General features: G+C 46.6%; 2 protein-coding genes across 2 annotated transcripts; one reads left to right on the forward strand and one right to left on the reverse strand.

Annotated features, from left to right (window-relative positions):
* Positions 1–24,964: 24,964 nt before the first annotated feature.
* Positions 24,965–68,112, forward strand: serinc1 (serine incorporator 1). Its single transcript, XM_085997289.1, has 10 exons — positions 24,965–25,075; positions 31,619–31,780; positions 38,669–38,862; positions 40,284–40,363; positions 41,987–42,124; positions 43,762–43,931; positions 50,802–50,892; positions 52,232–52,373; positions 65,152–65,376; positions 66,380–68,112. The coding sequence occupies exons 1-10, from the start codon at positions 25,037–25,039 to the stop codon at positions 66,516–66,518; spliced, it is 1,380 nt and encodes a 459-aa protein (XP_085853415.1). The 5' UTR covers positions 24,965–25,036; the 3' UTR covers positions 66,519–68,112.
* A 2,207-nt stretch (positions 68,113–70,319) lies between these two features.
* On the reverse strand, positions 70,320–114,030 carry hsf2 (heat shock transcription factor 2). Its single transcript, XM_085997288.1, has 12 exons — positions 113,843–114,030; positions 113,424–113,532; positions 92,740–92,867; positions 89,749–89,873; positions 88,677–88,752; positions 83,367–83,428; positions 81,515–81,596; positions 81,287–81,417; positions 78,880–79,116; positions 78,077–78,182; positions 71,856–71,925; positions 70,320–71,341 (listed from the first exon to the last, which is right to left on the reverse strand). The coding sequence occupies exons 1-12, from the start codon at positions 113,933–113,935 to the stop codon at positions 71,049–71,051; spliced, it is 1,512 nt and encodes a 503-aa protein (XP_085853414.1). The 5' UTR covers positions 113,936–114,030; the 3' UTR covers positions 70,320–71,048.
* Positions 114,031–128,082: the final 14,052 nt, after the last annotated feature.

Here is a 128,082-nt window from a genome sequence, read left to right on the forward strand (position 1 = left end):
ACATCCACCCCATATCATCCAGCCACAAATGGATTGGCTGAGAGGTTTGTTCAAACCTTTAAAAAAGCAATAAAAGCGATATATAACGACAACATACCACTGCAACACAAGGTGGATAATTTCTTGTTTGCTTACCGGAATGCGACAGATGCAGTCACCAACCAAGCTCCAGCCATGATGTTCTTTAACCGAAGGTTAAGATGTCGCCTGGATTTGCTCAAACTAAACATAAGACGAGATGTTGAGAATAAGCAATTCCAGCACATCAATGAGAAGCCAACCAGGAGCTTCAAGATAGGGCAACCAGTCTTGGCCCGCGACTACCGAACAGAAAAATGGCAGCCAGGAACGATATGCACACGGCAGGGACCACTAATGTAAACAGTGGACGTTGGAGAGAGCATCGTGAGACGCCATGTTGACCAGATTCTAGAGTCACAGGAACAAGTCAAACCCATGCCACGATCATACGCACCTGGTGATGAACCCGATGTACAGATTGCGTCTACCTCAGAATCAGTGGTATTGGAAGCTGACGAACCAACCAATGACAATGAGCCAGAATCGACTCCGCCGCAAGAACAGGATACTCGAGAAAGGCGCTATCCAGACAGGATCAGGAAGCCTCCTCAAAGACTGAATTTATAAATGATTACTTTCAGCTGATGTATATAGTACAAAGAAAATTGTAATTGTAATTAGTTATTATTTAATTGTTAAATGAATGTTATGTACTGTTTATCTAAAAGGGGAGGATTTGTAATGTATGTACCTTTAAGAGAGAAACTATCTTTTACAGCCCCTGTATACTGCAGTACCAGTAGTGACCACACCTGTATATAACACCGTGTAGTAATTTGTACAGTTAGTTCCAGCATACCCTCTGTTCAGTAAACACCTGTTATTACCGTTCTCCTGCAGTCCGTGTGTTAGTGATACACGGACACTACAAGCTCGCAGATGACTGATTAGTCCAATGCAGGACCTACAGTCTCTGTCACAGATGGGGCAGAAGGTGGTTGAAGGGACGGGTGGGTGGGGTGCTTGGGTTGACGTGCGCTCCTTGCGCTGCCTGCGCTTGGCTTCCGCTTGCTCCCGGCGAAGAGACTCGAGGTGTTCGGCACCTTCCCGCATGCTTCTCCTCCACTTTGTGCGGTCTTGGGCCAGGGATTCGCAGGTGTCGGTGGGGATGTTACACTTTTTCAAGGAGGCTTTGAGGGTGTCCTTGAAGCGTTTCCTCTGCCCACCTGGGGTTCTCTTGCCATGCCGGAGCTCCGAGTAGAGCGCTTGTTTTGGGAGTCTCGTATTGGGCATGCGGACAATGTGACCCATCCATCGGAGCTGATTGAGCGTGGTCAGAGCTTCGATGCTGGGGATGTTGGCCTGAGCAAGAACACTGACGTTGGTGCGCCTATCCTGCCAATGGATTTGCAGGATCTTGCGGAGGCAGTGTTGGTGGTACCTCTCCAGTGCTTTGAGGTGCCTGCTGTACATGGTCCATGTCTCTGAGGCATACAGCAGGGCAGGTATCACTGCTGCCCTGTAGACCATGAGCTTAGTGCCGGGTTTGAGGTCCTGGTCTTCAAACACTCTCTTCCTAAGGCGACCGAAGGCTGCACTGGCACACTGAAGGCGGTGTTGGACTTCGTCATCGAAGTCTGCCCTTGTTGACAGTAGGCTCCCGAGGTATGGGAAGTGGTCCACGTTATCCAAGGCCTTGTCGTGGATTTTGATAATTGGGGGGCAGCACTGTGTGGCGGGGGCAGGTTGGTAGAGGACCTTTGTCTTACGGATGTTTCGTTTATTTCTAAGAAGGTTTTGATGCAGCTCTACAGACGCCTTATTGTTTACACACTAACACCAAATATTCTGATTCATTACATCAAAACCTTCTTAGAAATAAACTGTAATCTTATCCCTGCTGGCAGTCTGGTGGGTTCCTCTTACTATCCAGGAGCCATTCCTTGAAACCTAAAAGGTAGATGTTGTATTCAGAAGATTGGAATTCTGGAGTTTGTAAATCCAAAAACATCCAAACGTTCATTCCTAACACGACAATATCGCAACAAAAGGTTATGTGTGCCAGTTTCACACAATGAAAACACCGACAAACAAGCAAGAGAAAATATATATGTACTTCAGTAAATACATTTAAGCCATATAGTCAGATAAAAGTCAAACTTTTGACAGACACTAAGCAAAATAGGCAAAGGTTTGAGCTAATCATGGAGGTGTAGGGTTTGAAAATCCACAACCACGTTTTATTGGAGCCCTCTAAGGGCAAGGTGACCAAAATTGGATTGCCCTATACAGTTTAAAACCAACATTTTCGGCCAATGCAGTGGTCCCGAAAAGCAGGCTGGGATATCTGAATACAGGGGACTGTGGCTCAGAAGCGAGCCATAGATGTTGGCCAATCGAAACAAAGTGCATTCTCAAAGGCCAATCAGGGGACTGAGTCGGGCCTGAAGCAAGGAAATCCCCGGCCAATGGGGACTACCCGGCCCAGGTTTGAATATGTGACTCACCCCTAATCGAGCTATGAGTACAGGCCATCATCACTTTAATCAACTCGGACTAGGGACAATAGTTTTGGGATCACTACAGTTAAGAGGTGGCCCAAAATAATCAAGTCCCAGGACTGACACAATGGGACAGCAGACTTGGAGGAGCCGATGTGCACTCAAAACAATACCCCTGCCCTCACACTTGTAAACACCAATTTAATTGGGCGCGAAGCGGTCAAAATGGAATTGGGTATAAAATACAGAACCAAGAGATTATTAAATGACCAGAAGAAAGAGCAGGAGAGCGAGTTAAGAAGCTGAGGGAGAGGCGAGCTGGGGCGAACTACCATCTAAAGAACTCCAACCACGCTGATGAGAAGATCCGCCATCAGGCCCCAGACTCAATCGGCATACTGAAAGTTTACTCCGCTACCAGACGGCGCAACATCACCGCAAGAAACCGCACCGTATACCGACTCCCGTCCCGGGGACATCAACAAGAAGACACCAACGACCGAAGTGGCTGTGGAAGACAGCATTCACTCCCGCTATTTCGGGAGCCTTTTCCACCAAGCACAAACCAACCAACAACAGCAACAACCCAACAACCGCACTCAAAGTAGGCTGTGAGTATAATCCAAGGGCCTACAACTGTCAGTCTAGTCTAGGTAGGAAAGTGGGTTGGTGGGATTGGACTTGGTAAAGTTAAAACAGTGTAAAACATTTTCGTTATGTCCGTTCTCTCCCATATTTTATTTATAGTTATAGAGTGTGTGTGTTTATTACGTTTGTGGTAGAACCAAATAAAATTGGTTGTCACCTGTTTTTTCCAAGGACTACTTGTCTCCGAGTGTCTATTTAAAGTGCATCGTTCTCCATCCAAATTCTGGAGTTAGAACCAGATAGGGGCATTAGGGCGCTTCGAACCCGCCAAACAAGGGAACAGCAGGCTAGGGAAAAAGAGAGAGGACTATAGGAGCCCTTGGGCTCAGGAGTACCCCGCAGATTAGGTATAAACTGTGCGGGTCGTCACCGTATTCTAGTCTTCCTCTATAAGCTGTTGTTCTCTATCTCCTTAGAGGGTGTTTAGTGACACCCGACCTGCAGGCTAACATAAGCTGCAAGGGTATAAAGGAGACAGAGGCCCAATACATTAACAGGCACTAAAGACCCCTGTAATTGGGCAGAGCAAAACCCCCTACAGAGGTTAATTGAAGATCTTCGTAACAGGAGATAACATGGTGACAGGTCGGTGAATGGCAGCTGATTATTGAGCTCCCAACTCTTGTTGAGAAAAAACATACTGAAGTTGAGTCTTCAAATGGGGAATACTTCGAAACTCCAGCAGGTGAAAGTGTGTTTTACACTGACTCCTAAATTAACTATTATGTTTATTTTAAACTTTGCAAAGTTCAGCTTTCACCACTGTGTGCATTTAACCAATTATATAACGTTTTAATATGTTTATCAGTGTTCTGTACCAATGATATTTTGGTTTGAATAGAAAGAGACACAACAGACCCCTTCATTGTGCGAAGCCACTACAGGTGTCAGATAAAAGAACTGGCAAATGCAAAATACTGCAGATGCTGGAAATCTGAAATAAAAACAGAAAATACTGGAAATACTCAGCAGGTCAGGCAGCATCTGTGGAGAGAGAAATAACGTTTCAGGTCTATGACCTTTCATCAGAATTGACAACTTAGTTCTGGGCGAGAAAGGAATTAGGAGAATAGAGATCACTTACGGGAAAAAGATGATAGATTTCACAAAACTCATGGATTCAAGAATTTATGGCGAAGGAAGGAGAGTTCTTTTTATTGTTTGTTGACTCAAGACTGTAGTGAGGTGGCAGAATGTGATTGATAGTGATGGTGTTGATGGGTGGCTAGAAATCTGGCAGTATGGCATTGTTCCTTCTGTATTTCCTTTTCCTTCTGAAGGTGAAAAACCAATTTGATATAATGAATGTAATTACTTTCAGTGATGCATTTTATATCACTCTACAGTTGGTGAGGTGACAGGGAGTGGTGCTGCAAGTGGAGAAAGCCTTGCTTCTGAATTCAAGGGTTCTGCTCAGACCACTTGCTCCAAGTCATGGGGGTTCTATTTGCAGTCGCCCTGACGCTGGAGCATGACAGAGAGATGGAGCAGAGGCAGCAAAGAAGACAAGCTGCTCGCAGAAGGAGGAGGAGGAGGAGCAGGAGGGCTCTCAGCAGGAGGCCTTACCCACCTAGGGTCCTCCAAGAGCATTTCTCCTACCTGCACATGACCTAGGAGCAGTGTATTCGGAGGCTCCATTTCAACTAGGAGAGAAGCAAGAGGAGCATGTGGCTTTGCCAGGATATTGGGCTTCCCGATAGTGCAGGGCGCCATAGACTGCAAATGCGTGGCTTTTCAGGCGCCGCTTATCAATCCTAAGATGCACTGCGACTGCAAAGGCTACCATTCACTTAATGTGCAGTTGGTGTGCGACCACGTCCAGAACATCCTGATGGTAAATGCTCGGTGTTAGATCCGTGGTTCAGTGGATAAATAATTACATGGATGCTGTACATAAACAAACAACAGGTCTTTACTGGAGGAGGGTCATCTCTAGACTGGAGTACAGAGGCATGCGCACAGCTTATGTACCGGTGTGGTTACTGCCGGTACTACAGTATACAGGAGCTGTAAAAGTAGTTCTGACTTAAAGCACATACACTACAATTCCTCCCTTTTTAGATTAATAATACCCCCTTAATATTCAAATAACAATTACATTTTTACATGTACATTCAATAACAAAAGTCCATTTATAGATTCAGTCTTTGGGGCGGCTTCCTGACCCTTTCAGGATAGCGCCTTTCCGGAGGTTCTTGTTCTTGGTGCAGAGGCGATTCTGACCCCCTTTCATCGGGTAGTTCATCGGGTTCCACTGCTACTGGGTCTGAAGTAGATACTACCGGTATGTCGGGTTCATCCCCAGGTACTCGAGACATGGGGTTGACGCATTCCTGTGATGCTAAGATCTGATCGACGTGGCGTCTCACAATGTTCTCCCCGACATCCACTGTGTACATTAATGGCCCCTGCCTTGTACATATTGTTCCGGGTTGCCACTTCTCTGTTCGATAGTCCCGGGCCAAGACTGGTTGCCCTACATTGAAGCTCCTTGTCGGCTTCTCGTTGATGTGCTGGAATTGTTTGTCCTCAACATTTCTTCGCACATTTGGTCTGAGCAAGTCCAGATGAGATCTCAACCTTCGGTTAAAGAACATCATGGCCGGGGTCTGGTTGGTAACTGCATGTGTCGCGTTTCGGTAGTCTAATAAGAAATAGTCCATCTTATGCTGTAGTGGAATTTCCTCATCGCACATGGCCTTTATCGCCTTCTTAAAGGTTTGTACGAACCTCTCAGCCAATCCATTGGTGGCTGGATGATACGGGGCGGATGTGTAATGCCTTACCCCATTCCTTTTCATGAATTTTTGGAACTCATCGGACACAAACTGTGGTCCATTATCAGAGCAGATCTGCTCTGGCAACCCGTTTCTGGCAAATATGGTCCGTAGGACTGCAATCATTTTCTCTGTAGTGGTTGAAGACATCTTTATCACCTCAGGCCACTTTGAATGAGCATCCACTGCTATTAAAAACATTGAGTCCATGAATGGACCAGTGACATCAATGTGCACCCATTGCCATGGAGAGGAGGGCCACTCCCATGGGTGTAGAGGGGCATGTGGTGGTGCATTTTGGACCTTCTGGCATCCTAAGCAGCTCTTAGTTAGGTCTTCGATTTGTTGATCGATTCCCGGCCACCACACATAAGCCCTAGCTAGGCTTTTCATTTTCACTCCCCCCAGATGACCTTCATGTAGCTCATTTAGCACTCTCTCCCTTAACTTGGGTGGAATCACCACTCTGGATCCACACATCACTGTCCCCTGGCATACTGACAGCTGTTCTCTTCTGGATGAGAATGCTGGCAACAGTGAGTCGCCATGTGTTGGCCATCCCCTCACCGTCAATTCATATACCCGTGACAGCGTCGGATCATTGCGGGTCTCCTTCTCTATATCCGCGTTTGTTACTGGCAATCGTTCAATTATCGACGAATAAAATATCTCGATAGGGTCCACTGCTGGTGCTTCCTCCACAGTAGGCAGTGGCAAGCGCGATAGCCCATCAGCGTTCCCATGCTGTCTCATGCCTTTATATTCTATTTCATATTGATTCGCCCCTAGAAACAGGGACAATCTTTGTAACCGCTGTGCAGTCATTACTGGCACGCCCTTCTTAGGATTAAAGATGGAGACAAGTGGTTGGTGGTCAGTCAGCAAGGTGAACTTCTGTCCATGCAGATAGTGGTTGAATTTTTTACTCCCCATACTAGGCTGAGGGCCTCCCTGTCAATCTGGGCGTAGTTGCGCTCGGCTGAGGTTAGTGACCGAGCCGCAAAGGCTACTGGCCTCTCCAAACCGTCCGGGAATTTGTGAGACAGCACCGCTCCAATGCCATAGGGTGATGCATCACATGCCAAACGAATTGGTAGTGCTGGGTTGAAATGGGCCAACACCTCTTTTGATGTGATCAATTCTTTACACTTCTGGAAAGCTCGTCTACGTTCGTCATCCCACTTCCATGGTACCCCTGTTTGCAGTAGGGTGTTCAGCGGGTGTAATACCGTAGACAAATTTGGTAAGAACTTGTGGTAATAGTTTACCAGCCCGAGGAACGACCTCAGTTGTGACACATTTTCCGGTGCTGGAGCCTTGACTACTGCCTCTATCTTGTCAGGGGACTTATGTAACCCCTCTTCATCGATGACATGGCCGCAATACGAGATCTGTTTCTGGAAAAACTCGCACTTGTGGCAATTAGCTCGTAGCCCATATTCCTTTAATCTGGCGAGCACCTTCTCCAAGTTAGCGAGGTGATCACCGTCATTTTCGCCCGTGACCAAGATGTCGTCCAAATAACACTGGGTCCCTGGAATCCCTTGCAGGACCTGATCCATCGCCTTTTGCCAGATAGCCGGAGCCGAGGCTACTCCAAACACCAGCCGGTTGTAATGATAGAGACCTTTATGGGTGTTGATCATAAGGTAATGTTTCGAAGCTTCTTCTACCTCCATTTGCAAGTACGCCTGGGCTAGATCAATTTTTGTGAAGCGTTTACCACCAGATAGCGAGGCGAAAATATCCTCAATTCGTGGAAGCGGATATTGCACCGTGTGAAGGACTGGGTTCACTGTTACCTTAAAATCCCCACAGATGCGGACCTTCTTTGGTCCCCAGGCGTATTACTCAATGACCTCTTCATTACAGGAACGATGGGTGTAGCCCACTCGCTCCAGTCCACTTTGGACAGTACTCCTGAACGTTCCAACCCTTCCAGCTCTGCTTCAACCGCTGGTCTGATCGCATAAGGCACTGGTCTGGCCTTCAGAAACTTTGGGCTTGCATTATCCTCTATTTTAATTGTTGCTGTTATTCCTTTTAGTGTTCCTCGTCCCTCCTGGAACACTTCTTTTGCATCAGTTAGCATTTTTGACAGTCGTCCAGGTGTGACGTCGTCATCCTTTTTGGCCTCCACCTTCAGTGCCTGTATGGAATGCCACTCTAAATGTATCATCCGGATCCATTCACGTCCTAGCAGTGGTGGTCCTCCATTTGGCAATACATATATATCCATTTTAGGTATTTCCTGACCTTTATATGTCACTTACACCCTTATTTTTCCTTTGGGGTAGACTTTTTGCCCCGTATACGTCTTCAAGACAATCTCTGTAGCTTTCAAGGGTATGTGTGAAAATAGCTGCTTGTAGTCTCTTTGATTTATGACTGTTAGAGCTGACCCTGTGTCCAATTCCATTTCCACTTGGACTCCGTCTATCTTGAGTGTAACCCAGATAGTCTGGTGATCCTCCATTTCGGTTACATTATGTAGTTTCAGACAACCCAGCTCCTTGCTTCCGGAGTCTGTGTCACTTTTCTGTTCGTCTGAACCACTGTCCATCACCTGGTGTACCTTTTTGTACTTCTCCTGTGGAGATTTCTTACTGTTGGTTTTCTTCCCAGACCTGCAGACTCTTGCTATGTGTCCTGCTTTCCCACACTGTCTGCACACTTGGTCCTTGAACCAACAATCTTTCTGGTCATGTGTTGTTCTGCCGCAGCGATAGCACTTCCCTGTTCCATAGGTCATTTCGTTGGTGCCATATTCTTGCGGTCTCCGTTGTATCTCTGCAGCGCCCCTTGCGGCTGCTTCGTGTGATACTGCCATACTGAAAGCTTTGTCCAGCGTAAGGTCCTTTTCTGATAGAAGCCGTTTCTGGGTTCCTTCACTTTGTAGCCCACACACAAACTTGTCCCTTAATGTGTCTGCTAGTCCCGCTCCAAACTGGCAGTATTTCGATAGCTTGCGCAGTTCCGTTAGGTACTCAGCATTGCTTTCATCTTTGTGTTGGTTCCTTTTATGGAACTTAAATCGTTCTGCTATCAGCAGCGGTGTGGGGTTTAAGTGGTCCTGTAGGATTTCTACTATGCTTTCAAAATTCTTGTTTACCGGCTTCTCTGGGGTTATTAGATTTCGCAGTAACCCATAAGTTTTTGCACCCATGGAATTTAACAGAACCAGTGCTTTATTAGCATCTGGCACTTCATTCGCCCTGCAGTACACCTCAATACGTTCCACATATGTCGCCCAATCTTCGACTTCATTGTCGAACGTAGAGATACTGCCACTCTTCGGCATCCTTGGTTGTGCGTTAACTATCACCAATGGCGCCTCCCGCGTTTCCCCTTCTTCTCCGCTGGCACAAAATGGCGTCTCCCGCGCTTTCCTTCCTTCCCGCGCTCGCCCGTCTTCTCCACTGCGGCTTCACAAAATGGCGTCTCCCGCGCTCTTCCTTCTTCTCCGCAGCTCAATGGCACCTCCCGCGCTCCCCCTGCTTCTCCGCGGCTCAATGGCGTCTCCCGCGCTCTCCCTGCTTCTCCGTGACTCAATGGCGTCTACCCTTGCTTCGCCCCGCAGACCCTGATCAGCCTGTGATCCCTGGCTGTGCTCTGCGTGTTCTTCTCTTGATATTTGTCGACGCCGCTCAGTCTAGAACCCGGCTGTTTCTTACCCTCTCTCTCTCCGATTTTGCAGTATTTTTCCTCGACGCCGCTCGGTGATCAACCCCCGGCTGCGCCCTGCTCTCTTCACCCTTTTTCTTACCCCGTCGACGCTGCCCGGCTCTCTCTCTCTGCCGTCGGTCGGCTCCAGCCGCCGCTGCTCGGGAAGGGTTTGCTCTGGACCTGTCGTCGGTCTCTTACTGCTCGTTGTGGCTGGGGAACCAAGCCCGGCTCTCCACAGCCTCCCCAGTGAAGTTGGATCTCTGCCTGACTGCTGGGTGGTAGCTCGCGGTCGACGCCCGTGTTCCTGGACTCGACTATTTTTTTATTTTTTTTGTTTAATGTTGCAGGTAGATTCGCATCAACACTCGTCGCCACTGTTAGATCCGTGGTTCAGTGGATAAATAATTACACGGATGCTGTACATAAACAAACAACAGGTCTTTACTGGAGGAGGGTCATCTCTAGACTGGAGTACAGAGGCATGTGCACAGCTTATATACCGGTGTGGTTACTGCCAGTACTACAGTATACAGGAGCTGTAAAAAGTAGTTCTGACTTAAAGCACATACACTACACCCGGTATCCTTGCAGCAGTCATGATACCTTCATCCTGCGCCAGTCCAGTGTGCCAGCAATTTTCCAGTCACCACGTCAAACCCCAGGGTGGCTACTCGGAGATAAGGGCTATCCTCACTACACCTGGCTGATGACTCCCCTCCGCAACCCCACCACTCGTAGTCAGCAATCATATAATGACAGCCATGCTGCCACGCGGAACCTTATCGAGCAGACCATCGGGGTGCTAAAGCAATGGTTCCGCTCCCTTGACTACTCGGGAGGAGCCCTCCAGTACACGCAGGAGTGGGTGTCTCATTTTGTGGTGGTCTGCTGCATCCTCCACAACTTAGCCATCATAAGGGCGCAGCCCTTGCCACCACGGGTTACACGACCACCTGAGGAGGAGGAAGAGGTGGAGGAGGGGGAGGAGGAGGAGGAATGGAGAAGGCAGGCAGCAGATCCCCTCATCAGAATCCGTTGCTCACTACTTCCCCATCTTACCATCCCTCTGTCATGGAACATCACAGCCTCCTCCTGGGCACAATGCTGAAATGAGAGCCACCACAAAACAAATATTCCAAACATAATTTATAAATGAATCAAGCCAATACTGCATAACAAAGTCAACTAATCACCATTGTGCATTCCCTTAGTGTCTGTCTTTCATGTTCCTTTGCCTAATCTAGTGCTCCTATGCAGTGCTGCCCCAGTGGCTGCAGCATGGCTGTTGGAAGATGGTTGAGTTTCTGTGGGGGACACTGCAGATGGCCTTGCAGGACGACCTCGAGCAGTTCTGAGCTTAGAAGGCCCGGCTGTAGATTGCATGTGTGGCAGCAGTTTGGGTTGGCTGGCTGACAGGCTGCAGCAAGGGCACTAGCTGTGTGGCAGGGGTGGGAGTACAAATGCTTTAATCCTGAGAGAGGTCAGCAGGTTCTTGCTCCACGGAGCCACTGCCACTCCCCCGGTGTGGTGTCTCAGCATTCCTAGCCATCTGTTGGAACACAGATTGCTGGACTGCTGTGAGATCCTGCAAGTTCCTTTCCACATTGGTGAACGCAGCCACAACGCCATCAGTCTGACCTTGCGTGGCAGCAAACTGAGCCTGCATGAGAGCAGTCTGAGCTTCCAGTGCAGCACTCAGACGTTGGGTCGCTTCCACTTGTGCTGCAATGGAAGCTGCAACATCGCCCATCACACCCAGCATCATGGTTGGGTCCACAATTATTCTAATGGAGTTGCCCATCGCTTCCATCCTGGAAACCATGGGCTCCATGCTCCACGCAAAGCCCCATGCAATGTTGGAGCCGGATTCCTCCATGCTCTTTGACACTGACAAGAGGCTCGCTGGCAGGCCTGCCATTGCACCAAGCATTTATGTGTGCATGCCCATCACCCTTCTTCTGAAGGCTGCCCCATCGAAGTCCTCATCTGAGTCCTGTGCAGCAGAACTCATGTGCAAAATTGCCCTCCCGGGTGTACAATTACATTAGGAAAAAGAGGGTAGTCAGGAGCAATATTGGCCCCTTAAAAACTGAAATCAGTGATATTGTCAATGATAATAAGGAGATGGCGGACATGTGGAATAATTACTTTGTATCAGTGTTTACAGTAGAAGAAGAGGATAACATGCCAGAAATCCCAAGGAAACTAATATTGAATCAGGGACAGGGACTCAATAAAATTCACGTAAGTAAAATAACAGTACTGAAGAAAATAATGGCACTAAAGAGTGACAAATCCCCAGGACCAGATGGTTTCCATCCCAGGGTTTTAAAGGAAGTAGGTGAGCACATTGCAGATACCCTAACTATAATCTTCCAAAGTTCTCTCGATTCAGGAACCATTCCTTTAGGTTGGAAAATTGCGCATGTCACTCCGCTATTTAAGAATAGCAAGAGAGGGAAACCAGGGAATTATAGACCAGTTAGACTAACATCTGTTGTCAGGAAATTGCTAGATTCTATAATTAAGGATAGGGTGACTGAACACCTCGAAAATTTTCAGTTGATCAGAGAGAGCCAGCATGGATTTGTGAAAGGTAGGTCATGCTTGACAAACCTGATTGAACTTTTTGAAGAGATTACTAAAGTAGTGGACAGGGGAATGTCTATGGATATTATTTATATGGACTTCCAGACGGCATTTGATAAAGTCCCATATAAGAGACTGTTATCTAAGGTAGAAGCCCAGAGAACTGAGGGCAAATTATTGACCTGGTTAGGAAATTGGCTGAGCGGCAGGAGACAGAGGGGGAAAAATCAGTATCGCCCCGTTTGGGGCGCAATTATCGGCCGTGCGCAAAGTTTAGTGCCTGGCGCTAATTATCGCCTCCGACAGCAAACTTGGCTTTTATCGCCCCTGGAGTTGATTGGAGCACTAAATCAGGTGCTACACACCTGTCTTAAGGCGCAAAGGCCGAGGAGCGAGGCGCTAACTCAGAGCGCGAGCACAGCACAGGTGCTGTCAGTTAGCCATGGAACACAGACACACTGGCGCCGGCCAGTTCTTAAAGGGGAGGGTCAATCTTGCTCTCCAGCCACACCCTGCTCATTGGAGCCTTGAATCTCGGCCTGGAGAGACCTGTGGCTAAATCTTGCAGCCAAGGACTATGGAGAGGGCCAGGGAGCGAGCACAGCGCTTCAGTGATTGGGCCTTGGAGGCTCTGGTTGGCGCGGTGTTGCGCAGAAGATCAATACTGTACCCAGAGATTGGCAAGAGGCCTTTGCCGTGCGAGTACAGAAGAGTGTGGAGGGAGGTGGCTTAGAGCATCTCCTCCAGGAGCATGGTGCCCAGGACCCATACTCAATGTCGCAAAAAGTTCAACGACCTCACTCGGGTCGTCAGGGTGAGTGGCTTTTTTTCAATACCTCTCCATCCCTCCACCTCAACCTCACTCTATGGCCAGAGGGTTTTAAAACCCCAATGCCCAACACTCATCCAACACCTATGGCCCTCTCATGAAACACACACACACATTCCACACTTTGCATACAATAAGGGCTATTCACCTATGGGAGGCACATCAGGCAAGACTATGGCTGTATATTTACTCAGACGCCATCCATTTGCTTGCAGGCCAAGCTATCTCATAATAGGAGACAGCAGCAATGGACGGGTCATCACATTTTTGTCCTCTCTCCTTCCACTTGTCCCTCACAACACCAGCCTTTGACACTTTCAATCCAACTTACTAAATCGCTGCACTCATTCCTCCCTTACTGCCACCCTGTCCTCATGCTAAAGCCACTCTTGTACCTCCCTGCTTTCAGATGGTGATTCACCAGCTGAGGGGACGGGCCCTCAAGCTGCCAGTGGGAGTGAAGTTACAGGCGAGGAGGAAGATGAAGCCAGAGCATCAGCGCCATCCTCTCCCGAGGAAGCCCATGCCCACATTGAGAACACGCCTTCCCTGGAGGGTAGCAGGGGTGAAGGGTCTGATGAGGGTGAAGCTCCAGGACCCAGCGGGCTGCAGCAACACGATGAGGGTAGGGAAGCTCGGGGGCCTTCTCCCAGAGGGAGAGTATGCCATCGGGTCCTACTGCACTGGACGCAGAGGAGGAGCGGCTCATCGCTGAAATGAACACCCAGGCAGTGGACATGCAGACTCAGCTCATGGGTGCAATGGGAAGGGTGCCCGAATGCATTGAATCACTGGCAAGGAGTGTGGAGCACTTCGCTGTAGCACAGGCGGATGCCTTGCAAATGTTTAGTACTGCAATTCAGTCACTGGCTACCATGACCCCATCTCTGACTGCTCTCATGCAGACTCAGATTGAGGCCATGCGAGCACTGACTGCTGCCATCCTCGCTGGTTCGGACACATTTCCCCGGGCTCTCACCGCGCCGCAGCAGGCCAGCAATCTGTGCTCCAGCAGATTGCTCTGGATGCTGAAGTGCTGTCCCGTGGGAGTGCCAGTCTGTCGGTCGAGCAGGGAGTTGCTGTCCTCTCTCAAGATGACAGCATTCCTGCTGCCACCACTGTCACTTCTCCACTGCACTTGCCACCGCCTGTAGGACAGACTGCTGCCGCCCATGCAGAGTTGGTGCTGTTTGCAGCCGGGCCCTCCAGGCCCAGAGCTGGTCGAGGCCGTCCTTCAAGGGCATCTGCAGTCTCAGGTTCTGACAATCAGCAGCCTTCCACCAACCTTGCTGCAGCCACTGGGGTCCCATTACGGAGGAGCAGTAGGGTGGGAAGGGGGGAAGTGCGCAAGGGAAGGAGATCACCCACGAAGGGCAAAAAGTAGGAGGTGTAACAAAATGTTGGTCATTTTTTTATTAAAGGCCGAGGTTCGTGGTCAAACTTTTGTTTAGTGTTTTGGACATTATCTCCAGGTTGTGAGAACCAGTTATGTTCTTGTGTTTCTTTCTATTAGTTTGTCATGAGGAAATGACACACACAGAGTTTGTAAAATAAATAAGTTTTTGTATTCAAAATGTACGTTTGGTCTTTGGAATCATTGCTGCCTTGGCCGGCTTAGGGGTTGTGGGTTGGTTTCATTCATGTCATTCTCAATGGCAGAAGCCATTTCCTCAGCAGGGGCCTAGAAGCGGCTTGCTATCGGACATCGACGGATGGCCCTTCCAGTTTCTACATTGTGGGCCTCCCTCATGCCTTGGTGCTGCTGATGATCATCCTCCTCCTCTTCCTCCTCCTCTTCCTCCTCCTGCTCTGGTGGTGCTCCAAGGCCTGGTGGCACTGGCTGGATCCTGAGGATTGCCAGGTTATGCAGCATGCAGCACACAACTATGAAGAGGGAGACTTGCTCAATTGAGTACTGCAGGGCTCCTCCTGAGTGGTCCAGACAGTGGAACCGTTGCTTGAGCATGCCGATTGTGTGCTCAACGATGTTCCTGGTAGCGAGATGGCTCTCGTACCGCAGCTCAGCAGGGGTGTTGGGCGTACGGAGCGGTGTTATCAGCCAGGTGCACAGTGGATATCCTTTGTCCCCGAGAAGCCAACCACCTGGGTGATGCGGTGCCTGGAAAAGTTCTGCCACGATAGTCTGGCACAGGATGAAGGCATCGTGGCTGCTGCCAGGATAGCGGGCATTGACAGCGAGTATCAGCTGTCTGTGGTCACAGACCAACTGGACGTTTAAGGAGTGGAACCCCTTTCGGTTGCGGAAATCCTCTGCATTCTCATGCGGTGCATGCAAAGCCACATGCGTGCAGTCAATGGCACCCTGCACCATGGGGAAGCCCGCTATCCTCGCAAAGCCCAATGCGCCTTCATGCTGTTTGGCCCAGGTCATGGGGAAAGAGATGTACTGTCTGTTATGTTCATTAATAAATAGACATTCTTATTATGAACACAGCTAGCTTTTGCTACTTACTTTATTGAGCCATGTGGACTTGGTACAGTATCTGTAGAGATGCAGCCTTGTGCTCCTGTGTGCAGGCTGCCATCTTGACTGTTGCCTTGTGGGTAGCCTAGCCTCATGGGTAATGTAGTCTTAATATCTATACAGCTGGGTAGTGTAGTTTTATACATACAGTTCTATACAGCTCTACTGATCCACCAAGTGTCCACCACAGAATGACATGTTATTGATCACTACATCCCCCTTTGGAGGTTTAACAAAATCAATATCACTCAACTTTCAAGAAAACAATAAAGATAATATCAGTAACACTTTTGTTAGTGCTCTATAAACATAAACATTTTCAAAACAGTCAACGCATTTTCAAAGCTTTACATTGTACTCAAAGATTAAGTCTATCAGGCTCTTTTACTTCACGTGTGGATCTTCTCAACACGGGTAAGTCTGATGTGTCTTCATGAGATTGTTCTGGCAGTGAATGACAAGATGCAGTTGCGGCATTGTCATCAATCTGCTCTTGTATAGATCGAGGTCTCCTTGTGATCTTTGCTTGGAGAAGGTTTCAGTGTTTCCTTCACTCTTCATGCCATAACTCCCAATGTAGTCAATGCACTCTCGAAAAACTGCTGGCAGCTGGATCCCATCATACAGCATAGTCCTCTCAGCAGCCTCGGCTAATGGAACACCAAAGATTGGCCTGAGGGAAGAAGGAGTATCCACCGGAACTGCTTCCTGCTCTGGTGCAGGCTTCTTCTTTTTCTTTTTCTCTTTCCACTGCTTAACAACATCTGCTGCGGTTATATCTTTGGACTTTTTCTCCTTGTGTTTTTCCTCTTTGTGCTTTTCTTCCTTTGGCTTCTCTTTGACCTTAAAGTCTTTTTCTTTCTTCTTGGAGAAACTAGGCTTTTTGAAGACATGGATACCCTTTGGCCTTTTCATCCTTGATGGGCTCTCTGCTTCACCACCTGAGTCATCTGGTCTGCTTATGGCACAGTTTATACGGTAGACTCTCTTGACCAGTTCTAAGTCTTCACAAGCTTTGTCACCTAGTATCGAATCAAGTCTTTCAGCCACAACAGAAAACCTGAGATGATGCACTTTGTCTTTGACTATCACTTTAAGTCTGCATACACCTAAGCTATCTATTTTCTGTCCATTATAGTCCTTCAGTAGCACTGACTTTTTCTGTATTTTGGGCTTTTCTTTCATATTGTTAATGTCACTCATACTGATTAAGTTTGCTTTTGCCCCAGTGTCCAGTTTCAATGTAACTAATGCTCCATTTATCTGCAGTGGGATCATCCATTTGTCCTCTTTTACTGCATTAACTTTATGTTCAGCATTGTCTATTTCTGAGGGCTGCACATTTTCTGTATCTTTTTTGATATCGTCACATGACACCATTCCTATGAAAAATGTCTCACTGAAATCAGTGTCCTCAATCACATTAACTCGTTGCCCTTTCATCGTTTTTACTTTTGAAAAGCATTGTTTGGCAAAGTGATTCTTTCCATTACACTTTGTGCACATTTTTCCAAACGCTGGGCATTGTCTTAACTGGTGTTTGTAACCATAGCGTTTACAATTAAAAATTTCATCTTCCGATTGCTTCTCATTTCTGTTCTGCCCACGTTTCTTCCCCTTGTAGGACACAGCACCGACAGCAGCATTATCACTCATTACATTCGCATCATTATTGATTTCACTGAAAGTCTTCGCGTGATTTCGAGCTAGCTCGCTGGCTTTGCATATTGTCACAGCATTTTCCAATGTTAGTTCGGTTTCTCTCAACAGACGTTCCCTGACTTTTTTATCATGAATACCAAACACAATCTGGTCACGAATCATGGGTGCTTTGAGCTCAGCGAAATTACATGTCTGTGCTTTCAGTTTCAGATCAGTTATAAAGCTATCAAAAGTCTCATTTTGTTGCTTTGTCCGAGAATGGAAGATGTATCTTTCATACGCCTCATTCTTTTTGGGAGAGCAATATGCATCAAATTTTTTTAGCACATCTTCAAATTTTTCTCTGTTCTCCACTGGATTAAATACAAATCTATTAAATACCTCTATCGCCTGTGAGCCTGCAACCGTAAGCAGCAACGCTATCTTCCTTGCATCTGGCTTCATACCGAATCTGATGGCTGCAATGTAGAGTTCGAATTGTTGTTGAAAAATCCGCCAATTGTAGTCAACATTTCCCTCAAGATTCAAACGTGGCTTCAAATTCTCCATGTCGCTTTTCACAATTTTCAGCAGATCTTTACCACCCTGGTACCATGTTATGTTCATTAATAAATAGACATTCTTATTATGAACACAGCTAGCTTTTGCTACTTACTTTATTGAGCCATGTGGACTTGGTACAGTATCTGTAGAGATGCAGCATTGTGCTCCTGTGTGCAGGCTGCCATCTTGACTGTTGCCTTGTGGGTAGCCTAGCCTCATGGGTAATGTAGTCTTAATATCTATACAGCTGGGTAGTGTAGTTTTATACATCCAGTTCTATACAGCTCTACTGCTCCACCTAGTGTCCACCACAGAATGACATGTTATTGATCACTACACTGTCGTCTCCTTTTATCGAAGGCATTTGTGACCTGACGGATGCAGCAATGGACCGTGAACTGGGAGATATTGGCGATGTCCCCAGTAGCTGCTTGAAACGAGCCGGTGGCATAAAAGTTCAGAGCCACTGTGATCTTCACTGCCACCGACAGAGACATCCTGGTCCTCAGTAGAGGCTGCAGATCTGGCTGCAGCAGGTGGCAGAGCTCAGTGACCACCTCCTTGCTGAAGCGCAGCCTTCATAAACACTGCTCCTCAGACATATTAATGTAGGAGAATTGTGGGCGAAATACCCTGGGAGGGTAAGTTCTCCTGTACAGAGGCCTGTTGGCCCTCCTCCATCTGGCCATGATTGCCACTCTCTCTCTGCGTCTCTGTGGCCTCCAATTCTGCTGGCGCAGGATGACGCCCCCCAATCAGTGCAGCCCCCAAGTCTCTTGGCAATCAAAGTAATGAAGGTCAAAAACCAAAGTACCTGCAAAGTGATGCTCAGTAGCCAAAACTACTTCACACAGTGTTGACTCAATGCAGAAGTCTCTCTTTCTCTCTCTCAGAATCTCTCTCTCTCTCAGAACGAGTGGTGCAAAAATGTCTACCACAGAAAAAGCCAGGAAGCGGCCCCCTTTAAATAGCGCCCCCCCCCAGCCCCACAGCAACTGGGAAGCATTCCAATCAACCTGTCGTTGCTTGCGCCAGGCGGAAAGGAGGGGGGCCCCACTCAATTTCTGTTCCGGGGTGCCACAAGGGCGTTGCGCGCTTGAATGACGTCAAGATCTGCGTGCGCAGGAGATCGGGCGGTATTGTTTAGCACCGCCGCAAAATGTCTGGTCAATTTTGCGAGAGGCGCAGATATCGCCGTGCCCGGGCGCTAGTTGCTTTGCGCCTTCTTAAGGTGCTAACGGGAGGCAGAAACCAACTGAATTTTTCCCCCAGAGGGTTGGGATAATGGGCAGGTACTCTAATTGGCAGGATGTGACTAGTGGTGTCCCGCAGGGACCTGTGTTGGGGCCTCAGCTATTCACAATATTTATTAACGACGTAGATGATGGCATAGAAAGTCATATATCCAAATCTGCCAATGACACAAAGATAGACAGCACTGTAGGCAGTGTAGATGAAAGCATAAAATTACAAAGGGATATTCATAGATTAAGTGAATGGGCAAAACTGTGGCAAATGGATTTTAATGTAAGCAAATGCGAGGTAATCCACTTTGGACCTGAAAAGGATAGAACAGGGTACTTTCTAAATGGTGAAAAGTTCAAAACAGTGGAGGTCCAAAGAGACTTGGGGGTTCAGGTACATAGATCATTAAAATGTCATGAACAGGTACAGAAAATAATCAAAAAGGCTAATGGAATGCTGACCTTTATATCTAGAGGGCTAGAATACAAGGGGTAGAAGTTATGCTGCAGCTATGCAAAACCCTGGTTAGACCACACCTGGAATACTATAAGCAGTTCTGGGCCCCACACCTTAGGAAGGATATATTGACCTTGGAGGGAGTGCAGCGTAGGTTTACCAGAATGATACTCGGACTTCAAGGGTTAAGTTACGAGGAGCGATGACACAAATTAGGGTTGTATTCCCTAGAATTTAGAAGGTTAAGGGGTGATCTGATCAAAGTTTTCAAGATATTAAGGGGAACAGATAGGGTAGATAGAGAGAAACTATTTCCGCTGGTTGGGGAGTCTAGGACTAGGGGACATAGTCTAAAAATTAGAGCCAGACCTTTCAGGAGTGAAATTAGGAAACACTTCTACACACGAAGGATGGTAGAATTTTGGAGCTCTCTTCTGAAAACGGCAATTGGTGCTAGATCAATTGTTAATTTTAAATCTGAGATTGATAGCTTTTTGTTAGCCAAAGGTATTAAAGGATATGGGCTAAAGACGGGTATACTGAGTTAGGTCACAGATCAGCCATGATCTGATTGAATGGTGGAACAGGCCCGAGGAGCTGAATGGCCTACTTCTGTTCCTATGTTCCTATGCTGGCACCCGAGTTACCCTTCCCCCCTGGCTTGGCTGCAGCCCACTCGTGCCCCATGACTTATCACGTGCAGATTCCGCCTCTATAATACCTTCGCACAGTGCTATTTTCTGAGCTGGTGCCTGGGAGTGATGGTGCCTGTTCTTCTTCATCACTCTCCTCCTGTACTAGGCCGGGTACAGGCTGGGCTGCTGGCAGTTCTTGGGTATCTGAAAGGAGAAAGGCACAAGGGTTGGGTTATGGTGAGGTTAGGGTGGGGGTTGAGGAAGGAAGATGTGCATGCTTACACCATCAGCAGCTTGTAAGTGAGAAGGGATTGTGCCATGAGGGGGAAGTGGGGTGTGAGAAGAAGGAGCAGATCTTAATGTGTTGGGAGATTGGGCTCAAGACTGGAAAATGATGTATAACTTGGATAAGTGCAGTGTTATGCATGTCGGCAGGGCAAATGCTCAACATTCATACACCCTTCAGGGAAAGGCATTAAAGATGGTGGAGATAGAAAGAGCTTTGTGCATTCTAGTGCATACTTCCTTAAAGGTATATGAGCAATGCCATGTAGTGATAGCTAGAGCAAATAGGGTGTTAGGTGTAGTGATCAATAACATGTCATTCTGTGGTGGACACTAGGTGGAGCAGTAGAGCTGTATATAGCTGTATGTATAAAACTACACTACCCAGCTATACATACATTAAGACTACATTACCCATGAGGCTAGGCTACCCACAAGGCAACAGTCAAGATGGCAGCCTGCACACAGGAGCACAATGCTGCATCTCTACAGATACTGTACCAAGTCCACATGGCTCAATAAAGTAAGTAGCAAAAGCTAGCTGTGTTCATAATAAGAATGTCTATTTATTAATGAACATAACATGGTACCAGGGTGGTAAAGATCTGCTGAAAATTGTGAAAAGCGACATGGAGAATTTGAAGCCACCAGAGCGTTTGAATCTCGAGGGAAATGTTGACTACAATTGGTGGATTTTTAAACAACAATTCGAACTCTACATTGCAGCCATCGGATTCGGTATGAAGCCAGACGCAAGGAAGATAGCGTTGCTGCTTATGGTTGCAGGCCCACAGGTGATAGAGGTATTTAATAGATTTGTATTTAATCCAGTGGAGAACAGAGAAAAATTTGAAGATGTGCTAAAAAAATTTGATGCTCATTGCTCTCCCAAAAAGAATGAGATATAGGAAAGATACATCTTCCGTTCTTGGACACAGCAACAAAATGAGACTTTTGTTAGCTTTATAACTGATCTGAAACTGAAAGCACAGACATGTAATTTCTCTGAGCTCAAAGCATCCATGATTCGTGACCAGATTGTGTTTGGTATTCATGATAAAAAAGTCAGGGAACGTCTGTTGAGAGAAACCAAACTAACATTGGAAAATGCTGTGACAATATGCAAAGCCAGCGAGCTAGCTCGAAATCACGCGAAGACTTTCAGTGAAATCAATAATGATGCGAATGTAATGAGTGATAATGCTGCTGTCGGTGCTGTGTCCTACAAGGGGAAGAAACGTGGGCAGAACAGAAATGAAAAGCAATTGGAGGATGACATTTTTAATTGTAAACGCTGTGGTTACAAACACCAGTTAAGACAATGCCCAGCGTTTGGAAAAATGTGCACAAAGTGTAATGGAAAGAATCACTTTGCCAAACAATGCTTTTCAAAAGTAAAAACGACGAAAGGGCAACGAGTTAATGTGCTTGAGGACACTGATTTAAGTGAGACATTTTTTGTAGGAATGGTGTCATGTGACGATATCAAAAAAGATACAGAAAATGCGCAGCCCTCAGAAATAGACAATGCTGAACATAAAGTTAATGCAGTAAAAGAGGACAAATGGATGATCCCACTGCAGATAAATGGAGCATTAGTTACATTGAAACTGGACACTGGGGCAAAAGCAAACTTAATCAGTATGAGTGACATTAACAATATGAAAGAAAAGCCCAAAATACAGAAAAAGTCAGTACTACTGAAGGACTATAATGGACAGAAAATAGATAGCTTAGGTGTATGCAGACTCAAAGTGACAGTCAAAGACAAAGTGCATCATCTCATATTTTCTGTTGTGGCTGAAAGACTCGATTCGATACTAGGTGACAAAGCTTGTGAAGACTTAGAACTGGTCAAGAGAGTCTACCGTATAAACTGTGCCATAAGCAGACCAGATGACTCAGGTGATGAAGCAGAGAGCCCATCAAGGATGAAAAGGCCAAAGGGTATCCATGTCTTCAAAAAGCCTAGTTTCTCCAAGAAGAAAGAAAAAGACTTTAAGGTCAAAGAAAAGCACAAAGAGGAAAAACACAAGGAGAAAAAGTCCAAAGATATAACCGCAGCAGATGTTGTTAAGCAGTGGAAAGAGAAAAAGAAAAAGAAGAAGCCTGCACCAGAGCAGGAAGCAGTTCCGGTGGATACTCCTTCTTCCCTCAGGCCAATCTTTGGTGTTCCATTAGCCAAGGCTGCTGAGAGGACTATGCTGTATGATGGGATCCAGCTGCCAGCAGTTTTTCGAGAGTGCATTGACTACATTGAGAGTTATGGCATGAAGAGTGAAGGAAACACTGAAACCCTCTCCAAGCAAAGATCGCAAGGAGATCTCGATCTATACAAGAGCAGATTGATGACAATGCCGCAACTGCATCTTGTCATTCACTGCCAGAACAATCTCATGAAGACACATCAGACTTACCCGTGTTGAGAAGATCCACACGTGAAGTAAAAGAGCCTGATAGACTTAATCTTTGAGTACAATGTAAAGCTTTGAAAATGTGTTGACTGTTTTGAAAATGTTTATGTTTATAGAGCACTAACAAAAGTGTTACTGATATTATCTTTATTGTTTTCTTGAAAGTTGAGTGATATTGATTTTGTTAAACCTCCAAAGAAAGGGGGATGTAGTGATCAATAACATGTCATTCTGTGGTGGACACTAGGTGGCGCAGTAGAGCTGTATATAGCTGTATGTATAAAACTACACTACCCAGCTATACATACATTAAGACTACATTACCCATGAGGCTAGGCTACCCACAAGGCAACAGTCAAGATGACAGCCTGCACACAGGAGCACAATGCTGTATCTCTACAGATACTGTACCAAGTCCACATGGCTCAATAAAGTAACTAGCAAAAGCTAGCTGTGTTCATAATAAGAATGTCTATTTATTAATGAACATAACATTGGGGTGTATCCAGAGGATAATTGAGTACAAGGCCTTAGTCAGGGCGCACTTGGAATACTGTGTCCAGTTTTGGTCTGCTCACATGGTGGCTGATATGGAGGCTTTGGAAAAGATGCAGAGGAGGGCCACTAGACTAATTCCCTGTTTAAAGCATCTTAGTTATCAAGATAGCCTAAAAGAGTTGGAGAAGCGTAGACTTAGGGGGGATCTGATTGAGGTTTATAAGATAATGAAGGGAATAGATTGTGTTCCAGCTGACAGTAATGGATGGCAAAGGAATTGATGCCATGGGGAGGGCGAAGTGGATGGCAAGAGGAGGGGTGGGGGAGACTTGTAGGCAGTGGATAGCGATCAAAAAGGGAATAGTGGGTGGCAGTGAAAAAGGGAAATAGATAGCAACAGAGGGAAACGGGAATGGGTGGTAATGAAGCGGGGAAGGGGCAGTACTTTAGGGAAAAGAAGGGAGCAGCTGGGAATGGCACACTGGAGTAGGGAATGAAGGAGAATGCAGCATTAACCAAATGGGAGGAGAAGGGAGAGTGCCATGCAGAAATTGAGGGGTTTCAAAAATAGGGAACATGTAAACCAAATACAAAGGGATCTGGATAGGTTGGGAATGTGGACTGATGAATGACAAATTGTAATTAGTGGAATGGACAAATGCAATGTAATAAGACTGGAAAAGGGAAACAAATAATGGGAATATAACGACTTATTTAGCACCTTTAATGTAAAAAAAAGTCATTCACAGATATGTGTAATGAAAATGGACACTGAGCCGGAATGGAAGAGATTAAGAGCGATAATTTCTTCTTCTTAGGCAGTCCCTCAGAACCGAGGATGACTTGCTTCCACACTAAAAATGAGTTCTCAGGTGACTGATTAGTCCAATGAGGGACCTACAGTCTCTGTCACAGGTGGGGCAGATGGTGGGTGGGGTGCTTGGGTTGACGTGCGCTCCTTCTGCTGTTTGCGCGTGGCTTCCGCTTGCTCCCGGCGAAGAGACTCGAAGTGTTCGGCGCTTTCCCGGATACTTCTCCTCTACTTTGTGCGGTCTTGGGCCAGGGATTCCCAGGTGTCGGTGGGGATTTTTAAGGCTCGGTTGAAGAGACGGGTTTTGAGGAGGTCTAAAAAGGTGCAGAGGTTTGGGAAGGGAATTACATAAGAGTTGGACCAATGTGGCTAAAGTGTCTACCACCAATGCTCAAAGGGATGAGGGTGCACAAATGGCTGGTGTCTGAGGAAGAGAATATTTGGGAGGGGGTGCATAGTGCTGGAGGAGATTGCAAAGAGTGTGGTGGAAAAGCCATGGAGGGATTTACTGGGCAAGGATTTATAACAGCTCTTGGGCTACAGTACACAACACAGGAGAGGGCTTTGGAGATACTGGTGAAAAGCTCACTGAAAGCAGCAGCCCAGTGTACTGGCTGCAATAACATGGCGGAGAATTCACCTTGCTATCTCCATCAATAAAATGGTCCAAATTTACAACTTGTCAACTTCTAAGTTCATAATATTGAAATAATGCAAAAAGTATATTGCATAAATGTAAGTGCGCATTTGCATCAAAGACGTACATATATATATAAGATAGATATAGATGTAGAAACACATGTTTTGCAACAAGAGACGCTGAGGGCTCCTTGCGTGGTCTGGCCAGGCCAGATCCGGAAGTGGAGGTGTAGCGGGCTGGCGAGCGGAAGCGCTGCGCCTGTAAGCAAGCTGTCACTCTGCCGGCTCCAGCATTGCCGAGCAGGAGCCGGAGCCGGAGCGGTGGCAAAGCCATGGGAGCTGTGCTCGGAGCTTGTTCTTTAGCCAGCTGGGTATGTGCGCAGCTTCAATGCATTCAATGCAGTGGTCCGCGGATAATTTAGCAAACGTGTTATTAATAAAGGCGTTGGAAATGAATTGCTGTGCGAGAGAAAGCGCCGGCTGGGTCTCCGTCAGTACTGCGAGCAGAGCCGGAGCAGAGCAGACAACAAAGGCGGGGACAGCAGACACTGCGACCAGTACTTGGCTGATCCTGGCTTATCTTTTTTTTCTTGTGTGTGCAGTTAGTTTTGGGGGTTGCAGTTTTTATTTAAGTGCTGTTATTGCGGCCCGCTACATGTTCTTTTTAGACGCATTGCCTCTGCGATGAGAGGTTTTCCTGGGCTGGTGATGTCATTGACTTGTGATGCTGAAGATATGAGTCATGGTGGACAAGGCCTTTAAATAGCTAACGGTCTTCATCCGATTATGTAAAACTCCAGATAGTTTCCTGAACCTGTTCAGTGGTTTAAAAGCTGATAGTTGGATTGGCGAGAGTGTATGTGGTGTGCAAAATGTCGACCAAATTCCCAAATATGATAGCAAAATACTGCGGATGCTGGAAATCTGAAATAACAACAGAAAATGCTGGAAATACTCAGCAGGCCAGGCAGCATCCGTGGAGAGAGAAACAGAGTTAAGGCTGAGTATTTCCAGCATTTTCTGTTGTTATCCCAAATATGATGTGTTCCCTCCCCACAATATTTCCGTTGACAAGTTGTGAGGGAGGCTGGATTGAGTGTTTCAGTAAAAGGTGTGCCCAAGGGTCACATTTTGAACATATGCAGGCTTTCCTGAAAAGATGTAAGCCTCATAATTGACTGCAATAAATTGGAGAAAGCAGTAAAGTATTGCACTGAAGGGCGTTAGGTGCAGCAAGACAGGTCTCCTTTAAAAATAGAGGGGTGTGATGATATTGTGTTGGTTGGTTGACATTGGCAAGTTTCAGCTTGACAGATCGCAGGAAATGGACATTGGCTGGCGCTGGGCTATTTGCCCAACTACTGCCCAGTGAATTGCCACGAAACTCTTATGCCTGGTAAAAGGGTTTAAATAAATATTAAAATAATTTTAAAAATCATTTAAATATTCAAAAACCTTTAAAATTAGTTTTTAGGTTATTTTTGGCCCCTTTAAAAATGTTTAAATTTATTTTTCAAAAAATTACATTTTGTGTTTTAAATGTTTACTTAAATTGTATTTTGTTAAATTTTTTAACGTGATGATTTATTTTTAGGGGATTCCTGTTATGCTGATGGGGATTCTGTACGTAATCTCCATCAGCATAATGGAAATCCCCCTTTATGATTGGTTGGGCCGGCCCACGTGATCCCAGGGACGCCTGCGAACTGCCTGCGCCCCAGGGATACGTGGGCCTTTAGCCAGGCGTACACCCACAGGCCCAGGAGCTCAAGAGTCACCAGGTAGGTGCGTACCTTTCTTGCGGATTGGAGGCATTTGCCCACGGGACGCTTCCAACCGCAATTTCCTGCCCATTGTATTCACTTTTTATTTGGCCTTTATGAAAACTGTGTCAAATGAGTTTGCACTGCAGCAAATGTAGTGTTTGTAGCAACAAATCTTCCCCGGCTGCCAGTTTGTTGGGGTGCAAACTGACCTGAGTGTTCAGAGTGGGTTGTCCTGGAGATAAAGCCTACCTTGAAAACTCCGAGTTGAGCTGCTGATTTCCCTTTAATTACTGCTGCAAATCACTTAAAATCTATATTTAGAAAGATTAAATGTGATTGCCAGCTGTGAGATGTAAAATCTTTAAGCGAGGTGGGCCGAATATTCACATTGGTCGCAAAAGTGTTAGTCGTTAATTTTATATAGAAAAGTGGTTATACTTGACTATCGAGTTAAAATAGTAGGTATATTCCAGGTATCAGTTGGACATTGTACTTATCCAAAGGGTAGCTGTGACATAACAAACTCGTGACTTTTATATTAGAAGTATACAAGAGTGTTAAGGGAATGGAAAAGGTACATATGAGATATAAATTTAAATTACATTGCAATAGTAGGGCAAGGGATTATGGGGGAAAAATTCAGTTGTTTGTGCCTCCCGTTAGCGCCTTAAGAGGGCACTAATGGGTTACAAAGTAACTAGAGGCCGGGCGCGGCGATGTTTGCACCGCTTGCGAAATTAACTAGACAATTTGCGGCAGCGGTAAACACTACCGCCACGATCTCCTGCGCCGGCAGATTGTGACGTCAGTCAAGTGCGCAGCGCCCCGGACCGGATATTGAGTGGCACCCCCTGCCTTACCGCCTGCTGCTAGCAACGACAGGTTGAGGGGAGCGTTATACTGTCAGAAAGGGACTAGGGGAGCGCTATTTAAAGGCGACCGCTTCCTGCCTTTTTTTGTCGGTGACATTTTTGCACCACGCATTCTGAGAGAGAGCGCGAGAGACTTCTGGAGAGATTCAACGCTGTGTGAAAGAGTTTTGGGTACTGAGCAGCACTTTGCAGGTTGATTTTGATTTGATCTTCCTTGCATCGATTTAGAAGAGACTGTGGGGGTTGCACCCTGAGCTCTTTCCCTGGGCCTCTCCATTGTTCTTTCCAGCAGATTTGATGTACAGGTCTCTCCAGGCTGAGATTCAAGGCTGCAATGAGCAGGGTGTGGATGGAGTGCAAGATCGACCCTCCCCTTTAAGAACTGGCCAGTACCAATGAGTCTGTGTTCCATTGCTGGCTGACATCACATGAGCTTCGCCAGCGCTCTTGAGGTAGTGCCTCGCTCCTCGGCGTTAGCGCCTTCAGAGAGGTGTGTAGTGCCTGATTTAGCGCTCCAATCACCTCCAGGGGCGATAGAAGCCAAGTTTGCAGTCGGAGGTGATAATTAGCGCCAGGCGCTAAACTTTGCGCCCGGCCGATAATTGCGCCCCAAATGGGGCGATACCGAATTTCTCCCCCTATAAGTTTAAGCTAGTAGAAGGTCAGTTTGGGACTGATAAAAGGTAATTCTTCTTCACACAGAGAGTGATCAATATATGGAACAGGCTTCCAGACAGCAATGAAAGCAAAAACCCTGGGATCATTTAAGAAACAAATGGATGCTGCAATTGGTGGAGTCTTTCTGGATGGATGAATTTAGTTAGACTAATGGCTTTCCTCATCCATAACTATCTTGTGATCATGAGTGTGGTCTGCCTGTTGGATAAATACCCTACCCAGTGGGCCCTTGACATGTTTTCTATTTATAACTTGGGTATAGATTAACAATTAATCTTTAAAAGAAAGACTTGGAATAGTTCTAATGCAACATGTGATGGTGTCAATAGCCATATTGCACCTCATTGTATTGAGGGAGAAAATAAAATAATTGTGTCCGTCATTGCCGTGGCTATGACTGACAATCACTGCTGGAGTTGGCCAATGTATTTATTTTTTCCTCTTTTATTTGTGGCATTCTGGTTGGTAGGTAAACATTCACTCTTTGGTATATGACTTTTTCTGATATGTGGGTGAAGGGAACAACATCAGTGTTTAAAGAGTGAGTATATTCTATAATACATTTGGCAGCAATGGAAATGCATAGATGTTACAATACAGAAACAGGCCATTTGGCCCATTCAATCTGTTGCTGTTTACCCTGCACTGAGCAAGTAGTCCTAATCACATTTACTCACTCTGTTCCTATATTCCTTCACCCACCAATTCAATCTAATCTTGAATGTTGGCCTAGTTTCTGCCTCAACCACTAATCCTGAAAACAAATTCCATAGTCTTACAACTCTCGATGTAAAGAAGTTTCTCCTGCCCTCTGTTCTAAATCTCTTACATTTAATCTTATACATATGACCCCTCGTTATTGACCTCACAACTACTAAAACAGTCTGCTTTGTCTACCCTGTCCCATCCTTTCAGAACTTTACATTTCTATTATAATCTGCATTGTTCTAATGGACAAAGACCTAATTTTTCAAGTCCTTATTTGTATTTCCTCATACCAGATAACATCCTAGTGAATCCGCTTTGTATCCTCTTTAAAGCCTCAACATCCTTCCTATAGTGTGGAGCCCAGTACTACACACAATACACTACTGAGGTCTTTTTAAGGTTTTATATAGGTTCATCATCACTTCTTACCTTTTATATTCTATTCCTCTTGTGATAAAACCTAGAATTCCATTAGCTTTTTTTAACCGCCTTCTAAACCTGAGGTGCTAGCTTTAATGTCTTAAAAACCTGTATCCCCAGATCCCTCTACTCTTCCACAGCACCAAGCCAACTTCCATTCAGAGTATAATTACTACTGTTATTTTGTGGGTATCTATAAATCATGTGCTATGGACTAAGCAATACATTATATGGTGCATATACACACAAGAAAATAATTTAGTATGGGCCAGTGTAGTGTTTGCTGTACGAATGCTAACGAAACACTTTTTTGTTGCATCCCTCTGATTTGCCTTTCATCTCCCTCTTTATATAGGTTATATATGCACACTACTGCATTCTCTGTCTGACATGGTGGGAGAGCAACCTGCGGTACACCTCTGCCAGTGATGTTCTTGAGCTAACTAACAGGTGGCAGTTGAGTGGCTCGTGGTGACTTGCTCGTGGTGATTTCCTCTTCCCTCTTGGGAAATCACTGGTCAGCATTCTCCCTGCTGACACGTGTGAAATTAAACACTCCCCAATGTATTGAATTCTTGAGTGACTTGCGTTCTACCATTCCATGGTACACTTCTGCACTCTTTCACCTAATTCTTCTGCTTATGCTAAAGTTAAAGAAAGTTGATGATTAATTCCCAACTCTCTTTTGTAGTGATTATTGACTGACTAATTATGTTCAGTAATTTAAATTATTTTAAAGTTGCGGTATGCTTCAATTTTACTTAATCTAAAGAATTAGTTTCCATGTTTCAGTCAACCTGTTTTTTTTCTTCTCCACAGATGCTGGCTGACCTGCTGTGTATTTCCTTGCATTTAGCTTTTTATTTCCATTATCGGTTCATTTCAAAAATGATGCCCTTTCCTTGTCTACATATGGCTTCTGTTTCCTATAACAGAATACGTTACTCTAAATTGATCCACATTACATTCTTTCTTAGCTGAACTGTTTAACTTGCCCAATATTATCAGTGGCCTCTGTGTGCAAGTCAACTGATTACTTAATTCTGAGCCATTAGCGAATGTTATGCTACAAGAAGCGCCCTCCTCAATAGAATTTGGGAATAACGTAAATATCAGGAAGCCCTGAATAAATCCCTGCCGATGTCTGCAGGATACTTTCCACAGACAAAGCCTGGTTCATATAATTTCACACTTGCTTTCTATTGCTAAGCCAATTCTCAATCCAGCTAACAAATTGAATTATTTTCACGAACCACAAACCTTTTTGTTTAAAAAAGACCCCTCACATTTAGACCTTTTAGCATATGCTATTGCAGTTCTAAGTGAATTATTTCCAAATAGTTAAGTCCTTACAGAATTCCAGTAGATTAGTGAGACATAGCCTAATGCTTCTAAATCCGTGCTGATTATTCCATTTAGTTTGTTTTGTTTGGACTCATAAGCTCTTTAACACTTCTAGTGTGTATCTGATCTTGTTCAAGTTCTCGATAGAAAACAAATAAAGTAAAACTGTAACACATTAAGTGTGGTCTCTTGGAAGTGCTCTCACTTGCACCAATGCCAGCCTCCACTGACAGTGTTGCACTTTTTTTGGCATTGGAATGCTGAAAATGTTAGTGTGGCATAACTGCAGTGCCAAGTTAGTATCTGATCCTTGTGCATACAGGTCCTTTTAAACTCAATTTCATAATGGCATTTAAAATACTTTTTAAAAATGTGGAGATCAGACTTCTCTTTCCCACCTCATTCAAAGCCCTGGCCCTTTATAAAATAATCATAGAATTTTAAAGCACAGTTTCAGGCCTTTCAGCCCATTTCATCTGGGCCCGCTCTCTGAAAGAGCTGTCTACTAGTTCCGTTTTTATGCTTTTCCACATACCTTAATTATTTGAAAAAGAAACATAGATTAGCAACTGCCGTTTTAAAAGCCTATATAGATTCTACTTCCTCCACTTTTTCTGAAAGGTTATCAGTCGATCTCTTCCTACACCCTTCTCAAAGAATTGTAAATACGATTGGTGTGCTAGAGGCATAAATTGCTATGGGGGGGGGGGGGGGGGGTAGGTTGACATTATAGCATTACTTCCCCCCCCTCCTCACTGTATTTTTCTCTTTCTTTATGAAACTGTTCTAAGGTTTAAACAAACACCAGTTTGTCATGGCAGATGATTTATCCAAATGAGGCAACCTTCATTTCAGCTATGTCTGAAAATAAACCCTTTACATTTAAGAAAGGAGGGACCATTAATTAAAGAGTAAAAAACATATAAGTTCTTTATTGTAGCTAGAATGCAGGATTACACATTTCTCTTTCAATTACAACCTTCAGTGAGTGCTAAAGAATAAATCATTACAAAAATTGATATTGCAAGTCATTGGAAAACAATATCCAACACCAAGTACCTGTTTTCATGGTCTGACTATATGGAGGTACAGTTTCATTGGCACTTTTCTCTCTCTTTCTTTGTAGATACCGTGTTTATGTGGCAGTGCACCATGCCTTCTATGTGGATGCTGCCCGAGTGGGAAGAATTCAACAGTGACTCGTTTGATCTTCGCGTTCTTTCTGCTGTTAGGAGTGGGAGTGGCTTGCATTATGTTAATGCCAGGAATGGAAGAGCAGCTCAAGAAGGTTGAGTATCTGTTGACAGTTTACAGTATGCTCCACTTGTATGTATAACCTGGTCTACAAATGCAAGGCACACAAATAAATCTTATATTTTAGATGTAGGGAATTCAGAAGAAACATCTTTATCACAGAAACCCCACAGTGCAGATAGAGGCCATTTCGGCCCATCGAGCCTGCACCGACACATATCCCACCCGATCCCCGTAACCCCTACACCAACACATATCCCACCCTATCCCTGTAACCCCACGTATTTAATCCCCCTAACACTAAGGGTCAATTTATCAAAAAAACGTACAGCAGCTATAGATTCCTTTTTTTTTTGGGGGGGGAGGGGGGCAAGGTGCCCTCCCACTCCCTGATCTGGCTACCTCCACTAGACTTTCTGGTATCTTAACAATGGTGGGTATCCTATATGTGCCGTTAGTTGTCTGGTTGCCATTGTCAGGCAAATAATGGAACCTCTTTCTGACCCTGGAAAATCTACCGGATAAACAGCACAGATTCCCTGTGGGTGCATCTTGGCACTTGCATTGAGAAGTGCCCAATCGCAGATTTTAAGGAGCTTTTAAAAAAAATAATTCTCGGCATGTTAGCATCGCTGGCGAGGTTGGCAATTATTGCCTATCCCTAGTTGCCCTTGAGAAGGTGGTGGTGGGCCACCTTCTTGAACCGCTGCCATTCTTTGTAGTGGTTTGATAGGCCACTTCAGAGGGCAGTTAAGAATCAACCACCTTAGTGTGGGACTTGTTGTATCCGTGTGTTAATGGAGACACGGAATGCAGGAGTTGGTTTAACAGGTGTTTACTGAACAAAGTCTGGAGGTGAACTAAAAGATACAAGACGCTATACAGGCTTATATACCCGAGCGGTCACTACCGGTATTACAGTACACAGGGGCTCTTAAAGGTACATACACTACAATTCCTCCCCTTTTAGATAATTAGTACATAACATTTTAAGTAATCATTAATTAACATGTTTACAAGAACAATAATCTACACATTTGCTGCAGTTAATCAATTATAAGTCAGTCTCTCTGGAGGCTTCCTGACTCGGTCCGGATAACGCCTCGGTGGTGTAGTAGTTTTCGGTGGTGTAGTAGGTTCTTTTGGCAAGGTCGATTCGGCTTGAATGCCAGTGTCGAGTTCATCTGGTTCCAGTATCACCGGATCGGAGGTAGATACTATGGGTATCTCTGCTTCATCATTAGGCATATAGAGTTGTGGTGTAGGTTGTCCCTTTTCAGATGACTCTATGATCTGGTCAGCATGGCGCCTTATGCTTTCTCCAATGTCCACGGTATACATCAGCGGTCCTAGTCGTGTGCAAATAGTTCCAGGCTGCCATTTCTCAGTACGGTAGTCCTGGGCCAAAACTTGTTGACCTATCTGGAAGGTTCTAGTTGGCCTTTCATTTATGCCTTGAAATTGCCGGTTCTCTACGTCCCTTCTGATGTTTGGCTTGATCAAATCCAGCCGGCATCTTAGTCTTCTATTGAAAAACATCATGGCGGGAGTTTGGTTTGTTACCACATGTGTTGCATTCCTGTATGCAAACAAGAAGTTATCTACCTTATGTTGTAGATTTATGTCTTCATTACCCATGGCCTTTATGGCCTTCTTGAAGGTCTGGACAAACCTTTCAGCTAATCCGTTGGTGGCGGGATGGTATGGGGCGGACGTGTAGTGCTTAACCCCATTGTTTTTTAAGAACTTCCTGAATTCTTCGGACACAAATTGCGGTCCATTATCAGAACAGATCTGTTCAGGCAGCCCATTCCTGGCAAATATCGTCCTTAATACTGTGATGGTTTTTTTCCGTGGTGGTGGAGGACATCTTTATTACCTCCGGCCACTTGGAGTGTGCATCAACCGCGATTAAGAACATTGAGTCCATAAATGGACCAGCAAAGTCGATATGTACCCTTTGCCATGGAGATGAGGGCCGCTCCCATGGATGTAGAGGGGCTTGTGGTGGGGCGTTTTGGACCTTCTGGCATCCTAGACAGCTCTTGCTCATTTCTTCGATGTCTCCATCGATACCTGGCCACCACACAAACGCTCTGGCTAGGTTCTTCATTTTCACTCCACCCAGATGCCCCTCGTGAAGCTTCTTTAGCACTTTATCCTGGAGTTTGTGTGGAATCACCACTCTGGATCCACACATCAAGGTTCCTCGGCACACTGACAGCTGTTCTCTTCTTTGCGAGAATGCTGGCAACAGTGGTTCGCCATGTGCTGGCCATCCCTTCACCGTTAAATCGTAGACTCGTGAGAGAGTCGAGTCATTTCTCGTTTCCTTTTCAATGGTAGAATTTGTTACTGGTAGACATTCTACTATGGTTGAGTGGAACATCTCTACTGGGTCCACTGCAGGTGCCTCTTCTACCGTTGGCAACGGTAGGCGCGATAAACCGTCAGCATTCCCATGCTGTTTTGATCCTTTGTATTCTATGTCATATTGGTGTGCCCCTAGGAAAAGGGTCCCCTCTAGCCTTTGCGCTGTCATAATGGGAACGCCCTTTTTAGGGTTGAATATGGAGACGAGGGGTTGATGGTCAGTCAACAAGGTAAATTTTTGTCCGTGTAGGTAATGGTTGAATTTCTTCACTCCCCACACCAGGCTGAGTGCTTCCCTGTCGATCTGGGCATAGCTACGCTCAGCTGAGTTCAATGAGCGTGACGCAAAAGCTATCGGCCGCTCCGAGCCATCAGGGAATCTATGCGATAATACTGCTCCTACGCCGTAAGGGGATGCATCGCACGCCAGTCTGATTGGCAGTGATGGGTTGTAATGAGCCAACACTTCCTTGGACGTGATCAAGCCTTTGCATTTATGGAAGGCACGTTTACAGTCTTTGCTCCATTTCCAAATTACTCCCGTTTGTAGGAGTGCGTTAAGAGGGTGCAGAACAGTTGAGAAGTTCGGTAAAAATTTATGATAGTAATTTATCAATCCCAGGAACTACCTTAATTGTGAGACATTTTCAGGTGCTGGGGCTTTTATGACCGCTTCAATTTTTTCAGGTGACTTATGCAACCCTTCTTCGTTAATTATATGGCCACAATATGATATTTGTTTCTGGAAAAATTCGCACTTGGGCCGATTTGCTCGTAGGCCCCGTTCTCTCAGCCTAGTGAGCACCTGCTCCAAATTGGCAAGGTGCTCGTTGTCGTTTTCTCCTGTTACAAGGATGTCGTCTAGGTAGCATTGAGTCCCCGGAATCCCTTGCAGGACTTGCTCCATAGCTCTTTGCCAGATAGCTGGAGCTGATGCTACTCTGAAAACCAGTCGATTGTACTGGTACAGGCCTTTGTGTGTGTTTATCGTGAGATACTTTTTAGAGGCCTCCTCAATCTCCATCTGTAGATATGCCTGTGCCAAGTCAATTTTGGTGAAACGTTTCCCTCCGGATAGTGAGGCGAAAATATCTTCTATCCTTGGAAGAGGATACTGTATCATGTGAAGGACCGGGTTTACAGTCACCTTGAAGTCCCCACAGATGCGAATTTTTCTCTGTTCTTCAGATTTATCATTATTCAACGTTTTCTTCATGACCGGGACGATGGGTGTTGCCCACTCGCTCCAATCTACCTTGGATAACACGCCTGCTTTTTCCAAATTCTCCAGCTCTGCCTCGACTGCTGGACGAATTGCGTATGGCACCATCAGCAATTGGTGTCAGGCCAGACTGGGTAAGGACTGCAGATTACCTTCCACACAGGACATTAGTGAACCAGTTGGATTTTTACAACAGAAAACACTCAGCAGGCCAGGCAGCATCCGTGGAGAGAGAAACAGAGTTAACGTTTCAGGCCGAAGACCTTTCGTCACAACTGGAAAGAAGCAGGAAATGGAGCAGATTTAAAAGCAAATTTAGGAGTGGGGGAGGGGATGAAAGAACAAAAGGGAAGGTCTGTGATAGGGTGGAAGGCAGGCGAAGTAAAGAGGCATTAAGAGTTATTCAAGGCAAGAGGAGATTTCCACTCATTTCCACTCAGACCTCACCGTCCTCGGCCTCTTGCATTGTTCCACGGAAGCTCAGCGTAAGCTCGAGGAACAGCACCTCATCTTTCGATTAAGCACTCTACAGCCCTCTGGACTCAACATAGAGTTCAACAATTTCAGATCATAACCTCGGCTCCTATCACATTTATATTTTTTATCCACACTTTTTTTGTTTGTGCTTTTTTTTTTCTCCCACGTGGCAGCTGTCCTTCATTCTGCCAGCGCAATTCACACTTCATCTAGAGCCATCCTTTTGTTTCTTAACCTGTCCCATTACCATCTCCTCTTGCCTTGAGTATCTCTTAATGCCTCTTTACTTCTCCTGCCTTCCATCCTATCACAGACCTTCCCTTTTGTTCTTTCATCCCCTCCCCCATTTCCCAGCCCCTAAACTTGCTTTTAAATCTGCTCCATTTCCTGCTTTCCAGTTGTGACGAAAGGTCTTCAACCTGAAACGTTAACTCTGTTTCTCTCTCCATGGATGCTGCCTGGCCTGCTGAGTTTTTCCAGCGTTTTCTGTTGTTATTTCAGATTTCCAGCATCTGCAGTATTTTGCTATTGTATTAGGGTTTTTTACAGCATCTGTGGTTACTTTTACCGCTAGCAGTTTTTTTTATTTGCTCAAACTGTCATGGAGGGATTTGAACTCATGTTCTCTGGTTTATTAGTCCAGGTCTTTGCATTACCAATCCAGTAAAATAACCACTACATTACTGTACCCCTTACTTACTAAGGAACACTGACATCCTTTTACTCCTACTTCTTGCTAAACAAAAACTAAGGGGTGAATAGAGTGGAGGTCTGTTTTATTCGTAAATGTGCTTGTTTGAACTCTGCTGCAGAGGTTAAAAAAAACTCTTAGGCCTAGAAATTCAGTTGCTTGCGCCAGCCGGTAGCGCCTTGGGAGGAGGAGATGTTGGGCGCTAGGCGGCTAGCGGCCGGGCACAGCGCGATCTGCGCCTCTCCCCAACTTCACTAGAGATTTAGCGTCGGCGCAAAGTCTTTGCGCGCGCTCAGCTGCGCGTGCAGATCCTGACGTAATTTCATCGTGCAACGCCCTTTGTGCGCCCCAAACCGGAACTTCAGTGGCGCCGCCCTTCTTTGCGCCTGGCGCCCCCAGCGACTGGTAGAGGGGAACGGTTCCCAGTCGCTGCGGGGGGCGCTATTTAAAGGGGACTCCTCCTGCATTATAAGTGACAGCCATTTTGTGCCAATCCTTCTGTGTGAGAGACAAAGGCAGAGAGCTTTCTGCTTTGACTCAGCGCTCGCACAGGTACTTCTGGCTTCAGGCCAGAGCTTTGCACTTGGATTTCACTTTCAGTGCCATAGCCTTGAGTCACCACATATACTGTAATGGGGGCTACAATGGGTGGAAACGTTGGCTTTCTGCATTGCATTCAAAGGGATCAGAGACGCTGTGAGAGAGTGCCAGTCATGGCCAGACGGAGAAGGGCCAACAGGTGTCGGCACAGGAGGCCTTACCCACCCAGGGTATACCGGCAGCAGTTCTCATATCTGAACATGTCTGAGGAGCAGTGTGTTCGGAGGCTGCGATTCAGAAGGGAGGTGGTCACTGAGATCTGCCACCTGCTTTGCAGAGATCTGCAGCCACAGCTGAGGAGCAGGACGTCTCTGTCGGTGGCAGTGAAGGTGACGGTGGCTCTCAACTTCTATGCCACCGGCTCCTTCCAATCCGCTACTGGGGACATTGCCAACATCTCCCAGTTCGCGGTACATTGCTGCATCCGACAGGTGAACAATGCCCTTTTCAGAAGGAGACGTCAGTACATCTCCTTCCCCATGACCCTGGACAAGCAGCCAGAGCGTACAATGGGATTTGGAAGAATAGCGGGCTTCCCCATGGTCCAGGGCGTAGAACTGATGAACCAGCATTGGTCAGGCCTTGCTTCAGGGCTGCAGTGCACAGGGCATGGCAGCCAGACACGTCCACCCTCCCCCTTTAAGAGCTGACCGGCGCCAGAGTGTCTGCCGTCAATCAGCAACTCGCCGCACCTGCGCTGCGCCCGCCCTCGGGGGTATCGCCCCGGACCGCCGGCTTAGCGCCTAATAATAGTCGTGCATCGCCTGTTTTAGCGCAGCAGCAACCTCTTGGGGCGATGCGACTGAATATCGGCGAAGGTGGCGCGAACTTGCGCCGGGCGCAAACTTTAGCGGCCGCCCGACTGTAGCGCCCCGAACGTGGCTATACTGAATTTCTAGGCCTTGGTGTTAAATGTGTGTGTTGAATGGTGTTAAATGTGTGTTGAAAGGGGTTCTTTAGCCTGAAACAGGGACTTTTAAGTGGAACACAGACTTGTATGAGTTCACAATTTCTATTTCAGATGCTGTTGCAGTAGTAGTGAAATGTATAATGTCCATTTTGACCTTGCATTGTAGTAACATCACATCTATTCAAGCAACTGGTTGATGCTGAGCACAAGCAGGACTGAAACTTGAGCAAAGAGTTATGAGTGCAGTGCTCTGGTTCTGGATGCCACTGGATCACTTGCTCATTCTTGGAAAATTAAAGCGACCTTTCTCCTTTGTTCAGCATCTTGTGCAATATATACACAACTGGGGGGATAACCTGTGTACAGGAATTGAATGTGAATTGCCTTAAAATAAATCCAACAGCTGTGTTTTAACGCAATGACGAATACCATATTACTCCAAGGATAACCCCTGCATGGTCTTGCAGAGTGTTGATTAAAACAAATTAAAGTTCAAAGCTCTTCTTTGGATGAACATGCTGCCATACAAGAAATGTGTTATTAGTTCTACTTTGCAGTAAAGTTTTTTTTAAATGATAATTAAAGATTTGTGAATAAAACAAGTCTGAGTAGTTTTAATTTCTCTCATCTCCTCCTCTCTTCTCTGCAGCTTCCTGGATTTTGTGATGATGGCATGGGCACATCCATCCCTGGAGTCCATGGGCAGGTGAACTGTGATGTGCTGGTTGGATACAAGGCTGTGTACCGGGTTTGCTTTGGCATGGCAATGTTCTTCCTCCTTTTTTCCTTGCTGATGATTAAAGTGAAGAGCAGTCAGGATCCAAGGGCTGCAGTACACAATGGGTAATATGCACCATTCCCATTATTAAAAAGGGGGGTGGGTGGTGTGGGCTGCAAGCCGTGCTTATTTCAGGGACTCCGTTACTAGCAATTTGATTTCATGTAACAATTAGGTAGTCGGCTGTAAGCTGTGCAATGTGCTCAATAGTCTTGTGGTGGGAATTAAGTTTGTTATGGTGCTGCCTGTACATCTACTCTTGAGCCAAAGTTTGGTACCACATTTTTATTTTTTGGTATGAAGTACCTCTGTTCTCCTCCCAGGCTATGTCATGGCTGCAGTGAAAGGGTAAGTGACCTGCTCCCAGGCTGTGCCAATGCAACTGCTCCAACTGCAAGGAGGCTTGCAAGAGGGAGCCTAGCATAATGAATATTCACTCCAAATGTTATTACGGTTGGAACTATGATTTAAGCTTGTTTTGTAATTAAGTTGCCTTGAGTAATGAAGATTAGTAGATCAACACAATAAATGTGCACTCTTGCCTCCGGCCTCCTGTGCATTTCCCTCTCCTTCACTCTACCATTGGTGTTTATGCCTCTAGCCACCTTGGTCCCAAGCCCTGAAATTCCTTTCTTAAACCCCTCGACCTCTCCATCTTCCTCTCCTTAAAACCCTTGGTCACACCATCTATTTTTTTATTTGGTTCGGTGTCCATTTCTTCTTTACACCTTTATGAAGCATTCTGGGACAATTTCTACATTCAAGGCACTGTATAAATGCAAGTTGTTGTTGTTGATGATTATCTTGTATAGCTGTATAAGATTACTTCCAAGATACCTCCCTTCCGGGCTGAAAAACCCAAGTTTTTTCAGATTTTTCTCATAGCTCAAACCTCTGCCAATACTGATTAGCCCTGTGGCTCTTCTCTGCTCCCTCCCATTTGACAATTTGACTTTGATATTGGTCAAGTAAGGTGTGCCTGGATGTCTTTGTGCCCATAAAGTTTGATGTTGTAGAGATTTTGAGGATCTCTCTTTTTAAGTTCCCTTCCCTCAAATGAAAGGTCCCTGTTGATTAATCTGGTTTTATACTTGCAGGCATCTGCAGATAAAATGGGCAGAACTCGATGATTTTATCTCTTCATTAGCTGGTCGCACCTCTATCAAAACTTACAGGATGGGAACTCGTGACAGTTTTAGAACTGGGTGAACAGTATAACGAGACATTGAAGGGAACAGCAGTTATTAAAGATTGAGATGTACTGCTAACTACCTAATCTTGAATGTCCTCTGTCCCCTCACATTGCAGTGATACTGTCAAGTTTTTTTGTTATATAAATACGTGATAAATTGTGCAGACACATCAAAATACATTTATTCTTGCTGCTGCCCAGTGTCTGTTGCACTTATAAGGATAATAGATAGTCCTGTATTTTAGAATCATCCATTGTCAATGATAACCTGACCAGCTTTTTTTTTTCTTCTAGATTTTGGTTTTTTAAATTTGCTACAGTGGTTGCTATCACAGTGGGTGCTTTCTTCATTCCAGAAGGACCCTTTACAACAGGTTTGTATAATGGATGTACTGACAGCCCTGCTAGTTCATATTACTCTTGAGATTTTTAAAAGCAGCCTGAGACTAAGCATTTTGATTGTCTATTATTTAGCTTGGTACAGTATATCTATGTGGATTAAATCTTGTTAGAATTACAATACACAACTAGTGCAGCACAGTCATAATAGCACTGTCACAGTAAGTAACTTTGGGTCTACCAATTTTCACATGATCTCATGTTAATGGCAGGCGTCACTTCACATAGTGCAAAGCAACACAGAAAAGGCTCTATGTAAGACCAACTGGGAGCACTGAAAATGATTTTTTTACCGTTAATTTGCTGAACTGGCATTAACTGAAACTAGGATCAGGGATAAAGGGCTGGATTTTGTCACTGGAGGCAGGACTGCTGTTTGTCGTGTCAATGTCCCGCCTCCATCCTCGCCTGACCATTCAGAGGGATTTTCCCCTGATTGAGCTTGTTAAGCCCGCTCTGCGGGCTCAGCAGGCCAATTAGGGAAGAAGTCACTGACAGATCACGTCAATGTCAGACGTGCTATCTGTCAAGACTTCTTGAAAGAAGAAATGACAGCGTTTGACAGCTATGAAGCTGTCAAACACTGACATTCTCTTGAGTTTGAATCGTTTTTGTGGTGTGGACTGAAAAAACATTGTAAAAAAAGTAAATTTCAGATGTCTGATGGATCGGAGGGTCCATCAGCCATTACCTGAAATTGACATGGTGGATGTCCGCTCTCCCGATCCAGCATGTCTAAAGGCTACAGAAGTTTTTTAAAAAAAAGGTAAGTGAACACTTTTTTAAAGTTATCACTCACCTTGCATACTTACCACTCCACACTTGCACCCATCACTCACCTCTACACCTTACTTCCAGGTGCCTCCGACCGCCGCAGACCTCCTCCACGTCTCCTCCAACCCGGCGGGGTTCTCCGAGGTCGGGAAGCCTTCAACTGTGAAGGTAAAATGGCACTAATCCCTTTTTCTGCCTGTTAACTACCTGTTAACAGGCAGTTAAAAGGATTAAAAGCCTTTCCCGCCTCCAGGAGACGGGACCAGAAGCTGTGCATCCTTCCGCCTCCTGGCAAAAGGGCACGGAGGCGGGATGAGGGCGGGTTTGTCACCCGCCCCCAATTTCTCCGATTTTACGTGCTGTCCCACCTCCATGCCCGCCTCCTCGGGGCTTGGAAAATCGAGCCCAATGTACCTGACCTGGGAAGCTTGATGTTGACACTGAATACAAAGAGATTGATGAGTGGCTTAAGTTTATTTTAAATTGACTCTCTTTTTCTTTGTATTAAATTTTTGTAAAATGTTGGCATATTCAATAATATTCAACATCTGTGAATTTTCATTTCTACACAGCCACTAAACAAACTTTGTGTGAAAAGATGCCCATTTTTACTTGGCACACTTTAATATATACTGCTCTTACGGTCTTTTACTTTTCACTTTTAAATTCATGTTTAGTGAGCTGATATTTTTACAATAAATTGTTAAAAATACATGAATGTTTTTATTTTTTAAACTCTAAAGATGATTTTGCATATTTCATACCTTAAATATAATGTAAGTTAAACTCAATTTTTGAGATTTATTTTGTTTGTTTATTTACAGTCTGGTTCTATGTTGGAATGGCTGGTGCATTCTGTTTCATCTTAATCCAACTGGTTCTACTCATTGACTTTGCCCACTCCTGGAATGAATCATGGGTTGAAAAGATGGAAGAAGGCAACTCTAGGTGCTGGTATGCAGGTAGGGAAAGCAAACTGAAGAGCAATAGCTCTTGAGAGTGGTGCTATAGTGGTGTTGATGTATAGCACTCGCCAATAGCCTGCTCACTGATGCCCAGTTTGGGTTCCGCCAGGACCACTCGGCTCCCGACCTCATTACAGCCTTGGTCCAATGTTTGGACAAAGGAGCTGAATTCCAGAGGCGAGGTGAGAGTGACTGCCCTTGACATCAAGGCAGCATTTGACCGAGTGTGGCATCAATGAGCCCTAATAAAACCGAAGTCAGTGGGAATCTGGGGGTAAAACTCGCCACTGGCTGGAGTCATGCCTAGCACAAAGGAAGATGGTTGTGGTGGTTGAAGGTCAATCATCGCAGCCCCAGGATATCGCTGCAGGAGTTCCTCAGGGCAGTGTCCTAGGCCCAACCATCTTCAGCTTCTTCATCAATGACCTTCCCTCCAACATAAGGTCAGAAATGGGGTTGTTCGCTGATGACTGCACAGTGTTCAGCGACATTCACAACTCCTCAGATAATGAAGCAGTCCATGCCCGCATGCAACAAGACCTGGAGGATGTTCAGGCTTGGGCTGATGTGTGGCGCGAATGTTACCTGCCACTTAAGTGCCAGGCAATGACTATCTCCAACAAATGAGAGCCTAACCACCGCCCCTTGACATTCAAAGGCATTACCATTGCCGAATCCCCCACCATCAACATCCTGAGGGGTCACCATTGACCAGAAACTTAACTGGACCAGCTACATAAATACTGTGGCAACAAGAGCAGGTCAGAGGCTAGGTATTCTGCGGCAAGTGTCTCATCTGACTCCCCAAAACCTTTCCACCATCTACAAGGCACAAGTAAGGAATGTGATGGAATACGCTCCACTTGCCTGGATGAGTGCAGCTCCAACAACACTCAAGAAGCTCGACACCATCCAGGACAAAGCAGCCCGCTTAATAGGCACCCCATCCACCACCTTAAACATTCACTCCCTCCACCACCGGCATACCGTGGCTGCAGTGTGTACCATCGACAAGATGCACTGCAGCAACTTGCCAAGGCTTCTTCGGCAGCACCTCCCAAACCCGCGACCAAGGGCAGCAGGCGCGTGGGAACACTACCACCTCCGAGTCACACACCATCCTGACTTAGAAGTATATTGCCGATCCTTCATCATCGCTGGGTCAGAATCCTGGAACTTAACAGCACTGTTGGGAGTACCTTCACCACACGGACTGCAGCGGTTGAAGAAGGTGGCTCACCACCACCTTCTGGAGGGCAATTAGGGATGGGCAATAAATGCTGGCCTTGCCAGCGACGCCCACATCCCATAAAACAAATTTAAAAAAAAAAGGGGATGGGTGTAGGAGAATTGTCACAATTTAAGGATTTGTTTCTGAATACTGATATTCCTCCATTCTTCGACTTGTTTCGTAAAATGTTTCCCATGAGGATCCTCTTGAAGTACATCTGCTTTGTACCATTCTTAACACCAAGGCTCTGTGCTCCTTCCCTTTCTTCAAGTATAGGAGTATGTCTACCTTAAAATTAAATAGCTGTAAATGGTGGTTTAAAAAAAAAACATAGTTTGCTGAAATTACTGTTCTAGAGTTTAGAGAAGTTGTTGGCTAGCAATTTACATAATCTTTCTTGCAGCACTGCTGTCAGCAACGGGCATGAACTACCTGCTATCGCTGGTTGCCATAGTCCTCTTCTACTGTTACTACACTCATCCTGAGGGCTGCACTGAGAACAAAGTCTTCATCAGCTTGAATATGCTGCTATGCGTAGCTTCCTCTGTTATGTCCATCCTCCCGAAGATACAGGTATGATCTAGAAACTTTAGAGCAAATGACCTGAATTTTGGAGCTCGAATCAAAAAATGTTATTTTGTTTTGCCTAAAGAAATAAATACTATTCCATGGTCTTGTATTGTAAATATATTTACTGCTCTCACAGGCAACAAAGAGATCTTTAATATAGAAAAAAACTAAAGCAATGTCAAAGGAATAGGGTTCAACAAAGGTACTTAATCAGCATAGTTTTAGACTGTTAATCACAGCTATTTTCAAATGTAGACCTTTATTATATTTTGGAGTCCCAGTGAATTGAGCTGTGACTGATCATTACCAATGTTTATAGGAACAGGAGTAGCCCATTCAGCCCCTTTCTGCCATTATATTAGATCATGACTGTTGTGTATCTCAACTCCATTTATCTACATTTTCTCCATATCCCTTGATATCCCTACCTACAGTCTTAATAAGGAAATGCTTCCTTATTTCATTCCTAACTAGCCTAGCTCTAATAATAAGATTATGCTCTCTTGTGGATTCCCCCACCAGAGGAAATAACTTTGCTTTGCCTACCCGTATCATTTTAAACACCTCAATTAGATCACCCTTCTAAACTCAAGCGAATACAAACCAAGTTTACGCAACCTGTCCTCATAAATTAACCCTTTAGGCCTCAGTATCTTTCTGGTGAATCTGTGCTATACCCCCTCCAAGGCCAATATATCCTTCTTGATGTGCAGTGCCCAGAACTGAACGCAGTACTCCAGATGGAGCTTTACCAGACCCCTCTATAACTGATGCATCACTTCCTCACTTTTGTATTCCAACCCTTTTGAGATAAAGGCCAACATACCATTAGCTTTTTTGGTGACTTTTTGTACCTGTGCACTAGATTTTAGTGATTTTTGTATATGGACATCTAAATCCCATAGCTCCAAGGCTCACCTAGAAGAAAATATTTCGATTTGGCTTTCTCGGATCCAAAGTGGATGACTTCACCCCACGTTGAACTCCATTTGCCCACTCACTTAATCTGTATGCCCCTTGCAACTTCCTTCTCCCATCTACAGGAAACTCTTTTTATCCGGCACCGACGATGTGGTGTATGTGCCTTTAAGAGCCCCCTGTGTACTGTAATGCCGGTAATGGCCACTCGGGCTATATAAGCCTGTATAGTGTCTTGTATCTGTTAGTTCACCTCCAGACTTTGTTCAGTAAACACCTGTGAAACCAACTCCTGCATTCCGTGTCTCCATTAACACACGGACACAACAGTGGCGACGAATTGGAAACGGACTTACCTGCAATTCGGCAGCACCTCAAGGAGATCGATTCCTCAGACGAAGGTCGAAGAAAAACAAAAGAAAAAAAAAACTGTGGTTTCACCAGCTAGCCGAGCTGGTGGCAGGTACTGCGATAATCCTTCCTGGACGGCGGGCTGGGGCTCCATCGGCTGGCTCTGCAGCGGGGCCGAGCAGCGAAGGCGGAGGCAAACAGAGACAGAGGGTGGAGCACTCGGGAGACGGCCGGCGCTGCAAAGCAGGTCGGCGTTCGGACCAAGCAGAGGGAGGGAAAAGTCCCAGAGAGTCCGGCGGGAACGAGTCTCCACCTATTTAAAAAAAATACCTGTGTAAATAAAAACCGCGGAGAACAGCAGCGGCGGGAAAGCGCGGGAGGCGCCATTTTTTTTCTGCGGGGAAGAAAGGAAAGCGCGGGAGGCGCCTTTTTTTTCAGGATGCCTAAGACTGGCAATATTACTGCTTTCGATAGCGATATAGTGGATTGGACCACATGTGGAAAGAGTGGAGGTATATTGCACTGCAAATGAAATAGAGGATGATAAAAAGGCATCAGTACTTCTAAATCTAATGGGCGCAAGGACATACGGGCTGTTACAAAACTTAATCACTCCAGCCAAACCGAGGGACAAGAATTTTAAGGAGATTGTTGATACCCTACAGGAGCACTTAAACCCAACACCGCTGCTGATAGCAGAACGATTCAAATTCTTCAGGAGGAATCAGCACAAGAATGAAAGTAACTCTGATTACCTCACCGAATTAAGGAAGCTGTCAAAGCACTGCCAATTCGGAGCAGGACTGGCAGATTCTCTTCGAGACAAATTCGTCTACGGTCTCCTAAGTGAAGGAACACAGAAAAGGCTACTTTCTGAGAAAGATTTGACACTGGACAAGGCTTTCAGTGTGGCTGTATCATACGAAGCAGCCGCAAGAGGAGCTGCAGAGATACAGCAAAAGCCACAGGACTTCGGCACCCATGAAATGACACAGGGTTTCGAGAGATGTTATCGCTGCAGCAGATCCACCCATGACCAGAGGGACTGCTGGTTCAAGGACAAAGCATGCAGGCAATGCGGAAAGATTGGACACATTGCACGTGTATGCCGATCTGGAAACAAAAAATCCACGGACAGGAAAAAAATCAATAAGAAAAAGTACAGAAAGGTACAAATGATGACGGACAGTAGCTCCGAAGACCAGAAGAGCGATAGCGACTCCGGGAACAAGAGACTAAGCTCTCTCAAATTACATAATGTAATTGCCAAAGAAGATTACCAGACCATTTGGGTTACCCTCACGATAGCGGGGTCCCCAGTTAAAATGGAGCTAGATACAGGATCAGCTCTGACCGTCATAAGTCGACGGGATTACGAGCGGCTATTTCCGCATATACCTTTGAAAGACACATCCATTATCTTGAAAACATATACGGGGCAGAAAGTATACCCCAAAGGGAAAATAAGGGTGCCTGTTGTATACAACGGCAAGGAAATACAGAAGTTGTATTTATACGTTCTGCAAGATGGTGGTCCACCGCTGTTGGGACGTGAATGGATCAGGAAGATACGTTTAGACTGGCACTCCATTCAGGCACTGACGGTGACCAGTAAGAAAAAAAATGATGATGACGTCATACCTGAACGATTAAAAGACATCTTGGCCAACGCCAAGGAAGTGTTTCAACAGGAACTAGGAACCTTGAAAGGCGTCACCGCCTCAATAAAAGTGGAAGATGCGGCAATTCCCAAGTTTTTTAAGGCAAGGCCGGTGCCATACGCAATTCGTCCAGCAGTCGAGGCAGAGCTGGAGAATTTGGAAAAGGCAGGCGTTTTATCCAAGATAGATTGGAGCGAGTGGGCAACACCCATCGTCCCGGTCATGAAGAAAACGTTGAATAATGATAAATCTGAAGAACAGAGAAAAATTTGCATCTGTGGGGACTTCAAGATGACTGTAAACCCGGTCCTTCACACGGTACAGTATCCTCTTCCGAGGATAGAAGATATTTTCGCCTCACTATCCGGAGGGAAAAGTTTCACCAAAATTGACTTGGCACAAGCATATCTACAGATGCAGGTTGAAGAGGCCTCTAAAAAGTATCTCACGATTAATACACACAAAGGCCTGTACCAGTACAATTGACTGGTTTTCAGAGTAGCATCAGCTCCAGCGATCTGGCAAAGAGCTATGGAGCAAGTCCTCCAAGGGATTCCGGGGACTCAATGCTACCTAGACGACATCCTTGTAACAGGAGAAAACGACAACGAGCACCTTGCCAATTTGGAGCAGGTGCTCACTAGGCTGAGAGAACGGGGCCTACGAGCAAATCGCCCCAAGTGCAAATTTTTCCAGAAACAAATATCATATTGTGGCCATATAATTAACGAAGAAGGGTTGCATAAGTCACCTGAAAAAATTGAAGCGGTCATAAAAGCCCCAGCACCTGAAAATGTCTCACAATTAAGGTCGTTCCTGGGATTGATAAATTACTATCATAAATTTTTACCGAACTTCTCAACTGTTCTGCACCCTCTTAACAAACTGCTACAAACGGGAGTAATTTGGAAATGGAGCGAAGACTGTAAACGTGCCTTCCATAAATGCAAAGGCTTGATCACGTCCAAGGAAGTTTTGGCTCATTACAACCCATCACTGCCAATCAGACTGGCGTGCGATGTATCCCCGTACGGCGTAGGAGCGGTATTATCGCATAGATTCCCTGATGGCTCGGAGCGGCCGATAGCTTTTGCGTCACGCTCATTGAACTCAGCTGAGGGTAACTATGCCCAGATCGACAGGGAAGCACTCAGCCTGGTATGGGGAGTGAAGAAATTCAACCATTACCTACACGGACAAAAATTTACCTTGTTGACTGACCATCAACCCCTCGTCTCCATATTTAACCCTAAAAGGGTGTTCCCATTATGACAGCGCAGAGGCTACAAAGGTGGTCCCTTTTCATAGGGGCACACCGATATGACATAGAATACAAAGGATCAAAACAGCATGGGAATGCTGACGGTTTATCGCGCCTACCGTTGCCAACGGTAGAAGAGGCACCTACAGTGGACCCAGTGGAGATGTTCCACTCAACCATAGTGGAATGTCTACCAGTAACAAATTCTGCCATTGAAAAGGAAACGAGAAATGACCCGACTCTCTCTCTCTCTCGTCTACGATTTAACGGTGAAGGGATGGCCAGCACATGGCGAACCACTGTTGCCAGCATTCTCGCAAAGAAGAGAACAGCTGTCAGTGTGCCGAGGAACCTTGATGTGTGGATCCAGAGTGGTGGTTCCACCCAAACTCCAGGATAAAGTGCTAAAAGAGCTTCACGAGGGGCATCTGGGTGGAGTGAAAATGAAGAACCTAGCCAGAGCGTTTGTGTGGTGGCCAGGTATCGATGGAGACATTGAAGAAATGACCAGGAGCTGCCTAGGATGCCAGAAGGTCCAAAACGCCCCACCACAAGCCCCTCTACATCCATGGGAGTGGCCCTCATCTCCATGGCAAAGGGTACACATCGACTTTGCTGGTCCGTTTATGGACTCAATGTTCTTAATCGCGGTTGATGCACACTCCAAGTGGCCGGAGGTAATAAAGATGTCCTCCACCACCACGGAAAAAACCATCACAGTATTAAGGACCATATTTGCCAGGAATGGGCTGCCTGAATGGATCTGTTCTGATAATGGACCGCAATTTGTGTCCGAAGAATTCAGGAAGTTCTTAAAAAAAACAATGGGGTTAAGCACTACACATCCGCCCCATACCATCCCGCCACCAATGGATTGGCTGAAAGGTTTGCCCAGACCTTCAAGAAGGCCATAAAGGCCATGGGTAATGAAGACATAAATCTACAGCATAAGGTAGATAACTTCTTGTTTGCATACAGGAATGCAACACATGTGGTTACAAACCAAACTCCCGCCATGATGTTCTTCAATAGAAGCCTAAGATGCCGGCTGGATTTGATCAAGCCAAACATCAGAAGGGACGTGGAGAACCAGCAATTTCAAGGCATGAATGAAAGGCCAACTAGAACCTTCCAGATAGGTCAACAAGTTTTGGCCCGGGACTACCGTACCGAGAAATGGCAGCCTGGAACTATTTGCACACGACTAGGACCGCTGATGTATACCGTGGACATTGGAGAAAGCATAATAAGGCGCCATGCTGACCAGATCATAGTCATCCGAAAAGGGACAACCTACACCACAACTCTATACGCCTAATGATGAAGCAGAGATACCCATAGTATCTACCTCCGATCCGGTGATACTGGAACCAGATGAACCCGACACTGGCATTCAAGCCGAATCGACCTTGCCAAATGAACCTACTCCACCACCAGAAACTACTACACCACCGAGGCGTTATCCGGACCGAGTCAGGAAGCCTCCAGAGAGACTGATTTATAATTGATTAACTGCAGCAAATGTGTAGATTATTGTTCTTGTAACATGTTAATTAATGATTACTTAAAATGTTCTGTACTGGTTGTCTAAAAGGGGAGGAATTGTGGTGTATGTGCCTTTAAGAGCCCCCTGTGTACTGTAATGCCAGTAATGGCCACTCGGGCTATATAAGCCTGTATAGTGTCCTGTATCTGTTAGTTCACCTCCAGACTTTGTTCAGTAAACACCTGTGAAACCAACTCCTGCATTCCGTGTCTCCATTAACACACGGAGACAACAGACGGGACCGACGTGGTGCCGGTTCATCATAAATTCCGGATAACCGAAAGCTATAATAAAAGATACGGAGAGCTGAGAGCTCCGTATAAAGCAACAAACCCTGTTGCTTAGCAACAGGTGCAGAACAATGGCCACAAGTTCCAAGCGTCTCTGTAGCTTAGCAACAGCTGCAGCCACACCCTTGCACAGCAACAGATCGAGGAAGGCAAGTACAATATGAAGTAAAACTTACCTGAACCTACTCCTGAATTTTGCTGGTTAACCGAGATTTCTGGTTATTTAGGTGCCGGTAAATCATAAGTTTCCTGTACACAACTTGCTGTGCCTCCTAACTTAGTATCTACAATTCTCTATTCCTTCATCCAATTCATTTATATGATGAAAAGTTGAGGCCCTGGTAAAGACCCCTGAGGAACACCATTTGTCGCATCCCGCCAATCAAAGAACACTCCCTTTATCCCTACAATGTCTCTGACCTCCCAACTAATTATCAACCCATGCCACAAGGTTATCTCCTATTCCATGCACTTACATTTTTTGATAACCTCTTGTGCAAAACCTTATCAAATGCCTTCTGGTAGATCAACTACACAATATCCATAGACACTCCCCTATCCACCATGCCAGTGACCTCCTCAAAAAATTCAACTAGGTTAGTCAGACGTGACCTACTTTTCACGTGCAAGTGAAATGTGTATGTGAAACAAGTACAAACCTGAGGAAGACAAAATGGTGGGCCTCCTGATAAAGTAGGCTAACTTATAATATCAGAATGTAAGTCTATGCTGTTTGCATCAATGGAACATGCATATAAAACCACTACCAGGAATAAATAAGTTCTACACCTTGTGTGAAGTGCATATATTGTAAATATATTGAAGAGATGGTTGATGTATTTTCAGGAGTCCCAGCCTCGATCTGGTTTGCTGCAATCCTCCATCATCACCTTGTATACCATGTATCTAACGTGGTCTGCTATGACTAATGAACCAGGTATTTTGTTCATTTTAGTTATTGTGTTTTAGTTAGTACGTTCCATTCTCATAAATAATGTCATATAGGAGACAGATTTTTTTTTGTGTGATCTAATTTGAAAAAACGGACTCTCGGATCCAATATTCCTCCAGCAGCTGAAGGACAAAATTTTCATTGTGTACCATGACAATGTTACTCCATGCTGCTATATCATCATCTTTTATCTGATTTCAATGTTGTTATGAAATTGAAAGGATGGCATTGAAAATTGCATTGATGCATTGCCTTAAAATGCGTTGGTTTATATTTTGGTGCTGGAATTCACTGTCGGTTTAGAAAGACTTAATAGCTGTGGAAAATGCTGAAGCAGCTTATTTTCCTATTTGGCATATTAATGGGAATAGGCCTAATGGAAGCAATGGGCTTTATTTGTCTTTTAAAATACAAATGTATTCATTCCTCCAGATGGTACTGTATTTTTTAAGTAGTTGCGTCCATGATGTTTCTAGGTAACTTGTCATGGATCAGACGTTGCTTAGAGAAATTGTGCCAGACTGAGAGTGGGTGGGAACTTGCAGCCTGTGCTGCCTCCGCCTTCCTGCACTGAAAATGGTGTTTGCAGAACTAACACTGTTACAGTTGTAGTCCTTTGGCCATTTCTGAAGATAGGATCACAATTTTACTACCAACAATCACAAATTAAAAGCTTGTTGCTCCAGTAGTTAGATTTAGTTGTTTGGTTGATTTAGAGCTGTTCAGTTGAATAAATTGAATGTTAACTTGCTTTTGCTTTATTACCTTTTTAATATGATGACATAAGTTTACAGTAATTTTAATTTACATCAGTAGAATGAAAATTCTTAAATAGTTTATTTTAATGACCAGGATGATGGCTGAGATTTACTGTGGTGTATATAGCTGAATATGCTTTGTACATTGTAATTGGATAGAAAGTGCATCTGAGACTACTGGAAGTCAGATAGAAGCACTTTGGGAAATTATGTAATAGCAATTTTGGTTACACTGAGCAGGAGTGAGTAAAGTGCACATGCCCCCTCATGCTTTATGGACCTGCATAGATAAGAGGCCTTCAGTGTTCCATCTTCAATTAAATTAACAAACTTTCTGAATAATTGATTCTTTGTGCTCCGATTGGAAACTCTGGCATAGGGAACATATGTTCATAATTCAGTCAAGTCAGTCTTTAAAGCACTTTGCTTCAAAAAAATAGTTCTTAAAAGAGAATGTTCTCTACTTGAGTATCTAGATTTAATAAGTTGAAGTTTAGACAGCAAGTTGAGAATTCAGTAAGTCACTTCAAGGGGAATTTACTTTTTTCATGTTTAATTTCTTACAGACCGAAAATGCAATCCCAGTTTGCTGAGCATGATTGGATACAACAGCACAGGAACTCATGTCCCTGGTCAGGTCATCCAGTGGTGGGATGCACAAGGAATTGTAGGACTGATCCTATTTTTGCTTTGCGTCCTTTATTCAAGGTCAGTACCCATCAGATCCAAGCTCCTGTTAATAGCTGTCCTTTTTTCCCCAATGATTTCACTTTGATCAGGCGGGCTTTTTTTTTTTTTTAAAGTATATGCCCGAAGGGTAACAGCAAAGTAAATGTTAGCTAAATTCATACTGTGCGAATTGTACTTGCACCTTTATTGGGGGGGGTTCTGTTTACTTGTAATTTAGATTATCTAATTCTACCATAGTTGACTTGAGTTGTCATTTCCTCAAAGAAATTAAGAAGTATATCAGGCAGGAAAGTTCTGTTTGAAGCCATGTTGATTGCTCTTTACTAGGTTATTGTACAGATAATCCTCAAGTTTACTCCTGATTAATACCATTTTACGTGGGATTGAAGTAAGAACAATAGGCCTGTGTCTGCTCTGTCACCCTTTTTAAATATAGACATCATTTTAGCCTGTTTCCAGTTGGCTGGTACATCTCCAGTGTCAGCTTGTCCATCATAATCATTATCAGTACCTTGCAAATCTCCTCACTGTTCTTGCTCAACACTTTGGGATTAATGCCATCAAAGTCTGAACATTTTTTGTTTTAAGAACATAAGAACATAAGAAATAGGAGCAGGAGTAGGCCAATCGGCCCCTCGAGCCTGCTCCACCATTCAATAAGATCATGGCTGATCTGATCCTAACCTCAAATCTTCTATCACTCTCCATCCCACCCGAACCCATGTGATCTCCCGGGAGAGGCGAAAAACCAGATCAAAAACCCAATGGCCAAATTGGGAGAAAAAAATCTGGGAAATTCCTCTCCGATCCATCTAGGCGATCGAAACTCGTCCAGGAGATCACTCTGTCCCTATATTTTCTACAGTACTTACCTTCTGTAAAGGCGATCTCCACCCCAGCCAGGAACAGGAATAAAACCATCTCCTGAAATCTAACACAGAATTAGAACACAAGAAGTAGGAGCAGAACCAGGCTACACGGCCCCTGGGCCCGCTCCACTACCCACAGGGCCATGACCATTCCGAACCTAGACTCGTGTCCAATTTCCTGCCCGCTCCCCGTAACCCTTAATTCCCTTTACTTCTAGGAAACTATCTATTTCTGTTTTAAATTTATTTAATGATGTAGCTTCCACAGCTTTCTAGGGCAGCAAATTCCACAAACCTACCACCCTCTGAGTGAAGAAGTTTCTCCTCATCTCGGTTTTGAAAGAGCAGCCCCTTTAAAGGTTTTCAGCTTGTATAGGGCTTTCATCTCTATATTGAAGACCTGAACTTTGCTGTGGCACTCTTTTATTGGGGATGTTATGTTGCTTATGTGTTCCCCTTTAAATACTTGGAGGCAGTAATCATTTGGAACATTAACTGTGTTGTGCTCATCATTAGTCCATTTGCATCTTTTAATGTTCTCACCTCTGGTCCTCTTGCTATTGTAGTACAGGAAACTCTCGATTTACCGGCACCCAAACAACCAGCAATCTCAGTTAACCGGCAAAATTCAGGAGTAGGTTCAGTTAAGTTTTTCTTCATATTAGTGGCCGTTTCTTGATTCTTGGCTGTGTAATCGGGGGTTTCTGCACTTGTTGCTAAGCAACAGGGACGCTTGGTCTGTGGCCGGGGTTCTTGCAGCTGTTGCTAAGCAACAGGGAAGCTTGGATTTGTTGCTGTGTACTGTAAAGTCTGTGGGTTGTTTAGTTAATTAATACACAGACTCCAAGAGTAACTTAAAACAGGACTTTACTATTCGAAGGTCAGGGCGAATCTGCCCAATAACTCCTGGCACAACACTTATATACTGGTGTGGTCACCGTCGGTATTACCGTATACAGAAGCCAAACAAAGTGGTGCCACACCTAAAATAGTTCTCTTAAAGGTGAACGGTTACATACAATAGTTCTCTTAAAGGTAGACGGGTACATACACTACAATCCTCCCTTTTTAGCTTACAACATACTTATTCCCCATTAAACATAACATATAATCAACTTCATGTAAAACAATTCACAGATTCAGTCTCTGCGGGAACAGTTCACAGATTCAGTCTCTGGTCTTGACTCGGTCCGAACAACATCTCTGTGGTGTAGCCGGTTCACATTTCTAGCGTGACTCATCCAATAGTCTTTCCCTTGGCTTAACAGCTTGAACTTCCGTCCTGCTGAACCAGCAGTGCTGACTTTTACAAACAGCTGGACTGCCTTGGTAATTTTTCCTACTTTCCAACTGATTTGGCCCCCTTCGTGGGGCCCACGTGCATGATCTGATAGAAGTGATAATGATTTAGATGGTTATCGTCTTCTGCTTTTTCTTTTCTGCTTCTTGGAGACTCTCGGGGCTCCCTTATCCGCTGCCAGCTGTAGTGCCACCATCTCCCTATGTTCCTTAGACTTTAAGTGCTTCATCCTGATTTCTGCACTTTGGGAGTTTTCATCACAAGCTGGGCAGACCAAGTCATCGTAATATTCCGTGTCACTCAACAGGTCATGGTAATATTCGGTGTCGTCCTGAGCTAGCCTAGCGAGAGGGCCTGCTACTTCTTCCGTACCCAACTGGACGTTAGCCGACTGTTGTTCCCTCCCTAGACATCTTTCCTGAAGAGACTTCTTCATGCATTCATATTCATCCCGCTCTTCCTGGGTTTCCTGCAAATCCTTCACTAATGACCTCGTTTGTGATTTCAACACTTCCCCTTCCCTCGGGGATTGATTGATCAGGCTATTCAATCCTTCTACTGGAGCAGCTGTTTCAGCATTCTGCTGTTCACATTGACGTGATTCAGCGTACTTTTGGCATCCCTATAAAATCTGTGTTGCAACCTCCGCTATTTCCATAACTTTTGAGAGCTCCGAACTCCTTCCCTTTGAAGATTGAAGCTCGTGTTCCGATTGTTCCCATTGTAGAGTCTTGTCCTTCAGCATATGAAGGAGTTGGCTGACTGTTAACTCTTCCACGGGAACACTGTGGGTCAGAGTCTTCTCCATTTCATCCACCTTTTCCTCCAATGCTTTCACCTTCTTTTCCTCTTGTACTTTGGCTTCCAGCGCTCGGAGAAGTTGCGCCTTGATGCTCTCTAGCTCATGTTCAGAGGCCATTCTTACAGTCTCTGTGTTTCTTACAGTTCCCTTTTCTTCCACTGAACGGATTCCCAGTTGAATCTGTTCTTCAAGTTGTTGAATCTCGGTCATTGCCGCCCCATATTTGTCTTGGGTTTCCTTTAATATTTTTATGAGTTCTTGTACATCTTGTCTTTCATGTTCTGCCATGTCTTTCACCTCTAATTTCTCATCTATGGATGGAACTTCTACCGATGAGTCTGTCTTGGCCTTGAGCTCATCAAGAATTTCCTGCAGCCTTTGGACTTCTTGCTCATGTTCAACCTTCAGTTGCTCATATGCTTCCACTGAAACTAGCTTTTCGGAGGTTGCCGAGTTAACCCCTTCCAGAATTGTAGCCTGGGCCTGTTCATACTGTTCTTTCAACTTCTCACACTCTGCTTGTAAGGAGTCGTAGAGAAGAACTGGAATAAAATCCTGGCTTCCTGAAGATTCCTCTTCATTTGCTTCTTCCTGCAAATATTCTAACTCCTGAACAGCATAAGGGAGATGTGATCGGTAATTGGTCACGATGGCTCTATGGTCGCTCTCTGCTTGAGCTAGCTGCTTCTGTTGTCTTTCCAGATTCTCCCATTCGGTGTCATAGAACTTTTTCATTGTTTTCATCTCTTGTACGAGACGGTAACTCAATTGTTCTAATTGTTGTCGTAATTTGAAATAAGTTTGAGTCCGAGCTCGGTGTTCTTCCGTCATGGATATGTCCGTAACTTGAACAGGCTCAGAATTTTCTGTCAAACTAGGTTGTCGTTGTTCGGTGGAGTTCTGTTCTGAAACTTTGTTCTTCTCTGGAGCATAAGCCTTTATGCATGCCTTCGTTTTTCCAACCTTCGTCGGCAAGTCCATTTTAGCCTTGTCTTTCATATTTGGGTTGGTCTTATCGTCATCCGTTTCAGAATCTGAGCTGATTGTCTGCACCGAGTCCTCACTTGTTATGGCTTTTAGATAGTGCCATTCCATGTCTATTTTCTTGATCCACTCCCATCCTAGAAGTGGTGGTCCTCCCTCATGTAGTACGTATAAGTTCATTCTTGGGTGTTCTTTACCCCTATCTCTCACTTTGACTCTTATCTTTCCCATGGGGTATACTTTATGCCCCGTGTATGTCTGCAATACGAACTTGGTATCTCTTAAGGGTATATGTGAGAATAGCCGGTGGTAATCCCTTCGATTTATGACTGATAGAGCTGATCCAGTGTCCAACTCCATTTTCACTTGGATTCCAGCTATTTTTAGCATGACCCAGATAGTTTGTAGGTCAGCTTCCTTACTCACATTGTGAATTCTCAGACTACCCAGCTCCTGGCCGTTTGGGTCCGAGTCTGAATTCTGTTCGTCTGAACTCTTCTCAGCCACCTTGTGTACCTTGTTGTACTTTTCCTGTGATGGCTTCCTTTGGTTGTTGGTCCTTTGGTTGTTGGTCTTCTTCCCTGACCGGCATACCTTAGCTATGTGACCCAGTTTGCCACATTTCCTACATTCCTGGTTCTTAAACCAGCATTGGTTCTGGTCGTGTGTTGTCTTCCCACAACGATAGCATTTTGTTGTTGTCGAGGTAATTTGATCCACGCTTAGTGCTGCTGTCTTTAGCTGCATTTCCGCAGTTCCCTTCGCTGCGGCTTCGTGCGATGCTGCAATAAGGACAGCCCTGTCAAGTGTAAGGTCGTTCTCTTCGAGTAGTCGCTTTTGCGTTCCTTCCTTTGCCAACCCGCACACGAACTTGTCTCGCAATGCCTCTGTCAGATTCCCTCCAAACTGGCAGTATTTCGCTAGTCTACGCAGTTCGACCAAGTATTCTGCGTTGCTTTCGTCTTTCCGTTGCGTTCTCGCATAGAATTTGAATCGTTCCGCCAACATCAACGGTGTGGGGTTCAAGTGATCCTTCAGAACAGCCACAATATCATCGAAAGTCTGATCCGCCGGTTTAGCTGGTGATAGTAGATGCTTCAAGAGCCCGTATGTCTTCGCGCCCATCGAGTTTAGCAAGGTTATAGCTTTGTCATCTTCTTCTATTTTATTGGCCTCACAATAGATCTCGATGCGTTCCACGTACGTGGCCCAGTCTTCTACCTCTGCATTAAAATCGTTGATGTTACCACGCTTAGGCATCTTCCTCTCTTTCTGATAACACCCCGAATTATTTCTTTAACTTTTTTTTTTAAGATGGCGGTTTTCCCGCGCTTATCTTCTCTCCCCGCCCACTTCAATGGCGGTTTCCCGCTTCTGTCTTCTTCCCCGCCTAATGGCGGCTTCCGGCGTTTCTTCCCTAGCGGGAGGGGTACACTTTCCCCCACAGGCGACGGCCGCTGGCTTTCAGATTCACAGCCTGCCCGTCGGCTTCAGTGCTTTCCCTTTTCTCGGCAAGGCAACCGGCGCTGGGTACACCCCGTTGACGGCGAACAGGTTCAGCCGCTGGGCTGGCTCTCGCTCAGTTCCCCTTGCTCGGGCTCGGTCTCTCTCCCGCTCTCTCGGCTCTACCGGCGCTGGGTACACCCCGTTGACGGAGAACAGTTTCAGCCGCTGGACTGGCTCTCGCGCAGTCTCCCTTGGTCGGCTCTGCCTCTCCCGCTTGCTCGGCTCTACCGGCGCTGGGTACACCCCGTTGACGGAGAACAGTTTCAGCCGCTGGACTGGCTCTCGCGCAGTCTCCCTTGGTCGGCTCTGCCTCTCCCGCTCGCTCAGCTCCCAAACGCCTCTCCCAGCCGTCTCGCAGTCCGGTGCTTCCCTCCCCGGCTGCGGTTGAGTTTTTATATCTTCCCGCGCCTACGCTCCCGGTCGCAGCGCTTCGTGGCTTCGGTCGCTGCCCGGCCTTTTTCGCCGGTCGCGGTCTAGCTGTCTCACGACGCCGTTGCGTCCCCAGCCTGTCTGTACCGCGGCTTCCTTGCTCCACGCTGCCCCAGTCTCCGCGCCTCTGGGCCCGACTTCTGTCCGGCTCCTTTTCCCCCTCGACCGTGGTCGAGTGCACCGCCCTTATCCTCCAATTATTCTTTTTACTTTTCCCTTACTCACAGTCACCGTGGCCGCCTTGCTTCTTGTGCTGATCGGCTCACTCCTCACCGTGGCAGAAGGGACAGTCAGTGCCTGTTGCTGATGGAAGTCTTTGTCTCTGAATTCTTCCTCCTTTCCAGCTCTGCAGACTCGAGTTTTCTCCCAGCAGAATGACGAGGGCGGTTGCCTCTTCTCGACGCTCGTTAACTGCTTCGGAATTATTGTTGCCGCAGGGTACGATCGGACTCGTCGCCACTGTAAAGTCTGTGGGTTGTTTAGTTAATTAATACACAGACTCCAAGAGTAACTTAAAACAGGACTTTACTATTCGAAGGTCAGGGCGAATCTGCCCAATAACTCCTGGCACAACACTTATATACTGGTGTGGTCACCGTTGGTATTACCGTATACAGAAGCCAAACAAAGTAGTGCCACACCTAAAATAGTTCTCTTAAAGGTGAACGGTTACATACAATAGTTCTCTTAAAGGTAGACGGGTACATACACTACATGTACGGAGCTCTCGTACCTTTTAACTATAACTCTGTAATCCGGACTTTTTGATAAACCGGCACCACGCCGGTGCCGGATTAAAAAAGAGTTTCCTGTACTAGAGTCAAGTTTTATGTTTTGCTTCTGCTGGTGTGCTTTTTTCCTAGGTCTCCCTTTGACCCTCATCAACCTTTTAACTTCTTTTTGTGTGATCCTATATGCATCCCTGCAGGACTTATAGAGCTAATTTTTCCTCTTCCATTCCAATTTTTGCAAATCCATGCTTGTTTAGTCTGAGTTTGGCAGATCTTGGGCATGTACTTGCATGTTAATTTTTTAGTTTAATTCCTGGTAAAATGGTGTTGTTGAAGTAAATTATAACTTGTGCAATCTTATTAATATGTGATTGGAGAGAGCTGTAACGACTGACTCCACTGCATCTTTCTCCTCCTATGCACCAAGTGCAGTCCTTTTTTTCTCAACAGCAAATCTAATCTGTAACATTCACTGAATCATCCTGCAGAGGATCTCACAGGTGAAAGTTAGAACTACTTATTTGCAGAACACTGAATGCAGCAGTTCTTTGTATGGAAGTTCCAAAAGCTGCTTAAATTTCTAGTGTATATGGTTTACAAATCATCCGATGGAGGGAGACAGAGGGGTTCTTCACCTTAAGCTAATTATCTGTACCCGGTTTACTCTCTACCTGTGAGGATAAGGAGAAAGACTGCGGGGAGAACAGCCACAATGCAGACCAAGACATGTGGCTCAGAAGGAATGTGGTAGTGATAGGGGATTCTATAATTAGGGGGATAGATAGCGTCCTCTGCAGCCACGAGTGAGAGTCTCGAAAGGTGTGTTGCCTACCCAGTGCCAGGGTAAGGGATATTTCGAGGGGGGAAATCCAGTTGTCGTGGTCCATGTAGGAACAAGCAACATAGGTAGGAACAGGGAGGAGGTCTTGCTGAGGGAGTGTCAGGAGTTGGGAGCTAAATTGAAAAGCAGGACATCAAGGGTAATAATCAAATTGGCATAGAGACGGACAGATCCGGAGAATTAACACGTGGGTAAAGGGCTGGCATGGGAAAGAGGGGTTCCTTTTCATGGGACCCTGGCACCAGTACCGATGTGATGGAGCTCCACTTGAACCAGAATGGGACAAATGTTCTAGCAGAAAGGATAAATAGGAAGGTGGCAAAGGCTTTAAACTAGTAAGATGGGGGAGGGATCTACAAGAAATGAAGCAAGCCTAAATATAAACTAAACAGGAAGGGAGAGCATAGGACAGACTAAACTAAGGGAGAACATAAATGGCCAGGGAATAAATAAGAGTTATAGAACAGAAGTGTAAAAAGATGGTTAAAATTAAAGTGAGAGAAACTGCTATTAAAAATGAGTTAAACGTCTGTACAGCAATGTACACAGTGTCCGTAATAAAATAGTGGAGGCAATAATATGTTGCAAGGAACCAGATATAGTAGGGATTACTGAGACATGGCCACAGAAAAATCAGGACTGGGAATTAAACATTGCAGGGTATAACATATTTAGAAAAGATAGAGAGGGGAACAAGGGAAGGGTGGAGTAGCTGTACTTATTAGAGATAACATAATGGCAGTAGAAAAAAGTGATGCAGCAATCAGTAAGATAGAATTAGAATTCATGTGGATAGAGATACATAATACACGATCAGTCACAGTAATGGGGGTAGTCTACAGACCACTTAATAGTGGAAGGGAGGTGCAGGAAGAAATATGCAAACAAATTAGGGAAATGAGTTAAAAAGAAATAGAATAATAATCATGGGGGATTTCAACTACCCTGGAATGAATTGACCAGAAGAGGTAGGTAAAGGGGATAAGGGAATGGAGTTCCTACAATGTGTACAGGACTTCTTTCTAACCCAGTATGTAAGAAGCCCAACAAGGGCGGATTCGCTACTGGATCCAGTAATGGGGAATAAACCAGAGCAGATAAGAGAAGTAAAAGTAGGGGAACATCTAGGCAATATAATATGCTTTAAGATATAAATTGAGAAGGACATAAGCATGACAAAGACCAGGGTAATAAATTGGAGAAAAGCCGATTTTGAGAGGCTGCGAATAGAACTTGGGAACATAAAATGGACAACAATATTTCAAAAAATGATGTGGAACAGCAATAGAAAACATTTAAAGTGGTGTTCAACAGAATCTAGTAAAAAAAACAAGAACAAACTAAACACTAATGAGACAGCATGGATGAATAAAGATGTAAGGGAAAAATTGAGGGTAAGGAAAGGAGCAATCACTAAATACACGGGCAGCAGGTGAGAGCATGACAAGGGAGAATATGAAGAAATTCGGAGAGAAGCCAAAAAACAATTAGGAAGGCAAAGAGGAACCATGAAGTTAAATTATCAAGGAACATAAAACAAAATAGTAAAATATAAAATAGTAAATACACTTTTAAAAAGGAAAGTCAGAATGGGAATAGGGTCACTAAAGGATGGAGAGGATAAAATCACAGGCAGCGATAGCGAAATGGCAGAAATATTAAATAATTACTTTTGCTTCAGTATTTACCAGGGAGATGGATCGGGTGGACATGACATCGGAATAAGAGATTAGAAATGATATAACTGCATTTAAAATAAAGAGGAGAAATATTAAATAAACTATTCAAACTCAGAGGATAAAAGCCCCTGGTCCGGATGGATTATATCTGTGCATTTTAAAATAATCTAGAGGCACTATTGCACATATTTAATCATTCATAAGAAAAAAGGTGTAGTGCCAGAGGACTGGTGGATAGTTAACATAATTCCTATATTTAAGAAGGGAGATAGAACATGTCCAGGGAAATACAGACCAGTCAGCTTAACATTGGTAGTTGGAAAAATAATGGAATCTCTACTAAAGAGAAAATAGAAAAACATCTAGGTACCAAAAATATAACGATGACTAGTCAGTATGGATTTCAAAAGGGAAAGTCTTGCTTGACCAACGTTCTTTGAATTCTTTGAAGAAGTAATAAGGGTAGTGTACTAGATGTAATTTATCTGGATTTGCCTTTGATGAGGTGCCACATAATAGACTAATGAATAAGGTCAGAGCATGCGGAGTCAGGGACAAATGGCAGAATGGATAGCTAGCTGGCTGCAAGACGGAAAGCAGAGAGTAGGGGCAAAGTAGCTATTCAGAGTGGCAGAAGGTGGAAAGTGAGGTCTCACAAGGATCAGTACTGGGACCACTGTTCACAATTTATAGCAACGATTTAGACTTTAAAATCAAAAACACAATTTCTAAATTTGCGGATGACCCTGAATTTCAGGGGATAGTCAATACTGAGGAGAACTGCAACAAATTACAAGAATTGTCAAATGAATTTCAACACAGGTAAGTGTGAGATATTAAATTTTAGTAAGAAAAATAAGGTGGTTACATATTACAGTACTTGGAAAGTAAGAATCTAAATGGGGTAGAGCAGCAAAGGGATCTGGGAGTACAAATATATAAATCACTAAAAGTAGTGACACAGGTTAATTAAAAGACCATTTAAAAAAAAATAAGCAAACCAAGCACTAGGGTTTATTTCTAGAGGGATAGAATTGAAAAGAAGAGAAGTTATGCTAAACTTATATCGAACCTTCGTTCGACCACACTTGGAGTACTGCGTACAATTCTGGTCGCCATATTATAAAAAGGATATAGAGGCACTGGAGAGGGTGCAAAAAAGATTTACAAGGATGATACCAGAAATGCAAAGTTAAACCTATCCGGAAAGGATGAACAGGCTGGGTCTCTTTTCTCTTGAAAAGAGAAGGCTGAGGGGTGACCTAATAGAGGTCTTTAAAATTATGAAAGGTTTTGATTGAGTAGAAACAGAGTGTTTCCACTTGTGGGGAAGAGCAAAACTAGAGGCCACCAATATAAGATAGTCACCAAGAAATCAAATAGGGAATTCAGAAGAAACTTCTTTACCCAGAGTGGTGAGAATGTGGAACTTGCTACCACAGGGTGTGGTTGAGGTGACTAGTATAGTGTATTTAAGGGGAGGCTAGATACGCATATGAGGATGAAGGGAATAGAGGGTTATGTTGATAGATGAGAAAGCTCGAGTAGAGCATAAATGCCAGCATGGACTGATTGGGCCAAATGGCCTGTTTCTGTGCTGTATATTCTATGTACCTGAGATATATATCTCTTGTTGACTTCCTCTGGATCAGAACCTAAGATACACTGCAAATTTATTCTGGGGGATTTTTTTAAAATTCATTCATGGGATGTGGGTGTTGCTGGCAAGGCCAGCATTTATTGCCCATCTCTAATTGCCCTTGAGAAGGTGGTGGTGAGCCATGAGGTGAAGGTACTTCCACAGTGCTGTTCGGAAGGCTGTTCCAGAATTTTGACCAAGAAGGAACGGTGATATATTTCCAAGTCAGGATGGTGTGTGACTTGGAGGGGAAGTTGGAGGTGGTGGTGTTCCCATACGCCTGCTGCCTTTGTCCTTCTAGGTGGTAGAGGTTGCAGGTTTGGGAGGTGCTGCCGAAGAAGTCTTGGCGAGTTGCTGAAGTCCATCTTGTAGATGGTACACACGCTGTTGGTAGAGGGAGTGAATATTTAAGGTGGTGGGATGGGGTGGCAATCAAGTGGGCTGCTTTGTCTTGGATGGTGTTGAGCTTCCTGAGTGTTGTTGGAGCTGTACTAATCCAGGCAAGTGGAGAGTATTCCATCACACTTGTGCCTTGTAGATGGTGGAAAGGCTTTGAGGAGTCAGGAGGTGAGACACTTGCTGCAGAATACCCAGCCTCTGACCTGCTCTTGTAGCCACAGTATTTATGTTGCTGGTCCAGTTACGTTTCTAGTCAATCCCCCAGAATGTTGATGGTGGAGGATTTGGCGATGGTAATCCCATTGAATGTCAAGGGGAGGTAGCGGGACTCTCTTGTTGGAGATGATCATTGCCTGGCACTTAAGTGGCAAATAACATTCACGTCACACATCATCCCAAGCCTGAATGCTGTCCAGGTCTTGCTGCAAGCGGGCATGGACTGCTTCATTATCTGAGGATGTGCGAATGGAATTGAACACTGCAATCATCAGCGAATATCCCCACCTTTGACTTATGATGGAGGGGAGGTCATTGATGAAGCAGCTGAAGATGGTTGGGCCAAGGATACTGCCCTGAGGAACTCCTGCAGCAGTGCCCTGAGGAGCTCCTGCAGCAATGTCCTGGGGCTGAGATGATTGGCCTCCCAACAACCACAACCATCTTCCTTAGTGCTAGGTATGACTCCAGCTAGTGGAGAGTTGTCCCCCTGATTCCCATTGACTTCAATTTTACTAGGGCTCCTTGATGCCACACTCGCTCAAATGCTTCCGCACAGGATCCTTAATAAATAATTTCTGTACAATGCTCCTAAGCTGTTACCTACTTGGGAATTTGGTCCCTTGTCAGTTGATTTCTAACACATGCCTGGAGCTGCTAGCAAATCAGAACTTTAGCAGTTTCCATCATCACGTTCTGCAAAGAACCTGTCTTCTAAAACCAGTTGTTCACTTGTTTTAATTTCTGTTCTTTTCATCCTCCAAATAAACTGTCCTTAAAACATTAATTCTAGATCCTTACTTTGGGTTGTAAAGGTAATGGGTGAGAACTCCAGGTTTTCCATATAAGTCCCAGGTCATAAACCTTGGACACCAAGGTGAATGCTGCAACCCTGCCGGACTCAACATTGAGTTCAACAATTTCAGATAATTATCCCTGCCCCCATTTTTCATGCAGTATGATTTTTGCCATTCCCATTTGCAACATTTTATCTTTCCTGCCTCTTACAAAAGTACAGGATGTTCTTTCTATTTCTTCCTCCCCTCCTAAACCCTCCCCCTCTGTCTCTGCACCTGCTTAATATCTGTTACATCTCCAGCTTTTTCCAGTTCTGATGAAGGGTCCCAGACCTGAAACATTAACTCTGTTTCTCTCTCCACGGATGCTGCCTGGCCTGCTGAGTATTTCCAGCATTTTCTGTTATTATGATAAATTCCTTTGCTTTGTTAGTTAATATTTCCCCATTTAGAGTGAAGTAAGTGTTGATAAGTAATTGCAAGCAGGAGAAAGCTAATAAGAGTAATGTACCAAAGCGACCGACTTACTATTCAATAACTGCTCTTGTACGTTGTTTTTATATGATCCTGTAACATGATTTTAAGCTTTTAAATTTTCTCTCAGCATCCGGACATCAAACAATAGCCAGGTTAACAAACTGACTCTAACTAGTGATGAATCTACACTGATAGAAGAAGGAGTTGGTCGAAGTGATGGTTCCCTGGATGATAATACACATCGTGCAGAGGACAATGAGAAAGATGGTGTCACCTACAGCTATTCCTTCTTTCACTTTATGCTGTTTTTGGCTTCCCTTTATATCATGATGACACTAACCAACTGGTATAGGTATGTAAACATTTTAAGTAAAAAAATCTTATTTACTGCTGATAGACTAGTACCAAAACATGGTAGTTTTCTGTATGCTACTGGTTCAATATTCCATATACTGCTTGTTTTTCTAAGCAAATAATGTGATCAGTGTATATATGTGCAACATATTTTAAGATGCTTATTACCTAAACAACAAATATTTATAGCAGTTGGCTGGTCCAACATTAAAAACAAATATAAAAATAGAACTCTATTCCACCCTCGCAATTAGAGATTATAGGCTAATATTTTAAATTATTAAACCTTTTGCTATATTAGGAAGTGCTTTAAAATGAAATGAATAGGCATTGTAGCTTTAATGACATGATACATTTTAAAGTAGAATGTGTGGTTAAAGTAGAATGTGTGGTTCCCCTAATGGATTAGTTGTTAAATTTGCTTTTCATTGTGGAACTAAGCCATAAAGATGAGGAGGTTCTCCGATTTGATCCTGGTTTGTGCAGAATACTTGCCCTCATCTTGGGCTGTATGTTTTGTCTCAGTGGCCCTAATCAGCTATGGTTCCTGCTGCTGATTACTATTTGGTGACTCCTGCTGCATATGTGGATTTTGGGTGAGAATTGAACTCGGCTACAATGCCCCTTATAGTTGATGAGCATCATGATGCTCACCATCATTTGGGTAACTTGCTGACTTTGTGCTCCTGGCAGGAAACCTTACCCGCTGAGAGCACATATCAGAAATTCCAGTGTGCATTGTGCGCCATCTTCTAAACACACATGGTTGGAAAATCATGCTTAGAATTTCTGATATGCACTCTCCTGGGGCAGGGGGCTAGGAATCCTGCAAGGAGCACAAAGTTAGAAAATTAGCCACTTGGCCAAAGTAGTGGAGGGAGCTTGCACCTGTTACCAAACCCAGCAAGGAGGGGATAGGGGAAAGTAGCTGAATATGGTGTACATTAACAAATGAATGCATGAAGGACAATAAATATTACATTTTGTATTTTTTTTCTCAGCCCTGATTCCTCATATGAAATGATGACTAGTAAATGGCCATCCGTTTGGGTGAAGATTTCTTCGAGCTGGATTTGCATCATTCTCTATGGGTGGACCCTGGTTGCTCCACTTGTTTTGACAACTCGTGATTTTGATTGAAGAGCTTAAATTTAAAAAGCATGTAGTTTTCTCTTGCCATGCCTAGTTTGTCTTGTGACTAAAATTCAAATTAAAGGCAGTATTTGAAGATGACACTGTAATTAAATATGGGTGTGCTACCATGTGGTAGAATTTATTTTTCCCCTTATTGCATGACTGGAATTACTCATGATAGCTGTGAAATGTTTAAAAGGGATTTTGCTGAACTCCACCTTAAATGCAGATTATCCTTGTAACCTTTAACTGAGTACTGAAATAGGATGAACACAGGTCATCAAATGTTTTACATCTATTTAGATGTTAGAAAGTGTGACTGAATCTCCAAATAAAGTGAATTGTTGTGCACATATTAATTAGTAAATATTTCTTTAAAGAGGAAAAGGCAACTTTTTAGTTTGCTTTAAGATACAGTTGAGTCTTGAGAAATGTGTAACTGGTCTGTATAGAAGTTTTCTGCTTGGCTGAGCAGTGACGAGGAAAAGGCTTGTCAGCATTGTGTACATTTTAGATTCCATGGTCTGCAAAATAAATTTGACTATTGCTGTGCTGTTTCAAATGCAACACTTAAGTATTGTAGGAGTTATTGTTTTCACTGTAGCTTTTTGGGGTGCACTTACTAAACCTACATGTAAGTTTGAACAGTCAGCCAACACTGCTGACATTTAATAATTGACTGGTCTTGCTTTAATCTCAGCCAGGATTTGGTACAGCCATTTAGAAAAAAATGGAGATGGTTGTGAAAATAATCCCTTTTTACTAAGAATGGGTGAATTTGGTTGTGGATTTTATTGTAAACAGTATTAAAAAAATCTTGTTTGATGTTACAAACTGTATGGAGTGAATTTATAAATGAGTTCCCAATGTCTGCAGTGATAACTTGACCCAAGGCTTGTTGGCTTCGGTAGTATAAATTTCCAAACTATATTAGTTGGTGTAAGTTTTATTTGTATTATTGGATCTCCAGACATAGGAACTCAATGTAACCTATTGCCTAATTGTCTTTGTGCTTCAAAGTCCCACTGTCTTTGCTGCATGTATATTGGTAATTGAGACACCCCCCATGATATGAAACAGGAACTATACATCTGTTCATAAGTGATGAAAGCTATAGTAATGTCATTATTGAAAAATAGTCTAATCCCTAAGTTATTGATCCTTCTGAGGCCTTTTCAGGAGCAGAGGTAAAAACATTGGCATTGATTGGATTGTTTTGAAAGCTTTCTTCCCATTTTCTTAATTTAAAAAATTCAGCATTGCATTGGCCTATTTAAAAAAAAAAAAAAAAAAAAAAATTTTAGGCATCACTTAGTGAACAGAATTAATCTTAAATCACCTGTTCAGTCTTGTTTCTAATTTTAATTACTGCTGTATACATTTGGAGGGGGGATAACTAGATACCTTTCTGGAACTATATAAAGATGATTGGACAAGGTTTTTAATTTTAAAAAAATTGAACTTCTAATACCTGTAAGCATCAGCCACTTTGAAATTCTGAAAGATTAGGATTTAATTATGTGTTGTTGTAAGACTTTTGAATTGTTTTTGTGAACCATGTGTTGTAACTGTTTCAAATAAACCCTGCCAAAGCAAGTCAGTTTCTTTGTTCTCCAATCTGAATTAATTTAGGGTATGTTGCCTGAAGCATTGAAGTCCAAAACTCAACTGATGTTGACCTCCACTCTTGTACCACCATTTTAAAATTACTACTCTCCTGTGGCATTACTCACAGTTAGTTTTAAGCCTTTAGTTCTACTACAGGAATAGATCATGTGCCTAGTGTTAAAAGATACAGGCCACATGTTTTTTTAAAAATAATTCATGGGATCTGGGTGGCGCTAGCAAGGTCAGCATTTATTGCCCATCCCTAATTGCCCTCGAGAAGGTGGTGGTGGTGAGCTGCCTTCTTGAACCGCTGCAGTCCGTGTGCTGTTAGGGAGTTCCAGGCTTTTGACCGTGACGATGAAGGAATGGTGATATACTTCCAAGTCAGGATGGTGTGTGACTTGGAGGTGGTGGCGTTCCCATGCACCTGCTGTCCTTGTCCTAGGCAGAAGAGGTCACAGGTTTGGGAGGTGCTGCCACAGAAGCCATGGCAAGTTGCTGCAGTGCATCTTGTAGATGATACACACTGCAGCCACGGTACGCTGGTGGTGGAGTGAATGCCAATCAAGCAGGCTGCTTTGTCCTGGATGTTGAGCTTCTTGAGTGTTGTTGGAGCTGCACTCATCCAGGCTAATGGGAGTGCATGCCATCACACTCCTTACTTGTGCCTTGTAGATGGTGGGAAGGCTTTGGGGAAGTCAGGAGGTAAGACATTTGTTGCAGAATTCCTAGCCACTGACCTGCTCTTGTAGCCACAGTATGTGGTTGGTCCAGTTAATTTTCTGGTTAATGGTGGGGGACTCAGTGATGATAATGCTGTTGAATGTCAAGGGGTGGTGGTTAAACTCTCGCTTGTTGGAGATAGTCATTACTGGCTTGTGTGTGGTGCAGATGTTCCTGCCACTTATCAGCCCAAGTCTGAATGTCATCCAGGTGTTGTTGCATGTGGGCATGGACCACTTCAGTATCGGAGTTGTGAATGGCACTGACCACTGCAGTCATCAACAACCATCCCCATTTCTAACCTTGTTGGAGGGAAGGTCATTGATGAAGCAGCTGAAGATGGTTGGACCTAGGACAGTGCCCTGAGGAACTTGAATTACATTTACCTATCATGTGCTAATATCTTCCCAGTATACATTATATTTTCTGTGAATGGAACATCTCTTTCCTCATGTCCCCTATTAGTTACATGATTAAAAAAGTGTGTACATATATATATTTAGATTTCTTCTACTGTAGATGGTGGAGGCATAGTTCTTGCAGGAGATACTGCCCTTTGCACCGGCTCTGCCCTCCACTAAGATTGTGGCTGATCTTCAAGTTACCTCAACTCCTTTCCTGCCGGATTCCCCATAGCCCTTGATTACCTAGATTCCAAAAATCTATCTCAGCCTTGAATATACTCAATGACTCAGCATCCATAGCACTTGGGGTAGAGAATGCCAAAGATTCACAACCCTCTGAAGAAATTCCTCATCTGTCTTAAATGGCTTATCCAGAAACTGACCTTGTTATAGGCTCTCCAGCCAGGGAAAGTAACCTCTCCCCATCTACCCTCAATCCCCCTCCGAATCTTGTTTGTGAGATCACCTTTCATTCTTCTGAAATCCAGAGTATAGGCCCAATCTCTCCTCCTAGGACAACCCTCTCCTCCCAGGGATCAATCTAGTGAACCTTTGTTGCATGCATGTCCTTTTTTAGGTAAGGAGAGCAAAACTGCACAGTACTCCCAGGTGTGGTCTCACCACAGCCCTGTACAATAGTAGTAAGACTTCCTTACTTTTGTACTCAACCCCCTTGTAATAAAAGCCAATATGCAATTTGCCTTCCTAATTGCTTGCTATACCTGCATGCTAACTTTGTTTCCTGTATAAGGACACCTCAATCTCTGAACAGCAACATTTAATAATTTCTCACCATTTAAAAATACTGTTTTTCTATTCTTCCTACCAAAGTGAATAACCTCACATTTCCCCACATTATACTCCATCTGCCACCTTATTGCCCACTCACTTAACCTGTTTATGTCCCTGTGCAGGCTCCGTGTCCTCCTCACAGCTTACTTTCCCACCTAGCTTTGTATTGTCAGCAAACTTGCATACATTGCACTCTTATGAGCACTGGCCCAAGTGTGCAGTTGCCAAGAGATACTCCAGCAGCAGTTGTCATCAACAGTTACAATCAGGACACAAGAGCCAAAATAATCACATTTTACTATGAATAAACATGACTTAAGTATGACTCTTGACAACCCAAAATGAAATCTCACTGTAGCACCCTGGCCGTTGGACAACTTTAAAGGGAATATATCATACTTTACACTTTTTAGCAATTATCCCTCAAGAAATAAAATGTAGACACCAAAGAAATGCATGGAATCTTATTTGTAGATGAGATGTAATATTTCTACACTTCAAAAATGATTGCAAAGGTGTTCATGAATCTGGTTACATCAGCTATAATACATTTCAATGAACATCGGCCAAGCTTTATCTAAAACAGGGAGTAGTATACAGTTGTAACAGTTTTTTTTTAAACTCATGGAATGTAGGGTGGTGCTTTCAGTTGTCCCAAGCTAGTTTTGGGGCAAATGTGACATTTTTTGTACAATACACAAGTTGCAAGGTACAGATTTCAATTTCATACATTGCTGTCATCAGTAACAAAAATAAAACAATGCCATGTAATGTCACAGCAATAGTACAAAAGGTCACTTGACAAACTTAAATAAAGCTGCATTTCTGATGGACTTTTTAGAATACAGGGAACAAAGTACGTTGCATATATTAGCAAAAAAATTGAATGCAACATATTTACAAGAATCAATACAGGACATGAACTACACAAACCAATCTTACAATATAAATTAAATGTTTCAAGTTAGTCATTAGCTGGATGTATGGATAAGAACCTTTAACTTATTGGCTAACTGTCCAGTAAAGAGTTTTCACCATCCAGAGTATTTGAAGGAGCCAATTCACACAAATAAAACAGTGTTTCTTCACTTGCTTCTTCTTCTGTGAGTGGTTCTAATTTAAAAAGTTGACTTGTCTTTTTTTTCTCATTTTCCCCTTCTACTAGCTCATTTCCCTGTAGATGATTATCTTCATATGTACACTTAAGGCCTGAAGTAGTGTGTTCCTTTTCCAATATAGTTGATGCACTTCCATCCAGGAAAGCTAGTACAGGGTACATATTGTATTGCATCAGTTGCTTTCCTGCAAATAAACCAAACAAGATTTTTTTTTAAAGGGGAGAGGAAGGGCAGAAAACCAAGAGACAGCAATCTTTCAACAATAAATTTTGTATATAGTACCAAGTGCTGTATTAAACTAATAGTGTAAAAAAAAAAACATTTTTCTGAATAGGCACAATTGCTGCCAATACCAGGAAGAAACTCCAAGGCTGGCTCAAGATGATGTGTTCTGTCAGAGGAAGTACACCCATTCAAGATGGTATAATGCTCAAAAGTCCTTCTAGGACTATTTTGATTAGGACCAATAGGGCGACACAGTATGAATGGGCCTCACGAATGACCTGACCTACCAAATTCTGCATATTCACTTAGCTCAAGTACGGTGTAGTTCGGGCATGCTGTACCCATCCAGCTCCCAGGAAAAGGGGACGTAGAGGAGGAGGAGGAACAGGAAAATTCAGATCTAATCTCATTACAACTGCTTCCTGTTGCACTCTTATGCCAGTTAATATACAACAAATCCTACAATCACTGACCAGTATCAGAAGACTTGCTTTCATCCACTTTATGTTCTGTTCCATTAAGGTTGTCTTTTGCTCCAGATACCTGGCATTAGAAAAAGAAATTCACATGTGAACACATTAAATTTAAAAGCTGGCATCACTGTGTAAACTACATGTAGCTCCAACATGTTCAGCATGTTTTAGGAGTGCACAGCTTACCTCACCAACTTTCTAGTTACATTCCATTCTATCCAGGAGAGACTTAAATTTGCATTTAAGGTTTCTAATGTGACCCTAATACTACTAAAATTAATTTTGTCCCCATGGATCTCAGTTTGTTCTACTATAGGCTCATCCTTTTAGGATCATTGTTACGAAAGGTGAAGACAAATTTCAGCACTATGCTTTCTTAACTTCATTATGTTACTAAACCATATAATTCAAGGACATTCAGATGGTAGTCAGTGCACAGCAGATCAAATGATGAAGTAAGACAAAGATAAATAATGCTTACAGATGCTTCCATGTAAAATATAGGAGAAATCAAGAAACTATTCTATAAACTGGTAGACATCAGGTGCACAAGTTGGAGGGGAGATTTGGGAATAAAGATCAGATTCCAGGATATTTCCTTTGGAAGTGAGTTTCCAGAACCCAAGCATCACACACACAAAGCTACAATTAGCTTTCTATGTGATAACGAAACACTAGAGGCTATATTTTCCTATATGCTGGTAGCAGGTGAGGTTCCTTGCTGCAGCAATGTACTTGGAAAATTATCCCCTGAATGATTTGATTCAGCTAAACAATATGGTATACGAGTAAATTATATCCTGGTTCCATGAGAAACCAACTGATATTAAATATGATCATAAGTAGCGTGGATACAAAAGAAAAGTACAATTGGTCAAGAGGAATGCAGTCACCTTGATTGTACCTTTTATAACGGTCAAGGTTTCCAACAAAAAATATCCACGGCCTTATTTATTTATATACTAGCTGAAGTGCCCGGCGGTGCCGAGGCTTTTTCGAGGGCATGTTGTTGTTGTTGGGAGAGAGAGAGAGAGAGAGCGACTGGGAGGAAGAGAGAGAGCGGGTGGGGGGAAGAGAGCGGGGGGGGGGGAAGGGAAGGGGGGGGGAAAGGGAGGGGGGGAGGGAAGGGAGGGGGGGAAGTGAGGGGGGAAAGGGAGGGGGGGGAGGAGGGAGTGGTGGAGGGGGCGGGCCCAGGCCGAGAGCCCCGCTCTCCGAGCCCCCCCCCCCCCCCCCCCGATTGCAGCTCTGAGAGACGGCCGGCGGCCGAGCCCTGCCCCCCCACGCCGAGCGCGGAACAGAGACACCGCGTCTCACCTGCTCCTGCTGCGCGCGCACCCTGACCCTTGTGGCTGACGCCGTTGCCCCGGGTAACGTGACGCGTGGGGGGGGTGAGGAGCTTAGCAGAAGCCCTAGCTCGGGCCTGGCTGGGCAAGAAAGGCCCAGGCTTTCAGGGCCTAACAAAAAAACGGGGAAAGGTAGCAAAAAGAATGTTGAGGTTAGAAAAAATATTTACAAATGAATGAAGTTTTTTTTTTTTTTTAAAAAACAATTTAATAAATTCAATTTTATTTTGCTGGAAATGTATATTTGAAAAGAAAGACGCAGAAAGCAGGAAAAAGAACGGAAGCAAGATGGCGGCGACTCACCTCGGTTCAGAACGATAAGGCCCGCCCACACACGCACCGATTGGTCGACCGTCAGGTCACCAAAGCGTAGGATTGGTCAATCGTCCCGTCACTCGACCGTAGGAGGGCCCGGCCGCACGCGGCAGCAAGCCGCCGTACGATTGGTCGACCTCGAGGTCACTCTGTCGCTAATGAGCGGATAATGAGATGCTAATGAGCGGAACGTTGAAGGCTTTTCGGATACCGTGGGCGCGATTTTAGCCCGGCCGAAACGTAAATACGCTTAAAACCGTCTCGGAAGCGTAAGCTTTCTTTGGAGGTAACGCGCGCGTAGGTACGCCCTGTAACTTTCGAGCGCATAGCCCGACAGACGCACAGGCGATGACAGACTGAATGACAGAATGACAGACAGAAGTACCGATTTATATATATAGATAAAGATAATGGGCCTACTGCATTCCTCAGTTACTTTCCACAAATCAACAGTTCTACATCTTTTAAAAAAAAAGCACCATATGCTCTACTGTAGGGAAAGGCCAGAGTAGCAAAAAACTTTACTTGTATATTTGGTTTATTTTACATTTCTCAACAAGAGAAAACAAGAAACTATCTTAAATATTATTTCCAATGTGAGGACAGCAAGGTATTTTAAGAAACCAGTTAATTCCCAATTTTAGCCACAGGAGGTAACAAGTAAGGAAATCAGAAGTGGCAAAGTCACTTTCACGTTCAAAGCACTAGTAGAACCTGGAAATGGATTAGTCATCCTCATTTGTGAATGGCGTATCCTACAGGGAGAATGTATTTTTTTTTAATGTTTCATACATTTCACCCTCCCCAAAATAGGAAACTGCTATACTCCATCACACCAATGATATCCAGTGTGAAGAGCTACTTAATACCACCTGGCCCAGCTGGGTTTTAGAAACTTCCAAGTCATCAGTGAACACTTAACTTTAGCTTTTTAAAAAATATTACAATTTAAGGTATCCTGTGTGGCTGTCGGGCTGTGTTATCTACACTGGATCAAATATACTTTTAGTCAGGAAGGGCATGTGCTGTAACCAAGGTGGGCTGCTTATGCATAAATTTGAATCTACAAGTCTGGTAGGAAGGCCATTCGTATCTGGAATGGGTTTGGAATATAAAAAGGTTATCAATTTCAATGATTCCTCAAGAAGCAGTTGACTTTTCTGTACCTGAAGAGTTATTGAGGAATATAGAGGTAATTAGAGCCCCACCTGAAGCCTGCAAGGCTCCAGATATCCTTTCTGGGGAGGATGAAGTCTCAGAGAGTGTTCCAAGTTCTCCCATATGGCTGTTGACTGCCAACCACATGGGCGAAACCAACATTTGGTGACCAGATAGGTCCACCTCAAGATGAGACATGAAAGTTAAGACTCGTGTGCATTGAACCTCTGCTATGTTATTACGTCTCATGAAAAAAACAAGGCCCTTCCTTATCCAACTCATGTGAAATAATCATCCATAAAAAAACAAGCCTGAAGGCTTTGTGTCTTAATGCGAGGAGCATTCGTAATAAGGTAGATGAATTGGCTGCGCAAATAGAGGTAAACGAACATGATTTGGTTGGGATTACGGAAACGTGGCTCAAGGATGGCCAAGGCTGGGAACTCAACATCCAGGGGTATTCGATATTCAGGAAAGATAGGCAAAAAGGAAAAGGGAGGTGGGGTAGCATTACTGGTTAAAGAAGGGATTAACACAATTGTAAGGAAGGATATTAGCTCTGATGATGTGGAATCTGTATGGGTAGAATTGAGAAATACCAAGGGGCAGAAAACGTTATTGGGAGTGGTATATAGACCTCCAAACAGTAAGGCGGAGGTTGGGGATGGCATTAAAAGGGAAATTAAAGAAGCGTGCAATAAGGGCACAGCAGTCATCATGGGTGACTTTAATCTACATATAGATTGGGCTAACCAAATTAGTAACAATACTGTGGAGGAGGAATTCCTGGAGTGTTTACGGGATGGTTTCCTGGACCAATATGTCGAGGAACCAACCAGAGATCAGGCCATCTTAGACTGGGTATTATGCAACGAGAAAGGATTAATTAGCAATCTTGTTGTACGAGGCCCCTTGGGACAGAGCGATCATAATATGATCGAATTCTTCATTAAGATGGAGAATGAAGTAGTTGACTCAGAGGCTAGGGTCCTAAATTTAAATAAAAGGAAACTACGATGGTCTGAGGCGCGAGTTGGGTAGGATTGATTGGGGAATGGCACTCAAAGGGTTGACGGTGGATAAGCAATGGCAAACAATCAAAGACCGCATGGATGAACTACAGAATTTGTTCATCCCAGTTTGGCATAAAAATAAAACAAAAAAGGTGACTCAACCGTGGCTAACAAGGGAAATTAGGGATAGCATCAGATCCAAGGAGAGGACATATAAATTGGCCAGAAAAAGCAATAATCCTGAGGATTGGGAGCAGTTTAGGATTCAACAAAGGAGGACAAAGGGATTAATTAAGAAGGGGAAAATAGAATGAGAGTAAGCTTGCAGGGAACATAAAAACTGACTGTAAAAGCTTTTATTATATAGATATGTGAAGAGAAAAAGATTGGTGAAGTCAAGCGTAGGTCCCTTGCAGTCAGAATCAGGGGAATTTATAATGGGGAACAAAGAAATGGCAGACCAACTAAATACATATTTTGGTTCTGTCTTCACAAAGGAGGACACAAATAACCTCCCAGAGATGCCGGGGAACATAGGGTCTGATGAAAGGGAGGAACTGAAAGAAATCAGTATTTGTAGGGAAATGGATGGGATTGAAGGCCGATAAATCCCCAGGGCCTGATAATCTGCATCCTAGGGTACTTAAGGAAGTGCCCTAGAAATAGTAGATGCATTGCTGATCATCTTCCAACATTCGATGGAATCTGGAACAGTACCCATGGATTGGAGGGTAGCTAATGTTACCCCACTATTCAAAAAAGGTGGTAGAGAGAAAACGGGGAATTACAGACCAGTAAGCCTGACATCGGTAGTGGGGAAAATGCTAGAGTCCATTATAAAAGATGTAATAGCAGAGCACTTGGAAAACAGTGACAGGATCGGACAAAGTCAACATGGATTCACAAAAGGTAAATCGTGCTTGACTAATCTACTGGAATTTTTTGAGGATGTAACTGGTAAAATAGATGGATGTGGTGTATCTGGACTTTCAGAAGGCCTTCGATAAGGTCCCGCATAAGAGATTAGCGTGTAAAGTTAAGGCACATGGGATTGGGGCAAGGTATTGACTTGGATAGAGAACTGATTGGCAGACAGAAAGCAAAGAGTTGGAATAAACGAGTCTTTTTCCAAATGGCAGGCAGTGACTAGTGGGGTACTGCAGGGATTGGTCCTTGGACCCCAGCTATTCACAATATATATATATATATATATATTTAAATGATCTGGACAAGGGAACTAGATGTAATATCTCCAAATTTGCAGACGACACAAAGCTGGATGGGCATGTGTGCTGTGAGGAGGATGCCGAGAAACTCCAAGATGAATTTGGACATGTTGGGTGATTGGGCAGAAACATGGCAGATGCAATATAACGTGGATAAATGTGAGGTTATCCACTTTGGTGGCAAAAACAGGAAGGCAGATTATCTAAATAGCAATAGATTGGGAGAAGGGCCAGTGCAACGAGACCTGGGTGTCCTTGTGCACCAGTCGCTGAAGGCAAGCATGCAGGTGCAGCAGGCAGTTAAGAAGGCAAATGGTATGTTGGCCTTCGTAGCGAGAGGGTTTGAGTACAGGAACAAGGATGTCTTGCTGCAGTTGTACAGGGCCTTGGTGAGACCACATCTTGAGTAGTGTGTGCAGTTTTGGTCACCTTATCTAAGGAAGGATGTTCTTGCCATGGAAGGAGTTCAGCAAAGATTCACCAGGCTGATACCTGGGATGGCAGGAATGACGTATGAGGAGAGATTGGGTCGATTGAGCTTGTACTCGCTGGAGTTCAGAAGAGTGAGAGGTGATCTCATTGAAACTTATAAAATTCTGACAGGACTGGACAGACTAGATGCAGGAAGGATGTTCCCAATGGTCGGGGAGTCCAGAACCAGGGGACACAGTCCAAGGATAAAGGGTAGGCCATTTAGGACAGAAATGAGGAGGAATTTCTTCACCCAGAGAGTGGTGAACCTGTGGAACTCTCTACCACAGAAGGCGGTGGAGGCCAATTCATTAAATATATTCCAAGGAGTTGGATATATTTCTTACGGCTAAAGGGATCAAGGGGTATGGGGAGAAAGCAGGGACCGGGTACTGAATTTGGATGATCAGCCATGATCGCATTGAATGGCGGAGCAGGCTCGAGGGGCCGAATGGCCTACTCCTGCTCCTATCTTCTATGTTTCTATCTCTTCCAGGAAAGGGGAAAATGAAAACACCCCCCCCCCGCCAAAGAGTTAAATGCCATAAACATAATTCAACCAAGAAGTACTACTGCACATGCAATCATCTAAGGTGTAGTTTAGCTCATGTACTATATAGCAAAAAAAGTGAAAATCCAGTTTAGATTGGGACTTTCAAACAAATCAAAGACCTAACTATATGATAGGTACTTACATCTGATAGAACATCTGGATCTACGTTGAACTGCTTTCCTGATAACGTAGCCTGAAAATCTTCTAAACTACAGTCAATACTGTCCAAGTAGTCCATAAGTTCTATCCTGTAAGATCAGAGATTATTTAATACTCATTAATACATTAATCTGGTACTGATTGAAGCTCATGGCAGTTTTCAAGCTAGAACTGATTCACTGGCTATAATGATGTAAACTGTGGCCAGAATCACTGTTATAGGTTGCTATTTAATCAAATACAAGAAAAATATAATTTGGGTTTATACATGCATGTATCTATGGAAAAATTATACTCGAAGCAACTTAGAGCCAGTTGCATGTAGTTCAACATCATGCAATTCACAATGCTGATCTACCTAACAAGCTCAAATTCAAATGGACTTTAGCATTTGACATTATGAACTACAAAGTAATAAAATTAACCCTCAAGGTGGTCATTTATACACATTGATCTCAACATGAACATACTTTTAGATTACATCCAGAGTCCTAAATATGGTGGTGTATGCTGGTACTACAATGCACAGAAAGAACAAACTTACATTTACATACCAACTTAGGACATCTCAAAGCACTTTACAACCAATGGATTAGTGCAATCACTTAAACAGGCAAATGCAACAGCCAATTTGCACACAGCAAGATCTCTCATACAGTAAATTACTGAATGATCCGATAATTTATTTTCAGTGATGTTGGTTAAAAGAGGAATGTTGGCCAGGGCACTGGGAGAACTCCTAATACATCAAAATGGCACATCACAACATTCCTCACATTTACTCACTTGCCAAGAAGGTTTATGTTCTGCAAAATAACTGCACTCTCATTCAAAATGGAGTCCATCATAGAGATAGGATCTTCAGAACTGATAGATGATTCAGTATTTGTTGTTTCAACACTGTCATTCATCATCGTGCTCATAACATTGTCAGTACTGCACACATCCATTATCTCAGATGATGAAAGTTGTTCCTGATTTTTAGCATTCTCTTCACACAAAGAATTGTCCTGTTCTACAACCCTGGACAGGTCAATAAAAATACACAAAATATTGAATTTAACAGATGATATAGGGACTCAGAACATTTTTTAAGCCATATATTTTTCATACAGACTATTGAAAAAATGTATACTATGAACAAAATATTTTTTATTTTAACAAATCTCTTCTTCCATCAATAGAGCTATAAAACAGTATCCATAACCTTTCAAGAACTTCATTTTTAAACAAAGGGCAACAAATCCGATAAATGGCAGTCAATTTAAATGTCAATTAATGGATCTCCCATTTTTTTTCCTAATAGTACCTGGGTTCTGTTGAACCTTTCTGCATGCTGTTGTATATGTTTCTTCCCATATACCATAACTAGCACCATTGAGTTTCCCCCCCATTTAAATTTATGGAAGAAGAGGATCACTAAAGGGCTGCTCAACAGTACAAGAGATGCTCTGTGCCCACTGCAGATCGGCATCTGCAGACAGAGATGAGCACATCTCACTTTGGCATACAATGAATGCAGACAGAGGCACCCAAAAACAAAGAAGACTGGAATAGCAGACCCAATGGCATCAGTAAGATATGTAAATGTTTGGCTGTGTTCGCAGAAGCAGCCCAGTCACAGTAGCTTACATTTTCAATGGTACTGTAAGTGGCATGTCAGTGTACTCTAAATGGTCACAATTACCAAGACTGCACCAACCACTTCTGACCCAACAAATGTGGGAAACAATCTTCATAGTCTAGGTCAGAAAGCCGTCTGCAGAGCCATCACATTGGCTGTAAAGACACCTGCAACCACCATTCCATATAAGGCACATCCATCAACAATTAAGAGTCAGCTGTGGCCTGAACCTTTCCAAGGTGATGCTGACAGTTAAGTTAGAAAAAGTGTACTTTTACAAGGACTTAAAAAAAAAAAAATTGTTCATGGGATGTGGGCATCACTGGCAAGGCCAGCATTTATTGCCCATCCCCAATTGCCATTGAGAAGGTGGTGGTGAGCCGCCTTCTTGAACCGCTGCAGTCCATGTGGTGAAGGTACTCCCACAGTGCTGTTAAGGAGGGAGTTCCAGGATTTTGACCCAGCGACTATGAAGGAATGGCGATTATTTCTAAGTCAGGATGGTGTGTGACTTGGATGGGAACTTGGAGGTGGTGGTGTTCCCATGTGACTGCTGCCTTTGTCCTTCTAGGTGGTAGAGGTCGCGGGTTTGGGAAGATGCTGTTGAAGCAGCCTCGGCGAGTTGCTGCATTGTATCTGGTAGATGCTACACACTGCAGCCACAGTGCACTGATTGTTACCAAGCAAAACAATGTGGCCAGGATTCAGTATTTCTATGCTCACCATCCTGTGGTTTTCCACCCATTCAATTGAAAAGGACAGAAAATAACACGCTGTTGAAGGCAGCAGCAGAAAACCCCGGCCCACGTGCTTAGATGTAGTTAGTTGCCCCTTTATATGATGTCTCATGCACTTCGTAGCCACTTATGCAGGCAAACACAACAGCCGATTTGCACAAAACAAGGTCCCACAAAGCAGATGAGATCTGTTTTGGTGGTGTTGCTCATGGGAAGAATGATGGATGGGGCCTCAGGTTAACATTGCATCCAAAAGAGTACACGTTCAATACAGAATTACCAGCCTAGATTGTGCTCAATCCGGGAGTGGATCTTGAATTCACATCCTTCTGACTCATGTGTTTGCTTAAGGCATGAACCCACAGCCTTATGATGTACAGACAATAGTTCTACCAACCAAGCCATGCAAACATGAATTATATTAAGCTGGGAATCAATCATGCAACTCTTTTTTAAAAAAAGGCAGATTATTGATAAAAATAAAGCTGGATCATAGGAGACAGTTCTACTTATAGGACTTCTTCTGAATCCACTGAGTCAAGTTCATTGTATAGAACCCCAAAATAAAAAGATACTAAAAACTATTAGGAATTAAACAGTACAAAGGTAGTCTACTGAAAACAAGAACACCTCAGAGTACTTGTTAGACAATGGTATGAATTAATCAGAGAATGGGATAGCAATAGCAGCTGTTTTTAATCTTACAGCAATATTCTACTAAATAAATTGTAGTACTTGCAATTTAGAACTTATTTCTATAATTGAGGAGTGCTGTATTTGGCAATTAAAGTACACAAGATACATAAAAACCAATTGGGAAATGAATTCCTACTCATTAACAGCAAATGTCGGTACTTCATCCTCTTCAGTTTTTTCTGTTGGTGTGTCTGTGATGTCACAAATAACAATGTCATCTAAAGTTCTGACACACTGCTTCACACCATTGGGTCCATGCACAGGTACCTACCGAGAGAACAAGAGACACATTTTTAATTCTTTCCAAGTTCACATCATTTAAAAAAAAATTCAAGAATTAAAACTACAAAAGGTTCATATTTACATGAGTTGTATCATCTGGCTCTTTTACTATGTGATGAAAATATTTTGGCTTAGAAGGTCCAGTGGTATTAATCATTATTGGCCTAGGAACAAAGAAAACAAAGTTTAAGTATGCGTAGCCCCTTACAGATGAACTATGACAGCACACGCACTACCCTGCAGTCCTATCGCAAATAGTCAAAATGAGCTAACCAGGTTAAGTGATTCTTGCTTCCAGATTTGTTAATTAATATGTATACGGGAGAAAACAAACTGTAAGGACAAGTGCTGGACTGGTCTACAATGACCATTATCAAGTGAATATATTATATTCTAATGATGTTATTCTACCACTTGTAGGTCAATGAGACACCAAAGTGGCAGTATAACTTGGGATCATCTGATTCCCATGCACTGTACAAACATTGAGTACCTCCAATAGATTATTTCACATGTAATTTAACTACAGCCTGATGCATAACATTTTAATAATGTCCAGATAACCCATTAGACCTGGAGACTGTATAAATTTACTTGTGACCCTTTAATTTATCAGAAAGTACATAATCCCCCACCAAATTTCTTGTAACAATTTCCATGTAAACATTCAAACATGCAAGTTCTCATCTAGCCCAATGGAACCCAAAGCATCGTGCAACTCAGGTCTGCTGGCTGTATATTACACTTTACAGATTCCAGCCTGAGGTGGCAATTTGTAGTACAATGGCAGCCTAAGACACAGCCCTGTAATCCAGTTAACTTTTTAGAAAATCATCAGCACTAAATTTGCAATCAGAACTGTGATTGCATGACAAACTCATTATTGCGAGATATTCAAATCCAGATTAAAATAGCTGGTTGTGAACAGTTGTACAGTGAGGTCCGTGTACTTTATTAGTCTAGGATTTTAAACATTCACTTATTTTGCAATGCAATTCATTAACAGGATCAAGCAGCATTTGATAAAGAGGTTTCTAAAAATATTGCTTGATTTTGTAACATGTTCTAAATAGAATCAGTGTCAGATTTTTTAAATCAGCAGAGGTCACAAAGCACTTTTAAAGATGAAGTTTGTGATGTTAAGTAACGGCTTTGGCAGTTGTCTTACTAAAATAACATGAAAAAAAATCGAAATCCATTTATAGCTGTGCGCTTTATACATACATTTTAAAATGACAATCTAAACTAAACTCCAATGTCTGATGACTGATTTTGGTGACAAATAATATTTATGAGTTCATAAATTATGAATTATTAGCAAACATTTACTCCAGAACAAACTAATATGTGCAAGTAAATCATTTTAGTGTTAGAAGGCAGAACATAATCTAACAATTGGGAAATTACAAGATATTGTAAAGTGCTGTGATTGGTGAGTGTTTGTAATGCAATTATTTTGAAGTGTTTAAAATGTGACTATATCTGCAATTGCCTTGAAGAGTTGCAGATTAATGTTTAACGTTGAAATTTAAAACTAGCGGTGTACACATTTTTCCTATATTGTGGTACTTTCAGGAAATTAAGAAACCTTGAACAATGCCACAATGTACCAAATAATGTACAGCAAGCACTGTACAAGTAGTGTTTTTTTGAAGGAAATGAAGTAAATCCATTAACCACCTCAGGAACTTGATTGACAAGGAACCAAATATTTAATAAATCCAGATGAAATAAAAGTTACCATTCTAACATCTACTGTTTGCATTCCTAAAAGTTCTACTTTCAAAGGCCATCACTTTTAAAATTATATTTACAAATTAAATAAGTACATCAATTATGCAGAAATTTAGAATGTTTCCAAACTACTGGGACTCAATAATAGCAAAGAAAATGAGGCCCTAACATTAAAACATTCACAAAACAAATAAGCATACCTTTTCCGCTTCAAGGTAACTATTTGGTTATTCTGCACCAGACTAACGATAAATTTAATAATCTGAAAAACAGGGCGTATAACCACTTAAACAAAATCCAAAATTAAGTCTGAAATTAAGTCAACATCTTTGTCCTAATAGAAAGACATACAACAGGTTAGTCAAGCAACCAGAACCATACTGACAAATGACAGCAAAAAATTAACATCTTTTACTAAAGATCATTCCACTTTTTCTTTTCAGTACATAGCAGATCTCAATGATGCGGAGTTAATGCTAAATAAGAGAGGTTAACAGATTTCATAAAAGTAGAAGACCTCCAGACAACAACTTGCATTTATATACCACCTTTAATGTAAGAAAACATCCCAAGGTGCTTCACAGGATTGACAAAATGCTTAGTCAAATAGGTAGGTTTTAAGGAGGGTCTTAAAGGATTAGAGAATGCTTAGGGCCTAGATGGTAAAAGGCACAGCTGCCAATGGTGGGGCAAAGGGAGTGGAGGATACATAATACAGGAAACTTTGGTTTATCCGGAGGTTATATGTCCGGAATACTCGATCTAACGGCAAAAATCAGGAGCCGTTTTCTATAATTTTTTTAGTTCTCGTTGCTTTTTTTCCCCCCAGTCAGGCACTGCAAGGTCTGTAGCTATAGCAACAGCTTCAGCTAGAGACGCTTGCAGCTGCAGCCGACTGTTTTGAAGCTGTGGGTTTGTTGATTCACACGGAGCTTTTCAATTCCGTATCTCTCAACATTAACGCTGGTATGTCTGGCACTTTTGATGGTATGGCACCAGCTCGGTCCCGTCAGTGCCGGATATCAGAAAGTTTCCTGTACGCCAGAGTGGGAGGAACAGAGTTCTCAGAGGGTTGTAGGGATGGAGGAGGTTAGTTGAGTCTGGGGTGGGGGGGTGGGAGGTTTGAACACAAAAGATGAGAATTTTAAATTTGAGGTGTTGGTGGATCAGGAGCAAATGTAGGTCAGCAAGCACATGGGAGGTGGGCGAGCAGAAGCTGGTGCAGGCAGTAGAGTTTTGGATGAGCTCAAGTGGAGTGGAAGATGGGAGACCAGCCAGGAGAGCACTGGAATAGTAGTGAGGAGGTAACAACAGCACGAAGGAGGGTTTCAGCACCAAATGTGCTGAGGCAGGGGTGGCGACTGGTGATGTTAGAGGTACAAGTGGCATTTGTGATGGAGAGGATAGGAGGTTGAAAGCTCAGCTTAGGATCAAAGAAGATGCTGTGGTTGAACAGTCTGGTTCAGACTGAGACAGTGGCCAAGCAGGGGGAAGGAATCGGTAGCTAGGGAATGGACATTGGGGTGGGGACTGAAGACAATGGCTTCAGTCTTCCCAAAGTTTAATTGGAGGATATTGCAGAGGATATAGGGGAGGGGGAGGGAGAGGGGGGAGGGAGAGGGAGCGAGAGGGGGGAGGAGAGAGAGTGAGAGGGAGGGGGAGGAGAGAGAGGGAGGAGGAGAGAGAGTGAGAGAGGGGGGAGGAGAGAGAGAGTATGCAAGAGAGAAGGACAGAGAAAGAACTTGCATTTATATAGCACCTTTCACAACCTCAGGACCTCTCAAAATGCTTTACAGCCAATGAAGTACTTTTGAACTGTAGTTACTGCTGTAATGTAGGAAAGGCAGAGAAACACAGGCTAGAGAAAAAAAATTAAATATATTTATAGAGTTCCTTTCATGGCTTTGGGGGGTCCCAAAGCATTTCACAGCCAATTAAGTACTTTTAAGTGTAGTCACTATTGTAATGTAATAAAAGGTGGCAGCAATTTGCAGAGTAAAGTACCACAAATAGCAGTGAAATGAAGGAGCAGATAATGGGTTTGTTATGTTGGTTGAGGGGTAAACGTTGGCCTGACACCAGACGAGTTCCCTCCTATTCTTCGAGTAATGCCATGAAATCTTTTCTGTCCATCCGAGGGGCAGGTGGGGCCTCGGTTTAACGTCTCATCCAAAAGACGGCACATCCAACAGTGCTGCACTGAAGTGTCAGCCTAGATTATGTACTCAAATCATGGAGTGGGGCTTTAATCCATGACCTTCTGACTCGTGTGTACTCAAGGCTGCATCCAGCAGTCATGGATATATTTTTTGTTTTTAAACTAAAAAGAGAGGTGATAAAAAGGTAAAAGTAAGGCAGATGGAGAATGTGGCATGCAAGGGATAATTTTCTGACTTCACACTTGTGGAGAAAATGCACATTAGAAATTTGGGCACACACTGCACATGGTTTTCCAACCATTAAATGGTTTAAAAAATTAATGGTTGGAAAATCATGGACATAGTGCATCCGAATTTCCAAGTAACACTCCTGGCAAGGCAAGTCAGAAGAGTAAGTCAGGAACTTACCCCTGTAGTGTTATAGAAAGAGTCAAGTCATAAAAATCAACCCTTTTCCTCCTCAAGTTAAACAGCAAATGTTAAGATCCGGGACAATCAGAATGAAGCCAGATAAAATACGGTAGAATTTCCACAGGGGTTCTTCCGATCTTCTGCCAAAACTTCATCAGAAAGACCAGAGAAATTGCTTCTGCTGGCTCCATAGCTACAGCAGGAGATCAGGAGAAACTGGTAGCAATTTTAGGTACAACAGTAGAAAAACAGCTTCCTACAGCCGACAAGCTTAAATATAATTTTGCCTTTTGTAGGCAAGCTGAATTAGATAACTATTGCTCTACAATACAAGTGCTCAAAGGAACTAACATTGAATCCTGTAGGAAGTCATTTAAAGTTTACAGAAATTCTAAACATTAAATAGAAGATCAATTATTGCACGGGGATAGTTTATAATTCCTAGCATGCCTATTTTCAAAAACACCCAGGAGGAAATTACATCACGTTTGGAGAAAATCCAGTACCCAAGTCAAAATTACAAACAGAAATACACATGCATGTTACTTTGGCTTAAAGTGATCTCCCAAAGAATGAAAATGATCACAACTATATGCAATATACAATGTTTTTTTGTTGTTGTTTTTTTTTTTAATTGCCATCCTTGGGATAGTTTGCAAGTGCCACCAATTATTTTTGAAGGTTTCATGCATTATGTTCCTCTAGTTACCAAGTAACAGTGCCAGAGAATGGAACACCTCTCTGTCACCACCGAGAACTCTTAAGTCAAATAGATAGTGCTAGCTACCTCCACTTCAACAGTGTGCTTTAACCCACCTTCCCCAAATGCATTGGTATAATTTTTTCTTCCTCCCATAACAGCCAGTCTCAAGGCAATTCCTAGTTCATCAACATAAACTAGTTTCATGCAAATTCTTACAGCCAACAGAAAATAGACTTTATCCTATTTAAATCCAAATCCCGTGTGACAGAATAGTACATTAAACCATTGTTCTACTCAATTTCCCTCCCCATTAGCCTTTTCTGCAACACTTTACTTTTGGTTACACTAAAAGTGGTGCATAAACAGAGTCAATGGAACATTGGACAGATCCCCCAAACCAAACTGTACAATTCCAACACCTGGTGGCTGGAGTCCCAAACTGAAGACCAGTATAAACATGGCCTTCTGTGGTTCAAGTCTCCAGAGGTATGGTTATGGGGATAGGAAGGAGAAAAATAATACATTTGTAAGAAAAAAATCACTTGTGGTTATGCCTGCTGGGCATAAAGTTTGAACTAATTTTAAAACCAAAAAAATGAACTAAACTAGCATGTATCTCAATGTAACCAATAAAGGAATCCCCACAAGCTCAGATTGGTTTTGTAGGTGCCTATGTGGAAAAAAGCTCCTAAAGCTAAATTGGGAGTGCTTCACCCCCGAGTTCCATGATGGGAGTATGAATGTAATGGCTGTCTGTTGCAATATTTTAGCCATCTTGCCAGTATTATCTATTCACACACAACAGATTACCTAGTATATGAAAGTGTGCAGTTGCAAAATCAATGTTGGTGAATAAATTTCACCCAGTGGGTCTGGCAAGAGGCATATGCATCTGAGGGGATGTTGGTACCTATTTTGAAATGGACCAATAGAGTGACACTGGGGTTACCAAATGCCATTAGGTCTACTCAACTAAAATATTACAAATAAAACAGGTAGGAATAGAACCATCCAAGGGCAATCACATAGAACCAACGACAGAAGAAAGGCACTGGAGGTGGACAAGCATGGTCAACTGTGTTGAACTCTGCAGAAAGGTCAAGGATGAGGAGAAGGGATAGTGCACCAGGATTAGAGTCAGATAACGTCATTTGTAATTTTAGCTAGGCCTTTTTCAGTGCTCTGTGAAGGGTGGAAGTCAAACAGGAAGTATCGGGAGAAGCACACGGAGCTAGAAAACGATGCGTTTGATGAATTGAGAGAGGAAAGTGTATGAAGTGAGGGTAGAGGGGGCAGAAGAGGGGTTAAGTGGTTGATAATGGGGATAAAAGGGGCCCAGGGCAGCAATATCATGAAGTAGTAAGCAGTTTGACTGATGAAAGCAAAACATGGTTAAGCCAGATTGGACAATGAATGACTGGACTGATAACGTGTTCAGGTACATTTGCGTTTGCACCCTTCTGGTTTGAGGGAGCAAAAGATGGGTGCTGTATCAGGGGAATAACTGGAGTGAAGGAAACAATTACTAATTTTCTGGGAAATTGACAGAGGCAAGCAAGTGGTTAAGTAAGCCAGTAGGAGCAGACGTATCATGGTGAGCCAAAAGTGAAGGAGTTGGGAACTTGAGAGAGAGATTGAAAGGGAGCAGAGGTCAAGGGATGTGTATGGTAAGTGAGACTAGACGTAGCCAGAGAGAGCCACATCAGAAATTGACAGCTCAGGTGCAGAGGCCACAAGGTATGAAGAAGTCAAGGGACATGGCTTTGTGGGTGAGGACTTTTAAACAAGGTTGAGAAAGGACATAAATAAAACCTAAAAATGTAACAACTTTCCAGAAAACCTTGAGCAGAATTAGGAGAATGTGTTAAATTCTGAAGTCAATCAACAGAAGAAATTAGATTGGGATAGTACAAGTTAGTCACCGGGAGGCATCAATTCTAAGTCATTCAATACAAATTTTGAAACTGGGAGCTAGCACTGGTTGGAGGCAGAGTCAACTGGAACAACTGAAATGAAAAGATAGCTTTGGTGTTTTGATATCATTTATCTGTAAACTCAAAATCAGAGCTGGATTGCAGTCAAAAACTAAAAAGTTATCTTGACATATCTGATCATAGACAGAGTGGGGGGGGGGGGGGGGGGGTCACTTGACATGAATATTTTTCATTGGAGTTTTTCCCCTTCAGTCAGATGTCCAATTTGTATGTGAAAGTTGAGCAAATGAGGAAAAATCTTACCTGTCGGATTACTTGCTGTTGCTGTGCATGTTTCTGTCTAAGATCTGCAATCTCTCTCCATAGCGTTTCATTCTCCCTGTTGGCACACAGAAATAAAAATAAAACCTCTTGTATTGTCAAACTGCCACTGATGCTACCTTAATAGTTGCGTACTGAAATGGAGATAATCAAATATCCATGGAACACAATGGCTTGTGTTATGCTACAGCTTGGGGTTGCGAGGGATGGGGGGCGGGGGGGGGAAAATGAGGGAAGAGAAAGGGAAGGTAATATCGTTAGATGCCAGCTCGTCTGTATAGGGCTTTGAATTTTCACCGTCAAACTCAAATGGTGAAAGTGCTACCAGCTGCGCCAAGCTGTCACTAGGCATTGATCACTTTTTTGATTTGATTTAAAATTTTCTTTTCACAAGTTTATACTTATAACCTCTGGCCTGCCTCACTTTGCAGTAATATTTTGCTTCTCGATGGCATTGGATCCTTGCTGCACTACACTACATAGGCACTAGTCACTCTTCAGTACATCATCCAAACAACCATTATGCTTGTGAGAACCTTGACAATGAGTGTTGGCAGGCTATTTTACCACAGTAGGGACAACATATTCAAGTCTTAGACCATTGTCCACATGCATACATCCTTGAGGCATCACTTGAAAGCAAGCATGGAAATTTTGGCCAACAACTGATCCAGAGGCATTGTTTTAAATTCAAGCACAATACCGTCAGTCTGACTGAGAATGCACAACTCAACAAAGTCTCGGGATCAAGCCTGGGACTCTGTCTGTTACTCGCTGAATAAACTCACTGAGCTATGAAGAATCACCAGGTAACGTACCTTTGTGATCAGGAAACATGGATACACAACAAATGGATCTGATTTTGAAATGGGATGGTAAATTGTGGGATTATGAAAAAACAATTCCTGCAGGATACATCAACATGTGCAGTGATCCAAGACCCAAGCACAAAGCACAGGAACAGAGAATTCTGTCCCTATTTTACTTGCCCAGTTAACACAAACTGCTTTTTTATTAAGGAATCCAGTTACAAAAAAACAGAACATAGCAATACCATTTCAAGGAAGTTAATCTTGAATCAAGGTTCTCTTGTTTTCCTTGTATTTCTTGAACACTGGATAAAATTGTATTCAAGCCTTCCTGTTGGATTTTAGCTTCTTCTGGCTTAATCGAGGATACCTAAGAGAACGTAACCACAGCTATGTTACCAAGCACAAGCATCAAATACACACTGGAATCCAAATTTAATTGGAAAAAGACGTGTGGATGTTAGAAGAAATTAGAGCATCATTTCTGAGGTTAAGGCATAATATTGGAACATGTAGAGTTTTACACTACCTCTAACCGATACTATACATGACCTGCTTAAAGAACACATAATTCAAATATATACAAAAGCTCAAATAAACTTTCATGTATGCTAATCTCTCTGGAGGAAGAGTTACAACAAAGGTACTTCAAACTAAAGTCAACCAACTTTTTTGATAGATATGACTGAGCTTAGTACAGAACCGTCACTATACTTCATTCAGTCATGGAATCGTGTCAGCGTTATGTATCCACTTTGCTCTCACTACAGTTGGTCTAGCAGGGAAGAAGGACTGATCAAGTTTTTGGTTAGTGGTAAATAAGTCATGTTAATTTCATTATAAAAGTTGTACAATTTGGCAAACACGTAAAAAATAAAATAGATTAACTGAAGAAAGGAGGGAGAGAATACAGAGAACTACAGGCCAGTTAGCTTGACATCAGCCGTTGGGAAAATGCTGGAATCCATTATGAAGGAAGTGGTAACATGGCACTTAGAAAATCATGATGATGATTAGGCAGAGTCAACATGGCTTTATGAAAGGGAGATTGTGTTTGATAAATCTATCAAGAGTTTTTGGAGGGTGTAACTAGCAGCGTAGATAAAGGGGAACCAGCGGATGTAGTATAATTGGATTTTCAAAAGGCATTTGATAAGCTGCCACACAAGGTAAGTGCTCATGGGGTTGGGGGTAATATATTAGCATGGATGGATGGAGGATTGGTTAAAGGGCAGATAACAGAATAGGAATAAATGGGTCATTTTCAGGTTGGCAGGCTGTTACAAGTGGGGTGCCGCAAGGATGACTTAGATGAAGGGACCGAGTGCAATGTATCCAAGTTTGCTGACAATACAAAGTAAGCTGTGAGGAGGACACAAAGAGTCTGCAAAGGGATATAGACAGGTTAAAGGAGTGGGCAAGAAGGTGGCAGATGGAGTAGAATGTGGGGAAATATAAGGTTATCCACTTTGATAGGAAGAACAGAAAACAATAGTTTTAAAATGGTGATAAACTGTTAAATGTTGGTGCTCAGAAGGATTTGGTGCCCTTGTACACAAAACAAAAAGTTAGCAGACAAGTGCAGCAAGCAATTAGGAAGGTAAATGGTATGTTGGCCTTTATTGCAAGGGGGTTGGAGTATATAAGAGTAAAGATGACTTGCTGCAATTGTACAGGACTTTGATGAGAACACACCAAGAATAATGTGTACAGTTTTGGTCTCCGTACCTAAGGAAGGATATAATTGCCTTAGAGAGGGTGCAACGAAGGTTCACTAGATTAATTCCTGGGATGAGAGGGTTGTCCTATGGAGGAGAAATTGAGTAGAATGGGCTTATACTCTCTGGAGTTTAGAAGAATGAGAGGTGATCTCATTGAAACATACAAGATTCTGAGGGGGCTTGACAGGGTAGATGCTGAGAGGCGGTTTCCCCTGGCTGGAGTGTCTAAAACTAGGGGGCATAGTTATTTCAGGATAAGGGGTCGGCCATTTAGAACTGATACGAGGAGAAATTTCTTCACTCAGTTGTGAATCTTTGGCATTCTCTACCCCAGAGGGCTGTCGATGCCATTGAGTATATTCAAGGCCGAGATCGATAGATTTTTGGATTCTAAGGGAATCAAAGGATATGGGGATCGGGCGGGAAAGTGGAGTTGAGGTCAAAGATCAACCATGATCTTACTGAATGATGGAGCAGGCTCCAGGGGCCCAATGACCTACTCCTGCTCCTATTTCTTATGTTTCTTAAAATAAAACTTAGGTGCAGGAGCAAAGTTAACAGAGGTGAGATGGCAAGAAAAAGCTGTAAGGGGTGGTACCCGTAGATTATAGGGGGAAGGGAAGAAGACTGCAACAGACAGACTAAAAGGAAGAGGGTTACAAATACATACATAAACATTTAAAAACTGGGCTAGAATAAAACACTAAAGTCTCAGCACCTTGATCAAAGCTTGATATGCAAATCCAAACTGCAGATTCATAGGAAAGCAGCTTAAAAAGATGCAAGTTTTTGTTTACCTGCTTTCGGTATATAAAGAAATGGTAGGTAGTCTTTAAAGAATGCAGCTCAACTCCACAACATTGATGCAGGGAGGGTGGCCCTGACCTAAACCAACCTATGATTGAGTAACCTGGAGGTGCAAAATCAGTCACATTCATTCTTTGTCAAAAACCTACACTGAAGACCTTGATATCTCAATTGTTGACAAGGCAATCTATGACCACTTCCTCATCTGCCTCATCACCCAGAGCCCCTATCCTCCTCAAAATTTCTCCCCATCCGCCACTGGAAAAAACTCTCATTCAGCTCCCAACTCCCTCGCCTTTGGACCTCTACCGACATTACCTGTTGCTGCTGAGCTGCTCCCAAGCCTCTGCCGTCGACATCCATATTCCCAGCAAGTAACTAGCGCCCACCCTCATTACTACCCTGGCACAGCTCCAATATTCATTTCAAGTCAGAGGGGCATGAACATATCCCTTTAGCCTCAGCTATCACTATCTTCTATTTCCATCTATTTTCCCCCTTACCCTCCCACTGCCAACTGCTCATTACTTAAACTGTTCAGTATCACAAGCTCTTGAAAGGAACACAAACAGAAGAACAATGTAAAGTCAACAAAACAAAGACAAACAAGAAACAAATTAAATGGGAACACAAAAGGACACAGAAAAAAGCAAACTAAAAGGGCAATATCAATCTTTTCTGCAGTACATTGAAAGTGATGGGACTCACCTTCCGCTTTATGTTTTCCAGTAACTCATCTTGCCCTTGCTTGAAATAAGGATGTTGAAATTCTACAGGCCCATCACGTTCTTGTTTAACTATACCTGCATCAACATTCAGTACTTTACGAAAGCCATCTGTAATGCAATTACAGGTTACTTCATCTTTAGATAGTTTTCCTCAAAGCTTTAGTAAGTTATTTTGTTCCAGATACCTAGAGACTCAGTGCAACAGTAAATGATAAATATGACAAAAATGATTATAAATTAATACAAAAGATATAAATTGATAGAAGGGGTAAAGCCAAAGGTTACTGATCCAAAATTCACATTCAGATCACGAAGATTAAGTAAAACTTTTTCCATAGTACGGCTATAGAATCATGACAACAGGTCTAATGATCTATTAGAACTAGCTCAGAATCGTTGATTCAAATAAGCTTACTTGCTACTTGAGTCATCCCAAAATTAAGAACAAACATATTTCATAGCCATGAATGATATTTTGGAAAACTTGTCAAACATCGAACACGTGCAGTTATATATTTACAAATCTACATAAATTGTATACTTTAAGCGAAAACTCAGAACATTCATTCATTAAGTTTTTTTTAAATCTTCATTCTTCGGCTGTGGGTGCCACTGGCAAGACTGACATTTACTGTCGCCTTCTTGACCCGCTGCAGTCCTTGTGGTGAAGGAGCTCCCACAATGCTGCTAGGTACTGAGTTCCAGGATTTTGACCCGGCGACAATGAAGGAACAGTGATATATGTCCAAGTCAGGATGGTGTGTGATTTGAAGGGAAACTTGGAGGTGATGTTCCCATGCACTTGCTGCCCTTGTCCTTTTAGGTGGTGAAGGTCGTGGGTTTGGCAAGTTGCTGCAATGCATCTTGTAGATAGTACACACTGCAGTCTTGGTACACTGGTGGTGGAGGGGTGGTGGTTTAGGTTAGTGGATGAAGTGCCAATCAAGCAGACTCCATTGTCCTAGATGGTGTCGAGCGTCTTGAGAATTGTTGCAGCTGCACTCATCCAGGTAGGTCGCGAGAATTCCATCACACTCTTGACTTTTGCCTTCTAGGTGGTGGAAAGTTTGAAGTCAGGAGGTGAGTCACTCGCTGCAGAATACCAGCCTCTGACCTGCGCTTTAGTAGTCACGCCATTTATGTAGCTGATCCAGTTGAGTTTTGGGTTAATGGTGACTCTCAGGATGTTGATGGTAGGGGACCCACCAATGCTAATGCCTTTGAATGCCAGGGGAAGGTGGTTAGTCTCTCTCGTTGGAGATTGTCATTGCCTGGCACTTGCGTGGGACGAATGTTATTTGCCACTTATAAGCCCAAGCCTAGATGTTGTGAAAGGATTCGCAAATTTCATGTCTCCCCTGAAGATTTACTTATGGCTTATTGAAGAAGCCCTGGCTGGACTGAGTTTAAAATCCAGGGCTCAACAAGATGGCTGCGGTCAACCTCGTGGCCAAGGCCTGGAAAGTTCAGGTTTGGGCTGACAAAGAAGGAATGTTCCAGAAATTAGAAGGCAGACAGGCCTTCTGCATTTATGCACGAGAAGCAAACCAGTGGCATTCGGGCCTCTGATTAAAACCCATCAAGGCCGTCTGCACAGACAATCAACGTGTAATAGCTGCATTCAGACCTTCGTTAGCTGACATCAACACGGTTTGAAAACGATCAACGGGGCATTCAAACTGGAATGGCCCCATCACAAGACCAGTTAGACAAAGGGGAACACTTGAGACGTTTAAAACCCGATTAACAGGCAATCAAGGTCGATGGGCCCAGATCGGTTTCCTTTGTATCATCTTCAACACGTCCAGGTCAGACAAAGAAACAAGCTGATCTGACAGGTGATAAGGGCTCCCAGAAAGGGGTATAACTAGTCCCTCGGGAAGCCACATCTCTCTCTCTCTCTCTCTCCTGGACTCCAGTGCCCTGCCTTACCATCAAGAAGATCGACGACGAAGAGCCCGTCCAGGGAAGCAGGATACCGACAGTTACCTTTGAATCACTGGGGTATCTCTGCTCTGGGCGGTGAAAACCCTAAAGACATCGGCAGGCAACGTGGCACGGAGCAGGCGTTCTAACATCCGAGACTGGTGAGCATAAACTTTCTGGCCCATCGCAAGACAACTTAGATAGGTGTAAAGGGTGGGAGTTAAGGGGATTGCTAAAATTGTCATTTCCCTCGATGTGTCCGTTTCTCCTCCCCTGCTAAGTGTAATTGTGTTACCTACATAGTGATTTTCTCTGTATAGTGTTTATTTTTCTCTATTTTTAATAAACATTGGTTTTCTTTGCACCAAACCACTGGTCTCGTTTTGTTTATATCGCTGCTCGTAATAAGTCCGGTGGTCAGAACCAGAGGAGAAGCGATTCGAACCGCATGGGTCTGGAGCAGCTCAGATACACCTGACTGGCCAGACACAAACCCCAAACCAAAACCCCCTACAGTTGTCCAGGTGTTGTATGCAATGCAGGTGTGGGTTGCTTCATTATCTGAGGAATTGCTAATGGTGCATTCGGCAGCAAACACCCCCACTTCTGACCTTATGATGGAGAAGTCATTGATGAAGCAGTGAAGATAGTTGGGTCTAGGATGCTTCCCTGATGAACTCCTGCAGTGATGCCCTGGGACCGAGATGATTGGCCTCCAAAAGCCACATCCATCTGTCATTGTGTCAGGTATGACTCCAGCCTTTGGAGAGTTTTCCCCCTATTTTAATTGACCAGTTTCACCAAGACTCTTTGCTATCAAGGGCAGTCACTCTCACCTCTGGAATTCAGCTTGTGTCCATGTTTGGACCAAGGCTGGGGCTAAGTGGTCCCAACGGAACCTAAACTAAGTATTGGTGAGTAAGTGCCGCTTGATAGTGCTGTTGATGACTCCTTCCATCACTTCTCTGATGATTGTGAGAAGGCAGATAGGGAGGTAACTGACTGGATTGGATTTGTCCTGCCTTTTATGGACCTGGGGAATTTTCCACATTGTCAAGTAGATGCCAATGTTGTAGCTTGTACAGCTTGGCTGGAGGCGCAGCTAGTTCTGGAGCACAAGGCTTCAGCATAATAGCTGAAGTATTGTGGGAACCACACTTTAGGAAGGATATCAAGGCCTTGGAGAGGGTGCAGAAGAAATTTACTAGAATGGTACCAGGGACGAGGGACTTCTGTTATGTGGAGACACTGAAGAAGCTGGGATTGTTCTCTCCTTAAAGCAGAGAAGGTTAAGAGGAGATTTGATAGCGGTGTTCAAAATCATGAATGGTTTTGATACAGTAAACAAGGAGAAACTGTTCCCATTGGCAGAAGGGTCGGTAACCAGAGGACACAGATTTAAGGTGATTGGCAAAAGAACCAGAGGCGACACGATGAAACTCTTTTTCTTAAACATGCGAGTTGTTTTGATTTGGAATGCATTGCCTGAAAGGGTGGTAAAAACAGATTCAATGGGCCAGAAATTAGGATCGGGTGCTTGCCGCGCGTGCAAGCCCCCGATCCGCACTCACCCTGCGCGCTGACATCTGAAGCCCGGGCCTGCTTGCATTTCCTGTCACTGGCCCGGTTCAGATGTCGGCGCGATCTGCTTACCTGATCCAGTGGCGTACTTAGTGCGATGTGCCGACTGGGATCAGGTGAGCATTCTGCAGCCAATCAGGGGAGGGGAAACTGATTCATGAGTTTGATAGTTAAAGACTGTCAAACTCATGAAAAGTACGGGCGCCCAAAAGACTACTTTAACTTTAATTAAAATTTTAAAAAACATCCCAATAATTAAATAAACTATAAATAACTTTAAAAAACTATTTAAAACAATTAATAAAATTGAGAACATTTTTTTTTCACGAATTCGGGTCTAAAAATAAACTTACCTTACTGTAAAGTCCTTAAAAACAATGAAGCTGTGGAAAAAATGTAATAATTTTAAATATTAGACCACTTACCTTCAAGAATCCACTGCTTACGCCTCCTTTTTTCATTTCCAAAAAGTTCAGTCCCTTGCACACGCGCAAACCTGTCTAAACGAAGGACGTTCAACGCGTGCGCACAGAGTGCTGCGCGCACGCGTTGGACCTCTTAACCCCTTAGTTCGATGGAGAGGAAATGCCGGTTTCCCGCGCATGCTGGAATCCGGCACTTCCAACGGGCCCACGCGTGAGTACACCGTCCCTACTCACGCGTTGGGACCGGAATTACTGCACCAATATTAACATTCAAAAGAGAATTGGATAAATACTTGAAGGGAAAAAATTTACAGGGCAAGGGACTGGGATTAAATCGAGAGCTCTACCAAAGAGCTGGTACAGGCACAACAGGCCTCCTTCTGTGCTGGATCATTCAATGATTCTATGAGGTCGTCAAGTCCTGTAGCCTTGTGTCCAGTTGGTGCTGGTGGCCCACAGTGCCTTGTGGATGCCCAGTTTTGAGCACATGAAGCCGACACAAACAAAAAAGAGGATCTATCAATTTCAGGCTGAGTACTCAAAACGGACCTCTGCTTTTCCTTGGCCAGCACAAACCCCAAAATAGGAGTAAAATATATCGCTGTCTTCAACTCACCCAGCTTGAAAGGCTGTAGTGAATCTATATCTATTGTATGTTCTGACAATCCATTCCGGAGGTCGACGATACACTAAAAAAAGAGCTATTTTCCCAACATTTAACTGAACTCTCTTTTTGTACTGATGCCCTCTAGTCCTCTCCTTCCTATCTAGTGCAAATAACCTATCCACCCAAAAAGAATCTAGGCCCTTCATTATTTTAAACATTTACAGACCCAGTACTGAACCTTGGGGAACTCCGCCGTATACCTCCCTCCAGCCTGAAAAACAGCCACAACTCTGTTTTCGATCCCTTAGCCAATTTTGTATCCATGCTGCTACTGCCGCTTCAATTTTGCTAACAAGCCCGACATATGGTACTTTATTATCAAACGTCTTTTGAAATTCCATATACACATCAACTACACTGCCCTCATCCACCCTCTGTGTTAGCAGGGAATCAATCATGCACCCTCTCTGTTAGCAGGGAATCAATCATGCACCCTCTCTGTTAGCAGGGAATCAATCATGCACCCTCTGTGTTAGCAGGGAATCAATCATGCATGGTATATATAGGCTTGGAATTACCCTGGCCCAAATACATCACTGCATTTCTCCACACTGAAGGACATCTGCCACACTGGACCATTCACCCAATGTAGCAAAAATCAGCCTGAACTTTACTCATTTTATCAAGTGTAACATATCTTTCAACATGCAAATTTAGCCTTAGATCAACAATGTTATTCAGGTTTTAAAGGTCTTGGGAAATCCCTACAAGTGTTAAAAGTAGGGTTATAGCCTACACTCATTCTGGATTGAGTAACTATCTAAAATGAACCAAATAATGCATGTTTCTGTGGAATTCCGAGAGAAACATTTTTTTTTGCTGAGGGCATTTGCTCTCCAATGAAAGGCACGCGCAAATTTCTTCCCATTATACCCAGCCAGGTCTGTAATCTCTGCTAACGAGGGCCAGGTATCCTGTTTGCAGACCTCCTCGAATACCCACTCTGACAGGCCTCAGAGATCCATGGTAACTATTCAATAAGATTCCAACTTCCCCCCCCCCCCCCGCCCACCCAAGATGTCACAGCTTCATCTGGCACCTTTGCTGACTCAAGATTCAGAACGGAGTGGTGTGGGATTAACTTTAAATGAATTGAAATTTTACTGTACTAGATAACATTACTATTGCTATAGTCACTTATTTTATTAAAAAATTTACATTTACTGCAGATTACATCTTGAACTCACCCGAGGTACATCATATACACAAAGGTTTCAACTGTTCATAATTTGTGCTCCTTTCCACATTATACTGCAGGTGCCTATTCCCCTTGCTGTTACAGCACTTTTGAAAACTCAAACTCCCTTTTTAAATTTTTTTTATTACACTACCTCCTTTCTGGCACTTTCAAGAAGTGCAGGAAACGTAAGACCGTGGCTTCTGTAGCTTTTTAGTACCTTGCTACGTTATCTATTCTACTTCTAAAGTTGATCACTTTTCAATATCTTAATCTCAGTTTGCAAACACTTGAGAGCTGAATACATAAAATGTATTTGGTTCAGCTACTGATTCAGATATTAGAAAAGAAACAGGAATATTCATATTCACTTTATTTTAAACTAGCCTGGAGTACCCGGCGTTGCCGAGGGAACTGAAGAACCCTCTGCCATATTTATAAAACTGTTGGGATTGAAGAACTCTTGTTAAGCACCCAGGAGGTGGTTCTTTAACTTCGTTTTTTGTTAATGGGGATCGACAGTAGCCATGTACTCCAGGTTTTACAGTTTTCCTTCTATGTGAATTTGGAGGTAGCAGGCAGAATTATAATTTTGCAATGTTATCATTGACATTAATGAGAGGAGAGGGAGGGAAGGGGAGAGGGAGGGAAGGGGAGAGAGAGGGGGAAGGAGAGAGGGGGGGAAGGAGAGAGGGGGGGAAGGAGAGAGAGAGAGGGGGGAAGGAGGGGGGGGGGGAAGGAGAGAGAGAGAGAGAGAGAGAGAGAGAGAGAGAGAGAGGGGGAAGGAGAGAGGGGGGGAAGGAGAGAGAGGGGGAAGGAGAGAGGGGGGAAGGAGAGAGGGGGGAAGGAGAGAGGGGGGAAGGAGAGAGGGGGGAAGGAGAGAGGGGGGAAGGAGAGAGGGGGGAAGGAGAGAGGGGGGAAGGAGAGAGAGGGGGAAGGAGAGAGAGGGGGAAGGAGAGAGAGGGGGAAGGAGAGAGAGGGGGAAGGAGAGAGAGGGGGAAGGAGAGAGAGGGGGAAGGAGAGAGAGGGGGAAGGAGAGAGAGGGGGAAGGAGAGAGAGGGGGAAGGAGAGAGAGGGGGAAGGAGAGAGAGGGGGAAGGAGAGAGAGGGGGAAGGAGAGAGAGGGGGAAGGAGAGAGAGGGGGAAGGAGAGAGGGGGGGAAGGAGAGAGGGGAGGGAAGGAGAGAGTGAGGGAAGGAGATAGAGAGAGGAAGACACCCGGGGTAGGGGTTGGACTCAGAGCCCAGCCGCGGTGACCCGGAGCCCCCGTGCGCGGCCTCGCGCCTCAGGCCCGGCCCGACTCACCTCAGCTCAGGCCCGCCGCCGCCCCAGTTCCATGGCAGAGGGTTCTTCAGTTCCCTCGGCAACGCCGGGTACTGAGAGCCCGCCCACGGTGACCCGGAGCCCCTGTGCGTGGCCAAGCGCCTCAGGTCCTGCCCGACCGGGGGGGGGGGGGGGGGGGGGGGGGGGGGAAAGAGAGCGCGCGACCGGGGGGGGGGACGAGAGCGCGCGCCGGGGGGGGGGGGGGGGGGGAGAAAGAAAGAAAGAGAAAGAAAGAAAGAAAGAAAGAAAGAGAGAGAGAGAGCGCGCACGCGACCGGGGGGGGGGGGGGGGGGGGGGGGGAAGAGAGAGAGCGCGACCGGGGGGGGGGGGGGGAAGGGGGTGGATGGAAGGGGAGTGGGGGTTGGAGGGGGAGGGGGATGGGGGGAGGGAAGGTTGGGGGAAGGAGGAGGGAAGGTTGGGGGAAGGGGGGGGGGGGGGGAAAAGGAGAAAGGGAGGTGGGGAGCCAGCGGACCCTCTACCCTCTGCCGGCGATGGCTCCGCGGAGCTCCGTGCCGTCCCACGCACTGACATGGCCCAGCCGAGTGCAGCACCCCGGTCAGCCCGAGCCCCACCCTCCCGAGCCCCCCCGCCCCCAAAGACCCGCCCCATGCCCTCCCGAGTCCAGGCTTCAAGACCGCCGATTGCTGCCGGGCCTGCGCTGGAGCCAAGCCCCGGGAACGGGCGTGAGCCGGCTTGAGGGGGGACTGGGCCCGGTTGCCGGGGTAACCCTTCCCCCCCCTCCCGAGCACCGGCCTCCCGAGCACCGGCCCCCCACCCGAGTTGCGGGGGGGGGGGGAAGGAGAGCCGCCGCTCCTCCAGTCGTTGTGTTGCGAGCTGACCCCTGATGAGCACCCGATCAGCTGAGCCCGAGCCCCGCGGTGACCGCAACTCACCTCCCGCCATGCTCCCTCCCGCCCCGCCAGCCTTTACCAAAATGGCGGCGATGGCTACGCTCGGCCCTGTCCTGCACCGCCAGTCTTTACCAAGATGGCGGCGATCGCGGGGCGGGCCCAGCGGGTGGGGCGGTGCCTAGCTCGGGCGTGGCTGGGCAACAGAGGCCCAGGCTTCCAGGCCTGCAAAAACGGTGAAAGGTAGGAAAATTAGAGGTTAGAGAAAAGATGTACAAATTAATTAACTTTTTTTTTTTTTTTAAAAACAAATGTGTTTTAAAAGCAACTTTTTTTTTTGCTGGAAATGTAGATTTGAAAAGAAACATGCAGAAAGCAGGAAAAAGAATAGAATCAAGATGGCTGACTCACTTCAGTTCAGAATGATTAGGCCCGCCCACACACGCACCGATTGGTCAACCGTCAGGTCACTGAAGTGTAGGATTGGTCAATCGTCCTGTCAGTCGACTCTAGGACGGCCCGCCCGCACGCGCGAGGAAACAGCCCCCGCGACGCAGCAATTGGTCGACCGTCAGGTCGCTCGACTGTACGATTCGTCGACCTTGACGTCACTCGATGCTAATGAGCGGATAATGAGTGGAATTTTGAACGTTTTTTGGATACCGTGGGCACAATTTTTGTCCGACCAAAAAGTAAATACACTTATGACCGTTCCGGAATCGTAAGCTTTCTTTTGATGTAACGCACATGTAGGTACGCTCTATAACTTTTGAGTGTATAGACAGACAGACAAACATACCGCCGGGGTCACCCTTCCGAGCCCCCGTCCTCCCGAGTATCGGCCGCGCCGCCCCGCCCCACACTCCCGAGAGCCCCGCTCTCCCAGCCCCGGCCGCCCCACACTCCCGAGAGCCCCGCTCTCCCAGCCCCGGCCGCCCCGCACTCCCGCTCTCCGAGCCCCGCCCCAGCCAAGCGGGGAAGAGAGACACGCCGCATCTCAGCTGCTCCTGCTGCGCGCGCACCGTGTATGTCCCGTGACCCTCGTGGCCGACGCTGTTGCCCCGGGTAACGTGACCGGGGGGGGGGGGGGGGTGGCGAGGAGCTTACCAGAAGCCACGGGACAATTACCTAGCTCGGGCGTGGCGGGGCAGGAGAGGCCCAGGCTTTGAGGCCTAGGTTCTGAGGCCTTACAAAAACGGGGAAAGGTAGGAAAAAGAATCATCAGGTTAGAGAAAATATTTACAAATTAAGTTTTTTTTTAAAACAATTTAATAAAAGCAACTTTTTTTTGCTGGAAATGTAGGTTTGAAAAGAAACACGCAGAAAGCGGGAAAAAGAATGGAATCAAGATGGCTGACACTCACTTCGGTTCAAAACGATTAGGCCCGCCCTCACACGCACCGATTGGTCGACCGTCATGTCACCGAAGCGTAGGATTGGTCAATCGTCTTGTCACTCGACTCTAGGAGGGCCCGCACGCTCGCGCGATGAACCTGCCCCTGCCACGCAGTGATTGGTCGACCGTCGGGTCGCTCGACCGTACGATTGGTCGACCTTAATGTCACTCTATGCTAATGAGCGGAATTTTGAACTTTTTTGATACCGCGGGCGCAATTTTTGTCCAACCGAAACGTAAATACGCTTATGACCGTTCTGGAATCGTAAGCTTTCTTTTGATGTAACGCAAGGTTCGACCAAGCCCAGACAGACAGACGGGCTGTTTTGGGCTGGGCGGTTTAAATCGCGTGCCAGGCTTTGGGGCCTCTGTGTCCCTCTCTCAATCTGCTGCCGGGCAACATTTCTACCTTTTAATACCTTTAAAGATGAAAGTGAAAGTACTTATAAAAAGTTTTTGGTAAATCTTATGTTATTTTTATTTAAAAGCGATACTAACTTTTTCAAAGCTGGATGAACAGAGTAGTTTGAGCTGGAAGCAGTGAAACAATGGCTGGCACATCCCTGAGATGAAAACGATTAGTCCCGCCCACACACACACACCGATTGGCCAACCATCAGGGGACTGTACTGTAGGATTGGTCAATCGTGACGGCACAGGATTGGTCGAACCTTGACGTCAGTCAATCAATGCTAAGTAGCAGATAATGAGTTTAATTTTGAAGGTTTTTTACATAAGGCGCGAACAATTTTCGTCTGACCGAAAAGTAAATACGCTTACGACCGTCCTGGAAGCGTAAGCTTTCTTTGGAGGTAACGCGCGCGTAGGTACGCTCTATAACTTTCGAGCGCATAGCCGGACAGATGCACACGTGAGGAGAGACAGAACGATCTGTTTATAGATAGACTAGCTGAAGTGCCCGGCGGTGCCGAGGCTTTTTCGAGGGCATGTTGTTGTTGGAAGAGAGAGAGAGAGAGAGAGAGAGAGAGAGAGAGAGAGAGCGACTGGGGGGGGCGGGGGGGGGGGTGTAGAGAGAGAGCACGCGACTGGGGGGTTGAGAGAGAGCGCGGGTGGGGGGGGAGGGGGGGAGAAGGGAGGGCGGGGGGGGAAGGGGAGGGCGGGGGGGGGGAAGGGAGGGCGGGGGGGGGGGGGAAGGGAGGGCGGGGGGGGAAAGGGAGGGCGGGGGGGGGAAAGGGAGGGCGGGGGGGAAAGGGAGGGCGGGGGGGAAAGGGAGGGCGGGGGGGAAAGGGAGGGGAAGGGAGGGAGGGCTTGAGGCTGAGAGACAGGCACGGCTACGCCCGGTTGCCGGGGTAACCCTGCCGCGCCGCCCCGCCGAGAGCCCAGCTCTCGAGCCCCGCCCCCCCGGCCGAGAGCCACGCTCTCCGAGCCCCGCCCCCCCCGGCCGAGAGCCGCACTCTCCGAGCCCCGCCCCCCCGGCCGAGTGCCGCGCTCTCCAAGCCCCAGCCAGCCCGCACTCCCGTTGCCGGGGTAACCCGATCCGCACTCTCGAGAGCCCCGCCCCCGCCCCCGCCCGAGCCGAGCGCGGAACAGAGTCTCACCTGCTCCTGCTGCGCGCGCACCCTGACCCTCGTGGCTGACGCCGTTGCCCTGGGTAACGTGACACGGGGGGGTGGGGGGGGGGGGGGGGGGTGAGGAGCTTAGCAGCAGCCCAGTTACCTAGCTCGGGCCTGGCTGGGCAAGAAAGGCCCAGGCTTTCAGGCCTAAGAAAAAAACGGGCAAAGGTAGGAAAAAGAATGTTCAGGTGAGATAAAATATTTACAAATGAGTGATTTATTTTAAAAGAATTTAATAAATTGAATTTTATTTTGCTGGAAATGTATATTTGGAAAGAAAGACGCAGAAAGCAGGAAAAAGAATGGAAGCAAGATGGCGGCTACTCACCTCGGTTCAGAACGATAAGGCCCGTCCACACACGCACCGATTGGTCGGCCGTCAGGTGACCAAAGCGTAGGATTGGTCAATCGTCCCGTCACTCGACCGTAGGAGGGCCCGGCCGCACGCGGCAGCAAGCCGCCGTACGATTGGTCGACCTCGAGGTCACTCTGTCGCTAATGAGCGGATAATGAGGTTTTTCCAGATACCGCGGGCGCGATTTTAGCCCGGCCGAAACGTAAATACGCTTAAAACCGTCTCGGAAGCGTAAGCTTTCTTTGGAGGTAACGCGCGCGTAGGTACGCCCTGTAACTTTCGAGCGCATAGCCCGACAGACGCACAGGGAATGACAAGACAGAATGACAAGACAGACAGATGTACCGAGATAGATAGCTAGATAGATATAAGTAGATAAATGAGATATAACATTAGCAAGGAAAATCTTCACAACAGGTAGATTTCTTAATCTCCTAGCTTTATGTCTGAAAGATTTACCAGATTAAGTGTTACAAATGAGAGGGTGGGTGTCATCCACAAAGAGGTGTCATCACCACTGTTCGCTCCAAGGTGCATACTTGCGCACACATTCTAGAGCTCGCGCGCACTTCCAATTAAATGCCGCGCAGAGAGCTGGCCAGTAGCTAGAGTGGGGGAGGGGCCCAATACACAATGGCCCCGGGAATCCAGAGACTCGTTTGAGTCTTCACCTCAGAAACAGCTGCAATTGCAGTGTGTTCCAATGGTCGATAGGTTGCTGTGTAACGCCGGGAGGGGTTTGGTTTTCTCTCTTGACCTTTGAGCGGGACAGTGGGAGAATCCCCCATGCTCTGATTCTTCTTCTTCTCTGAGGCAATCCCTCGGAACCGAGGAGGACCTGCTTCCACACTAAAAATGAGTTCTCAGGTGACTGATTAGTCCAACGCGGGACCTACAGTCTCTGTCACAGGTGGGGCAGACGGTGGTTGAAGGGGCAGGTGGGTGGGGTGCTTGGGTTGACGTGCGCTCCTTCCGCTGTTTGTGCTTGGCTTCCACTTGCTCCCGGCGAAGAGACTCGAAGTGTTCGGCGCCTTCCCGGATGCTTCGCCTCCACTTTGTGCGGTATTGGGTCAGGGATTCCCAGGTGTCGGTGGGGATGTTACACTTTTCCAAGGAGGCTTTGAGAGTGTCCTTGAAACGTTTCCTCTGCCCACCTGGGGCTTTCTTGCTGTGCCGGAGCTCCGAGTAGAGCGCTTGTTTTGGGAGTCTCGTATTGGGCATGCGAACGATGTGGCCCGCCCATCGGAGCTGATCGGGCGTGGTCAAAGCTTCGATGCTGGCCTGAGTAAGAACACCGACATTGGTGCGCCTATCCTGCCAATGGATTTGCAGGATCTTGTGGAGGCAGCGTTGGTGGTACCTCTCCAGTGCTTTGAGGTGCCTGCTGTACATGTATGCTTCAGAGACATGGACCATGATTATTTCCCTTTCAGCCTACCGCCGGCTCGTGGGATACCAGAGGCGCACATGCGCAATACTTTGCACAAAGCCGAGAAAGCGTGGCCCAGCTGAGGTCAGGGGATCTGTTAGTGGCCCGGGGGGGGGGTGGGGGGGGGGGGGGAAGGGGGAAGAGAGGGGGTCAAGAGGAAAAAATGAGGGAAAGTGAGAGACTGGGGAGGAGAGCGAGCATCTACCCTGTCCAATTCCCTCAGAATCTTATAGGTTTCAAGAAGATCACCTCTCATTCTTCTAAACTCCAATGAATATAGGACCAATCTGCTGAACCTTTCCTCAAAACAACCCTTCCATCCCAGGAATTAACCTAGTGAACCTTCTCTGAACTGCTTCCAATGCAAGTATATCCCTTCTTTAAATAAGGGGCCCAAAACTGTACACAGTACACTAGGTGTGGTCTCACCAGTGCCCTCTACAGTTGTAGCAAGACATCCCTACTTTTATACTCCATCCCCCTTGAAATAAAGGCCAACATCCCATTTGCCTTCCTAATTACTCGCTGCACCTGCATGTTAACTTTTTGTGTTTCATGTACGAGGACACCCAAATCCCTCTGTACCTCCGCATTCTGTAGTCTTTCTCCATTTAAATAATATTTTTCTTCTCTATTCTTCCTACTAGTGGATAACTTTACATTTTCTTGTAACAGCCTGCCAACCTGAAAATGACCCGTTTATTCCTATTCTGTTTTCTGCCCTTTAACCAATCCTCTATCCATGCTAATATATTACCCCCAACCGCATGAGCTCTTATCTTGAGCAACAACCTTCTGTGTGGCAGCTTATCGAATGCCTTTTGAAAATCCAATTATACTACATCCACTGGTTCCCCTTTATCTATCCTGCTAGTTATATCCTCCAAAAACTCTTAATAGATTTATCAAACACGATTTCCCTTTCATAAAACCATGTTGACTCTGGTTGATTGCATTATGATTTTCTAAATGCCCTGCTACTACTTTCCTTAATAATGGATTCGAGCATTTTGCCAATGACAGATGTTAGGCTAACTGGCCTATAGTTTCCTGCTTTCTGTCTCCCTCCTTTTTTGAATAAGGGCGTTACATTTGCGGTTTTCCACTCCGCAGGGACTTTTCCAGTCAAGGGAATTTTGGAAGAATACAACCAATGCAATCACTATCTCTGTAGCCACTTCTTTTAAGAACCTAGGATGCAGGCCATCAGGCCCAGGGGACTAATCAGCCTTTAGGCCCATAAGTGTGCTAGCACTTTTTCTCCAGTGATCGTTTTAAGTTCCTCCCTCCCTTTTGCCCCTTGATTTTCTACTATTATTGGAATGCTTTTAGTGTCCTCTACTGTGAAGACAGATACAAAATATTTGTTCAATACCTCTGCCATTTCCTGGTTTCCCATTTCCCCAGTCTCGTCCTCTAAGGGACCAACGTTTGTTTTAACTACTCTCTTCCTTTTTATATACTTGTAGACGCTCTTACTGTCAGTTTTTATATTTCTTGCTAGTTTACTCTCATAAAAAACAGGGAAAAAATAGCTTAAGTCATCCTTTGCTGGTTTCTAAAATTTTCCCATTCTTCTGGCCTACCACTAATCTTTAAATCATGTTATGAGAGAGGGGGGAAAAGTTTGTGCCCGTTTGTACCTCAGTCTGAGAGACGGAGGGCAGCAGAAAAAGAGGAAACAACTTCTCCAAAACTGATCCCAACTCATCGCCAAGGCTGGGGATAGATAACCTCACTGCCTTCTTAGGAAGTTTAATCACTTTCTTATTTGAGCTCAGTTTGGAATTAGCATGTGTGTTTTTTTTGTTTTATGTTTAATGACAGTGTTGAAGAGGTAAAGAGAAACTTGGAGCAACTTCTGTCAAAGCTGCAATGAGACTTGAAATAATTTAAAGATTTTTAATGAACTTTTCACAAAAAATGTGTTAACACCGCCCCCCTCCCCCAAATTTCAAATATGATTTTGGAAGAAACAGAAACAAAAATCAATTTTCCCCTCATCTAAACAAGTTTCAACCAGGTTAACATCTTTACGTCAACATATTAGTAAACATTTCCAAATTAGTCTGATTGGTTCTCCTGTCCAGAAAGAAAGGTGAATGTTTATTTCTGTTAAATCATAGCTTGTCCTGCTTTTTGTTTTTAATTCAGTGACGCAAATTGTGTGTGTGTTTGTTTTTCTGCACTTGTGAATAAGTGCTGCATTTCTGACATGTTACATGGGGGGGGGGGGGGGGGGGGGGTGTGCTGGTTCAAGACAACGTTTAGTAATGGAAGTGATTGAGATTGGAAATATAGATACCTGTTTTTGTTCAATTCTTTTTAATAGTGAACTAAAGCATTTATTTGTTGGTTGTCTGGTTACATTGTGATTAATATTCTAATTACTTATGTAGACGTACAGCACGACAGCGCCATAGGAAAGCCATGTGTGGCCATTGCTATAGTGACATGAGGGATGGGCTAATACGTTGAAAACTTTAAAATTATTTCAATTTGCATGAATAGATATGCCTCTTTCAGCTCACCTTGGGCTTTTGGATTGTTTGTCGATGCATAACCATGTAACTGAGTGACGTTTCTGAAGTGTTAATGCATTATTCAGTTCTTTTATATCCCAGTCCTTTCTGACAAGTAATTTTTTATTAGAGCTTAATAATGATGAACTAAAAGTTTTTAATGAATTCTACCATAAACAAACATGTAAAAGACAAATGAATTTCAATATAGATGTGGGAGGTGGTGCATTTTGGTAGGAGGAATAAGGAGGTGACCTACTCCTTGGAAAATGAGTGTGTAAATGGGGTAAAGGTGCAAAGGGATCTAGGGGTATAGATTCACAAATCATTAAAAGTAGCAACACAGGTTTAAAAAAGCCATAATAAAAGTGCAAATAAAGCACTGGGGCTCATTTCTAGAGGAACAGAATTCAAAAGCAGTGAAGTTATATTAAACTTGTGTGGTGGAACCACCAGAGGATTACGGACAATTGTATATAATTCCTTTTACAGCAATGTAGTACAGCTGGGGGCTGTACCTTTAATGTATCTGTTAACTGTACCAGGGCTTCTTTCCTGTACTCCGCGTGATGATGTCATGCCGTCCGTCACGTGATCTCTCAACGGCAGGAAGAACGTGATGACGTCAGAGCTCGGAACCTGCTGGCAGTTGAGCTCGGAACCTTCTAGCAGTTTCCAGAGAGGCTTTCAAGCAGACCAGACCTATTTGCATTGTATCCTACTGTTTCCTGTACAGCTTCGCTTGTTCATTAAATTTTATTGTTTTTGATTTTCTGAGTCGAGCTCAATTCTTCGGCTAGGAACCCCAGTTCCTACATTGGTGACCCCCATTTCTTCGAACAATTTTCGTTGAAGTTACATCATGGACACGAACGCCGTCACCCTCAAACTGCCGCAATTTTGGGAGCAACAACCGGCCGCGTGGTTTTTCCAGGCGGAAGCCCAATTTGCAATCCGGGGAGTAGCAGCGGATTCAACCCGTTATTACTACGTGGTCTCCGCCCTCAACAGCGCCACGGCCTCGCGGGTCATCAGCCTCCTCGAGAATCCACCGAACGATGGCAAGTACGAAGCTTTAAAAGCAAGTTTACTGCAGATTATCGGTCTGTCCAAGTCGGAGCGCGCTCGCAGACTTATCTCCATGCCCGGCCTCGGGGATTCAAAACCCTCAGAGCTCATGAGCCAAATGCTCACGCTTTTGGGCTCGGAATCGCAATGTTTTCTGTTCCGCGAGCTGTTTCTCTGTCAACTACCAGAGCCAGTACAGATGGCCTTGGCCGTGATCCGAGATCACGGATTGTGCTGAACTCGCCGCGGAAGCGGATAAAATATTCACCGTCTCACAACAATCTTGTGCAGCCACGAGGCGGCCATCCCCCACAAGAGCGAATCAGACTCCTCCTGCAGGCTGGTGTGCATACCACGCTCATTTCGGCGCGAAGGCCAGAAATTGCCGTCCGCCCTGCAGTTTCTCACCAAAAAAAAAACCTACTTCAAACCAGTGGTTTCTGAGAAGATCAATAAAGGCCTAAGGGATGCGCCAGAGTTGCGATGGCTGTCGGGTCCACAGGGAAACTCCTATACATTACAGACTCCCTGTCAGGGCGACGTTTTCTCTGGGATACTGGCTCCCAGTGCAGTATCCTACCAGCGTCGAAGCTCGATCTTCAATCCGGCGGTCAAGGTCCCCCCCTCGAGGCAGCCAATGGTGCGGCCATTCGCACATTCGGAAAGCGTAGGGTCCAGTTGAGTTTTGGCGGCCAACGTTTTGTTTGGGAGTTTATCACGGCGAAAGTCTCACAGGCCATCCTGGGGGCAGATTTCTTCTGCACAAACTGGTTTCTCGTCAACGTCCGACACTGCCGGCTAATCAGTGCCTCCACTGTTCACTCGGTCCCCTGCCACCGAAGCACCGCGATGTCTTGGTCAGTTGCCTGTGCAGTCCCATCTCCAAATGAGTTCTCGTCTTCTCAGCGAGTTCCCTGAGCTCACCAGGCCCACATTTTCTTCTTCAGTCGTGAGGCACGGTGTAGCGCACCACATTACCACGACAGGATCCCCCGTTTATGTGAGAGCTCGAAGGCTGGAACCCGGTAAACTCGCGGCCGCCAAGGCGGAGTTCCATACAATGGAACGCCTGGGTATTATTCGACGTTCGAATAGTCCTTGGTCCTCGCCATTACACATTGTTCCTAAGCCGGGCAGTGGATGGCAACCATGCGGCGACTACAGACGCCTGAATGAGGCTACCACACCGAATCAGTACCCAATTCCTCGCATTCAGGATTTTTCGGCCCATCTGGCAGGGAATTCCATCTTTTCCAAAGTAGACCTCGTCCGAGGCTATCAAGTGCCCGTGCATCCTCAGGACATCCCCAAAACTGCCGTCATCACACCTTTCAGGCTCTTTTGAGTTCCTTCGTATGCCGTTTGGGCTGAAGAATGCAGCACAAGCCTTCCAACGTCTCATGGATTCAGTGTTGCGCGATCTGCCGTTCATCTTCATCTACCTAGACATCCTTACTGCCAGTAACAGCACGAAAGAACACATTACGCACTTCCCTTTTTTCTCGTCTCAGCCAACATGGCCTTATCAACCCGGCCAAGTGCCAGTTTGGGTTGCACAGCATTGATTTCCTGGGACACAGAATCACCTCAGAAGGCGCCGTCCCGCTGGCCACGAAGGTGGAAGCAGTCACCTCGTTCCCTCTTCCTCAGACCGTCAGGGCCCTCCAGGAATTTTTGGGAACGGTCAATTTTTATCATCGGTTCGTCCCCAAGGCGGCATTGTTGATGCAACCTTTGTACGAGGCCCTCAAGAGGTAAATCGGGCAAAGACCCGATCGATTGGACACCCCAGATGGACCAGGCTTTCGACACTAAGAACGCTTTGGCTGCTGCGACCATGTTGGCACATCCCCTTCCGTGCGCAACCATTGCCCTTACCACCGACGCATCTGATTATGCCATCGGGGCAGTACAGGAGCAGTGGGTCGACGGCACATGGCAACCACTGGCTTTCTTCAGCCGCCAATTGCGGAAGAACGAACGCAAGTATAGTACTTTTGATAGGGAGTTGTTGGCATTGTTTCTGGCCATCCGCCATTTTCGCTTCCTACTGGAAGGACGCCCATTCACGGCTTTTGTAGACCACAAGCCACTTACTTTTGCGATGGCCAAGACAGCGGAACCATGGTCGGCACGGCAACACCGTCATCTTACGTACATATCTGAATTTACAACCGACATACAACATGTCTCGGGCAAAGACAACCTGGTGGCGGATTGTCTCTCCCGCGCCCAGCTCCACGCAGTACACCTGGGAGTCGACTATGTTGGCTTGGCAAAAGAACAGAAGGCAGACCCTGAAGTGCAGGCATACTTCCAGCTTACAAGTGGCTGATGTCAGTTTCCAGGCCGCAGGGACCACACTCCTGTGTGACATCTCGATGGGCGTCCCACGTCCAATCGTTCCAGTCGAATGGCGCAGGAGAATTTGACACTATCCACGGGTTGTCACACCCTGACAGGAGAGCGTCACAACGACTCATGGCAAAGAAATTTGTCTGGAAGGGCATGCATCTCGACGTCCGTGACTGGACCAATACCTGCGTAAGTTGCCAGAAGTCCAAGATACAACGCCATGTTAAGGCCCCAGTCGCCACTTTTCCGGTGCGTCGATTTGACCATGTGCACATGGACCTGGTTGGTCCTCTCCCTTCCTCTCGCGGGTACACTCACCTCCTCACCGTGGTAGACCGCACCAGGTGGCCAGAGGCAATTCCTTTGGTTGCCACCACAGCGGCAGACGTCTCCAGAGCTTTCATCTCGTCGTGGGTAGCTCGGTTCGGGGTACCGGCTAACATCTCCTCCAACCGGGGGCCTCAATTTACTTCTGAGCTTTGGAACGCCGTAGCTCAAGGTTTGGGCACCAAGCTTCATCGTACCACCACCTACCATCCACAGGCGAACGGTCTGTGAAAGATTCCACAGGTCCCTTAAATCCGCACTGCGTGCTAGTCTCCGTGGGCCTAGTTGGGTGGACAGGCTCCCTTGGGTGCTGCTAGGTCTTCGCACGGCGCCTAAGGACGACCTGCATTCTTCTTCAGCAGAGCTGGTTTACGGCCAACCACTCAGATGCCTGTCGATTTTCTTCCTCCTCACACGGAACCCTGGTCCCCAGCTCAGCAGCTCGTCAGCCACCAGGAAGCGGCTAGGAATTTCATCCCAGTGCCTACGTCGCATCATGACCTGCAGCGCTCCTATGTCCCGGTGGATCTTAAGAGCGCAGAATACATGCTCATTCAGCAGGATGCTCGCAAAAACCCGTTCAAACCGCCTTACACAGGTCCGTTCCATGTCATCTCGTCAGGTGACAAGTCCTTCACAGTCGACGTCGGCGGTAAGCCTGACCACATCTCCATCGACCGGTTGAAACCGGCACATCTGGATCTGAGCGAACTAGTCGTCACCGCTCAGCCGCCTCGTCTTGGTCGTCCACCATCGACTGCCGGTCCAGTACAGCCACAGTTATCCGCCGAGTCGCCAGTGCCCGCCTCACCGGGTCGACCACAGCCGGCCTCTTCTCCGCCTGCGGCGTCATCCCAACCACAGCCAACGGCCAGTTCGTCTTCTAGCGCTCCGTTCCAGCTGCCGGGGTATCGCAGTCAGTCGGACAGACTCGTCAGACCCCCTTCTCGCCTTACCTTCTGTTAAAAGCAATTCTGGGGGGGGCGCATGTGGCGGAACCACCAGAGGATTACGGACAATTGTATATAATTCCTTTTACAGCAATGTAGTACGGCTGTACCTTTAATGTATCTGTTAACTGTACTAGGGCTTCTTTCCTGTACTCCGCGTGATGACGTCATGCCGTCCGTCAACGGCAGGAAGAACGTGATGACGTCATGACGTCAGAGCTCGGAACCTACTGGCAGTTTCCAGAGAGGCTTTCAAGCAGACCAGACCTATTTGCATAGTATCCTACAGTTTCCTGTACAGCTTCGTTTGTTCATTAAATTTTATTGTTTTTGATTTTCTGAGTCGATCTCAATTCTTCAGCTAGGAACCCCAGTTCCTACACTTGTGTAGAACCTTGTCTGATTGTCTCATGATTTGAGATGGTGGGGTGGCAATGTCATTACTGTATATGCGTTTAAGTGGTTACTGTCATTGTAAAAGTTGTTGTTGTTAAAATTGGCTCATGGGCCAAAAGTTCACGCTCAAAGGAGCTCGTGGCCCACTCAGTACAAAAAAAGTTAGAAGGAGCATTGCTCAACCCCTCTTCAGTCTGTGCATGAGGGTAAATTTTGGGTCTTTAAAAATGCAGTCATGTGCATCTTTCCTCAGCACTGTGGTCTTGTTCTGATTGGTAATGCCAGGCCTATCTGCCGGTTTGATAGACAAGCAATAAATAGAGAGCCAACCCCGGGTTTCTACTCACACATATTCAGCTGCCGCACGAAACTAGCCATGTTGTTATGTTTGAAGTACTTGGGCAGGATTTCTTTAGCGAACCTCTGCTCGTCCAGAACCAGGAATCCGTGGCCATTCTAGTGAGGAGAAGGGAACAACAACAGTGAAACACTAGCGAGGACTCGGGGCCTACTTCACAATGAAACTTCACTAAACTCCAGCCGGGAACTGAGGCGGCCTCTCTGCCCAGGCCAGCCGCAGCTCCATGCGCGACTCCGGCTCCCCTCAGCCGCAGCCCGGGTTTCATGAACTCCCTTTTGTTAGCCTCCCGGATCCTCGACCCACAACAAGGCGCCAGGCCGAGGAGACGCCGTTACACTGAGCCGAGGCTGGGCCCCGATCACTGCTGAGGAGAGGGGAAGGAAAGCGGGGCGACGCTGCCGTTACCTGGTTCCAGCAGATGAACTCGTTGGTGTCGGGGTCCTCCACCAAGGCCCAGAGTTTGGTCAGAAAGGCCGGCACGGGCACCGACTGCTTCATCCCGGCACCAGACTCGCTCCCTCTCACCTCACCCGCGCCCACCAACAGACAAACCGCGCGCTCGCACAGCCCGTTCTGACGTCACACAAAACGTCCGGCTCGTGCATCCTCCTTTAATAATGAGGGGGGAGGGGAGAGAGTGGGAGTGGAGAGAGGAGAGGAGAGGAGAGAGGAGGGGGGGGGGAGGAGAGAGGAGGGGGGGGGGGGCAAATTTATAAAAAAGGGCGAAAACCATATGTGGCTCAAACTTGAGAGGGAGATTATCTCAAACACCCAAGATGTTTACATTTGCGCACTTTATATCCCTCCAATCGATTCCCCGTACTTTAAAGAGGACACCTTCTCCAACATGGAGGGGGAAATTATCCAATACCAGGCCCAGGGGAACGTGTTGATCTGTGGGGACCTCAATTCAAGAACGGGCGAAGAACCAGACTTCACCAATAATCAGGGAAACAATTACATTTTCGGGAATAACCACTTTGACATCCCTTCCCTTCCATACAGGCATAACTGCGACAAGCAGTCAAATACCAACGGTAAACAGCTACTACAGCTCTGTCGAAACCTGGGTCTGTACATTGTCAATGGTAGGTTCATAGGAGACCTCCTAGGAAGATCGACCTATTGCTCACCTCTTGGCTGCAGCACAGTAGACTATATGATTACAGACTTAGACCCATCCTCTTTCAGAGCATTCACAGTCAAACCACAAACAACACTGTCAGATCACAGTCAAATTACTATGTTCCTCAAAAAGACAGAAACAAACAACATAGAAACACAACCCAGTAAACTGTACAACACCAAAAAATCGTACAGATGGGCCAAAAACGACACGGAAAAATACCAGAAAACAATTAGCAATGCATCAACTCAAGCTCTCTTAGACACCTTTCTGGATAACATATACACTCACAATAAAGAAGGCGTAAACCAGGCAGTTAGTAAACTAAACAATATTTTTGATAATTTGGCAACAAATGCAAACTTGAAAGCTCGCAAGAACAAACCCAAAACAAAAAACTATGAAAAATGGTTTGACCGAGATTGCCATAACATGAGGAAAAAACTTAGAAAAATATCAAACCAAAAACACAGACATCCAGAAAACGAGGAACTACGCCTTACTTATTGTCAGACACTAACACAATACAGAAACACACTCAGAACCAAAAAAGAGCAATATATTAAGAATACACTCAGCTCCATGGAGGAATCCATTGATTCCAATTGTTTCTGGGAAAACTTGAAAACACTACACAAAAAACAACACGACGATTTGGCCATTCAAAATGGGGACACATGGGTAAACCACTTTGAAAAATTATACCAGAAAAACACACTAAGACCAGAGCAACACCAAATATGCAAAAAACTGGAAAAGCTAGAAATGGCCATAAAAGATAACCAAAACCCGCTGGACGCCATAATAACAGAAAAAGAACTTCTTGAAAAACTCAAGGACCTGCGACCAGGAAAAGCCTGCGGGACAGACGGCATACTAAACGAGATGATTAAACACACAGACAACAAAATGAAACTGGCTATCCTAAAACTCTTCAACTTGGTTCTGAGTGTCGGTTATTTCCCTGATATCTGGAACAAAGGACTCATAACGCCCATATACAAAAGTGGGGACAAAATCGACCCAAACAACTATCGAGGCATCTGTGTAAACAGTAACCTGGGGAAGGTATTCTGTAGCATCATAAACAAAAGACTTATAAACTTCCTTGAGGAGCACAATGTCTTGAGTAAAAGCCAAATTGGATTCCTGCCAAACTATAGAACATCCGATCATATCTTCACCCTACAGACCCTAATTGACAAACACGTTCACCATAACAAAAGCAAAATCTACGCATGCTTTGTAGATTTCCAGAAGGCTTTCGACTCCATCTGGCATGACGGTTTATTCCTGAAACTTATCGAAAGCGGGGTAGGAGGGAAAACATATGATGTAATTAAATCAATGTATACAAACAACAAATGTGCAGTTAAAATTGGAGACAAACAAACAAAATACTTCCCACAGGGGCGGGGGGTGACGCAGGGCTCGCCAATCTCACCGACACTCTTTAATATTTACATAAATGGATTGGCAAAACTACTTGAACAATCTACAGCACCCGGCCTCACCCTATATGAATCCAAGGTCAAATTCCTCCTCTATGCAGACGACCTGGTTCTGCTGTCACCTACTAAAGAGGGGCTACAGCAAAACCTGGACCTGCTGGAGTCGTACTGCCAGACTTGGGCCCTGACAATAAATCCCCAAAAAACCAAAGTCCTTGTGTTCCAGCAAAGATCCAAACATCAGGGACCCAAAATAAATTTCACAGTAGGAACAACCAAAATTGAACAAACCACTAACTACACATACTTGGGCTTAAAAATCAGTTCTACGGGAAACTTCAAACTGGCTGTGAATGAACTGAAAGAGAAAGCAAGAAGGGCTTTCTATGCCATCAAAAAATCAATCCAAATAGAAATCCCAATTAGCATTTGGCTCAAAATTTTCAAATCAGTAATTGAACCAATTGCACTCTATGGCAGTGAGGTATGGGGACCGCTAACTCAACAAGAATTTGCAAAATGGGACAAACACCCAATTGAGATCCTACATGCAGAATTCTGTAAAAGTATCCTCCGGACTCAAAGGAAAACAGTAAACAATGCATGCAGGGCGGAACTAGGCCAATATCCATTAATAATCACTATCCAAAAAAGAGCCACCAAATTTTGGAATCACCTGCAAATGAGCAATCCCCAATGCTATCACTACGACGCCCTGAAATGCCAAGAGCTGACCATAAAGAAGAATACCCTCAGTCAACTAGTCCTGGGACTCAGTGAAGTAACTACTAACAATACTAACAATAACCAGCCCCAGGACAGTGACAGGGTAACACAAAGAATTCGACCCAACACAATCGTCGCTAAGCAAAAGGAAAAATATCTGACATATTGGGCAGAAACAACAAAAACCCAAAGCAAACTCAATTGCTACTTGGCCCTAAACAGACAATACAACATAGCTGATTACCTGACCATGGTAAAGGATAACAAACTGAGAAGAACCTTGACAAGGTACAGACTTAGCGAACATAGCCTAGCGATCGAAAAAGGCAGACACAGGCAGACCAGGCTGCCAAGAGAGGACAGGATATGCTCGTACTGCAGTCAGGGAGTGGTGGAGACAGAGATGCACTTCCTCACAGCTTGTGGAAAATATCAGGGCATCAGGGAGAATTTCTACCAAAAATTCTCACAAATATGCCCTGATTTCAGAAATCTGAATGACAACCAAAAACTCCATTCCTACTGGGAGAGGAGAGAAGCTGTATAACACTGGCGGCACGCTATGTTACAGCTTGCCATGAACAGAGAGCCAACCAGTGAACTAGGAAAAGAGTGTATATAAACAATGCGAATGTATATTTATACACTCAGGGATATACCTGTTTATGTACTGTATGAATAGAACTGCGTTTATGTGGTAAACCATAAATGTATTTTGATGCTTTGGCAACATAGGATGTAACTTGTCATGCCAATAAAGCGATTTGAATTGTGAATTGTGAATTGAGAGAGGGGGGGGGGGGGGGGGGAGAGAGGGGGGGGGGGAGAGAGGGGGGGGGGGAGAGAGGGGGGGGGGGGAGAGAGGGAGGAGAGAGGAGGGGAGGAGAGAGGAGGGGGGGGAGAGAGGAGGGGGGGGGAGGGGAGAGGAGGGGGGAGAGAGGAGGGGGGGAGAGGAGGGGGGGGGGGAGAGAGGGAGGAGAGAGGAGGGGGGGGGGGGAGAGAGGAGGGGGGGGGGAGAGAGGGAGGAGAGAGGAGGGGGGGGGGAGGAGAGAGGAGGGGGGGGGAGGAGAGAGGAGGGGGGGGGGAGGAGAGAGGAGGGGGGGGGGGAGGAGAGAGGAGGGGGGGGGGGAGAGAGGGAGGAGAGAGGAGGGGGGGGGGGAGGAGAGAGGAGGGGGGGGGGGAGGAGAGAGGAGGGGGGGGGGAGGAGAGAGGAGGGGGGGGGAGGAGAGAGGAGGGGGGGAGGAGAGAGGAGGGGGGGGGGGGAGGAGAGAGGAGGGGGGGGGGAGAGGAGGGGGGGGAGGAGAGAGGAGGGGGGGGGAGGAGAGAGGAGGGGAGGAGAGAGGAGGGGAGGGGGAGGAGAGAGGAGGGGAGGGGAGGAGAGAGGAGGGGAGGGGGAGGAGGGGAGGGGGAGGAGAGAGGAGGGGAGGGGGGGAGGAGAGAGGAGGGGAGAGGGAGGAGAGAGGGGAGGGGGAGAGAGGGAGGAGAGGGGGGGGAGGGGGAGAGAGGGAGGAGAGAGGAGGGGAGAGAGAGGAGGGGGGAGAGAGGGAGAGGGGGGAGGGGGGAGGGAGGGGGGGGGAGAGAGGGAGGGGGGGAGAGAGGGGGGGGGGGGAGAGGGGGGGGGGGGAGAGAGGGAGGGGGGGGGAGAGAGGGAGGGGAGAGAGGGGGGGGGGAGAGAGAGAGGGGGGGGGGAGAGAGAGGGGGGGGGGAGAGAGGGAGGGGGAGAGGGAGGGGGGGGGAGAGGGAGGGGGGGGGGGAGAGAGGGAGGGGGGAGAGGGAGGGGGGGGGGAGAGAGGGAGGGGGGAGAGGGAGGGGGGGGGGGAGAGAGGGAGGGGGGAGAGGGAGGGGGGGGGGAGAGAGGGAGGGGGGAGAGGGAGGGGGGGGGGGAGAGGGAGGGGGGGGGAGAGAGGGAGGGGGGAGAGGGAGGGGGGGGGGAGAGAGGGGGGGGGGGAGAGAGAGGGGGGGTGAGAGAGGGGGGGGGGAGAGAGGGAGGGGGGGGGAGAGAGGGAGGGGGGGGGAGAGAGAGGGGGGGGGAGAGGGGAGGGGGGGGGAGAGAGAGGGAGGGGAGAGAGAGGGGGGGGGGGGAGAGAGAGGGGAGGGGGGGGAGAGAGGGGGGGGGGAGGGAGAGGGAGGGGGGAGAGAGGAGGGGGGGAGAGAGAGGGGGGGGGGGAGGGAGAGGGAGGGGGGAGAGAGGAGGGGGGGGAGAGAGGGAGGAGAAAGGAGGGGGGGGAGAGAGAGGGGGGGGGGAGAGAGAGGGGGGGGGGGGAGAGAGAGGGAGGGGGGAGAGAGAGGGGGGGGGGGAGAGAGAGGGAGGGGGGAGAGAGGGGGGGGGGGAGAGAGAGGGAGGGGGGAGAGAGGAGGGGGGGGAGAGAGGGAGGAGAAAGGAGGGGGGGAGAGAGGGAGGAGAAAGGAGGGGGGGAGAGAGAGGGAGGGGGGGGGGAGAGAGGGAGGGGGGGGGGAGAGAGAGAGGGGGGGGAGAGAGAGAGGGGGGGGGAGAGAGGGAGGGGGGGGGAGAGAGAGAGGGGGGGGAGAGGGGGGAGGGAGGGGGGAGAGAGGAGGGGGGGGGAGAGAGGGAGGAGAGAGGAGGGGGGGGAGAGAGGGAGGAGAGAGGAGGGGGGGGGAGAGAGGGAGGAGAGAGGAGGGGGGGGAGAGAGAGGGAGGGGGGAGAGAGGGAGGAGAGAGGAGGGGGGGAGAGAGAGGGAGGGGGGGGGGGAGAGAGGGAGGGGGGGGGGGAGAGAGAGGGAGGGGGGGGAGAGAGGAGGGGGGGGGAGAGAGGGAGGGGGGGGGGAGAGAGGGAGGGGGGGGGAGAGAGGGAGGGGGGGGGAGAGAGAGAGGGGGGGGGGAGAGAGAGAGGGGGGGGGGAGAGAGAGGGGGGGGGGAGAGGGAGGAGAGAGGAGGGGAGAGGGAGGAGAGAGGAGGGGAGAGGGGGAGAGAGGAGGGAGGGGGGGGGAGAGAGGAGGGAGGGGGGGGGAGAGGGGGGGGGAGAGAGGGGGGGGAGGGAGAGGGGGGGGAGAGAGGGGGGGAGAGAGGGGGGAGAGGGAGGAGAGAGGGGGGGGGGAGAGAGGGAGGAGAGAGGGGGGGGAGGAGAGAGGGAGGAGAGAGGGGGGGGAGGAGGGGGGAGGGAGGAGGGGGAGGGAGGAGGAGGGGGGGAGGGAGAGAGGAGGAGGGAGAGAGGAGGGAGGGGGGGGAGAGAGGAGGGGGGGAGGAGGGGGGAGAGAGGAGGGGGGGGGAGAGAGGGGGGGGGAGAGAGGAGGAGGGGGGAGAGAGGAGGGGGGGGAGAGAGGAGGAGGGGGGGGGAGAGAGGGGGGGGGAGAGAGGAGGAGGGGGGAGAGAGGAGGGGAGGGGGGGAGAGAGGAGGGGGGGGGGGGAGAGAGGAGGGGGGGGAGAGAGGAGGGGGGGGGGAGAGAGGAGGGGGGGGGGAGAGAGGAGGGGGGGGGAGAGAGGAGGGGGAGGGGGGGGGAGAGAGGGGGGGGGGGAGAGAGGAGAGGAGGAGGAGGGGGGAGAGAGGAGGAGGGGGGAGAGAGGAGGAGGGGGGAGAGAGGAGGGGGAGAGAGGAGGGGGGGGGAGAGAGGAGGAGGAGGGGGGGAGAGAGGAGGGGGGGGGGAGAGAGGGGGGGGGGGAGAGAGAGGAGGAGGAGGGGGGGGGGGAGAGAGGGGGGGGGAGAGAGGAGCGGAGGAGGGGGGGGGAGAGAGGAGAGGAGGGGGGGGGAGAGAGGAGGAGGGGGGGAGAGAGGAGGAGGGGGGAGAGAGGAGGGGGAGAGAGGAGGGGAGAGAGGAGGGGGGGGGAGAGAGGAGGAGGAGGGGGGGGGGAGAGAGGAGGGGGGGGGGAGAGAGGAGGAGGGGGGGGGAGAGAGGAGGAGGAGGAGGGGGGAGAGAGGAGGAGGAGGGGGGGGGGAGAGAGGAGGGGGGGGAGAGGGGAGGGAGGGGGAGGGAGGGGGGGGAGAGAGGAGGGGGGAGGAGGGGGGAGAGAGGAGGGGGGGGGGAGAGAGGGGGGGGGAGAGAGGAGGAGGAGGGGGGGAGAGGAGGGAGGGGAGAGAGGAGAGGGGGGGGGAGAGGAGGGGGGGAGAGAGGAGGAGAGGGGGGGGAGGGGAGAGGAGGGGGGGAGAGAGGAGGGGAGGGGGGGGAGAGAGGAGGGGGGGGAGAGAGGGGGGGGGAGAGAGGAGAGGGGGGGGAGGGGAGAGGAGGGGGGGAGGGAGGAGGGGGGAGAGAGGAGGGGTTCAGTGTCTCAGTGAAGTAACTACTAACAATACTAACAATAACCAGCCCCAGGACAGTGACAGGGTAACACAAAGAATTCGACCCAACACAATCGTCGCTAAGCAAAAGGAAAAATATCTGACATATTGGGCAGAAACAACAAAAACCCAAAGCAAACTCAATTGCTACTTGGCCCTAAACAGACAATACAACATAGCTGATTACCTGACCATGGTAAAGGATAACAAACTGAGAAGAACCTTGACAAGGTACAGACTTAGCGAACATAGCCTAGCGATCGAAAAGGCAGACACAGGCAGACCAGGCTGCCAAGAGAGGACAGGATATGCTCGTACTGCAGTCAGGGAGTGGTGGAGACAGAGATGCACTTCCTCACAGCTTGTGGAAAATATCAGGGCATCAGGGAGAATTTCTACCAAAATTCTCACAAATATGCCCTGATTTCAGAAATCTGAATGACAACCAAAAACTCCCATTCCTACTGGGAGAGGAGAGAAGCTGTATAACACTGGCGGCACGCTATGTTACAGCTTGCCATGAACAGAGAGCCAACCAGTGAACTAGGAAAAGAGTGTATATAAACAATGCGAATATATATTTATACACTCAGGGATATACCTGTTTATGTACTGTATGAATAGAACTGCGTTTATGTGGTAAACCATAAATGTATTTTGATGCTTTGGCAACATAGGATGTAACTTGTCATGCCAATAAAGCGATTTGAATTGTGAATTGTGAATTGAGAGGAGAGGGGGGGGGGAGGGGAGAGGAGGGGGGGGAGAGAGTAGGGGGGGGAGAGGAGGGGGGGGGAGAGAGGAGGGGGGAGGGGAGAGGAGGGGGGGAGAGAGGAGGGGGGGGGGAGAGAGGAGGGGAGAGAGAGGAGGGGGGGGGAGAGGAGGGGGGGGGAGAGGAGAGGGGGGGGGAGAGAGGAGGGGGGGGGAGGGGAGAGGAGAGGAGGGGGGGGAGAGAGGAGGGGGGGGGAGAGAGGAGGGGGGGGGAGAGAGGAGGGGGGGAGAGAGGAGGAGGGGGAGAGAGGAGGGGGGGGGGGAGAGAGAGAGGAGGGGGGGGAGAGAGGAGGGAGGGGGAGAGGGGGAGAGAGGAGGGGGGGGGAGAGAGAGAGGAGGGGGGGGGAGAGAGGAGGGGGGGAGAGAGGAGGGGGGGGAGAGAGAGAGGAGGGGGGGGAGAGAGGAGGGAGGGGGGGAGAGAGGAGGGGGGGGAGAGGAGGGGGGGGGGAGAGAGGAGGGGGGGGGGAGGGAGGGAGGAGAGAGGAGGGAGGGAGAGAGGAGGGAGGGAGAGGGGAGGGGAGAGAGTGGGGGGGAGGGGAGAGAGTGGGGAGAGGGGAGAGAGTGGGGGGAGGGGAGAGGGGAGAGAGTGGGGGGAGGGGAGGGGGGAGAGAGTGGGGGGAGGGGAGGGAGTGGGGGGAGGGGAGGGGGGGGAGAGGGAGAGAGTGGGGAGGGGAGAGAGAGGGGGAGGGGAGAGAGGGGGAGGGGAGAGATTGGGGGGAGGGGAGAGAGTGGGGAGAGGGGGGACGGGAGAGAGGGGGAGGGGGGAGAGGGGAGAGAGTGGGGAGAGGGGTGAGAGAGTGGGGAGAGGGGTGAGGGGGGGAGTGGGGGGAGGGGAGAGAGGGGGGAGGGGGGAGGGGAGAGAGTGGGGAGTGGGGGGAGGGGAGAGAGTGGGGAGTGGGGGGAGGGGAGAGAGTGGGGAGTTGGGGGAGGGGAGAGAGTGGGGAGTGGGGGGAGGGGAGAGAGGGGGGAGGGGAGAGAGTGGGGAGAGGGGGGAGGGGAGAGAGTGGGGAGAGGGGGAGGGGAGGGAGTGGGGAGGGAGTGGGGAGGGGAGAGAGTGGGGAGTGGGGGGAGGGGAGAGAGTGGGGAGTGGGGGGAGGGGAGAGAGTGGGGAGAGGGGGGAGGGGAGAGAGTGGGGAGAGGGGGGAGGGGAGGGAGTGGGGAGGGAGTGGGGAGGGGAGGGAGTGGGGAGAGGAGAGAGTGGGGAGTGGGGGGAGGGGAGAGAGGGGGAGTGGGGGGAGGGGGGAGTGGGGGGAGGGGAGAGAGTGGGGGGAGGGGAGAGAGTGGGGAGTGGGGGGAGGGGAGAGAGTGGGGAGTGGGGGGAGGGGAGGGAGAGGGGGGAGGGGAGAGAGTGGGGAGACGGGGGAGGGGAGAGAGGGGAGAGGGGAGAGAGTGGGGGGAGGGGAGAGTGGGGAGAGTGGGGAGAGCGGGGAGGGGAGAGAGCGGGGGAGAGAGGGAGGGGGAGGGGAGAGAGGGGGAGGGGAGGAGAGAGTGGGGAGAGGGGGAGGGGAGAGAGTGGGGAGAGCGGAGAGAGTGGGGAGAGGGGAGAGAGTGTGGGGAGAGAGGGGGGAGGGGAGAGAGAGGGGGGAGGGGAGAGAGTGGGGAGAGGGGAGAGAGGGGGAGGGGAGAGAGTGGGGAGAGGGGGGAGGGGAGAGAGGGGGGAGGGGAGAGGGGGGAGGGGAGAGAGTGGGGGGAGGGGAGAGAGGGGGGAGGGAGAGGGAGAGAGGGGAGGGGGAGGGGGGAGGGGAGAATGTGGGGGGAGGGGAGAGAGTGGGGAGTGGGGGAGGGGAGAGAGTGGGGGGAGGGGAGAGAGAGGGGAGAGGGGGGAGGGGAGGGAGTGGGGAGTGGGGAGGGGAGGGAGTGGGGAGAGGGGGGAGGGGAGAGAGTGGGGAGTGGGTAGAGGGGGGAGGGGAGGGAGTGGGGAGAGGGGGGAGGGGAGAGAGTGGGAGAGGGGGGAGCGGAGAGAGTTGGGAGAGGGGAGGGGAGAGAGTGGGGGGAGGGGAGAGAGTGGGAGAGGGGGAGGGGAGAGAGGGGGGAGGGGAGAGAGTGGGGGGAGGGGAGAGAGGGGGAGGGGAGAGAGAGGGGGGAGGGGAGAGAGTGGGGAGAGGGGGAGGGGAGAGAGTGGGAGAGGGGGGAGGGGAGAGAGTGGGGAGAGGGGGAGGGGAGAGAGTGGGGGGAGGGGAGAGAGTGGGGGGAGGGGTGAGAGTGGGGGGAGGGGAGAGAGTGGGGGGAGGGGAGAGAGGGGGGAGGGGAGAGAGTGGGGAGAGGGGGGAGGGGAGAGAGTGGGGAGAGGGGAGGAGGGGAGAGAGGGGGGAGGGGGGAGAGGGGGGAGGGGAGAGAGTGGGGAGAGGGGTGAGAGGGGGGAGGGGAGAGAGTGGGGGGAGGGGGGATGGGAGAGAGTGGGGGAGGGGGGAGGGGAGAGAGTGGGGAGAGGGGGGAGGGGAGAGAGTGGGGAGAGGGGAGGAGGGGAGAGAGGGGGAGGGGAGAGAGTGGGGAGAGGGGGGAGGGGAGAGAGTGGGGAGAGGGGTGAGAGGGGGAGGGGAGAGGTGGGGGGAGGGGGGATGGGAGAGAGTGGGGGAGGGGGGAGGGGAGAGAGGGGGGAGGGAGAGGGGGAGGGGAGAGAGAGGGGGGAGGGGAGAATGTGGGGGGAGGGGAGAGAGTGGGGAGTGGGGGGAGGGGAGAGAGTGGGGAGTGGGGGGAGGGGAGAGAGTGGGGGGAGGGGAGAGAGTGGGGGGAGGGGAGAGAGGGGGGAGGGGAGGGAGTGGGGAGGGGAGGGGAGGGAGTGGGAGAGGGGGGAGGGGAGAGAGTGGGGAGAGGGGGAGGGGAGAGAGTGGGGAGGGGGGGAGGGGAGAGAGTTGGGAGAGGGGGAGGGGTGAGAGTGGGGAGAGGGGGGAGGGGAGAGAGTGGGGAGAGGGGGGAGGGGAGAGAGTGGGGAGAGGGGGGAGGGGAGAGGGGGGGGGAGGGGGGAGGGGAGAGGGGGGGGGGGTAGGGGAGAGGGGGGGGAGGGGGGAGGGGAGAGGGGGGGGGGGTAGGGGAGAGAGGGGGAGGGAGAGAGTGGGGGGAGGGAGAGAGTGGGGAGAGGGGAGAGAGTGGGGAGAGGGGGAGGGGAGAGAGTGGGGAGAGGGGGGAGGGGAGAGAGTGGGGAGAGGGGGGAGGGGAGAGAGTGGGAGAGGGGGGAGGGGAGAGAGTGGGGAGAGGGGGGAGGGGAGAGAGTGGGAGAGGGGAGAGAGTGGGGGGAGGGGAGAGAGAGGGGGGAGGGGAGAGAGTGGGGGAGGGGAGAGAGTGGGGTGAGGGGGGAGGGAGAGAGAGGGGAGGGGAGAGAGTCGGAGAGGGGGGAGGGGAGAGAGAGGGGGAGGGGGGAGTGGGGGGAGGGGAGAGGGTGGGGGGAGGGGGAGGGGAGAATGTGGGGGGAGGGGAGAGAGTGGGGAGAGGGGGAGGGGAGTGAGTGGGGAGAGGGGGAGGGGAGAGAGTGGGGAGAGGGGGGAGGGGAGAGAGGGGGGAGAGGGGGGAGGGGAGAGAGTGGGGAGTGGGGAGAGGGGGGAGGGGAGAGTGGGGAGGGGGGAGAGGGGGAGGGGAGAGTATACAAACAACAAATGTGCAGTTCAAATTGGAGACAAACAAACAAAATACTTCCCACAGGGGCGGGGGGTGACGCAGGGCTCGCCAATCTCACCGACACTCTTTAATATTTACATAAATGGATTGGCAAAACTACTTGAACAATCTACAGCACCGGCCTCACCCTATATGAATCCAAGGTTAAATTCCTCCTCTATGCAGACGACCTGGTTCTGCTGTCACCTACTGAAGAGGGGCTACAGCAAAACCTGGACCTGCTGGAGTCGTACTGCCAGACTTGGGCCCTGACAATAAATCCCCAAAAAACCAAAGTCCTTGTGTTCCAGCAAAGATCCAAACATCAGGGACCCAAAATAAATTTCACAGTAGGAACAACCAAAATTGAACAAACCACTAACTACACATACTTGGGCTTAAAAATCAGTTCTACGGGAAACTTCAAACTGGCTGTGAATGAACTGAAAGAGAAAGCAAGAAGGGCTTTCTATGCCATCAAAAATCAATCCAAATAGAAATCCCAATTAGCATTTGGCTCAAAATTTTCAAATCAGTAATTGAACCAATTGCACTCTATGGCAGTGAGGTATGGGGACCGCTAACTCAACAAGAATTTGCAAAATGGGACAAACACCCAATTGAGATCCTACATGCAGAATTCTGTAAAAGTATCCTCCGGACTCAAAGGAAAACAGTAAACAATGCATGCAGGGCGGAACTAGGCCAATATCCATTAATAATCACTATCCAAAAAAGAGCCACCAAATTTTGGAATCACCTACAAATGAGCAATCCCCAATGCTATCACTACGACGCCCTGAAATGCCAAGAGCTGACCATAAAGAAGAATACCCTCAGTCAACTAGTCCTGGGACTCAGTGAAGTAACTACTAACACTACTAACAATAACCAGCCCCAGGACAGTGACAGGGTAACACAAAGAATTCGACCCAACACAATCGTCGCTAAGCAAAAGGAAAAATATCTGACATATTGGGCAGAAACAACAAAAACCCAAAGCAAACTCAATTGCTACTTGGCCCTAAACAGACAATACAACATAGCTGATTACCTGACCATGGTAAAGGATAACAAACTGAGAAGAACCTTGACAAGGTACAGACTTAGCGAACATAGCCTCGCGATCGAAAAAGGCAGACACAGGCAGACCAGGCTGCCAAGAGAGGACAGGATATGCTCTCACTGCAGTCAGGGAGTAGTGGAGACAGAGATGCACTTCCTCACAGCTTGTGGAAAATATCAGGGCATCAGGGAGAATTTCTACCAAAAATTCTCACAAATATGCCCTGATTTCAGAAATCTGAATGACAACCAAAAACTCCCATTCCTACTGGGAGAGGAGAGAAGCTGTATAACACTGGCGGCACACTATGTTACAGCTTGCCATGAACAGAGGGACAACCAGTAAGCTAAGAAAAGAATATATATAAACAATGCGAATGTATATTTATACACTCAGGGATATACCTGTTTATACACTGTATGAATAGAACTGCGTTTATGTGCTGAACCATTAATGTATTTTGATGCTTTGGCAACATAAGATGTAACTTACCATGCCAATAAAGCGATTTGAATTGTGAATTGTGAATTGAGTGGGGAGAGGGGGGAGTGGAGAGAGTGGGGAGTGGGGTGAGGGGGGAGTGGAGAGAGTGGGAGTGGGGTGAGGGGGGAGGGGAGGGAGTGGGGAGGGGAGGGAGTGGGGTGAGGGGGGAGGGAGGGAGTGGGGAGGGAGAGAGTGGGGAGAGGGGGGAGGGGAGAGAGTGGGGAGAGGGGGAGGGGAGAGAGAGGGGGAGGGGAGGGGAGAGAGTGGGGAGGGGAGAGAGTGGGGAGAGGAGGGGGGAGGGGAGAGAGTGGGGAGTGAGGGGAGGGGAGAGAGTGGGGAGTGGGGGGAGGGGAGAGGGGGGAGAGGCGGGAGGGGAGAGAGTGGGGAGGGAGAGAGTGGGGAGGGGAGAGAGTGGGGAGAGGAGAGAGGGGGGAGGGGAGAGAGAGGGGAGAGGGGAGAGAGGGGGGAGGGGAGAGAGAGGGGGAGGGGAGAGAGTGGGGAGAGGGGGGAGGGGAGAGAGTGGGGAGAGGGAGAGGGGAGGGAGAGGGGAGAGAGTGGGGAGAGGGGGGAGGGGAGAGAGTGGGGGGAGAGGGGGAGGGGAGAGAGTGGGGAGAGGGAGAGGGGAGGGAGAGGGAGAGAGTGGGGAGAGGGGGGAGGGGAGAGAGTGGGGAGAGAGTGGGGAGAGGGGGAGGGGAGAGAGTGGGGAGAGGGGGGAGGGGAGAGAGTGGGGAGGGGGAGAGGGGGGAGGGGAGAGAGTGGGGAGTGGGGAGAGGGAGAGAGTGGGGAGTGGGGAGAGGGGGGAGGGGAGAGAGTGGGGAGGGGGGGAGGGGAGAGAGTGGGGAGCGGGGGGAGGGGAGAGAGTGGGGAGAGGGGGGAGGGGAGAGAGTGGGGAGGGGGGAGAGGCGGGAGGGGAGAGAGTGGGGAGGGGGAGGGGAGGGGAAGCGGGGGAGGGGGGGAGGGGAGAGAGTGGGGGGGAGAGAGTGGGGAGGGGGGAGGGGAGGGGGGAGCGGGGGGTGGGGGGGAGGGGGGGAGGAGGAGGGGCAGGGGGGGAGGGAGGGAGGGGGAGAGGGGAGGGGGGAGAGGGGGGGTGGAGGGGGGGGAGGAGGGGAGGGAGGAGGGGGGAGGGGAGAGAGTGGGGGAGGGGAGAGAGTGGGGAGAGGGGGGAGGGGAGAGAGTGGGGAGAGGGGGGAGAGAGTGGGG

This window comes from Somniosus microcephalus, chromosome 9, assembly GCF_052327205.1.
Source record: "Somniosus microcephalus isolate GS21.2 chromosome 9, FLI_Smic_1.0, whole genome shotgun sequence".
Taxonomy (NCBI): Eukaryota; Metazoa; Chordata; class Chondrichthyes; order Squaliformes; family Somniosidae; genus Somniosus; species Somniosus microcephalus.

Coding starts and splice junctions, on each gene's coding strand:
- serinc1 (XM_085997289.1), top strand. CDS start 25,037: ATGGGAGCTGTGCTCGGAGCTTGTTCTTTAGCCAGCTGG. Junction 31,781..38,668: donor TGGAAGAGCAGCTCAAGAAG/GTTGAGTATCTG, acceptor TCTTCTCTGCAG/CTTCCTGGATTTTGTGATGA. Junction 50,893..52,231: donor TGCTATGACTAATGAACCAG/GTATTTTGTTCA, acceptor AATTTCTTACAG/ACCGAAAATGCAATCCCAGT.
- hsf2 (XM_085997288.1), bottom strand. CDS start 113,935: ATGAAGCAGTCGGTGCCCGTGCCGGCCTTTCTGACCAAACTCTGGGCC. Junction 89,874..92,739: donor TGGAAAACATAAAGCGGAAG/GTGAGTCCCATC, acceptor ACGTTCTCTTAG/GTATCCTCGATTAAGCCAGA. Junction 71,926..78,076: donor ATCCAGATGTTCTATCAGAT/GTAAGTACCTAT, acceptor TTCTAATGCCAG/GTATCTGGAGCAAAAGACAA.